Source organism: Muntiacus reevesi, chromosome 10, assembly GCF_963930625.1.
Source record: "Muntiacus reevesi chromosome 10, mMunRee1.1, whole genome shotgun sequence".
Classification (NCBI taxonomy): Eukaryota; Metazoa; Chordata; class Mammalia; order Artiodactyla; family Cervidae; genus Muntiacus; species Muntiacus reevesi.
The window spans coordinates 65,410,923-65,555,101 of record NC_089258.1 but is presented as its reverse complement, the minus strand read 5'-3'; the positions used below and the strand labels follow the sequence as shown (position 1 = coordinate 65,555,101).

The window sequence follows — 144,179 nt, the reverse complement described above, 5'->3', positions numbered from 1 at the left end:
TCCACTTATACATCTGGAAGTTCTTTGTTCACGTACTGTTGAAGCCTCGCTTGAAGGAGTTTGAGCATTACTTTACTATCATGTGAAATGAGTGCAGCTTTGTGGCAGTTTGAATATTCTTTAGCATTCCCCTTCTTTGGCCTCAGATCATGAGCTCCTTATTGCAAAATTCAGAATTGAAGAAAGTAGGGAAAACCACTATGCCATTTAGGTATGACCTAAATCAAATCACTTATGATTATATAGTGTGAGTGACAAACAGATTCAAGACATTAGACCTGATAGACACAGAGCCTGAAGAACTATGGACGGAAGTTGATAACACTGTACAAGAAACAGTGATCAAAATCATCCCTATGGTAAAGAAACACAACAAGGCAAAACGGTTGTCTGAGGAGGCCTTACAAATAGCTGAGAAAAAAAGAGAAATAAAAGGCAAATGAGAAAGGGAAAGATATATCCATCTGAATGCAGAGTTCCACAGAATAGCAAGGAGAGAGAAGAAAGCCTTCTTAAGAGTGACAATGCAAAGAAATAGAGGAAGACAACAGAATGGGAAAGACTAGAGATCTCTTCAAGAAAATTGGAGATACCAAGGGAACATTTCATGCAAAGATGGGCACAATAAAGGACAGAAACGGTACGAAGGTAACAGAAGCAGAAAGTATTAGGAAGAGGTGGAGAGAATACACAGAAGAATTGTACAGAAAGGGTCTTAATGAGTTGGAAACCATGATGGTGTGATCACTCACCTAGAGCCAGACATCCTGGAGTGTAAAGTCAAGGGGCCTTAGGAAGCATCACTATGAACAAAGCTAGTGGAGGTGATAGAATTCAGCTGAGCTGTTTCAAATTCTAAAAGATGATGCTGTTAAAGTGCTGCACTTGGTATGCCAGCAAATTTGGAAAACTCAGCATTGACTGCAGGATGGGAAAAGGTCAGTTTTCATTCCAGTCCCAAAGAAGGGCAATGTCAAAGAATGTTCAAGCTGCCTCACAATTGCACTCATGTGTACCCTTAGTTCCGCCTTGGTCTCATGCCCAGGTCTCTTTGGAAGTTGAGTATCAGAGTATATTGGTAGAAGGGGCAAGGGATGGAGTCAGTGCCATTTCTCTTATGGGCACCAGGGCTGCTGTCTTTGCTTCCCAGTGTGTTCAGTTATTTCCTGGAATAATTTGAGAAATGCCCTTTTGATGCCTGTGACAGTGAATGACTGCTATGTATTTTGGTTTTGAGCTACTTCTATGAAATCTAAAATCTCAGCCTCATACATTCTATAGGAATTTCTTGTACTTAAATGCGCTCTTTTTTCCTAATAGCTCCACTAGCATGTAAAGCAAGGAAGGCATCATTTGAGTTGTACATATATTTACAATTTATCCTTCCTCTAGGGTTAAGGCTCAGGTTAGAGCTATCAGTTCAACCTTCTGGACTGAAGTGTTGAGTGGGAAAGGCTTTGCTTCTCTGACAGTAAGTGTGCTCACAATAGCATCCCCTGCCCTTCTGACTCCATGCTTCCTAAAGCTGCCGCTGTCAGTAAACCATTCATCCTCAGGATTTTCTGTGGCTTGAACTGTTAGATTAGACCTACAGGCATCAAGCTGGTCAAGGGTTCTGAGGCAGGAGCTCTCATCAGGCATAAGCGTAGCTGGGTTGAAGATGCAGCAGGTTTTGTGGGTGAGCTCTCAGGAGTCAAGGAGCACAGCCTGGTATTAGTAAGGCACCTTCAGTTAGCCAGTGGTGGACTTCAATCCCCAGAATCCCCTATACTTGATGGAAGGTCTTGACATCCAGTGGCTGTCCAAAGGTAAACTTGCTAGTTTCTTCCTCTAGTGAAGCAATAGCAGATACTGCCAGGAGGCAGCCAGGCCAACCTCGGGTCATGAAATCCAGTTGTTTGGAAAAATACCCGATAGACTGAGGAACTTGCCCAGTTTCTGTATGAGAACCCCCAGAGCTGTGCCTTGCTTTTCAGGCACATTCAGGATGAATGGCGTTTTCAGGTTGGCATGACTGAGAGCAGAAGATCTGGTGAGGGCCTGGTTGATATCATTAAAAACCTTTTCTTGTTCTTCATTGTAAAGTAATGGTTCTGTGTCTGAGCCTTCATACAGAGGTTTAACCATTATTCCCAATCTTGTAATCCAGATTCTATGAAATCCTGCCATGAGCAGAAAGGTAAAGAGATGGTTCTTCATCTTTGTTGTTTAGTCGTTCAGCTGTGTCTGACTCTTCTGCGACCCCATGGACTGTAGCCCACCAGGCTCCTCTGTCTATGGGATATCCCAGGCAAGAATGCTGGAGTGGCTTGCCATTTCCTTCTCCAGGGGATCTTCCTGACCCAGGGATTGAACCTGTGTCTCCTGAATTGCAGGTAGATATTTGCAGTGCTTATGCCTAAATATAGCTTGTTTTCTGTATGGAGAAAACTCTCTATTTGGGGGTTTGTGGTAAATCCCAGATAATTAACTCATCACTTTGAGATTTGTTGTGCCTTTGAAAGGCTCTGTAACCCCAAGGAGATTAAGGACTTAATGGTGTTTTGATCTGAGACCCCCATGGTGAGGTACATATTAGTATATCATGTACATACCTGTTGAATAGCCTGTTCTTTTAGGTGTATCTTCCACAGTTATTTTCCTAGGACCCGAGAACAAGTGTGGGCTTACCAGAATACCCTGAGGCCATACTGTCCAGGTGTATTGTTGCATTTGGCTTGAGTGGTAGTTAGTCCATTTAAAGGCAAACAAATATTGTGAGGAGTGATATGTTGTTTAGTCGCTAAGTCATGTCCAACTCCTTTTGAGAGCCTATAGACTGCAGCCCATCAGGCTCCTCTCTGTCCATGGGATTTCCCAGGTACGAATACTAGAATGGGTTGCCATTTTCTTCTCCAGGGGATTTTCCCGAGCCAGGAATCAAACCCACAGCTCCTGCATTGGCAGGCAGACTCTTTGCCACTGAACGACCAGGTAAGCTGAGTGGTGGTTGGTCAGCTTAAAGGCAAACAAATATTGTGAGGAGGGATATACTGGGATGCAAAAGAAGGGATCCTTGTAGTTGAGCACGGTAAAGCCTTAAGCATCCTCGGGGATTTCGGCTGATATTTTATAAAGATTGACCACAAGGGGGTGAATATGCACCACAGCATCATTTCCTGCTCTAAGGTTTTGTATTGCTTGAAATTCCCCAGTAGACTTAATAATTGGAATAATAGGAGTGTTGCTTGGAAACTGGCAGGGCAACAAGAGGCCATGATTTAAGAATTTATTTTTGAGGGCTTTTAACCCCTTCTTTGCTTCTAATTTTGTGGGATATTGTCTCTTGTTAGGGTAAGTGGCTTCTGGCCTAAGGCTCATTCTTACAGGTTGGGCATTGATGGCCTTTCTGGGTACTCCTTGTTCCCAGAAGGCAGGTTCACTCCCTGTAGAATATGGCTGGGAATAGGACCTTGCTCTCTGGCTGGTCTCCTGTAGGTCAGAGTCAGTATATGGGGCTGCTCCAGCTGTCCTAATTGTTTAATGGTCCCAAGGGAGCCTAGAAGGTCCCTTCCCAGTAGTGGTTTAGGCACTTGGGGACAACCAGAACGGCATGTGAGATCAAACACTGTTGAGGCTGTCCAGGGAGAGGCCAGTGAAGTGACAGGTGGGAGGCTTTCCATCGACACCAGTTCCTGTGCAGCTTTTGGAGGAAAGGGGCCCAGTGTGCGAGTTCAGGACAGAGTAAGTGGCTCCTGTATCCATCAAAAAGTCCATCTTACCTGCCATGTCAGGGGCCACCCAGAGCTCCTCGATGGAGATAGACATCTCAGAGGGAGCCCCCAGAACACCCCCCCATCAGTTTAGCTTGAGCCCTGGCCTGTCTTTTCTCTTGTTGGGCTCTCTCTTCATCTTGATCTCGATTAATTTCTACCCCAAAGGCCATCTCTAGGAGTCGGGTCATCAATTGTACCTTCTGTAGTTTCTGCCTTACATCGGGGGAGGCTGACTGATCAAATGTTGTCACAGCAGGGACTCGCCCTCCAGATTGGAGGGTCCAATGTTAGTAAATTTCCCCAAAGACTCCACAAGTTGTCCCTTAAAGAGGACTGGGTTTTCTTTTTCTTCTTGGGTCGCTCCTTTAACCCTTTCATACTTAACTGGCATTTTGATAGATTTTTCTCATCCCTGTAATACATAGTGGGTCACGTGTTTCATGGCTTCTATTCTGTCCCAGGATTTAGAATTCCAGTGGGGTTCCTGACTTCGAACTGGGACTCAATGCATAACAAAATGTTCCGGTCCGTCCCTGGCAAGCTGGTCACTGTTCCCCTGGGCTGCCGCCCAAATTCTGTTTTTCCTCAGGGCCAGAGGAAGTATTATAGATAGGACAATTTGGACATCTTTCCAAGGTAAATCAAAGGCCAGAATTAAAGCCAAAAACCCTGCGATAATGTTAATAGTGTCTTCAGAAAATTGGCCCAATCTCTGTTTGCCCTGGGCTAAATCAGTTAAAGAAAACAGCACATGTACTCTGACTGTCTCTTCATTGATTGTCACTTTTCTGAGAGAGGGCATTCTCTGATCATGGGTGATAGGAGGTTCCAGTGTGGGTTATCCTGGGGCCACTAGTCTCTTTCATGGGATGATGAAGGGTATATGGGACATAAAGAGGTGAAGCTGGGATTGGTCAGAGGGATCTTGGATATTTAGTGGCTCTGAGGAAGCAGGGGAGACTGGATTTCACCCTTGAAAATTGGGGAAGGTTAAAAGGGGTTCATCTAAAATGTCAGGAGTGCTTTCTGATTCCCCAGGCTTTCGATTACAGGAGCCAGATAGATAAAGCAGGGTTTTGATAAACAACCATGAAGACTACAACTTAGGGAACCTCAGTCTGTTTTCCCATCTTGTGACAGTAAAGATCCAGTTGCAGGATGATATTGTAGTTTAGAGACCCATATTCAGGCCGTTTTTCTCCGTCCCCCTAACTTACTTAAAGGCAAGGCTGTGTTACAGTACAGGTTAAGTTTTTCTCTTTTCAATCCTTCAGGTTTTTAAAATTTACAATTTGGGATGTTCTTGGTGGCTTAGATGGTAAAGAATCCACCTGCATTGCAGGAGACCTGGATTCCATCGCTGGGTCAGGAAGATCCATGGAGAAGGGCATAGCTACCTACTTCAGTATGCTTCTGGAGAATTCCATGAACAGAGGAGATTGTGGAGCTACAGTCCTTGGGGTGACAAAAAGTCGGACCTGACTGAGCCTCTCACCCTCCACTACGACCAACGATACAGTCCAGAGGTGTTTCTTATGACTTAGAAGAGGATCCTCCCATGCTGAGTAACCTTCAGCCAAGAGCTCTCCTAGAAATGAAGTCCAGAGTCCTGGAGACATTTACATGGAGGTTTTTATCAGAGGGAGGTGCAGTGTCCTCTTAACTCCCTCCTCACCTAAGAGGAAATTTTGAGCATCCTCTACTCTCCCATGGATTCCTAATCAGATGTCTCTGGTCCACCCAGTACCTCTCATGAGGGGTCCCCAATAGGGGACATTTGAACCAGTGCCACTGCTTGCCAGGACTCTCCTTGAGGGGGATCTGTTGCCTATTAAGCTCGTCTCCTCTAACCGTTTTCCCTGTGTTGGGGTGTATTCTGTTATATTGAGCATCTATAAAATGCAGGATGTGACCTGCTTAGAAGTGGGCAGCCCAGTAGGTAGTTGTAACTGTGTAGGGACTGCCAAGTGGAGGACTGAAGGATCTCCTAGAGGTGCAGAAAGGAACTCTTGGGGGAACTGAAGGGCTTCTCTGGTGGGAAATTAAAGTTGGGTGCAGTGGGAAATGCCATGGGGGTCAGAAAATGAGGGCCTAGAGGTGGGAGTATTCTCATGGGATTTTTTTGGACATAACAAAAAAAGGTGAGACTAGACCTTAGAAGAACCCAAACCCTTTCCCCTATCTCTTGGGCAGCTACGATAAAATAAGGGAGAGCCTGATGATTCTATCTGATACAGGCAACAGCAAGTTTGGACAGTGTTTCCCATGTAATTTAACATAACAAATGAACTCAATTAGTCTAGGATCTTTCTTTGGGGTTCTACAGGGGCCCTTTGAAGTACCCCAAAGAGGCTTAAGATTAGAAGAAGTTTGGCTAGAATTCGATATTTGGGGAGGATGTCAAAAATTGCAAAAAAATATTTTTAGCGACTTTACTTTTGGCTGTGCTGGATTTTTGTTGCTGTGTGGGCTTTCTCTACTTGTGATGAGCAGTGGCTACTCTATAGTTTCGGCACAAAGGCTTCTCGTTGCGGTGGCTTCTCTTCTTGCAGGCCTGGGCTCTTAGGAGTGTGGGCTCAGTAGTTTGGACTCCCAGGCCCTAGGGCACCGGCTCAGTAGTGGTGGCCCAGGGGCTTAGTTGCTCCATGGCATGTGGGATCCTCCCAGAACAGAGATCAAACCAGTGTCCCCTGCATTGCAGGCAGATTCTTTACCACTGACGCACCAGGGAAGCCCCTCAAAATGTTTTAGAACACCCAGTCAGATAGAATCATAGGGTGAAACAATTACTCATTGAGCTAAGGTGAAAAAAATTTTCAAAAGTAAATACATATCACTTAAGGGTATACGAACTCATATGATCTGATATCAAAAGGCGTATTCTAGGAAAACTTTGTTCCCTTGTGAGAGAGAAACCAGATCCAACCTTGTATCAACCTTCGCTTAATAAAATGTGTTTATCACAGACAAAATTCTTTCCTCAGTGTTCCTCTTTCACAAACCTTCTGCTACTTTTTGTAGCCATAGTTTGTCCCTATTCTTTCCCCATTCACAAAGTCAATTCCAGGACAAAATCACCCTTTTCCCTTTCAACAAAATACATTTCCACTCCTCATACCTTCTTTTCTGGAAACACACATCCTACTTTCCTTCAACCACCATGAACTGTCTTCTACATTAGCATTTCATAGATGGGTAAAGAACATCTCAAGGTGGTACAAAGCATCTGTAGTTTTCCTCTTACAAGAAAACCAAAGTAGGTAAATTTGGACCTGTTTAGCTATTAGTATTCCCAATATTTTGTTTTATTTGAAATGGGCTGGATGTTCAATGAATTTGTATCATTTAGCTTAATTTAGTTTCAATTCTCCAGTTCTTTTGCCTGGAGAATCCCAGGGACGGCGGAGCCTGGTGGGCTGCCATCTATGGGGTCGCACAGAGTCGGACACGACTGCCTCGACTTAGCAGCAGCAGCAGTTTCAATTTACCAAAATTTGAGAGAGTGTTTTAGATAATTATTGCCATGCTTCTGCTGCTAAGTTGATTCAGTCGTGTCCAACTCTTTGTGACCCTATGAACTGTAGCCTGCCAGGCTCTTCTGTCCATGGGATTCTCCAGGCAAGAATACTGGAATGGGTTGCCATGCCCTCCTCCAGGAGATCTTCCCAACCCAGGGATTGAACCCAGGTCTCCTTCAGTGCAGGCAGATTCCTTACCACTGAGCCACCAGGGAAGCTCAATTATTGCTATAGAGTTTACTAAAATGTTCTTATCCCAGTTATATATACTTAAAAAGTTAATCATATGAGCTTATTTTTCCTGTTGACAAACTTCATAACAGAAACAATATGCACTTACTTTCACTAACCCTAGGTAAAATAAGAGTATAATACTTAAAGTTGATCACTCTAAAGTTAGATGTGTATTAATTAAACCCACAACCTTAAGCTATCTCTAATACCAGATATTAATTAAATATTGAATATTTCCCAGGTCATGTGAACCCGAAATGTATCCTGGTGAGCCTCTTTTATATTTTGAGAATGTATATAAGTGCTCATTTTCCTTTAAACCTATTAAATACAGCTCATTTAGAAGTTGATTTTTATATGAACATTATTTTCCTCAAATTTAAAGTGGCTCTTTTTTCCCACCTTAGTTTGGGGAACTACAGATGAATCAAGTAGTTCCTAAGAGCCCAGGCAGAACAGTTACACAGGAAAAGCAGAGGAGGGAAATATGCAAGAACCTTATTATCTTTTTGTTCTCTAAAATCCCACCAAGTAACTTAAGGCTGGTTGTTGTTGTTTAGTCGCTAAATCATGTCAGATTCTTTGCGACCCCATGGACTGTAGCACGCCAGGCTTCCCTGTCCATCACCAACTCCCAGAGCTTACTCAAACTCATGTCCATTGAGTCGGTGATGCCATCCAACCATCTCATCTCTGTCATCCCCTTCTCCTCCTGCCTTCAATCTTTGCCAGCATTAGGGTCTTTTCCAATGAGTCGGCTCTTCCGATCAGGTGGCCAAAGTATTGGAACTTCAGCTTTAGCATCACCCCTTCCAATGAATATTCAGGACTGATTTCCTTTAGGATTGACTGGTTCAATCTCCTTGTGAACATAGGAATGATTTCTATTAGAAGTACTTTAGCCACTTTAGCTGCCTTCTGTCCTAGTAGGGAGGCCTCTCCTCATCCAGCGAAAGTGTCTGTAAAGACTAATAAGTACTGAAGCCCTGGAAAAGAGGGTATGTGAGCGAAATCTGTTTGCTAGTCCTCTCCTGGCTAAGTCCCCCGTTGCTGGACTGGGCTTACAGGATGGAGAGGCTTGATGTTGCCTCTTGGATTGTGGATGGTGCAGAGGCTAAGTCCCCCGTTGCTGGACTGGGCTTACAGGATGGAGAGGCTTGATGTTGCCTCTTGGATTGTGGATGGTGCAGAGCATGCAGGCTCAATAACACTTCTGGTTGTATCTGGGATCCCTTTCCCTGTAAAAAAAAAAAAATCAAAAAACAATTGTAGACATTGCACCTCTCCCCAGATGGAGAGAATCATGTAGCACTTTCATAATATTCCATTGGGAGAAAGAGGTATGAGCAATTTCTGATCGATGCATTACCAGCCGTCTGTCTCCTTAGTTTCCCCTTGGTCCTGCGCACAGGTCTCTTTGGAAGTTGAGTGTCTGGGTATAAGGTTAGAAGGGACAAGAAATGGGATCAATGCCAGTTCTGTTATGGTCATCAAGCCTGCATAGCTTCATGGGCATGTAACATTAAGGAAGACATACTTTGAGTCTGCATATATACTTATAATTTTTCCTTCCTCTAGGGTCGAGGATCAGGGTAGAGCTCAGTTCACCCTGCTAGGCTGAAATGTAGGGCGGGAAAGATATTGCTTCTTTGACACTATGAATGCTCATGATAGCATTCGCTGCCCTCCTGACTCTGTCCTTTATAGAGCTACTGCTGTAAGTAAACCATTCATCACTCCTCCTCAGTGTTTCCTATGACTTGATCTGTTAGATGAGACCTACAGGCATACACCTGGTCAAGGGATCTGAGGCAGGAATGTGTTGGCTCTGGGCTCTGGTCAGACATAAATGTAGCTGGGATGAGGGTGTGGCAAGTTTGGAGGATAAGCTCTCAGGAATTGAGGAGTAGAGCCTGGTTCTTAGGAAGACAGGCTTCAATTAGCCCACAGTTCAGCTCAGTCGTGTCCAACTCCTTGTGACCCCATGGATGCCAGGCCTCCCTGTCCATCACCAACTCCCAGAGTTTACTCAAACTCATGTCCATTGAGTCGGTGATGCCATCCAACCATCTCATCCTCTGTGGTCCCCTTCTCCTCTCACCTTCAATCTTTCCCAGCATCAGGGTCTTTTCCAATGAGTCAGCTCTTTGCATCAGGTAGCCAAAGTATTGGAGTTTCAGCTTCAACATCAGTCCTTCCAATGAATATTCAGGACTGATTTCCTTTAGGATGGACTAGTTGGATCTCCTTGCTGTCCAAGGGACTCTCAAAGAGTCTTCTCCAATACCACAGTTCAAAAGCATCAATTCTTTGGCACTCAGCTTTCTTTGTAGTCCAACTCTCCCATCCATACATTGGCTATTGGCTATCCATACATTGGAAAAACCATAGCCTTGACTAGACGGACCTTGACTAGCCCATGGTGGCCTTCTTTAATCCCCAGAGTCCCTGTACTTGATGAGAGGTCTGGACATCAGTGGTTATTCAGAGGTAAGCTTGTTAGCTTCTTCTCCGAAGGAAGTGGTAGCAGCTACTGCCTGGAGGTAGCCAGGCCAATATCAGGCCTGGGAATCTAGTTGTTTGGAAAAATAGCTAATAGGCTGAGGAACTTCTAGCTTTTGAATAGGAACCCCCGAGAGCTATCTCCTGTTTTTCAGTTACATACATGGTAATTTTTTTTTTTTTTAATTGGGGTCACCCAGAGTAGGAACTCTGGGGAGTGGTTGTGGATATTATTAAAAGCCTTTTCTTATTCTCCAGTCCAAAGTACTAGTTTTGTACCTGGGCTTTTGGTGGCTTCAGACAGAGGCTTAAATGTTAGTCAGAACCCTGGAATTCAAATTCTGCAAAATCCTCTCATGCAAAGAGAAAATACAAAGGTTTTGGTTTTTTTTTTTTTTTTTGGTCTTTGAGGTGCTTTAACTTAATATAGCATGTTTTTTATTTAGCAATTAGTGTATACTCTCAGGAATTATGTCTCGGATACTGACCCTGTTTCTCTGATACCTGTGCTGTTTTCTGGGTGATCATGTAACCCTGGGCCGCACGGAAATGAAGGACTTAATTGGTGTTTTGATCTGAGGCCTCCGTTGTAGGGTACGTGCTAATATATGCTCTTCATACTGGAGAATAGTGCCGCCTTTTAGATGTAGTTCTCTTAGTTCCTTTCCTTGGGCCTGGGTGAACAAATGTGGGCTGGCCTGAAATCCCTGAGGCAATTCTGTCCAGGTGTATTATTGCATTTGGTTCAAGTGGGGATTAGTCCATTCGAAAACAAACAGATACTGAGATAGAAAAGAAGGCACCCTTGAGGTTGAACACAGTTAACTATTCAGCATCTTCCATCCAGTATTACAAGAATTGGCCACAAGGAGAATGTATAGATACCACAGCATTATTTACTGCTTTTAGGTCGTATACAATTCAATATTCCTCATTTGGCTCAGCAACTGGCAGAATAGCAATATTCCAGGAGACTGACAGGGCCCTAAGAGACCATGTTTTAAGAATTTATCTATGAGGAGTTGCAAACCTGTTTTTGCTTCCAACTTTATGGGATACTGTCTCTTGTTAGGGTAAGTGACTTCTGGCTTGAGGCTAATTTTTACATGTTGGGTGTTTATAGTCTTTGCAGGGGTTCCATTGCCCCAAGCTGCATAGAGATTATGGCTGGGAACGAACAGGCCATTGGTCTTCCAGCTGATTTGCCTTTAGAGTCAAAAAAAAAAAAAAAAAACAATGGGCTACCCTGGACCTTCTAACTTTAACAGGGCCCCAAGGGAGCCCAGGAGGTCTCTACCCAGTGGTGGGTGACACCTAGAGACAATAAAAGCCACATGAGCTCAAACACTGTTCAGACTGGCAAGTGAGAAGCCCAGTGAAGAAACCAGTGTGAGGCTTTCTGTTGACACCAGTCACAGTACAGCTTTTCCAGGGAAGAGGCCCAGGGTGAGAGATCAGGACAGGTTTAGTGGCCCCTTTATCAATTAAAAAAATGATTTTCTTACCTGTCACATCAAGGACCAGGCAGGCTCTTTGATGGAGTTAGACACTTCATGCGAGGGAACTGCCAGACTCCCCGGGCCACCTTCGTCATCCAGCATGGCCGTCATGGGAGCAGTTTTCCTTTAGAACTGGGGATGGTCCCACCACCAGTGGCCTGTTTGTTTGCAGACTGAGCACGGACGCGAGGGTTCTTTGTGGCACTTCTGGGCCCAGTGGCTGGTTGACTTACATTTGAAGGATTCCCCCTTGCTGGTTTTACCTCCAGGCAGGTGGTTAAACTTTTTGGCCCCCTTGGGTTGTCCTGAGGTTGCCAGGCATGGCTGACAGCTATGCGCATCAGTTTAGCTTAAGCCCTGGCCTGCCTCTTCTCATGCCAGTTTCTCTCTCCCTCCTCAGCTTGAGCTCAAATATTAAATACCCCAAAGGTCACCTCTAAGAGTTGGATCACTGGAGTTTGTGCGCCTGATTGTAACTTCTGGAGTTGCCAACACGTATCAGGGGCAAACTGGCTGATCAAATGTTGGCACAGCAGGAACTGACCCTTGGGAGTGGAGGGGTCAGTGTTAGTAAATTTTCTATAAGCCGCCACAAGACATCCCTGAAAGAGGGCTGTGTTTTTTTTTTCTTCTTGGGTCACTCCTTTAACCCTTTCATGGTTAACTGGCTTTTTGATAGGTCTTCTCAGTCCTTCTAATATACAGTGGATCACGTGTTTCATGGCTTCTGTACCCTTTCTGATTTGTAATACCAGCGGGGCTCCTGACTTGGAACTGTGTCTCCACCCATAAACAGAATGTTCAGGTTGGTCAAGCTGGTCACGGTTCCCCTGGGCTACTGTCCAAATTCTCTGTATTTCCTCAGGGCCAGAGCAAGCATTATAAATAGGACTATTTGCACATCCTTCCAAGTTAAATCAAAGGCCAGAGTTAGGGCCTGAAACCCAGAAACAAACTTCCTATTGCCGTCAATAAACTGTCCCAGTCTCTTTTTGCACTAGGCAGTTAAAGAGAAGGGCACGTGTACTCTGATTGTGTCTTTTCCATTTGCCACATCCCTAAGAGAAGGCATATTTCTCTAATCCTGGGTGATAGGAAGTTCCACTGTGAGTTACCCTGGGGGCACTAGTCTCCATTCAGGGCTGAGGAAGGGTGTATGGGACATAAGGAGGTGAGTTTAGGATTGGTCAGAGTGATCTGGGAAATTTGGCTTTGGGCAAGCAGGGGAGAGCTTAGTTTCACCCATGAAAATTGGTGAAGTTAAAAGGAGGTCATCTAAAACCTTAGGAATGCCTTCTGATTCCCGAGGCTTTTGATTCCAGGAGCCGGGTATAGCAGGGTTTTGGTAAAGAACCTTGAAGACTTGAACATTCCAGTCTTGTGACCCTAAAGATTCAATTGCAAGACGGTATTGTATTTAGAGACTCATTTTCAGGCCATTTTTCTCCATCCCCTGACTCGTATAAAGGCCAGGTAGTGTTACAGTAGAATTTGTGTTTCCTTGTTCACCTTATCTGTTTGTAAAACATCCAGTTTTTAAGGATACATTCCAGGGGTGTTTCTTCTGGCTTAGAGGAGAATCCTCCCATGCTGAGTAATCTGCAACCAAGAGCGCTTCTAGAAATGAAGTCCAGCATCCTAGGAGACATTCACTGAGGATTTTTACAAAAGGGGGTCAGAATGTGCTCTGAATTCTCTTCTTACCTAATGGAATTGTGAGGGTTCTCTACCTACTGTCCCATAGATTCCTAACCAGACGTCTCTGGTCAACCCAGTTCCTTACATGGCGGGTCCCTAGGAGGGGACATTTGAACCCAGTGTATTGTCAGGACTCTCCTTGAGGGGAATCTATTGTCTATAAAGCAAATGTCCTATGACAGTTTTCCCTGTGTTGGGGTGTATTCCTCAAGATTGAGCATCTATAAAGCCTAGAATGTGGACTGTGGAACTGGCCAGCCCAGTAGCAGTCACGTGTATGAGCTGCCAAGGCCTGGAGTGAAGGCGGTCCCAGAGGTGCCAGAAGGAACTCCCAGAGGAATTGGAGTTGGGCTCATGGACAACGCCATGGGGGTCAGAAAATGAGGGCCTGGAGGTGGGAATACTCTCATGGGATTTTTTTTTGGACCTAGAGTAAGGTGAGAGACTAGACAGCAAAAGAACCCAAAACCCTTTCCCCTATCTGTTTGGTGGATATGATTAAATTGGAGAGGGCCTGATGATTCTGACACAGGCAACAGCAAGTTTGGACAGTGTTTCCCCACATAATTTAACATACCAAATGATCCCAATTAGTTTAGGATCTCTTTTAGCGATGCTCTAGGGACCCTTTGAATCACCCCAAAATTAGCTAGAGGTCCAAAGAACTTTAGTTAGAATTTGATATTGGAAAGTCTGTCAAAAATCTCAAAGTTTTAAAATACCCAGTCTGATAGAATAATGGGTCCCTGTGAAGACAATTATTCCTTGAGCCAAGGTGAAAAATAAATTTCAAAAGTAAATACATACACTAATAGGTAGGCACAGAAAGTCACACGATGTGATAGGAAAAGGAGTATTCCAGGAAAACTTTGTTCTCTTAGGAGAGAGAGAAACCAAACCCGGTCTTGCATCAGCCTACTCTTGAGAAAATCCATTTACCTAATTCAATTCAATCCAGCCTTAGGAAATCCTGACCACCGACAAAGTTCTTTTCTCAAATGTTCCTCTTCTATGAACCTCCACAGCTTTCTATGGTCACACTTCGTCTCTTATTCTTTCCACTGAGAAGTAGCCAGCAAGTCACTCTTTCCTTTCAACAGAATGTATTTCCATTCCTCACACCTCCTTTGCTGAAAGCATACATCCTTCTTTTCTTAAGCAGCCATGAACTGTCTTCTATACTAGCATTTTATAGACTGGGAAAGTACATCTCAGGTGGCCCCAAACAGTGTTAGTTTCTCTCTCACAAGAAGACAAAATAAGTAAAATTTGACCTGTTCAGCAATTAGTGTTCCCAATATTTTATCTTATTTGAAATGGCTTGGATATTCAACTGTTTCCTATCATTTAACCTCATTTAGTTTCAACTTACTTTAATTGGAGAGAGTGTTTTAGGTGGATGTTTCCAAAACATAATTATTGCTATGCTGCTGCTGCTAAGCCGCTTCAGTCGTGTCTGACTCTTCGCGACCCCATGGACTGCAGCCCACCAGGCTCCTCTGCCCATGAGATAGAGTTTATCAAAAAGTTCTTATCACAGTTACATTTACTTAAAAATTTAATCATATCAGCTAATTTTCCCTGTTAGCAAATTTCATGACATAAACACTATATACTTACTGACTTTCAATAGCACTAGGTACAATGAAAGTATAATACTTAATGTTGATCACTCTAAAAACAGGCCTGTATTAATTAATCCTTGAAATTTAAGCTAACTTTAATATCAGATTATTTAAATATTGAGTGTTTCCCAAATCACATGAACTTGAAATGTATTCTGGTAAACCTCCTTTATATTTCTGAGAATATATATAAGGACTCAGTTTCATTTCAGTGAGTTAAATAGAGCTTATTTACAAGTTAATTTTTACCTAAAGACAGAGCCAGAGATCTCATAGTTTTCCTCTTGACTATAGATTGGCCCTTCCCCCTCTTCAGTCTGGGGGATGACAGATGGTCATGAGAGCCTGGGCAGAAAAGTCACAGTGCAGAGGAGATATGCAGACCCTCGGTCAGGACTGTTAGTTAAACTGCAAAAGCAGAGGAGGGAGAAATGCAAGCTCCTGTCTTTGCTGCATGTTCTCTAAAATCCCACCAAGTAACCCAAGGCTGGAATGTCAGGCAAGTGGGCTGCTGTGTATTTCGAGGTGTAAGTGCACCACAGGGCCCGCAGTGTTGGCAGAGACTTGGAGGAGCAGATGGATGAGTAAAGCTATGTAAAAGAAGGATACCAATGACAAAATCTTAGACACAAAGAAGTTTTCAGAATGAAGGGTACTGGAGTGCAGGTGCAAGGATCAAGGAAGAGGTAAAGGGAAGAGAGGCAGAAAAGACTGAAAAAGAGAAAGAGGCAGCAGGGAAATAGAGCTGAGAATACTGGGACCAAAGGACTTCAAGGCTCTATGTGATGTGAGGTTTGAACGTTAGTCACTCTTATAAATGTCTCATCAAGGAGAGCTCGGCGGACCAGGGTCTGTCTGCACGGAGTGAGGTGAGCCTCTCCTGCCTCTCCTGTCACCCTTCACGGGGATCCTTGCCATCCAGAGGGAGCAGGTCTCACGTGGTGACAGGAGTGAGGCTGCAGCTGCCCGGCCTCCACTCTCTTGGTAAGAGAGGACATGCAGAGCGGTTTCAGGAGAGGGAGGAAGACAAGGGGAGAAGGGATCCTGAATGAGGGTTCTGATGATGCCCCCAGGGACCTAGAAGGCCGACTTAGGAAACACGGTGATGCTGAAACAAGAGGTTCAAGTGGTCAGCTGTCACCCACAGGGAAACTGCGGTCAGTGGTCTCAGAGGTGCCTGGATCCTCTCCCCAGAATGGGACAAGTGCCCCACATTAGACGCCGTAAGTCTGATTTCGACCAGTGTTTTTGATCTTCCCTAATCAGAAATCAGTCCTGAATATTCATTGGAAGGACTGATGCTGAAGCTCCAATACTTTGGCCACCTGATGCGAAGAACTGACTCATTGGGAAAGACCCTGATGCTGGGAAAGATTGAAGGCGGGAGAAGGGGATGACAGAGGATGAGATGGTGGGATGGCATCACCGACTCAATGGACATGAGTTTGGGTAAACTCCGGGAGTTGTCGATGGACAGGGAGGCCTGGCGTGCTGCAGTCCATGGGGTTGCAAAGAGTCAGACACGACTGAGCAACTGAACTGAACCAGAGCCTGTCAGTTATTTTGTAAGTAGACTGGAGTGCTGGAAGGGAGAAAAGAAAGTTAATGGCTTTGGGAATTTAGCCTTGGGTAAGTCTCTTTGTTCTTTCTTTTTAAAATATATTTATTTATTTAACTTGTATATTTGGCTGCATCAGGTCTTTGTTGTGGCACGTGGCATCTTCATTCTGTCATTCAGGATCTTTCAGTTGCAGCCCATGCTTCTCCAGTTTTGGCACATGGGCTTAGTTATTCTGCAGCATGTGGGATCTTAGTTCCCCAACCAGTGATTGAACATGTGTCCCCTGCATGCAAGGAGGATTCTTAACCACTGGACCACCAGGGAAGTCCCTCTTTATCCTTCCTGAATAAGAGCTTTAGGTCTTGGAGAGGCTCACTTGTCCACCTAGATTTTTCAGGCTGTTCAGGTTTCTCTGTGTCCTGTGGAGTTTTGGGGAAAGGGCGGCGGCGGCAGGGGGGATTCACAGGAATGGTTGGAATGTGGGTCTTTGGATTCCTATCACATATTAGTGGACATGAGTGTCGACTAAAAAATATAGTCAAAACGTGAAAGTAGAGAGTTTTGGGGGTTTTTTGGTGGGAATGTTTAGAACTCTGAGCCCGGGAGACTGAGTAACTCTGAGAAAACTGTTCCAAGGAGGCAGGAGGGGGAAGTCAGGCTATACAAGTTTGCAACTAAGGGAGCAGGGAGTCTGAACCTCATAGATGAGGTATCAAATTAAGGAATTTAGCATTCTATGTATGGGAAGATGCATGCCTCTGGGCTCATTGAATTCATCCCTTTCATATGCACCTCAGCTATCTGGGGCCAATCCTGTTCACCTTAAGGAGTGGCAGGTGGCTGCTTTTTGTGTTCCCCCAGCTCCAGCCCTGCAGCAATCACCACAGCAGGTGGCAGCATCCACTGGATCACAGTTTGGGGAGCCATCATTCACATTTGGAGGCCAAAAATTGCTGATGGCTGTGACATTTCTTGTTTGTTGATATGGCAGGAGATATTTTTCATTTCACAGTCCCTCTCCATGGTCATAAATCTGACTATATTTGGGAGACATTTCATGGCCTTTTTTTTTTTTTTTTTTGGTCCCTTGGTATTGGGAGGCTCATCTAAGATCTGGCAAAGGTCCTCACTGATATGTCACTCCAGGTGTTAATTTCTGGATGATGCCCATTGATAAGCAATAAAAGATGCTCTGGATCCTCTATCTTCTAACTTAATAGGATCCAGGAGATATTTCCCTTATTGCCTCTTCCCATACCTAGAATCACATTATTACAATTATTCTATGTCGTAAATGTGATCTATTTCTTCAAGATGTTTAGCCATCATTAATTTGGCTAGAGGCCTGGTTATACATAATACAAAAGACAATCTTAAAAGATTACAAGTAATACAGCTAATAAGGTGATTAAAGTTACAAACAGGGATTTAAGCCATGGGTTTTCAGAACCAAACCATCTTCCTAAAACATCACCCATTAGAGGATTATCTGGTATGTAAGTACAACATTCAGTTTGAATTACAGCACAGGTGCTCCCTTGAAATGTTGTAAGGACATTAAGGGCCGTATGATTGTGTAAGACAGCTTTTCTCCTCATAGAGACCTCAGAATTTAGTAGACTAATAGCCTGGTTGCTATCATTTAATGCCTTTTGAGTGAATGTTGTTAAGGCTTCAATGTGAGAAATTACATTTTCCAATCCTACTGAAGGTGCAAAAATGGCTGCTATGTGATCCTAGCAGTGAAATACTGATCTCTTGGGTTATGGGACTCCTATTAATGGTAAATTTGCGGGAGTCACATTTAAGTTTGTACATAAGTGGCCTTGAGCCCCAGGGAATCCTAAAGTACATCTTTCTGGCTAATCTGGTGGAAGCCAGGGTTATAGACTGGATCCACAAAGCCATTGAGTCCAGTTAGGTACTAGCCAGTATATTTCTGGACATCTAGTCCAATCTGTCCCATATCAATCACTATCTTTAAAGAGAAACGGTACTTTGGCAGTTTTCATAAGACACTCAGCCTAATTTTCTAGTGTCATTTGGTTAATTATCTTTTGTATGACTGAATTGTACCTAGCATAGGGGGCCTTTAGGCTTAGATGACCATAGCCTGGCAATAGCCAGATAAATCCATCCCCTAAGTGAGCAAGCATCTCTCCTAATAGCCTAGAGTTTACTTTTTCCTTGACTAGAATTGCATATCGTTATTACTGAGCTTGAGTACCCTTAAGAGAAAATTCATATTTTTGGCCAGAATTAGTATGCTTACATCGGTCAAGTGAGTGAGTCCTATCTAGTTATATCAGTAATAGTCTAGACAGAACTATAATTCCTTTCTTCTAAAATAAACTTTCTAAGAGCCATCCAGTCAGAGACTTGGAGGGGAGAAAAACCCATCAAGGTAAACCAGAAGTACTAGATGCAGGTAGTGACCACAAATCCAGCAATTTGATTTATTTCTAAAACTCTCATAAGATCATGCCCATGATAGACAAAACATGTGACTCGTGTGTAAGAGTCCAAAAAAAAAAGAAGAAAACTTATGAACAGTCATACAGGTGAGGTCCAGCATCTGGTGTCAGCTGTCTACTTGTAGTATCATCATCTTCTCATCCTGGCCATGGTGTTTCCTTATTATTAGAGCGTTGTTTTAAGGTGACTTTGAGCTCAGCAGTTCTCTCTATAGACCAGTCTGGTACAGAAGCCCTTTTTAGGTGGAAAATGTGAATCCAAGAGTCAGTTCCGTTCAGTTTTGCTGTGTATGAGCTAGCCAAAAGAACCTAATGAGGGACCTTCCACTTAGGTTGAAGGGAGTCCTTCAAGTGATCTCTTTTCCAATAAACATAGTCTCCTGATTATAAGTTACAGGACATCTGATCTTCATTTGAGGATAGATTAGTGCAATAAGCTTTAGAAACAAGTTTAGAATGACTTGCCAATAAGTTGATTGAACCCTTGCAGTAATATATCGCCTTTAAGCAATGTCAGATCATATAGTCCTTCATCCAGTCTCATTGGTCTCCCTGTAATAATCACAAAGGGAGACAAATGATGTTTGCCAAAGGAGTGGGTCTGAGGTTGAGGAGAACCAATGGAAGGGCCTGAGGCAAAGGTAAGGAATAAGAAATTCATAATTTTACCCAACTGAGTTTTAATTGTTCCATTTGTTCTGTTCACTAACCTAGAAGACCCGGGCTGATAGACACAATGGAAATGTTGCATAATCAGCCAAATTTTACAAATTTCCTTAACAAATTGTCCAGAAAAATGGGTCTGTCTGTCACTTTGTAGTTCAGAGGGGACTCCCCAGATGGGAATCACTCTAAAAGCAGCTTCCCTACCAATTGTGCCGTGGCCCTTTTGCATGGTTAAAGATTTAAGTAGAATGCAGTTAGGAGACTTGGATATTTTTTGCAATATATAACATCTTAGTATAATCACTAGAATTATGCTGACATTATTATATCAGGACATGTCAGATGTTAAGGATTCCATATACATTTTGGAATATCTGTATTAATGATATTTATCTATATATTACAACCTAAAGTTTATTTTCAATCACCTGATAATGTTTTTAAATTAAAAATACCAAATAAACTTAGCTTAACATTCATCTCTGAGGTTCCTCAGAGATGTTTCTTTGAAGCAATCATCCCAGAGTCAGCTGGAGCATAAACAGCGTAGTTAGATTTTGATATTTGGGAAGTTTGTTAGAAATAGCAAAAAGATTTTAAAACACAGAATCATAGGGCCCTGAAACAATATCTATTCATTTAACCAGGGTCACAAAGAAAATAAATATAGATCATTTAAAGGTACAGAAACTCACACAAACGTTTATTGAAATTGACACTTAAAACAGAAATAAAGTTTCCCGTCTTGTATTAGCTTAGTTAACTTCAATCTAAATTTAGTTAATCCTGACTATGTATAAAACTTTTCTCACAGAGTTCCCCTTTATAATCTCTCATCACTTTTTGTATCCAGCCTGTTTTTCATTTTTCATCCAAATAAAATCAACCAGCTCATTTTTTTTTTTACTAAAATTTAATTTCTCATATCTTCTTTACTGAAAACATGCATTTTATTTCCTACTAAATTTGAAAAGTTACTGTATTATGTCTAAAAGCTTTAATTACATGTTTAAATTAGAATCCTTTTAAAACTTTAATTTTAGTAAAACTAAGGAGTAAGCAACTATATACTGTCTTTACATTGGCATTTTATAAATTGGTGAGCTTAAACATCAATGATAATTTTTAAAAACATTTGTTTTCTTGTAGAGAATAGCTTAGGTGATACCAAACCTTTTCATTGGTATTTTCAAATACTTTTTTTTCCCCGTAATTGAAGTCTCAATATCTTTGAAATAAATACACTTTCATCACTTACCTTCAGTTGGCACAGCTTTAGAATCTTAAGTTGCCAAACATCTGGAAAGATCATGTTAATTAGACATTCCTAAAATATTATTGCTTTGAAGTTTTTATTCCAAAGTTTTTAATCTTATTTACATTTACCGTGAAGTTTTATTGTGTTCAGTTATTTTGTTGCAAGAGATTAGTAAGGTCTTATTTATTAAACCTAAGTACAATAAAGTATTATACTTAATTTTGATGACTCTTAATTGACCTCTATATTAATTTAGATCTGCAAGCTTTAACCATTACTATCAGGTATCAACTTAATATTGAATATTTCCCAGTTCAATAAACCTGAAAGTCATCTAGCCAGTTTTCTTTAAATTAAGTGCTTTTTATTAAAATTAAACAGCTTTTTATAAATTCAATTTTAATAATACCTTTTTGAAGTAGAGATATCTCATATGTATAATGTGCACACAGACATAACAAACTAGAGATCTCATGACTTTACTAAAGGATTTATATATGAGCAAAGTATTATAATATTGATATAATTTTACTAGTTAACAATTGGAATACCTTAAAGTTGCTTGAAATTAAAAGACGCTTTACTCCTTGGAAGGAAAGTTATGACCAACCTAGACAGCATATTAAAAAGCATATTAATATTTAATGTTAAATATTAAAAAGCACGCAGGCCTGGCGTGCTGCGATTCATGGGGTCGCAAAGAGTCAGCCACGACTGAGCGACTGAACTGAACTGAAAGTTGCTTGCTCAGATGATTAAGGCTTAGTATCTGTAAGGTTTGGCTGAGGGAACATTCTCAGCAGTTTAGATTTAAACTGCCACATTTTCCCCTTGGTTTGCAGATCTGGCCTGCTTATTTGGGCTTAGTATAGGTCCTTGAAGCTTCTATTCACATTCTGGTTTAGACATTTGCGAGACAAAGGCAGTTGTTTAGTTTTTCAAAGAATGGTTTTGTCACCTAAAGTTACTCAAATCAATGGCAAGATATTTATCAAACTGAAATGTAGTTTACCAAATTTGATGTTTTATAACTTTCAGTTCTGTTCAGTTGCTCAATCGTGTCCGACTCTTTGCGACCCCATGGACTGCAGCACGCCAGACTTCCCTGTCCATCACCAACTCCCAGGGCTTGCTCAAACTCATGTCCATTGAGTCGGTGATGCCATCAAACCATCTCATTCTCTGTTATCCCCTTCTCCTCCTACCTTCAATCTTTCCCAGCATCAGGGTCTTTTCTGATGAGTCAATTCTTCACATTAGGTGGCCAAAATATTGCAGCTTCAGCTTCAGCATCAGTCCTTCCAAATGAATATTCAGGCCTGATTTCCTTTAGGATGGACTGGTTTGATCTCCTTGTAGTCCAAGGGACTCTCAAGACTCTTCTCCAACACCACAATTCAAAAGCATCAATTCTTCGGCACTCAGCTTTCTTTATAGTCCAACTCTCACACCCATACATCACTACTGGAAAAACCATAGCTTTGACTAGGCGGACCTTTGTCAGCAAAGTAATGTCTCTGCTTTTTATATGTTGCTTAGGTTTGTCCATTTGTCTCCTTGTCTCCTTAGTGTCTTGTGCAGGTCTTTTTGGAGGTTGAGTATCTGAGTATAATGGTAGAAGGGGCAATGGATGGGATCAGTATCATTCCTATTATGGCATCAAGACTGCTTTCTTTGCTTCCCAGTCTGCCCTGGGGATTCCTTGGATAACTTGAGAAATTCCCTTTTGGTGCCTGTTTTGGTGTTTGAGCTGCTTCTGTGAAATGTAAAATCTCAGCCTCATATTTTATAGAAGAATTTCTTGCTCTTAAAAGTTCTCTTCTTCCCCTGATAGCTGTGTGGGCATGTAAAATAAGGACGGCATATTCTGAGTCTGTGGATCCTTCCTCTAGGGTCAAGGCTCAGGTCAGAGCTATCAGGGCATCCTTCTGGCCTGAAGTGTTGGGCGGGAAAGGTTTGCATCTCTGACACTATGAGTGTTCACCATAGCATCCCCTGCCCTCCTGACTGTGTCCTTCATAAAACTACTGCCATCAGTAACCATTCTTCCCTAGAATTTTCTATTTCCTCAGATTAGACCTACTGGCATTAAATCTGGTCAAGGGATCTGAGGCAAGAATGTGTCAGCTCTGGGCTCTCACCAGGCATAAGCATAGCCAGGATAAGGATGTGGTAAATTTTGTGGGTTAGCTCTCGGGAGTCAAGGAGCACGGCATGCTATTAGTAAGGCAGCCTTCAGTTAGCCAGTAGAGGCCTTTAATTTCTGGAATCCCTTGCCCTTGATAAGGTGTATGGACTTCCTGTGGGTGTCTAAAAGTAAGCTTGTGAGCTTCTCTTACTAATAAAGTGGTAGTAGCTACTGCCCAGAAGCAGGCAGGCCAACCTTGGGCCATGAAATGTAGCTTTTGGAAAAGTACCTAACGGGCTGAGGAACTTGCCCAGTTTCTATATGAGAACCCCAGGGCTGTGCCTTGCTTCTCAGCCACATACAAGATGAAGGGCCTTTTCAGGCTGAGGGGACCGAGAGCAGGTGCTGTGGTGAGGGCCTGGTTGATATCATTAAAAGCCTTTTCTTGTTCCCCTCGATCTAAAGTAATAATTTTGAATCTGAACCTTAGTGACTTCATGTAGAGGCTTAATTAGCCCAAATTTTGGAATCCAAATTCTGCAAAATCCTACCATGCACAAAAAGGCACAGAGATGTTTCTTCGTCTTTGGAGTTGTTGTTCCTGAGTCTCTAAGCTGTGTCCAACTCTGTTCATGGGATTTTCCAGTCAAGAATACTGGAGTGGGTTGCCATTTCCTTCTCCAGGGGATCTTCCAAACCAGGGATTGAACCTGCGTCTCCTGTGTTGCAGGCAGATCTTTGGAGTGCTTAGGCCTGAATATAGCTTGTTTTCTATATGGAGATAGCTTTCTATTTCTGAGGTTTGTAGTATATTCCAGATATTTACCTCATTGCTTTGACATTTGTTGTGCCTTTGAGAGGCTCTGTAGCACCCCCAAAATTGAAGTCTTAAGTGGTATTTTGATATGAGACCTCCATGGTGAGGTACATATTAATATATCATGTACATACTGTAGAATAGCCTATTCTTTTAGGTGTATCTCACATAGCTGTTTTCCTAGATCCTGGGAGATCAAGTGTGGACTTGCCTGAAACTCCTCAAGGCCATACTGTCCAGGTGTATTTTTACATTTGACTAATCACCATATTTACAAGTGGTGGTTAGTCCACTCAAAGGCAAACATATATTGTGAGGAGGGATAGACTGGATGAGGTTGAGCACAGTAAAGCCTAGGCATCATCGGGATTCGAGGTGATATTTCATAAGGATTTGCCACAAGGGGGTGAATAAGGACCAGAGCATCATTTCCGGCTCTAAGTTTTTCTACCACTTGATACTCCCCAGGAGACTTAATGATGGGAAAAATAGGAATATTGCATGGAGACCGTCAGGGCCCCAAGAGGCCATGAGCTAAGTATTTATGAGGGATTATAAACCAACTTAATGGGATTATTGTCTCTTGTTAGGGTTAGGCCAGAAGCCACTTACCTTAATTCTTACAGGTTGGGCATTGACGGCCCTCCTGGGTTCTCCTTGTTCCCCAAATGCAGGTTCACTCCCTGTAGAATATGGCTGGAAATAAGATCTTGCTCTTCTGGTTGGTCTCATGTAGTCAGAGTCAATATATGGGGCTGGCCTGGCTGTCCTAATTGTTTAGTGGTCCCAAAGAGCCCAGGAGGTCCCTCCTCAGTAGTGGGTTAGGACACTGAGGGACAACCAGAAAGGCACGTGAGATCAAACACTGTTGAGGCTGTCAAGGGAGAGGCCAGTGAAGTAACAGGTGGGAGGCTTTCCATCGACACCAGTCCCTGTGCAGCTTTTGAGGAAAGGGGCCCAGTGTGAGAGATCAGGACAGAGTAAGTGGCTCCCATATCCATTAACAAACCGATCTTCCGACCTGCCACATCCAGGACCACCCAGAGCTCTTTGATATAAATAAGACATCTCAGAGGGAGCCCCCAGAGTCCCCCCATCAGTTTAGCTTGATCCCTGGCCTGTCTTTCCTCACGTTGGGCTCTCTCTTCCTCTTCAGCTTGATCTCAATTATTGAATATGCTAAAGGCCACCTCCAGAAGTTGGGTCATTGGGGTTTGTGACCTAATTTTAACTTCTTTAGTTTCTGCCTAATATCAGGGGCAAATTGACCAAATGTTCTGCCACCAGGGACTGACCCTCAGGAGTGTAGGGGTCAATGTTAGTAAAAGTAAATTTTCTACAACCCTCCACAAGCGATTCCTGAAAGAGAGCTTTGTTTTCTTTTTCTTATTTGTTGTTGTTGTTATTCCGTCACTCTGTGTTTCCACCTCTTCGGGACCCCATAGACTGCAGCATGCTAGGCTTCCCTGTCCTTCACTAGCTCCTGGAGTTTGCTCAAACTCATTTTCATTGAGTCAGTTATGCCACCCAACCATTTCATCCTTTGTACCCCCTTCTCCTCCTGTCCTCAATCTTTCCCAGCATCAGGGTCTTTTCCAATGAGTCATCTCTTTGCATCAGGTGGCCAAAGTATTGGAGCTTCAGCTTTAGCATCAGTCCTTCCAGTGAAGATTCAGGATTCATTTTTTTTTTTTTATGATTGACTGGTTTGATATCCTTGCTGTCCAAGGGGCTCTCAAGAGTCTTCTCCAAAACTGCAGTTCCAAAGCATCGATTTTTCAGCATTCAGCTTTCTTTATGATCCAGCTCTCACATCTGTGCAAGACTACTGGAAAAACCATAGCTTTGACTATACAGACCTTTGTGGGCAAAATGATGTCTATGCTTTTAAATATACTGTCTAGGTTTGTCATGGCTTTCCTTCCAAGGAGCAAGCTTCTTTTTATTTCATGACTGCAGTCACCATCCAGGGTGATTTTGGAACCCAAGAAAATAAAATCTGCCACTGTTTCCATTGTTTCCTCATCTATTTGCCATTAAGAGATGGGATAGGATGCCATGATCTTAGTTTTTTGAATGCTGACATTTTAAGGCAGCTCTTTCATTCTGTTCTTTCACCTTCATCAGTTCAGTTCAGTTCAGTTACTCAGTCATGTCCAACTCTTTGCAACCCCATGAGCTGCAGCACACCAGGCCTCCCTGTCCATCACCAACTGTGGAGTCTACCCAAACCCATGTCCATTGAGTCGATGATCCCATCCAACCATCTCATCCTCTGTTGTCCCCTTCTCTTCCTGCCCTCAATCTTTCCCAGTATCAGGGTCTTTTCCAGTGAGTCAGCTCTTCAGATCAGGTGGCCAAAGTATTGGAGTTTCAGCTTCAACATCAGTCCTTTCAATGAACACCCAGGACTGACCTCCTTTAGGATGGACTGGTTGGATCTCCTTGCAGTCCAAGGGACTCTCAAGAGTCGTCTTAAACACCACAGTCCAAAAGCATCAATTCTTCGACACTCAGCTTTCTTTATAGTCCAACTCTCACATCCATACATGACTACTGGAAAAACCATAGCCTTGACTGGACAGACCTTTGTTGACAAAGCAATGTCTCTGCTTTTAATATGTTGTCTAGGTTGGTCATAACTTTCCTTCCAAGGAGTAAGCATCTTTTAATTTCATGGCTGCAATCACCATCTGCAGTGATTCTGAAGCCCCCCAAAATAAAGTTAGCCACTGTTTCCCCATCTATTTGCCATGAAGTGATGGGACCGGATGCCATGATCTTAGTTTTCTGAAAATTGAGCTTTAAGCCAACTTTTTCACTCTCCTCTTTCACTTTCATCAAGGGGCTCTTTATTTTCTCTTCGCTTTCTATCATTAGGGTGGTGTCATCTGCATATCTGAGGTTATTGATATTTCTTCCGGCAATCTTGATTCCAGTTTGTGCTTCTTCCAGCCCAGCATTTCTCATGATGTACTCTGCATATAAGTTAAATAAGCAGGGTGACAATATACAGCCTTGACGTACTCCTTTTCCTATTTGGAACCAGTCTGTTGTTCCATGTCCAGTTCTAACTGTTGCTTCCTGTACTACATACAGGTTTCTCAAGAGGCAGGTCAGGTGGTCTAGTATTCCCATCTCCTTCAGAATTTTCCACAGTTTATTGTGATCCACACAGTCGAAGGCTTTGGCATAGTCAATAAAGCAGAAATAAATGTTTTTCTGGAACTCTCTTGCTTTTTTGATGATTCAGCGGATATTGGCAATTTGATCTCTGGTTTCCTCTGCCTTTTCTAAAACCAGCTTGAACATCTGGAAGTTCTCAGTTTACGTATTGCTGAAGCCTGGCTTGGAGAATTTTGAGGATTACTTTGCTAGTGTGTGAGATGAGTGCAATTGTGCAGTAGTTTGAGCATTCTTTGGCATTGCCTTTCTTAGGGATTGGAATGAAAACTGACCTTTCCCAGTCCTGTGGCCACTGCTGAGTTTTCCAAATTTGCTGGCATATTGAGTGCAGCACTTTCACAGCATCATCTTTCAGAATTTGAACTAGCTCAACTGGAATTCCATCACATCCACTAGCTTTGTTCGTAGTGATGCTTTCTAAGGCCCACTTGACTTCACATTCCAGGATGTCTGGCTCTAGGTGAGTGATCACACCATTGTGATTATCTGGCTCGTGAAGATCTTTTTTGTACAGTTCTTCTGTGTATTCTTGCCACCTCTTCTTAATATCTTCTGCTTCTGTTAGGTCCATACCATTTCTGTCCTTTATTGAGCCCATTTTTGCATGAAATGTTCCCTTGGTATCTCTAATTTTCTTGAAGAGATCTCTAGTCTTTCCCATTCTGTTGTTTTCCTCTATTTCTTTGCATTGATCACTGAGGAAGGCTTTCTTATCTCTCCTGGCTATTCTTTGGAACTCTGCATTCAAATGGGAATATCTTTCACTTTCTCCTTTGCTTTTTGCTTCTCTTCTTTTCACAGCTATTTGTAAGGCCTCCTCAGACAACCATTTTGCCTTTTTGCATTTCTTTTCCATGGGGATGGTCTTGATCCCTGTCTCCTGTACAATGTCACAAACCTCCGTCCATAGTTCATCAGGCTCTCTATCAGATCTAGTCCCTTAAATCTATTTCTCACTTCCACTGTATATTCATAAGGGATTTGATTTAGGTCATACCTGAATGGTCTAGTGGTTATCCCTACTCTCTTCAGTTTAAGTCTGAATTTGGCAATAAGGAGTTCATGATCTGAGCCACAGCAGCTCCAGGTCTTGTTTTTGCTGACTGTATAGAGCTTCTCCATCTTTGGCTGTAAAGGATATAATCAATCTGATTTCGGTGTTGGCCATCTGGTGATGTCCATGTGTAGAGTCTTCTCTTGTGTTGTAATTTAGAGATCAATATTCAGGCCATTTTCCTCCATCCCCTTAACTTATATAAAGGCAAGGCAGTGTTACAATACAAATTTTAAGTTTTTCCCTTTTCACTCTTTCTATTTTTTATAATTCACAATTTGGGATCTTCCTGGTGGCTCAGATGGTAAAGAAACTGCCTGCATGCAGAATACCTGGTTCTGTCTCTAGGTCAGGAAGATCCCCTGGAGAAGGGAATGGCAACCCACTCCAGTATGCTTGCCTGGAGAATCCCATGGACAGACGAGCCTGGTGGTCTATAGTCTGAGTGAAGTTGGGTGAGTGAAGTTGCTCAGTTGTGTCCGACTCTATGTTACCCATGAACTGTAGCCTACCAGGCTCCTCCATCCATGGAATTTTCCAGGCAAGCGCACTGGAGTGAGTTGCCATTTCCTTCTCCAGGGGAATCTTCCAAACCCAGGGATCGAATCCAGGTCTCCCACATTGCAGGCAGATGCTTTACCGTCTGAGCCACCAGGAAAGCCCATAGGTCTGTGGTCTATGGGATCACAAAGAATCAGATATGACTGAGCAACTCACACTACTAGTACTACTGCTGCTAAGGAGACAGTCCCGAGGTGTTTCTTCCAGCTCAGAGGAAGATCCTCCCATTTTCAGTAACCTGCAACCAAGAGCGCTCCTGGAAATGAAGTCCAGGGTCCTGGAGACATTTACTGGGAGGTCCTTGTCGGAGGGGTTTGGAGTGTCCTCTGAATTCCCTTCTCATCTGATAGGATTTGAGGGTCCTCTGCTCTCCCATCAGTTCCTAACCAGATGTCTCTTGTCCACCCAGGCCCTCACATGAGGGGTACCCAATAGGGGACATTTGAAGCAGTGCCATGTGTCAGCAGGACTCTCCTCGAGGGGCATCTGTTGTCTATGAAGTTCATGTCCTGTAACAGTTTTCCCTGTGCTGGGGTGTATGCCTTGACATTGAGCACCTATTAAACCTAGGATGGCCTCCTTGGAACTGGCCAGCCCGGTAGGTAGTTGTACCAGTGTGCGAGCTGCCAAAGCCTGGAGTGAAGGGGGCCCCAGAGGTGCAGAAAGGAACTTCTGGAGGAACTGGAGTGGGGCTGGTGGACAATGTCACAGGGGTCAGAAAATGAGGGCCTGGAGGTGGGAATATTCTCATGGGATTTTTCTGGACATAAAGTAGGGTGAGAGACTAGACAGCAGAAGAACCCAAAACTTTTTCCTTTATCTTTTCAGCAGGTATGATAACATTGGAGAGGGCCTGATGATTCTATCTTGCATCAATCAACCTATTCTTAATAAAATGTGTCTACCTAATTACATTTAATGCAGCTTTATAAAACCCTGACCACATAACAAACTTCTTTTTTCAATGTTCCTCTTTCACAAACCTGCTAATTTCTGTAGCCATGCTTTGTCCCTTATTTTTTCCCCCATTCAGAGATAGCCAGTTCCAGGACAAGATCACCCTTTTCCCTTTCAACAAAATACATTTCCTTTCCTCATACCTTCTTCTCTGAAAACACACATCCTACTTTCCTTAAACAACCATGAACTGTCTTCTACATTAGCATTGTATAGATTGGTAAAAACATCTCAAGGTGACACAAATCATTTTTAGTTTTTCTCTCACAGGAAATAAAAGTTGGCAAATTTGGACCTGTTTAGCAATTAATATTCCCAGTAATTTATTTTATTAGAAATGACCTGGATGCTGAATGAATACCTATCACTTAACTTAATGTAGTTTCAGTTTATCAACATTTGGAAAGTATTTTAGATAATTATTTCTACAGAGTTCGCCAAAAAGTTCTTATTTCAATTACTCAAAATTTTAATCATATCAGCTTATTTTCCCTGTTGACGAATTTCACAACAGACAGAATATGCATTTATTATACTCAGTACCCTACATATGATAAAATAATTGTATTTAATGTTGATCACTCTAAAGTCAGGTCTGCATTAATTAAATGCACAAGTTTAAGCTAACTCTAATACCAGATGTTAATTAAATGTTGACTGTTTCCCAGATCACATGAACCTGAAATGTATCCTGGGAGCCACTTTTATATTTCTGAGAATGTATGTTAACTCTCCTTTTCCTTTAAACCAATTGAATACGACTCATTTAGAAGTTAATTTTTACATGGAGAAAAACCATGAGACCTCTGGTTTTGTCTTTTTGTGTATAAAATGGCTCTTTTTTTCCCATCTCAGTCTGGGGAACTATGGATGAATCAAGTAGTTCCTGAGAGCCCAGGCAGAATAGTTACACAGGAAAAGCAGAGAAGGGGAAAATGTAAGAACCTTACTATCTTTTTGTTCTCTAAAATCCCACCAAGTAACTCAGGTCTCCTGTTGTTGTTGTTCAGTCGCTAAGTCAAGTCTGACCCTTTGAGTTCCCATGTACTGTGGCTAGCCAGGCTTCTCTGTCATTCACTATTTCCTGGAGTTTGCTCAGACTCATGTCCATTGAGTCGGTGATGCTATGTAACTATCTCATCCTCTGCTGCCTCCTTCTCTTCCTGACCTCAGTCTTTCCCAGCATCAGGGTCTTTTCCAATGAGTCGGCTCTTCCAGTCAGATGGCCAAAGTATTGGAGCTTCAGCTTCAGCATCAGTCCTTCCAATGAATGTTCAGGGTTGATTTCCTTTAGGATTGACTGGTTTTATCTCCTTGCAGTCCAAGGGACTCTCAAGAGTCTTCTCCAACACCACAGGTCAAAAGCATCAATTCTTCGGTGCTCAGCTTTCTTTATGGTCCAACAGTCACATCCTTACATGACCACTGGAAAAACCATAGCTTTGACTAGACGGACCTTTGTTGGCAAAGTAATGTCTCTGCTCACGGGCTGTTGAGTTGTGGCACGTGGTCTTGGTTGCTCTGCAGCATGTGGGATCTTAGTTACTCAAGCAGGGATTGAACATGCATCCCCTGCATTACAAGACAAATTCTTAACCGCCGGACCACCAGGGAAGTCCCTGTCTATCCTTCCTGAACAAGAGCTTTAAGTCTTGGAGAGGCTCACTCAAAAAATCCACCTAGAATTTTCAGGTTGTCCAGGGTCCTCCATGTCCTGTGGGGCCTCAGGGGAAGGGTGCGATTCACAGAAGAGCTAGAAGTGAGTCTTTGGATTCCTGTAACTTATCAGGGAGGCAGGTTTAATCCTAGGCAGATGAACCCAGCTGGTGGCTCCCTGCAGTGTAACTGCTGTCTGATGCTCAGCAGGACTTGGTAAGGTCCCTTTCATTTGGAAGGAGATGCTGGTCAGGGAAGTCATCTTTCAGGTCTAATAGAGCACCTGTTCCCCAGGGTTCACAAGTCTAAGCAAGGGAATTATATACTTTTTTAATTAGTTATTACAATAAATCAAAAGAATGTCTCAAGGCTGTAAAAATGTTACCAGACCCACTCCCACAATTTACATTTTAAGATGACAGGATTAGAATTTAACAGTAGAAAGATTTTACCAGACCCACTCCCAAAATAGACATTCTAAGATATCAGGATTAGTCAGAAGGTTTTCAGGAAGGAGAAACTGTCCTCACTGCAGGATACATTGCTGTTATATAATCCTTAGTACAGAGTTTAAACTGAGTTGTTTGTTGTGTAATCATCAGTTCTGGGCTTAAAGAAAGAAACGATTTATGTGACTAAGACTAAGGAATGTAGAGGGGGAAAAAAAAAAGATGTTTTTCCTTTCCTCCTCCTTGAGAATTCCAGACCCCTATCTCCTCCTCGAGAGCTCCAGACCCCTTTTTCCTCCTCGGGTACCCTGGATTTCTTATCAACCTGCCTAGGAATTGACTCTCTCAGAATGGCCTTCCATAGGTTGTTTCAAAGAGGCTTAACTTAGTGGTTGTTTTAGGGGCTGCTCTGACCCTTACGAGAGCTTTGACAGTAGGCATTACCACAGTTCTGATGTTTCCTGACAGAGTTTGCCCAGGGCTTTCTTTAGAGTATGATTAGACTGTTAGATTTTTCCTGAGGACTGAGGTCTCCAGGATGAATGAAGGTGGTAATCTGTAAAAGCTGGTGGGGAATTTCTGTTGCAAATGAGAGTCCACCATTGCTCTGAAGGTGGTAGGCAAACGGAACCTAGGAATGATTTCTACTAGAAGTGCTTTAGCCACTTCCACCGCCTCTGTCCTAGTGGGGATGCCCTCTACCCATCCAGTGAAAATGTCTGTAAAGACTAACAATTATTGAAGCCCTGGGGCTTGTGAGGGAGATCTATTTGCCAGTCCTCTGCTGGAGAAGTCTCTCATTGCTGGACTGAGCTAACAGGATGGGGATGCTTGAGGTTGCCTCCTGGATTATGAGTGGAGCAGAATCTGCAGGCTTAAGTAGTCATTTTGGTTACATCTGGGAGCCCTTTCCCTGTAAAAGGACAGAAAACAATTGTAGGCATTGTATTTCTCCCCAGATGGAATCATCTGACCCTTTAATAATTTTCCACTGGGAGAAAGAAGTATGAGTGATTTCTGATGAACATGTTACTCCTTAGTTCCTCCTTGGAAGTTAAGTATCTGAGAAAAAGGTTAGAAGGAGCAAGGGGTGGGGTCAGCGCCATTTCTGTTATGGGCATTAGGGCTGTCTTCTTTGCCTCTCAACCTGCCCTGTAGTTTCCTTGGATAATTTGAGAAGTTCCCTTTCAGTACCTGTGGCAGTGAATGAATGTTACCTGTTTTGGGTTTTGAGCTGCTTTTATGAAATGTAAAAATCTCAACCTCATATTTTATACAGGAATTTCTTGTTCTTAAAAGTTATGTTTTTTCCTGACAGCTGCATGGGCATGTGAAGGAAGGAGGGCATAATTTGAGTCTGTGTATGTATTTATAATTTTTCCTTCCTCTCGGGTTCAGGCTTAGGTGAGAACTATCAGGTCATGCTTCTGGGCTGCAGTGTTGGGCGGTAAAGATTTTGCTTTTCTGATACTATGAGCTCTCACAATAGCATTCCCTGCCCTCCTGACTGACTTCATAGAGCTCCACCATCAGTAAACCATTCGTCTTCAGGGGTTTCTATGGCCTAGTCTGTTAAGTTAGACTTACAGACTAATCTAACAGAACAGGCAGAACGGGTTCAAGGGTTCTGAGACAGGAGTGTGTCGGCTCTGGGCTCTCATCAGGCATAAGCGTAGCCAGGACGAGGTTGTGGTAAGTTTTGTGGGTTAGCTCTTGGGAGTGAAGGGGCACAGTGTGATGTTAGTAAGACGGCCTTCAGTTAGCGAGTTGTGGTATTTAATCTTGGAAGCCCTTACTCTTGATGAAGGGTCTGGACTTCCTGTGGCTGTCCATAAGTAAGCTTGTGAGCTTCTTCCACTAATAAAGTGGTGGCAGCTCCCGCCTGGAAGCAGCCAGGCCAACCTTGGGCCATGAAATCTAGTTTTTGGAAAAATACCCAACAGGCTGAGGAACTTATCCAGTTTCTGCATGAGAACCCCAGAGCTGTGCCTTGCTTTTCAACTGTATACAAGATGAATGGCTTTTTCAGATTGGGGTGACCGTGAGCAGGGGCTCTGGTGACATCCTGGTTGATATCATTAAAAAGCTTTTCCTGTTCTTCATTCCAAAGTATGATTCCTTATCTGAGCCTTCGTGATTTCATATAGAGGCTTAGCCACTAGCCCAAATTTTGGAAACCAAATTCTACAAACTCCTACCATGTGCAAAACAGTACAGACATGTTTCTTTGTTGTTGTTGTTTAGTCGCTAAGTCATGTCTCACTCTTTTGAGACCCTGTGGAGCCCAACAGGCTCCTTTGTCCATGGAATTTCCCAGGCAAGGATACTGGAGTGGTTTGTCACGTCCTTCTCCGATGGATTTTCCTGACTCAGGGATTGAACCCGCGTCTCCTATATTGCAGGATGGTCTTTGCAGTGCTTTAGCCTAAATATAGCTTGTTTTCTATATGGACATAACTGTCTATTTCTGTTTGTAATGTATCCCAGATATTTAACTCATTGCATTGAGATTTGTTGTGCCTTTGAGAGCCTCTGTAGCCCCCTCAAAACTAAGGACTTAAGTGGTATTTGGATCTGAGACCTCCATGGTGAGATACATATTATATCATGTACATACAGTAGAATCGCCCATTCTTATAGGTGTGTCTCCCATAGTTGTTTTCCTGGAGCCTGGGGGAACCAGTGTGTGCTATCCTGAAAGCCCTAAGGCCATACTGTCCAGAGGTGCTGTTGCATTTGGCCTGAGTGGTGGTTAGTCCACTCGAAGGCAAGCAAATATTGTGAGAGAGATGGACTAAGATCCAAAAGAAGGGATCCTTGAGTTCGAGCGCAGTAGAGCATTTAGCATCTTCAGGGCTCTGAGATGATATTTTATGAGGATTGTGCACACAGGTGTGTAGGGACCACAGCATCATTTACTGCTCTAAGGTCTTGTACCACTCAATATTCCCAGTAGACTTAACAACTGGAAAAACAGGAGCATTGCATGGAGACTGGCAGGGCACCAAGAGGCCATGTGTTAAGAATTTATCCACAAAGGCTTGTAACCCTTTCTTTGTTTCCAACTTTATTGGATATTGTCTCTTACTAGGGCAAGTGGCTTCTGGCCTAAGACTGATTCTTTCAGGTTTGGTATTTAAGCCCTCCTGGGTCCTCCTAGGTCCCCAAATGCAGGGTCACTCCTTGTAGAATATGACTGGGAATAGGACCTTGCTCTCTCGGTTGGTCTGATGTAGTCAGAGTCAAAATACGGGGCTGCCAGATGTCCTACTTGTTTAAGGGTCCCAAGGGAGTCCAGAAGGTCCCTCCCCAGCAGTGGGTTAGGACACTGAGGTACAACCAAAGGGCATGTGGGATTGAAACCCTGTTCACTTTGTTAAAGGAGAGGACAGTGAAATAACAGGTGGGAGGCTTTCCATCAATACCAGTCCCTGTGCAGCTTTTAGAGGAAAGAGGCCCAGTGTGAGAGATCAGGAAAGACCAAGTGGCTGCCTCAATTAAAAAAAAAAATCAGTCTTCATGTCCATGAAGGGACCTCCATGTCAGGGACCACCGGGGGCTACGTGATGGAGACAGACATCTCCTAGGCTGCCTTAATTGTGCAGCATCTTGCGAGTGGGAGCCCCCCACCCCTTCCCCTTCCAGACCAAGGGCAATCCCTCTTCCAAAGACCTGCTTGTTTGGAGGCTGGGCATGGTTCAGGGGGCTCTTTCTGGCTTTCTCGGTTGTGCCAGCAGGAACTGTCGCTCAGGAGTGGAGGGGTCAATATTACTGGGGTCAGTATATTTTCTAAAAGCCTCCACAAGCTGTCCCTGAAAGAGGGCTGGATTTTCTTTTTCTTCTTGTGTCACTCCTTTAACCCTTTATGCTTCCTGACTCTGTTCCCTCCCAGAAATTATAATTCCAACAGGGCTCCTGACTTGGGGCGGCATCTCCAGTCATGACAGAATGTTTGGGTGGGCCCCTGCCAAGCTGGTCACAGTGCCCCTGGGCTATTGCCCATCTTCTCTGTTTTTCCTCAGGAGTACGACATCTAGATAGGACTACTTGGACATCCTTCCAAGTTAAATCAAAGGCCAGAGTTAGGACCTGAAACCCTTCAGCCAGCTAACTAGCATCTTCAGAAAAGCAACCCAGTCTCTGTTTTTGGAGGAAGGGAATGCATTTGAATGTCAAAATGGAGTAACTATGCCAGAACTAGGGCTTCCCCGGTGGCTCAGCGGTAAAGAACTTGCCTGCCAACGCAGGAGCCACAGGAGACCCTGTTTTAATCCCTGGGTCGGGAAGATCCCCTGGAGGAGAGCCTGGTAACCCACTCCAGTATTCTTGCCTGGAAAATCCCCTAGACAGAGGAGTCTGGCGGGCTGCAGACCATGGGGTCACTCTTTGTGGACACGACTAAAGAGATTGAGCACACAAATCAGTTAAAGAATAAGGCACACGTACTCTGTCCCTGCGCCATTTGCCACTTCCCTAAGAGGTCATATTTCCCCTGGTCCTAGAAGATAAGAAGTTCCACTGCGAGTTACCCCAGAGGGACCCGTCCCTTCTTCTTGGGGTAACAGCCAGTCTGCCCGATACTGGGCAGAAGCTCCAAAAGTTACGGTTTGAAAAAAAAAAAGAAAGTTAAAGTTTGGTCCACAAGCCCCATGCCCACACTCCTAGAGGTGGCCTTTGGGGTATTTAATAATCAAAACCATGCTGAGGAGGAAGAGAAGAGTTATAGGGAGACACATAGGGACGCGGAGTTGTGGATGGGTCAGAGGGGCCCAGGGAGGTGGGTGAGCCCAGAGAAGTGAGTGCTCTGAAGAAGCAGGGGTGCTTTCAGGAGTAGGGGGAGCTCAGTTTCTCCTCAGGAGTTGGGGGAATTAGAAGGGGATCATCTCAAGAGAGCTTTCTGGTCCCCTGGGCTTTTGCTTATAAGAATTGGGGCAGAATCTTGGCAAAGGGCCATGAGGGCTTCAACATAGGGAATCTCAGTCCACTATCCTATCTTTGGGCAATAAAGATCCAATTGCAGAATGGTGTTGTAATTTAGAGAGCTGTTTTCCAGCCATTTTTCTTCATTGCTGAACATATACCCAAGCAGTGTTGCAGTAGAATTTGTTTTCCCTCTTTTGTTGTTCAGTCACTCAGTGGTGTCCAACTCCTTGTGACCCCGTGAACTACAGCACCCCAGGTTTCCCTGTCCTTCACTATGTCCCAGAGCTTGCTCAAACTCATGTTCATTGAGTCAGTGATACCCTCCAATCATCTCATCCTCTGTCATCCCCTTCTCTTTCTGCCCTCAATCTTTCCCAGCATCAGGGTCTTTTCCAATGAGTCGGCTCTTTCAATCGGGTAGCTAAAGTATTGGAGTTTCAGCTTCAGCATCAATCCTCCCAATGAAAATATTCAGGGTTGATTTCCTTTAGGATTGACTGATTTAATCTCCTTGCTCTCCAGGGGGCTCTCAAGAGTCTTCTCCAGAAAGAGTGTCTACTTTAAAAAGTTCCCAGTTCTTATGCATACATCCAGAGGGATTTCTTCCAGCTTGGATGGACTTCCTCCCATGTTGGGTAACCTGCAACTGAGAACAAAGGAGCTCTCATGGAATCCAGTGCCCTGGGAATGTCACAAGGAGGCACCTGAAGGAGATTCAGAGCATCCTCTATATTTCCTTTGATCTTATTGCAGATGGGATTTGGAGTGCCTTCTACTTCCCCACTGATTGCTAACTAGACATCTCTGGTCATTCTTGGTACCTTGTGCAAGGTGTCTCCTCATGTGGCCAAGAGAGGACATTTTAATCAGTGCCAATCCGTTGCCAGGATTCCACTGAGGATAGATCTATTGTCTATAGACTTTATGTCCTATGACAAGTTTTCCTACACTGGGGTGTATTCTTCATGGTTGAGCATCTATCAAGTTTATAATGAGAACTTATGGGCAGCGGCCAGCCTGATAGGCTAGGCATGGCAGTGTGTAGGCTGCCAAGGCCCCGAGTCTGACAGATGCCAAGAGGAACCCTTGGAGAAACTGGAGTTGGGTACTATAGATGATGACAGGGTTCAAGACCCGGGAGCTGGGGCGTAGAGAAATTCTCATGGTATATATTTGGACACTGACTGAGCTGAAAGACCAGATGGCAGAAGGACCCAAAATCCATGACCCTACTATCTGGTGGGTAGAATAAAATCATCAGGCGCTTCCTAATTTCATCTGACACAGGCAACAGTGAGTCTGGCAGCAGCAGGGACGCAGTTTAGGTTTAAGGTCCAGAAAATCCTTCCCTGAAAGCGCGTGGGGATACAAAGTGAGAATACAGTGGGACAGAAAAGCACAGACAGGGTGCCATATGGGGCAGAGACGTGGAGAAATTATACACAGAGACCCCTTGGGCTCCTTCCCGGTCAGAAATCACATTTCTGTTGGCTCCCAAAGGACAGTGTCAGCAGTCACCCAAGTGTTGGTTCGGATCCACACGGCCTGGGGGACATCCCTGGCCACCCTCAGTTGACAGGAGTCATAACACAGGGAGTGGGCTGAGATCATGTCCCGTGGGTCTTGAAAACAAAGCAAAGCAGAGCGTGAAAGAGGGCAAGAGCGAAAAAGTCAGGGGCCTTGAGCTACGGCCAGCAAAGCCCACAGTTTACCTTGGATTCTCAGCTTTTGGCACCACAAATGCCCTTGGGTGGCCTCCACCTGCCACAGCCTGAAGTGGGATCTCAATATCCCAACCAGGGGCTGAAGCCAGGCTTCCTCGCAACTAGACCAGGAGGGCCAGTGGCCAGTTTCAAGACCCTGGGTCATGTGCTTTGTGGAAATAAATTTCAACAGAGATGGAAGGTAGTGAGACAAGTAAATTGTATATTGGTGGTGGGGGAGTCAGGAAACGTACGTGTGGATAGACATGCGGGCAGACTCAGAAGAAGTTGCACTATTAGAGTAGTTGAAATCACTTACGTGGGTCGGTTCTGGGTTCCCTCTGGCCAACCATCTTGCCTTGTCTAGCTCGGAGTTCATGTCTGGCCCACCTCAGGGTCCCCTCCTCATGCCTGCACACCTTTTAGCCAAGATGGATTCCAGTGCAAGGGTTTCTGGAAGAACATATTATGGTCTGGTGCTCCCTGCTTTCCTTGACCTCTGAGGAACCTTTCTGTGTATGTGTAGTTTGGGAGGTCTCCTTGACCTCAAGACTGAGAAATGTGTGGTCTCTTTCTTCTCTCCAGAAAGGACTCAGATCCTCCTTGCTCCTGCCATTATCTTTATTCTGGAAGTATCTGCTCGCAGGGGACAGATTCCAGCTGCTCAGCCGGGGGCTCATTATAACTTCTGCCTCAGTGAGAGTGGACATCCTTGTCTTGTTTGTGATCTTAGAGGGAAATGATCTCAGCTTTTCATCATTGAGAATGATGTTAGCTGTGGATTTGTCATGAAAGTGAAGTGAAGTCGCTCCGTCATATCCATTCTTTGCGACCCTACGGACTGTAGCCTGTCAGGTTCCTCTGTCCGTGGGGTTCTCAGACAAGAATACTGGAGTGGGTTGCCATTTCCTTCTCCAGGGGATCTTCCTGACCCAGGGATCGAACCCTGGTCTCCGGCACTGCAGGCAGACACTACCGTCTGAGCCACGAGGGAAGTCTGTATGTGGAGGTAGGTTCCCTCTATGCCCACTTTCTGGAGATTTTTTTTTTTTTTTCATGGTAAGTGGGTGTTGGGACTTCCCTGGTGGTCCAATGGTTAAGAATCCAGCTGCCCATGCAGGCAACGCAAGTTTGACCCCTGGTTCAGAAAGATTCCACATGCCGTGGAACAACTAAATTCGTTTGCCGCAGCTACAAAAGCCTGCGCTCCTAGAGCCTGTGCTCTGCATGGAGCCACCACAGTGAGAAGCCCGCACACTGCAACTAGAGAGCTGTTTGCCACAGCTAGAGAAAGCCCTCCTGCAGCAACAAAGACCCAGCACAGCTGAAAATAAATGGGTGTCGAATTGTGACAAAGGCTTTTTTGGCATCCCTTGAGACAATCATATGGTTTTTATTCTTCCATTTGTTAATGTGGTATATCGTACTGATTGATTTGCTTATACTGAAGAATCCTTGCATCCCTGGGATAAATCCCACTTGATCATGTGTATGTTCATTTTAATGTACTGTTGGATTCAGTTTGCTAGTATTTTGAGTTCTGTGTCTATGTTCATCAGTGATATTGGCCTGTAATTGTGTGTGTTGTGGGAGGAGGGGATCTTTGGCTTGGTATCAGGGTGATGGTGGCCTTAAAGAATGAGTTCAGGAGTGTTCCTTTCTCTGCAATTTTTTGGAAGAGTTTCAGAAGGATAGATGTTAACTTTTCCTAAATGTTTGTAGAGTTTGCCTGTGAAACCATTTGGTCTTGGGCTTTTGTTTGTTGGGAGTTTTAAAATTACAGTTTTAGTTTCATTACTTTTTATTGGTCTGTTCATATCTTCTATTTCTTCCTGGTTCATAAATTGACTTTCGAAGTGATCATTTTTAAAGTCAAGTATTTATTCTAATAGTGTTGCCATTCTTAGCATATTTTTTGTGCACCCACCCTCTACCCCTGTGAGATATGTTATGAATGTTTAACTACTAGATAATATATAGTTATTATTTTCATCATTTTAAAGGTTATTGAAGTGAGGCTTGGAAAAGGTAAATAACTGATCAAAGATTTCACATCTGACAAATAGTAAAAATACTCATTTGTCATTCAGGCTTTAAAGATTATGGGTAAAAAGTGTTCCCCTTCTAATATGGATGATATTTTTCTGGAATAGAAAAAAACACTTAAAAAACATATGTTTTGTCCAAATGAGAAATCCTTAAGAACAGCGACCCAATTCCTACCGAAGCAGAGGTGACTGGCCTCATTTTATCTTCAGATGAGGCAGCACCATCTGGTGGCGAAGAAAGACATAGCCCCAGTGAGCGGTTTTCCTCATTGGACAAAGTTAAAAAAGATAGTTGCTTAGTTGTATCTGACTCCGTGTGACCCCATGGACTGTGTGGCTCGCCAGTATCTTCTGTCCAAGGAATTCTCCAGGCAAGAATACTGGATTGGGTTGCCATTCCCTTCTCCAGGGGATCTTCCCTACCTAGGGATCGAACCTGTGTCCCCTGCATTGCAGGGAGATTCTTTACCATCTGAGCCACCAGGGAAGCCCCTTTCTTTGTTCTTCATTGGACAACTAACCCCATTTCTAAAGGTTACAGAGATTTATTTCAGACTTCCAATTCAAAGTAAAATGACCAAATATGTTAATCATTTTTACGTGGAAAAGTTTCGCAACAAATACTAAGAGGGGATGACTGAACAGAAGTTCAGGCCAAAGGCTTGCATGATGGGAGAACTGATAACTGAAGATGGCCCCAGGGGCCCCCAGCTTAGAGGTGGAGGCGGTCTGGTCTGTGAAGGGAGGCATGAGGCTGGGGGCTGAAAATGGGGACCAGGGGGAATTAATACCAGTGGGAGTCAGGAGGGTTACACTTAGGATTTGATCCCAAGGTGCCATGGACGTCAGACCCCATGTCGAGCAGAAGATAAATAGAGGGGAAGTGAAGAAAAATCCAGACCGTGAACAATGAGCCCTCAATGTCATTCCCACACTTGGCACCTGCCTTCTGCTCTGCAGACAGGAAGGACCTTAGAGAAAACTGCAGCTATGCAAATCCCTCAGGGAGAAGGCTGTTCGTCTGGTGTCTTCTGTGAAGGCAGTGTGGACCTGAGACAAATACATGGCTCTTTCTCCAAAGATAGGTTTATTCAGGATCAGCAGGAAATTGCACGTAAGGGGCTGCAACCATGGCAAACAGCATGTGAGTCTCCCACGTGGCAAGGACAGAAGCGCACTTTTACAGGGGGAAGAATGCTGGGAGGACTCCAGCAGACAGAATCCACGGCTTTGCCTTTTTTGTTGTCCAGTCACTAAGTCCTGTCCGACTCTGCTACCCCATGGACTCCAGCATGCCAGGCTTCCCTGTCCTTCACTCTCTCCCGGAGTTTGCTCAGATTCATGTCAGTGATGCCATCCAACCATCTGCTGTCCCCTTCTCCTCCTGCCTTCAATCTTTCCCAGCATCAGGGTCTTTTCCGGTGAGCTGACTCTTCGCATCAAGTGGCCAAAGTATTGAAGCTTCGGCTTCAGCATCAGTCCTTCCAGTGGATAGTCAGGATGAATCCTTACCAGGAAAGAAGAGATATTTCTTTTTCCTGTCAGTCTGCTCTTGTCACAGGACCTGAGAGCTCCCCCTTGTAGTCTCCATACTCTATTTAATAGAAGTTTCTGTTTATTAATTTTTTATACCAGCCTTTAACAAACCCAGGACATGGGGTCTCAAAGAGTCGGACATGACTGAGCGACTTCACTTTCACTTTTCACTTAACAAACCCAGCCCTCTTTGTTTGAGTCTCTCTAAAATATGAATGGATGGCCAAAAGTCATCACACATTCAAGGAAAAGCACTGGCATGAAAAATGAAGACCAAAACCAACAAATGGGGAAAAGAAGCTGAGTGGAAATAGGAGATGCAGGAAAGGAACAAAAGCTATAGTAATAGTATCAGAAGAGAGTGTTGTGGGGGAGGAAGGGGTGGGGAAGAAAACAGAAAAAAAATCTTTGAAATTTATAAAAATGGTAACTGAAGTAATTTGTGATTAAGTTTTGAAGGCTAATGTTGTGGAAATTCCAGGGATGTTGAATGTTAAGGAAAAAAGGAGATAGAAAATAGGAGACAAAAGGAAACTAGAAGTTGAGAACAAATCTAAGTGGAGAAATCCATCTAAAGGAATTTTCAGAAAGAGAAGCGAGCAGAGAGAGGTGATTGTGGTTCTGCAGTGGTGTATCTTGGCAGATCCTTTCCTATTTATTACGATGGGTACTTAGTAGGCCTCTTAATAAAGCCATGGGTTATCCCATTCTGGGAAATGTTCTGGGAGGGCTCTCCATGTCCACAGAAACAGAGGTTATTCTTTTTAAATGCTTCATAACATTCTGTTGTCCAGAATTAATAATAGTATGATAACTACCTGTTCTTCCATTGGTGGACATTTAGGTGTTTTCTGCACCTTGGCATTACAAACAGATTACTCTGTAAGCTCTCTCCTTGCAGATGCTCAGCTATTTCTCTTAGAAATATACCTCAAGACAAGATTTCTAGATCAGAGAATGAGTATTTTTAAGTTAAAATTCAAAGGTTGCCCCATATGACAGACCAATTTATGCTGTCACCAGTTAAGCTTGGGGGTGCCATCTCCCCACACCTAATAATGGATGCTAATGCTCTATTGTTTTCTAACCTAATAGACTTAAAATGACATCTCTTTATTATCTTTTTTAAAAACTTTATTTTTGGCTCTGTTGGGTCTTCATTATGCACAGGCTTCTCACTGCAGTGGTTTCTCTTGTCATGGAGCGCCAGCTGTAGTGCAAGGGCTCAGAATTCGTGGCACACGGGCTTAGCTGACCCATGGCATGTGGAATCTTCCTGGCCCAGAGGGAGACAAACCCATGTCCCCTGCATTGGCAGGCAGATTCTTAACCACCAGACCACAGGCAAGTCCTCTTTATCATCTTCATTTGCATTTTCCTGACGACTATTGAGGTGCCACAGTTTAATGTACTAGTGATTTGTATTTCTTCTTCCCTGAACTGGCCATTCATCTCCTTTGAATATTTATATTGGATTATTTGCTTTTTCTTACTGATTTATAGGAGCTATGTATATATTCTGGACAGAAGTTTCTATCTCAGAAGTTGTCAGTATTTTATTCTAATCAGTTTTGTCTTTTAACTTTGTTAAACATCTGACTCATAAGGAGAACTTCCTGAAGGCACGGACTCTGTGTTACTCATTTTCGTTGCCAAGCATCTGGCCGGACACATTCGATGTTCATTGTGTGAATAAAAACGGAAGTGACTGTGGCTTCGCAGTCACCCTGAAGGGATGTTGACAGGTGGCTCTGTAGCCAAAGCTCTCCTGGGTCTCGTGACTTCTCCTATTGGGGGAGGGGGGCAAAGACCAGCTTGAATTTAAGATGTAAGTGGATCACAGGTATGCCAGTTACATATACTTCCCATCGTTAAGAGCCACAAAGGACCATGATAGGCATGGATTGCTGAGAAAGCATCCTCTGGTTATCTTCCTCAGCCTAAAACCAGGATCTAGTCAGTAGTCTAACATAGTCCAAGGGGGTATCTGTGTGGTTTGACTAGCTTACAGAGATGCATATATCTTTAGGACCAGAGTCCTCATGGCTCAGACGGTAAAGAATCTGCCTCCCATTCAAGAGACCTGGGTTTGACCCCTGTGTCAGGAAGGTCCCCTGAAGAAGGGAATGGCAACCCACAGCCTGGAGAATTCCATGGACAGAGGAGCCTGGTGGGCTACAGTCCATGAGGTCATAAACAGTTGGACACAACCGAGTGACTTACTGTTAAAAAGTTTGATTTGACAGTGGACCATTGTCCCTTTTCATATTTCAACACAAACAGGAAGAAAAGTCAACCAAGTGGGAGATAAACTGATGAAAGATTGTGGTGAGGGTGAAAATTCACTACAGATAGTCTTTATGTGGTATCGTTTTAATGGACAGCATGAAGTTTGAGATTTGGCATTTATTCATATGTTAGTGTCAATTGTTACAAATTTTGAATCTTTGAAAGCTCATGAGTGGAATTTTTAGATTTCTTAATTGAGACTTATTTCTACAACTCAGGAAATGTGACAGATGGAGCTTCCTGCTACATTGTTGTTGTTTTTTTCCAATTTTCTTCTAATTTAGCTTGAAAAAACCTCCAGCAAGTTTCTCCTATGTAAAAACATGTCCAAACAGTGAACAGAGCCCTTACGGAGCTGGAAAATTCGAATGCAAGGAAGAAATGATGAGGAAATTTTGCTTGTTGCTTATTATATGTATTACTTAATTTTCATATAAAAATGTGTTATATATTTGTAATTACATTAAAACCAAGCCACCAAAAACAATTATCTAAGTCTATATGCTGAGCAGTCAGCCCAACCCTTGCTTTTAAGGTTTGGGCAGTACTCTTTGCTGCATTTGCAAGTCTTTCTGGTAATCAGTGTGAGGTAGGAAAGGAGGTGTGAGCTTTGATATTTACAAGCAAGTCCCCCTATTTATTTCATTTCCCCCCCACAGGACTGTGCAGGAAAATAATCTAGAATGAACCTTTCCTAAAACCATGACATCTCAGATTGCAGTTATCTTCTTGGCCACCAGGGGATGCTTATGTGTCTCTACAAGGGAAGAGATTTGAGTTAATAATCTAGACAGAAATTTTTAGAAATTCAGGGTATTTAACAAATTACCAGATTATCCCATGCAGAAGTGGAGTATAGGTGTTCCTTGACACATCTTTATTAACAGATCAGAAAATTTTACCTTGCTAAGAAATTGTTTTCTCCTTGATTAAGAAAAGCTGGCATTGTGTTTCAATCTGAAGATCCCCATATCTAAATTCTAAACTCACAGTTAAGATTGTAGGTATTAGGTTAACAATCAGAACATGCAGAGTTTATGCATATTTACCTCACTCCAAATCATAGGTTGACCCCACGTAGGTAAAAAGTCAGACATCTCTCAGACTTGCCCGTGCCTACAGGATAACTGAAAAACATTTGCTTCCTTCCTAATCCTGGGTTACACTGCGAAACAGGATTCCATTAATTTAATACAACAAAATGGCACAAAACCCAAGGCCAACCAATCCTTGGGTTTTCCTAGCAGTCGAAAGTGATTCCAGCACACTTAGCCTCACAGCCTTTTTTAACCTCCCCAGTGTGTTTGTCTTCATTAAGATACATACACAAATGCATGACTCATAATAGCAAAAAAAAAAAAAAAAAAAAAAAAACCTGAAAATAAACCATGTCTATCAATAGTAGAAAAATTTAAAAATTGTGGTAAGCTCATAAAATAGTATGACAAAGAAAATGAACAAGCTATAATAATGATTGAAATAAAGCAAGCACAAAGAATAAATATCATGTGATTCCATTTATATAAATTCAAAAACAGTGGTTTTAGAAATCAACTTCGCTGGTGGTTCAGATGGTAAAGGGTCTGCCTACAATGCAGTAGACCAGGGTTCAATCCCTGGGTCAGGACGATCTCCTGGAGAAGGAAATGGCAACCCACTCCAGTATGCTTGCCTGGAAAAACCCATGGACGGAGGAGCCTCATAGGCTACAGTTCATAGGGTTGCAATGAGTCACACATGACTGAGTGACTTCACTTTAGAAATCAAGGTAGTAGTTACATTTGGGGAGGAGGTGAGGTAGCAATAATTTGGAAGGAGAGAGAGGCATTTCTTGGTACTAGCTTTATTCTATTGCTTAAATCAGATATCTTCATGGTGTGATAGTTCATTAAAGCTTTATATTTTTGCTGTGTACACTTTAACTTTTATTTTATATTGGAGTATGGTTGATGTTGTGTTAGTTTCAGGTGTATAGCAAAGTGAATCAGTTACACGTATACCTATCACCACTCTTTTTTTAGATTCTTGTCCCATATAGGCCATTCCAGAGTCCTGAGGAGAGTTCTCTGTGCCGTACAGTCACTCCTTTTTAGTTATCTGTTTTATATATAGTAGTGTGTATATGTTAATTCCAGACTTCTAATTTATCGCCCCCTTTCCCCTTTGGTAACCATAAATTTATATTTGGTAACCATAGATTTGTTTTCTACATCTGTAACTCTATTTCTGTTTTGTAAATAAGTTCATTTGTGCCCTTTTTTCTAAGATTTCACATATAAGGGATAGCACATTTGTCTTTCTCTGAGTTCACTCCAGATGCCAATCTCTAGGTCCATCTGTGTTGCCGCAAATGACAGTATTTTGTTCTTTTTTATGACCGAGTAGTGTTGCACTCACACACACACCACATCTTCTTTATCCATTTCTCTGTTGATGGACTTTTTAGGTTGCTTCCATGTCTTGGCAATTGTAAATAGTGCTGCAATGAACACTGGGGTGCATATGTTTTCAAATTATGATTTTCTCTGGATATATGTGCAGGAGTGGGATTACTGGATCATATAGTGGCTCTATTTTTAGTTTTTAGAGGAACCACCATACTGTTCTCCATTTGTATGGTGTTAGGGAATGTCCTAATTTCATTCTTTTACATTTAGCTGTCCAGTTTTCCCAGCACCGCTTACTGAAGAGACTCTTCTCCATGGTGTAGTCTTGCCTCCTTTATCGTAGATTAGGTGGCTATAGGTGTGTGGGTTTACCTCTGGACTCTGTCTTCTTCTGTTGATCTATATTTCTGTTTGTGTGCCAGACCATACTGTTTTGATTACTGTGGCTTTGCCTGTATCTTTCTGAATTATGATTTTCTATGGATATATGTGCAGGAATAGGATATCTGGATCATGTGATAGTTCTATTCTTAGTTTTTTTTTTTAAGGAACCTCCATATTGTTCTTTTAAAATTATTATTAATTGGAGTATAATTGCTTTGCAATGTTGTCTTAGGTTCTGCTGTGTAACGCAGTGGATCAGTTATATGTGTACACATCCCCTCCCTCTTGAGTCCCCCTCTCACCCTCCAAGGTCGTCACAGAGCAGCGAGCTGAGCTCCCTGGGCCACACGGCAGCTTCCCTCCAGCTGTTTTACACCTTAGTGTCCACGTGTCATCCTAATCTCCCGCTTTGACTCGCCCTCCTCTTACCCCAATGTCCACATCTGTTCTCTGCACCTGTATGTGTCTCTTTTCCTGCCCTGAAAAAAGGTTCACCTGTACCATTTTTCTAGATTCCACATATATGCATTAATATATAATATTTGTCTTTCTATTTCACCCTGTATGACAGACTCTAGGTCCATCCACATCTCTACAAATGACCCAATTTCACTCCTTTTCTATTAAGGAAAAAATTTATATTGGTATATAGCTGATTATCAATGTTGTGATAGTTTCAGGTGGACAGCAAGGGGACTCAGCCATACATATACACGTATCCATTCTCGCCCAAATTCCCCTCTGATCCAGGCTGCCACATAACACCGAGTTCCCCATGCTATACAGTAGGACCTTGTTAAAATGTTATCCATTTTAAATATAGCAGTGTTTACATGTTTATCCCAAACTCTGTAACTATCCCTTCCCCCCTGGCAATGTTCATTCTCCAAGTCCATGAGTCTATTTTCTGTTTTTCAGGGATCATTTCTTTTTAGATTCTGCAATTAAGGGGTGTTGTATGACATTTCTCTCTGTCTGACTTCCTTCACTCAGTATGACAATCTCTCGGTCCATCCATGTTGCTGCAAATGCAATTATTTCATTCTTTTTAACGGCCGAGTAATATTCCATTGTGTACAGGTATCACGTCTTCTCTATCCATTCCTCTGTTGATGGACATTCAGGTTGCTTCTCTGTCTTGGCTACTGTAAACAGTTCTGCAGTAAGCACTGGGGCACATGTGTCATTTTGAACGAATGGTTTTCTTGGGATATGCCCGGGAGTGGGATTACCGGCTCATATGGTAGTTCTACTTTTAGGTTTCTAAGGAACCCCCCAACTGTTGTCCATAGTGGCTGTATCAGTTTACATCCTCATCAGCAGTGCAAGAGGGTTCCCTTTTCTCCACAGTGAGAGGAGGATTTTCTTGTCTGTGTGTCTCGTGTTCACTGGCTCTTCTGAATGGATCTTCCAACAGATGCTTCTGGAGTCTTCAAGGCAGAATTATTTTGAGTCTCATCTGTTGATTCGTCTTTAAGTCCCTTCCTTTCTTCATTTCTGGCAATTTTGCCTACAAATTTCCCAACTCTAGTTACTAGAATCAATTATGTCTAAAAGAGGAAGTTTTCAGCCAGTTTCAGGCCCACTTCCACATGGCTTTTGCATCAGAATTCTTGTCAGTCTGAATTGAATGCTGTATTAATGTCCTGAGATTGTGGTACAAACCATCACGAACTGGGTGGCTTTAAACAACAGAAATCTATCCTCTACATACTAAAACAAGAGAGCCATCTTCAGAGTTCATGATGGAGTGGAGCGTCTCCAACTGAGGGAGCCCAGGATAAGAGAGAAACCCCCTTATTCACCAGGTAGGTAAGCACTGAAAACTCATCCACTGCTATGAACCCAAGCAGCTGGGAAAGCATAAAACACCAACACGAACAAAAAGCCTCCAGCAAGCTGTTGTGATTTTTGTTAAAATAACAATTGTTAAGTAGAGCCTCGGTACTGAGTCAAAGGATGAGCCATAATTTGATAGAGACGGAAAGGGAAAGTGAACCAGAGAAGGTTATGACTCACAGGTCCTGGCGGAGGTCCACGGCAGCCTCCGGGGGCCACGCGAAGAGGCTGAGGCCGGGGGCAGGCAGAGCGCCAGCAGCAGAGGAACCGGGGGGGGGCGTGCCGTTATTAGGGTCCACCGGCACAGTGCTTTGCAAGCCCTGGGCTAAGGCTGGATCATTTCATTCAAACCATAAACAGCAAGGTTTAGGTAAGTTCCAGAGGCTCTCAGGCACAAGTGGAGAAAGCTAGGAGGCAGGAAAGACTTTATCAGCAGTCACGTCAGGAACTTGTGACTCCAAATTGCTGTGCAGAGCACACATTTGTGGGAGGGCTAGCGTCCGTTCAAGGCCCCTGCTGGCTGCTTAGCCACACAAAGGGGTGCCAATACCCCAAGTGTGGCGGAGTAGCTTCGTGAACCCCTCAGCACAAACCAATGCCCAAACTTCAAGACAGATCAAAGCAAATGATCTCAGCTGAAACACACAGAGGAAAGAAAGGGGAAGTACAACAGAGCATCAAAGATCTATGAAAGAATATCAGTGGGTCAACATACATGTAGTTATCAAAAAAGGGAAAAGAAAAATGTACATATGGAAAGATGCATGTGTGTATATATATGTACATTGATAGCATAGTTTGATAACTTTATAATGAAATACTAATACTGAAACTCTGAATAGAATTCAACTATTGTGCATACTGAGAGAACAGGGAAGTTATTAAAAAACTGAAGTGCCCAGGTAAGAGTCTAGCTCACTTAACTAACAGAAATTGGGTTTGCATTAGGCTTTCAGCAGCAACATACATGCCTGTGCCTAGTATGGGCTCTGGTATTTCAGAGGAAGCCAATCAAAGGTTGCACACACACTGAGACCTGGTTATCGCCATGTCTGTTTTCACTTGCCACTTACCACCCTGTCTTGGGCTTGAACATTTGAATCCAGGAGGTAATTCCTGAGTCTCTTCTAACTCCACTGATGTGGAAACATTCCCGGAACTAGAAGTATGTTTTTCTTTCACTCACTGGCTTGCCCAAGGAGTTATGACAACCTTTCACCTTGTCATTTTGTTTTTCTTTGTTGTCCTTACTTAGATGTGTTCTAGCATGTTCCGCTGTTCAGTGATTTGTTTCTGCAGCTTGCCACACTGTTACTTCTCTGTCTTCATATTCAGTTTGTTAGTGATGATAAAATTTAATTCAGGAATCTAACATGCACACGCCTCCCTTCCTCCTTTCCTTCACCTTTTGGAAGGGTCCATAGACTTATCTTGGCTAATTTCAGTGACTCTGGTTTACAGTTAAATCAAATGGGTTAAGATTTGGGAATCATTGAATACTTAGCAACAAAGGCATTTCAAAGAATAGAGATGATAAGCATGGGGTACATAAATAAGTATATGAGATTTTTCCATTGTTCTGAGTTTTTAATTTGGGTCTCTGCCACTTGAAATAAGGTGGGATAAGAAGACCCCACAGTCCAACATTAGGTTGAAGATTGTTTTTCAGTAGCTAAGTTGTATCTGACTCTTTGAGATCCCATGGACTGCAATATGCCAGGATTCCTTCACTGTCTCCCAGAATTTGCCCAAACACATGTCCATGGAGTTGGTGATGCTATTTCAACCATCTCATCATCTGTCACCCCCTTATCCTCCTGTCCTCCATCTTTGCCAGCATCAGGGTCTTTTCCAATGAGTCGGCTCTTCATATCAGGTGGCCAAAGTACTGGAGCTTCAGCATCAACCCTTCCGATGAATATTCAGGTTGATTTCCTTTAGGATTGAAGATTAAGAGCATTTTAAAGATCCGTGATATACATACCCTGCAATACTACTTTCTAAAAAGGTTGTTAGTAATTTACACTGCTCCCCAAAATATAGGGCTGAGCCTGATCTGGCTGTCACTATCTTGGTGAGGTGCTTAGACACAAGTTCTAATGCCATTACTGTAAAATGCACCCCTCCCCCGAGTGGAAAGCCTCTTAAGTCAGAGAGTAACTTCAGTCACTTTCAGACCTTTGATGTCTCAGAACTTGATGGTTCGAGCCAGACTGCCTGGGTTTAGTCAGTTCTACCGTACATTAGCTGTGTGATCCTTTGACAAGTTACTTAACTACTTAAGTGTTTTTGCTTCTTAATCCTTACAAGGACACTACTTCATAGGACTTTTCTGAGGATTAAATGTTGAGTGTCTACCACATTTTGAAATGAAGCCTATATGCTTTTCAATATCCTACCATGACAAAAAAAATTTCCTCAAGGATACATTTAAATTTTGGTGAACAGCCAAAAACTATTTGGAGGCAGGTCTCTAAGAGAACTCATTTATTAAGCTGGTCATAAATGTCTTCTCTTTAAAAAAAAATGTTGGCATTTACATGTTGGCTTAGGAAGAAAATTCATCTCATTGAGCTGGTCATCTCCCTGTGGATCCATGAGCCAATTTGAGTTATTGCTATTTTGTCTGTTCTTAGTCACCTAAGTTTGCCTTATTGTCCTATTTAAATGGATGAGCTCCATTCCCCAAGAAAGCCCATAAGTTATTTTATTACTCTTGAGTCAATTACTTGTTTCTTCTCTGCTCTTCTTCAAGTTGTACAGATGGACGTGAAAACTTAGAATCTCTCTGCCATGTCTTGATCTTTCCCTCCTACTTTGCTCTACTGACCTCTGCAGTGTGTTTTGGAAAGGACCCCAACCCACCCTCCACCTCATCCCTTCATCCTCTGTCTGAATTCACTCTTCTGTTTAACTCACCTGCTTAGTTTATTTTTATGATTCATTCACTATTCAAAAAACTAGGCTTCCAGGTGGTGCCAGTGGTAAAGAATCCATCTGCTATCGCAGGAGACGCAGGTTTCATCCCTGGGTCAGGAAGATCCCCTGGAGGAGGAAACGGCACCTCTCTCCAGTACTCTTGCCTGGAGAATCCCATGGACAGAGGAGCCTGGCAGGCTACAGTGCATGGGGTCACAAAGAATTGAACACAACTGAGCGCCTTCACTGCCTCTGCCCACCTCTGCACTGTGTTCTGGAAAGGACCCCAGCCCACCCTCCGCCTCATCCCTTCATCCTGTCTGAATTCATTCTTCTGTTTAACTCATCTGCTTATTTTTATGACCCATTCACTGGTTGCCAAGGACTGTCTGAGGAACATATTTTAGATCCCCAGGTAGTTTTTGGAATTGCACGTCCTCCAATCAAAGGGCACTGGATTTGTCGCTTTGTTTAGAGTGTTTCTCCGCAAATTCGTAGGAGTTGACTGTCTGCTCGCCTTTGTTCCTTCCTGTGGCTTCGCTGGTTCAGTCCCAGGCAGCCTGCTTCTGCTGACCGTGGAGAAGGCTGGAACACAGCCTACGTGAGGGAGGTTGGTAGCTTGCTGTCTGTGCCTGAGGTCTGGCCACCCCATTGGGGATCTGTGGCTATTTATGGTTTCGTGGTCTTCTCTGGCCCAACGCCCACATTCAGTCCTTTGGCCTGGGAACAGCTGCTGTTGCTGCCTGATGCCTAGGCCAAGTGGGGACAGGCCAGACTATCCAGCCATCTCCCCAAGGAATCTGCCCGAGATTCTCTACCAGTCTGGGGCTCCCCTGTAGTTCTCCATTTCTATAAAGCTATGTTCTCCTCTGGTCTTCTATATCAGATCCTGTTTCCAAATCTCAGAAATTCCCCCAGAAAACACTGACTGTGGTTTTGCAGCACTATTATATTTCATTTTCTTTACTGTCACTGTTTTGAACTTGGGGAGGAAAACAAGACAAAGGTACTTTCTCAATCTAACCATCTTTATCCAACTTCCTTTTTTAACTGGCATTTATTTCAACTCTGTTGAGTGGTCAACCTATGTCTTGGAGATTAAATCTGTCTAAACTGCTAGACGTTAGTCTCAATACTCAAAAGAGGCTTTATGTATTTAATTCAGGTATCCCCCATAAATGCTATAAGGAAAGTATTATGGATTGAGGGTTCTAGCTGAGTGAAGGCATTCAAATTGACCTTGAGAAATAGAACTGCACGTGTAGAGACAGGTGTTTAAGAAGGGAAGTGCAACAACCAGCTACCTTGGCTTGAATTACGGAATTCATGACAGAACTTAATCACTTAAAGTGACAAGAGAAAATATGTCAGATTCTTCTTTTTTTCTGATAAAACTGAATGGGAATTATAGGAGGGAAAAGATTTTAAAAAAAAATCTATAGACATAGTAACTATCGGAGATCATTTACCACAAAACCAGGGTCAAATGATAAATAAAACCCGTGAATTTCCATTAGAAAGCATGTGTATAGAGACAGAGACCATGTACTCCTGCTCTGTGTGTGTGGGGACACACTGCAGAAACATCACAGATGGAGATCTAACACCAGGCAACTCCTACTGCCATGTGATACATAATTTGAGAACTATATAGGTAAACTCTTTATTGATACCACCCAGACACTATTTAAGTTGTTTAACAGACATTAGATAGTTTATTACAAGAAAGTTCAACCTAATACTTCAGAAACTATTCACACGGTACTTTTGGGAAATTGCTCATTCTTGGAACATTTTCTGTACAACTATTCAAGATTCTTGAGTAGCATAATTGTGGGGACAAAGGGTGGCCCTCTAGGCAGTCATTTCTGCCTTTTTGAAAAATAAAAACATTTGATATTAAGATGACTTACTTATAGTTGAAAAATTCTAGCTGAGAAACTGGAGACCAAAGGAGTTAAAACTGTTTAGTCGAGAGGAGTCAGTAAGAGTCTTATCTTTATCCTTAAGGGACATAGATATTTTTAAAAATTATTTTTAATTGGAGGATAGGATAATCATTTTACAATGCTGTGCTCATTTCTGCCATACATCAGTATGAATCAGTCAAAGGTATACATGTGTTCTGTCCCTCTTGAGCCTCCCTCCCACCCTGACCCACCCTCTAGATTGTCACAAAGCACCAGGTTGAGCTCCCTGCATAACATAGCAACTAGGGACAGATCTTTTAAGAGGTTGCAAAATGTGTTTTAGAGGATGGGACTAGCGCTTCCTTAAGACACTTCACTGTTTGGTCAAAAGATGACCAAAAAAAGTATTTCAAAAATATTTTGTAAGCTGTATTATTTACATCTCATAACACAAAAACAGTAAAGAAAACTCATGTTCTTTTTTTGACATTGACCTAATAATTAAGAAAAAAGTATTATGAATTTAGCTTTTATTCAAAATTAAATAAGCAAAAGCAAAATTTTTAAGAAACTTTTTACAAATTACTTACATAAAAGAAAGTTAAGAGGGACAGTCACAAGTCTGCAACAAATAATTACAAAAGTATCTAGGGCAGCATGAATACAGACCATGTCACAGCATAGTGACCTAACTGTGATATGAATAAGGCATAACTAACATTTGCACCAAGACCAGGATTTAAAAAAAAAAAAAAAACATACTTTAAAAGCTTAGTTCTACATTAAGCTTCTTCTCTTCCCTCAGATCCTTAATGGGTTTATACTATGTAATTTTTTTAAACAAACACATCATGTCAAACTATAAATTACACAGATGGGCAGTTAATGTGAAAAGCCCCCCCGCTAAAATGTACAAACGAACTGGTACTGAACTGAGTTCTCGATTTACCTTTATGTACAGTTAAGTGTAAACCATATTTTCACAGTTTTAAGTGTTTTATGAATAGATGCACAGTACCAAGTCAGGTTTGCAGTTGTTCCTGAAAACTGGCTCTAGGTTCTGCACCCGATGCCCGTCGGCTGTTGGGATGCAAGTATTTACATAAATAAGAAACTGTGTCATAGTCAATGGTCAAGACGGTTCAGCAAGAGCGGTATTTCCGACAAAGAGTGATACTCAATACCATAGCTTAAATACTTGTGCAAAGTAAGCATTAGGACAGAGAAATCTGAGGCAAATTCAATTTGCAAAAACTTGTATCGCTACTGTTGTAAACTTGGGCAATAAATGACCCTCGGCAAGTACTGCTCTCTATGGCTTTTTTTTTTTCTTTTAAAATTTTAAAGCCAGAGAAAATGCACTCATACTACTCACACGTGCAGAGACACACACACGCACGCACCCACCCCACATACACACACACAGTTCTCATTTCATTTAGAGTATGGTACATAGTGCAACTTCATCACAATGTAGAGGTTTAACACACATTCGGTGTGTGTTTTTCTGTGCAAGTTCTTAGTGGTCTAAATCCTAGTTGAAGGTATTCATTTGCAGAACCACATGACTCAGGAGGTTGAAGAAAAAAAAAAAAACGAACAGTTTCCTTACATTTCTTAAACCAGCACTGGATGTGCAAAGGCAGCGGACAACCTGGCCGTCACCCCAGCCAGATTAGGGTAATTTTAGAGGAGGATCCAAGCAGTTGGTTACTTAGATTGGTCTCTGGAAAAATAAGTCAGTATATGTTGTATCTTTGTCAACCGTTCTTTCAAAGACTTCATTGACAAAACCGACAGCTGATAGCGGGGGTCAACAGGAAGGACAGCAAGAAGCCACCAACACCAGGCCGGTCCATTAGGGATTGCCTAAGAAGAACCCACATTTTATAATGTTAACAAAACAAGTAGTTATGTAGGCCCAGCAGCAACATACCACCACCAAGCTAATCTGGATTGAGCAGTTCACAGTGTCAGATTCTCTATCTAAATACAATCTCCCTACTGGTTTCCATCGTGATTGTAGCAACTAGTACATTCCCACCAACATTCCCTTTTCTCCACTCTCTCTCCAGCATTTGTTATTTGTGGCCTTTTTAAATGATGGCCAGTCTGACCTGTGTGAGGTAGTACTTTTGATTTCCTCATTGACCGATTGGTTTTTTAGTAGCATACTGTTCAGTCTCTATTTAGTCATTCTCACTTCTTTTCTTGTAGTTGATTTCTGATTTCTATACTCTTATTTGTTGAAAGAGGTTGGTTCTGTGCCCTGCTATGTGCACTTGAAGAGAATGAACTTTTTTTTTTTTTTGGATGTCTATTCAGAGAAGACTTTTCACTATTTCTTTTAGGATAGGTTTAGTAATTACTGTATTCTTTTTACTTTCCTGAGAAATTGTCTTTCATTCTATTCTAAATGATAATCTTACTGGGTTGAGTAACCTTGCAGGTTCTTCCTTTCAGGGTTTCAAATGTATCTCGCCACTCTTTTCTGGTCTGCAGTATTTCTGTAGAGATATCAGTTGATAGCCAAATTGGGGGGGGGGGGGCGGTCCCTTGTAATAAACTGTTTTCCTCTTGTTACCTTTAGAATCCTTACACTTTTGCCATTTTAATTATAACATGTCTTGGTGTAGGTTTGTTTGGGATCCTCTGTGCTTCCTGTACCTGGAGATGTGTTTCCTTCTTTAGATTTGGAAAGTTTTCAGTCATAATTTCTTCAAATACATTTTTGATCCCCTTTTCTCTTTCATTCCCGCCTGAAATCCCTATAATGCATAGATTGGCCCACTTAATTTTATCCCATAGGTATCTTATATTGCTTTTTTTTTTTCCATTTGGTTTCCTGTCTGCTGTTTTGATTGGGTAATTTCCATTATTCTGTCTTCCAGAACACTTATTATTTTCTTATTCTCGCTTCATGATTCCTTCTGCTATTCATTGCCTTCAGCTTAGCTTTCATCTCAGCAAATGAGTTTTCTAATTTTTCTCAGCTCTTTATAGTTTCTAGTTACTTTCTAGAACAATCTGCATTTATGTTGATAGCCCTTCTTAATTCCTTCAATTATTTTCACTGCCTCCTTTTTGAACCTGGTGTCTACTAGGCTGAAGAGGCCTCTATTTCATTGTTCTCTCAGGGAATTCGCTTGGATCTGTTGTTTACTGTGAATGCCGCCTCTGCGTCTTCATTTTACTTACAATTTCTCTTACTCTGGGTTTAGGAGAAACAACTAGGCACTGTAGTCTCGAACGGCTATTTACAAGTGGGAGCACCCCTGCACAGCTTGTGTGGGTTTAATAGATTTTGGCTGGAGCACTGTTTGGTTTGGACGCCCGCTGCCTCTTTCCTCAGGCTGACTGGTCGTCGCCCCTCAGTGGGGGCGCGCAGGCACGCAGCTCGTGGACGCTTCTGGAAGGGCGGGGGTTGGCGCCCACTCAGGAAACCCTCGGCGGCGGCAGGGAGTGCGGCCACCTCCGGAGTCCGGGACGGTGGTCGCGGCTAACACCCCCGGAGCTCGGCTAACACCCCCGGAGCTCGTGTAGTCAGCCCCCTGCTGCCTGAGAGAAGCTCCTGTGGTGGTCCTGCGCTCCCCAGCAAGGGCGCCCTGCCTCTCTGGCAGCCAGGCTTCTTTCCGTGCTCCCCCGGCAGGGGACACCACACCCCAGCCCCTTCAGGCTCTCCCCAGGCAGCCAACCCCGTCCTCCCCGCAGGGTCTGACCTCCGAAGCGCCCTCTTTTCCCCGCTGGTCTCCCTGCCACTGAGGGACCTCCCAGGAACCGTTCCTCCGTCACGACTCCCTCCCAGGGGCGCAGGTCCCATCCCAATTCCCTTCGCTTTTTTTTTTCTTTCCTGCCTGGTTATATGGAGATTTTCTTGCCTCTTGGAAGTCTGAGGTCTTTCTGCCAGCGTTCAGCAGGTGTTCTGTAAGAATCGTTCTGTATGTAGATGTAAGTTTGATGTGTCTGTGGGATCTTGATCCGACCTCCCAGGTCCCACATTTGACTCCATATCCCTCCTTCTGAAAAATCCTCACTAGAGGGGCTTTCTCCTTCTCTGACACCCACTCCTAACAGACATCTCAGCTCACACCTGTTTCCTTTCTCTTCCCATATAAGATGCAGTGGGTACCACTGTGCTAGAAATATACGGTCATGAGTCTAGCGACAAGACAAAGGAAATGTTGAATAAGATGAAGAAACTTAAAAATCTTCCAATTTAGGTTTACACACAGAGTGAAACTTTTGGAAACAGTATCAAAGTCATCGTACCTGGAGGTTCTCCTCCCGCCCAGGCATTGATCCAAAGTGCTGAAGAATCTGGCTTCGAAATCTGTCTCTTAAATTCTGAAACCAGCTGCAGGCTTGAGAGTAGACCAAATCGTGAAGCTGCCGGAGGTTCTCTATTTCATCTTCATTCTCAACCTAGAAATACAACAGTAAGATGTCTGTATTTAGTCTTCCCATCCACACTACCAATGTTATAGAAGTGGCGGGAAAATATTTAAAAAGGAATACCTGTTCCAATGCTGAATTAGAGTGTTATTTTTTAAAAACTTCCCATTTGTTATTGGAGTGTAGCTGATTAACAATGTTGTGACAGTTTCAGGTGGCCAGCAAAGGGACTCAGCCATGGGTATACATGTATCCACTCTCCCCCAAACTCCCCTCCCATCCAGGCTGCCACGTCACATTGAGTAGAGTTCCCTGTGCTCTCCAGGAGGTCCTTGTTGGTTATCGGTTGTAAATAAACTAGAGCGTACATGTCGATTTCGATCTCCCAAACTATCTCTTCCCTCACATTCTTCCCCCCCTGGAAACCGAAAGTTCATTCATCTCATTTCTTTTTAGATTCCACATACAAGGGATGTCATATAATACTTCTCCTCTGTCTGACAGTTCACTCAGTAAGAAAATCTCTAGGTCTATCCATGTTGCTGCAAATGGCATTCTTTCCTACTTTTTAATGGCTATGTAATATTCCATTGTAGATATGTACCACTTCTCTGTTGATGGGCATTTAAGTTGCTTCCATGTCTTGGCTATATGCTCAGTATTATTCTTATGAACACTGTAAACCTCACACACATTTCTGCCTCACACAGTACCAATAGGCCAGACTGAAAAAGACAGCAAGGCCTGACCTCCCAGCACCACTAACCTGGCCTTGCTGAGTTAGCAGTGCCACACTGCAGAACCCAACTAACAGCCCCAAGCTGGGAGGGGTAAGATGGAGAGTGAGTTCTCAGATAAAGGTCTACAGGGACTGGGAACTCATCTCTATGGATCAAGGGCCTTTGAAAGCAGTGGAACAAAAAAGCAGAAGAATACAGTTGCTACAATGAAAGGAAAGATTGGGGGAGGTCTCAGGTACAGATCTGCTGTGGCAAAAGTAGGAAGAGGACAGAGGAAAAGCGTAATTACAACTTTTACCAGGGAGTTGGGTCAAAAAACCAAAACAAAACATGCAATAACGTAGCATAATAAAGCCAGAATATCAAAAGATAGGGAATACATTATGCAATGATGAAATTCTGCTGTAAAGTCCTACCTCCATCCCCTCTGTATGCCCTTTGGAATACTGGTTCATCAAACTGCAAATACAAATTTAAATGCGTTGGCCTTCCAGCCTAAGATCCAAAAGACTAGGCACATAAAACACAGGTGGGAAGATTGAGCAGTAACTCATCCATCTCATATTGATTTCTTTAACACACACGCCTATCCCACTTGCTCTGTGCCAGAGAGCACTATATTTCACATACATTAATGCATCTGAACAAATACTGCCTTAGTCAGCCTTTCATATCTCAAGGATGACTCAGTATAAAAACAATGAGAGTCTAAAAAACATCCTGATATATAAAAGGTAAGACTATAGTACACAAGAGACAAAAGAATGTAACTTTATTTTTTAACAACTTGAGATGAAAAATAAAACCAAAGATGAAAAAGCTTTTTCACAACAATGTGAATGTGCTTAATGCCACTGAAGGGGTATTGGTACAAAAGCAGACATATGGATCAATGGAATAGAAATGGAGAGCCCAGAAACCTACAATCAATCAATCTTTGATAAAGGAAGCAAGGGGTATTGGAAAAGTTGGACAGCCACATACCCTCTCACCATACAGAAAAATAAACTCAAAATGCCTTAAAGATTTAAACCTAAGACATGACACCATAAAATTTCCTAGAGGAGGTCATAGGCAAAACATTCCCCTAGGTGTTAAGTCAGTCTCCCAAGGCAACAAATAAAGAGACACTCATCACTGCTAATTATTAGAGAAATGCAAATCAAAACTACAATGAGATACCACCTCACACTGGCCAGAATAGCCATCATTAAAAGTCTGTAAAGAAAAGGGAACCCTCCTTCATTACAGGTGGGAACGCAAGTTGGTACCGCTACTACGGCAAACTGTATGGAGGTTTCTCAGAAAACTACAAATAGAATTACCGTATGATCCAGCAATCCTACTTCTGGGCATACCTCCTGATAAAACTATAATTCAAAAAGATACATGCACCCCTATGTTCACAGCAGCACTGTTCACAATAGCCACGACACGGAAACAGTGAACGGATAAAGATGTGGTGAACGCCGCTCATGTAGAACCAACAGGGTCTTACTGTACAGCACAGGGAGGTCCACTCAATACTGTGTGGCAGCCTCAATGTGAAGGGTGTCTGAGGGAAATGGGTATATACAGCTCTGGCTGATCCCCACTGCTGTCCACTTGAAACTGTCACAACATTGTTAGTTGGCTATACTCCAAAATCAAATGAAAAGTTAAAAAAAGTGGTCCATACACACAATACTCCTCAGCCATAAAAAACTTAAAAATGCCATTTGTAGCAACATGGCTGCAACTACAGTAAAGTGAAGTAAGGCAGAGAGAGAAAGACAAATACCATGTGATATCACTTATATGTGGAATTCAAAATGTGACACAAATGAACCTATGGAACAGAACCATGGACACAGAGAATACACTGGTCCTTGCCAAGGGAGGGGGGATCGGTGGAGGGATGAAGGGAGAGGTTAGCAGATATAAGCTTTTATATACAGAATGGATAAACAAGGTCCTACTATATAACACAGAGAATTATGCTCAGTATTCTATAATAAAAATGGAAAATATTTAATTTTTTAATATTTTATGTATAAATGAATCACTTCACTGTTCAGAAATTAACACTGTAAATCAACTATAATTCAATTTTTAAAATCTTGATTAAAAAAATAAACATGTTACTTGTTAAAACTATTACAAAAGAAAAAAGTATCTAGTTTCCAGCCTTATGAAATTCAAGGGGCCAAACCATGAACTTTGGTAAACAAGGAATGATAAAAATCATGAGTTTTGGTTAGAAAAAGGAGCTAAAAAGCTGGCAGAAGTTTTAAAGTTATGGAATTTCCTTGCAATAACAGAATCTAAAATGTTATTGAAAGACAGAAAACAGAAGTACAACACCAAGGGAAAAAATAGCCTTGATATAAAAAACAAATTTGAGATGCTTTCCCAGAATGAACAAGAAATCATTACACAGATGAAGCACTAAGATGAAGAAAAATTATTAGACATTCCTAAAACTACAACATACAGAATTCAGTTTTCTAAACATCAAATCCCTAACACTTTCAATATTCTATCATACTGTCATATTTGTATTTCATATACATATATGGTCAAGGAATTTTGTCAGCAAATACAATATATGGAGATGTAAATTAGTTTTACAAAGAATATCACCTTTAGGAAATGAGTCCATTAATCAAATATGCTAAGGCACAGACTATATCAATCAACTCAAAATCCCAACTCAATACTTCTAGCTCACTGCACAAAGTTTTCCCATAGCATCTTTATAATAAAATAGGATAGGCAGTATCAGATTTAATGAAGTTCATCAGCAGAGAAGCTTATCAAGAGTGCAATGATAAAACACAGCACTGAAGCTAGACAGCTGGCTTTAAATTATCATCTTGGCAAATTATTAATAATTAATACTCCTGAATCCTACTTTCTTTACCTGGTATCTGACTTTTGAAAATTCAGTGAGCTACTGTTTATAGAAATGCCCAACACTAACACTCAGTAAATGCTGCTTGGGACGATCAAGCAGATCAATGAACAACTGATAATACAAGATTTTCTGATTTTTATAATTTTCTAATGCCCTTCCAAAGAAAATTGCCTTTAATTTGATACTTATAATATCTCAAATCATTTTTCTGGTACCTAAACTAACTGCAGATGCTAAAGCAGGTACTAGAAATATCAAAAGGGTAGCGTTAACCCTATTCAAGAAAATTATCACACTAACCCTCCCCAGGTAAGATATCACCTATAATTATACTGATAGTGCTGTATCTGATGCTCTATAGAGTTTGTGTGTATGTTATCACTGAGGTTATCTTAGGCATATCTTAATATATAGAACCATTCAAGGATTTCATGTTTACCTTTACATTAAAGTTCAATCTACTGCTGACTGTATCAGCTTTGACTACCAATTAATTTAAAAGCGCAGGAATTAGCAGGTTTCGTAAGTTAGGTTGGAAGTTCCATTCAACACCCTGCTTTTGTTAAGTAACTACCATTCAGCTACACATGTGACTACATTCTAGGCACGGTGGTGGGTGTCAAGGCAGTAGAAATGAACAAAGTCTAGGTTATGGTCTCCCAAGTTCTCTTGGAACTCACAGTGATTAAGAGCAAGATGATATGAAGGTCCACCTGAAACTGTCACAACACTGTTCATCAGCTATCCTCCATCATAAAATAAAAAGTTTAAAAAAAAAATGAGAAAAAGGTAATGGAGCTAATTTGCCTAAGTACTGATGAGGGTCTCTGACAGGAAGAACTGGTTAACGTGCCTAGAAAACTGCAGGCCTGTACAATGCCTAGGACAGAGTACACCTATGCTGAAAAAGGGTAGGTTTTAATACCTTAATATCTTCCAGGTATTCAATGTCTGCAGTGCAATATCCATCTTTCATTCCTCTTTTTAAAACCCTAAACCGCTTTCCTCCAACGGTATCAACCACAGACCTTCCATCAGGCAAGAAATGTACATTTCTAATTTGTAGCATACAACCATAATCTGCAAAACTAGAAGAAAAACTCCAGTTAGTTAGTACCCAAAGTTCAAGCCACAAGCACGCATGTTCTCAGCAATATTCACAGAAAATTCAAGAATCAATAAAAACATTTAGACAAAAAGCATACCTATTCTGTGTATCACTGACGCACATCCCAAACTGTTTAGTTCCAGTTTGTATACTTCTTCGAATCATCAATCTGTATCTTGGCTCAAATACATGAAGAGGGCAAGGCACAGTGGGATAGGCCATAGTGCAAACAAATATTGGAACATTCTTGGTCAAGCTGAAGAAGAAAATTGCATTATTATATATCAGAAGATACAACAAAAATGAGCGAAACTTTCAATAAGTAATAGAAAACAAAAATTTACTCTAAAATAGCAGGTAATTTTTATTCTTGGCAGGAATAAGAATCAGCATCCCCTTCATTTAAGCTTACGTTGATACAATATTAACCCTAAAACTGTTTGTAATCCTCTTACAAGTAAATTCGAATTTACAGAGTTATCACTTAGAGCTATGTACTTTTATGGAAAAAAAAGCAATGGATTATAACTATTTTATATCAAAAATCTGTTTAAAATATTTGTAACATGACAGAGTTATTATCCATACTCTTAGATAATAATAAGTTTAGTCACTAACATATTTTCTCACTAACAAAAGCAGGTAATTCAATGGCATAAAATTTTTTCCAGATAATTTAAATGATGCATTTTAATTCCCAGATTGGCAGGAAATATGAAGGATAAAGGCAGCGCTAAGTTTCTCGTTAATCTAAAGAAACCCTTTGGCAAGGGTATGGGGGAAAACTGGCAGCTGACGGGGGCAGTTTGAAACAGTACAACCATACCGAAGAAGAATTTGGCTATATACATCAAAAATTTTTTAAAATATTCATATCCTTTGAACCAACAGGTGTACTTTTTCCTGCAAGTATTGTAAGAATGTTCAACGTGTATGGTAGCCAAAACTTAGAAGCAAAAAAGAGGCAACCAGGAAAATAAATTATGATGTAACCATAAAATTAGATACTATATTTAGACTTTAGATTAATGAGAAAAGGAAGGCATTGAATAATAGGAGTAAAATAATTCCATCTTTGTTTCTAATGTATTTATATATATTAAAATTGGGAAGGATATATGCCAAAATGCCAGTGGTGATTACCTTTGAGTTATAGATTATGGCTCTCCCTCCCCCACCCCCAACTAATATTTTCTACTCTTTCTTCAGAAAGACCACAATGTGAAGTCTATATGTAATACACATTTAATATACAAGTCCTAATTCCTCTACTTTAAAACTGTGTGTTTTACCAACACTAACAACTCTTATGAACATAAAAACTAGGGAGGAAAAACACAGCCCAGTATATCTTTTAATTAGCAAAACTTGTAAGTACCAAAGAATGAGCTACTCTTAAGAAAATAACCCAGTTAGTACACAGCAAGATTGCTGAGGCTTCTCTCCATCACACCCAGCTTCCCTTGCATCACTACTCCTGTCATTCATAAATTCCACTCTTTGTGGGAGGTCTGGTCCTGTCATTGTGTTTAAATATTTCAAATATATATCTGAAACTTTCTTGTATCCAGCTTTTTGCAGTGTTGGTCCAAAAGGTATATAATCCACACATTAGAATATTTTCTATCACAAAGGCACAATAAAATATCAGTTCCATCAGAAGACAAACCACTATCAACTTCTATAAAGAAAAGATAGAAACCTTTCTTATATTGAAGGCCACCGACTCGATGACAACATTTGGTGGACACATACTAAAAACAAAAAGTCTGTGAAGCACAGTTACTTTTTTCTTAGAAATAAAAAATGTTTTAATTTATATTTAAAAAACTAGAAACAGCATGTAAAAATTACACTTCTGGTCTTCAGTGTCCAGTTAAAAGAAAGTGGGAACAAAAAAGAGTTAAGAAATTAGAAACCCAGTAAAGAAAGTTGGAGGCCGAAGAAAATGGTGAAAGAGGTCAAGTCATGGAAGGAAGAGAAAAGAAGAAAAGTGTGAGAAAGCAACAAAACCAGGTCCAGATTACCCAGCCCTGATTAGCTTTTCATGTGCTCTCGGCAGTACCCTGTACCACGGAATCCCAAAGGTTTTCCACCTTCCTGATACTAAGTCAAGTATGTGAACGGTCACTATCTTCATTGAGAATTTAGCCCCTAAGTCACCCCTTCCAATTTCTGTCTCAGGTCTCAAGGTCCCACCCCCTTGCAAACCTCTGATTGGCTACTCCCCCTGCCAATCCAGGCCACTTACCCTCTACTTTCTCCTGTGGGCGGGGACTGACGGTTGAGGGCCGCAATTCCCAACCACCACCTCCACCAGCCTGATGTCCCTGGGGGAGCCCCCCACCCCCGCCTAAAAGACTGCTTCAGTGTGGAGAGCTGTCAGGAAGTCACTCCCAAGAGAACATCTGAAGTTACCAAATAAACCTGAACACTTCTGAGTGTTGAAGACAGGGGAAATTAACCAATATTTGTCTACGATATGCCTCTGACTAGACTGGGGTGAACTCCAGACAGAACCCAGCTGGCTGTGAGGAGGCTTCTCCTCATTATTTCAAAGGGTGGTAGTTTGATTTGATTATGTTCATTTGTATGAGAAGAAACTTACTGTGAGAGTTCAGCAGTTTCTTCATCATATATTTTTTTTCTCTCAGACAGCTCATCAGGCAGATACTTCACTATTAAATCTTCCAACAGCTGTGTGACACAGTACCTCCTATCTGCTAGATACTGAAAGACAATATTATTTTACATTCCAGCACTTCTTCCCCTACAGTACAAAACAGGTAAAACAGTTTAACTGATATAGTAAAGCCTTTATTACATATTTATACAGTCACTTCTGAATTCATTAGTGAGGGGGAATAATACAATGGATGATGCTAAACTGGAAAACCTGCCTGAAGCTTAGCTCAAGAGCATTCAAGACACATCTGCAACCTGAACCAAGTTCTGCATAAGATGACCCTTGTCTTGCTATGATCACACACCATTAACAGCAGTCAGCACTGCTCCTGCTGTCTCCCACACCAAAGGTAAGTTCCTTCTGACAGTGCATGCGTATCTGAAATTAGCATTTTAATTGAGAAACAAAAATAAGGAATAAAGAAAATAATGCATTTGCCTTATTTAAGAAAAGCAAAGCTGCTCCCTTTTTTTGTTCCCCATTTCAGTGGCAGTTTCCAGATAACTTTTCTTTCAGATTTTTCTTCTGTTGTCATCCCACAATGACTACGGATGCCCTTATCAAGAGGCTGCTTTTCCTATGTGAGCCACCCTCTGGATAAGGTGGTCCATTTGTGCCACTCCCATAATGCTCTGAACGCTAACACCCTGATACATGTTTGTGTTACTCTGTCTTCCAACTGCCAAAAGCCATCTGACTATCCTTCAAGGTCTGGCTGCAATTTTACCTTTTGCATAAAGTGTTCCTTAATTATTTTTCTGTCTCCTAGGAATAACCTTTAATGTATAGAAGGCAGCTACCACACCCTGCACTATATTAGCTGGACAGGGATATATTATATCTCTGTAACTAAACTAACAACTGCATAGGGCCAGGGACCAGATTCAGAGTCTGTACAAACTATATATATGTGTGTGTATGTATATATATGTCCAATACCAATTTGCTTAATAAAAGTAATGAGGAAAACTCTTGTGAGACAACCACAAGATAAAGAGAAACCAGCTTTTCTTCTAGATCCAGCAAAAATAAGGGTTTTGTCAGTATCTAATGAAGTACAGAGTAGAAAATATGAATGGTGGGTAAATGGCTTATACTTGGGGTTTTTAAACTTGAGCATGAACCATGGCTTGTTAAAAATGTAGACTGCTGAGCCCTCACCAGGGTTTCTGATATAGTGGCTCTAGGGAAGGGTCTGTGAATCCGTGTTTCTAACAAATTCTCCTAGGGGATATAGATGCTGCTGGTTGGGGGGAACATACCTTGAGAACAACTGGGCTATTGACTGGAGAGATGTACTCTTGAGCAGATAATATATACATATACATAGATAACTTGAGTTTATTATAAAATTAATCAAATTAGAGATATAAAAGCAATTTCAAATTAATAAAGTTGTTTTAAAACTTAAGACTCATGTATTAAATTTGGGAATATGGCCTCTCTTCCATTACTGGTAAGAATCTAAATTTCTACATTACTTGGGACCTAGGCAATCTGGCAATTGGTTTTAAGAGCCTTAAAATATATGGCCTTTGATTCAGTAATTCTCCCAGGAATTTATCCTAAGGAAAGAGTCAAAGACACTGACAAGACACTGACCATAGAATACTTTAAAAAAAAAAAAAAAAAAAAACTTAAATGCTCCAAAACAGAACAATATTGTATCGTTGGACTAGTATGCTGCTATGAAAAATCCACATCTTGAAATGCATTCAGATGAAAAAATGACCAAAATAAGTAGGAAGAGCAGAAAACTAGAGCATATTCATTTGTCCGTGTAAATGTATATTTAGACTTTACCAATTATACATGGTGTCTTCAAGTCAGGACAAAGGATAAAGTTGTTTTTACATAGTATGCTAGTTACGTTTTTAAATAACATCCTAACTCTTGTTTTCCTTAGAAATTCAGACATTCAAGGTGCAATAACTCTAAATTTAAAGCATAGTAAGTATATAAGCATATCTGAAAACTCTGAAAAACCAGGAAAGATAGCATGTTTTAGACTCTGTTTTCAGATAAGCTACTCTAAAAGTTGTAAATGTAAAACTCTATAAGAATAAAGATTTTAGGTTTCCCAACTGTAAACATTGTTTTTTGTGTTCTACTACATATAGGGTTGCTATGTTGTATGAAATGTAACAATACATATATATGTTATGTACAGAGCTATGCTTTTTACATAGGAAATAACTATTTTTAATAGCAAAATGATTTTCATCAAAATTTTACATCGTATTTGCAAGACACTTTTTTTCTTAAAATCTAGAGACAGAATCACTCTCCTGGATCAATACTACCACTGCAACAAGAATTCTAAGGCTCTGGCCTCACCTTTGAGGACATCAAGCAGGACTGAAGAGGGTGCTGCCCTCCCACTGGTTACAGAAGAGACCCACCTGAGATCCAGCTGTTTTCTTAGTGCAGGTGATCAGTGCAGACCACCTGCCAGACAAGGAGGGGTGTGGGAAGCTGTGCCTCCCGCTCCTTGCCAGGCTGCCACTTTCTAGAACTGTGCTGTCCAATGTGGGAGCCACTACTCACATGTGCCTACTTAAATGTAAATTAATTAAAAGTAGTCCCTCCCACACATGTGCCCAATGGCTACCATATTAGACAGCATAGATACAGAGCATTTCCATCAATGTAGTAAGTTCTGCTGGACAGAATTGGTCCAGATGTTAAAGGGATTGACTGAGGCCTAAAATCCAACCTAAAAATAGGGGTGGGCTGCTGGGCAGTTGAGATTCCCCAGTACTGTCATTGAAATCAACATATTCCTGACCAGGTACTTGATCACACCTCATCTGTTTAAAAAATTAAGTATGGGGATTCAGTCTTCAGACTCTGCTTTGTCCCACCCTCTCCAAACACACTTTCCTCCAATACTAGCAGATGGGTAAAGAGACATGCATGATCCCTTTGGGTCAATCAATATGTATAATGTAATTTATTCTGAACCTAATAATCATTATTTCTATGGCTAAATAGAAATCAAACCATGTTGCTACACTTAAGAGCAATAAGCAAATACACAAATGCTTACCTCTTTTAAGCTTTCTTTGCAAAGAGGACAATATGGTGTGTGATCTAAACAACGCTCAAGACAGTTCTTACAGAATGAATGTCCACAAGGGGTTGTCACTGGCTCAAAAAACAACCTGAAATCAACCAGAATAACATGTTTGTTCTCACCATAAGCTGTCCACTGGAAAAACTGAACAAATAATGTAACCATAACACTAGCTTCTGTTTAGAAGAGGAAGGAGGGTTTGACAGGCAGGAGAGGAGGGAAGGAGCAGTGGTAAATGCCAGGTACAGCCTCCTGAACTGGTTAAAAGTTCACCATCATCAGGGGTACCCTGCTTGGAACTGTACCGACTAATATAACCACCACTCACAGGGGCTACTAAAGCCTTGAAACGGGGCTGGTCCAAACTGAGATGGGCAGTACTTCTGTATTATTACTTATTCATTTGTTTTTGTATACACTCATCACTTTAAAACTGGTTTTCTTAAAAAGCTTATAAAAGCCTTACTATATGAAATTCATTCAAAATAATCCACTGAATATTACCATTGAATCCTAAAGAAAACTGATGCTCAAAACCAGATGTGATACTCAAACAATATGGAAACACTAATTTTCCTTACATTTTAGTTATTTCCTGAAACATAATACTTTGGGAGTTCCCAGAAGTATTGTTAGATGTATAGGTACTTCAGAAATCATCGGGGTCTGATCCCTTCACCTCAAGATGAAGCAGCCAAGGGTCAGAATCAAGGGACTTGGCTCAGAAATAGCTGGTGTGGCCAGTTCCAGGTGCTTTACACACTGTTCCCTTGCCTCCACCACAATTTATGTAAATGGAAAATGTTCTTTCCAAATTATCTGTCTTAGAATTACAAGCATTCACATAATGGAGATCCTTATCCAATGTTACTTAAAAAGGATTTTGGAGTTGACACATAAACAAGATAGAATCACATACACACAGTACATCATTGCATTCTTACCCAAATCTAAAACCATGGAGTCTCAGTAATAACATGTATAACTTTTATAGTACAATTCCTCAGATACTTTTTATATTTTAGTCATTTGATTCTTATAAGACTTAAATACAGCATGGTGGTAAAGAATCTGCCTGCCAGTGCAGGAGACATAAGAGAGATGGGTTCGATCCCTGGGTTGGGAAGATGCTCTGCAGAAGGAAATGGAAACCCACTACAGTATTCTTGCCTGGAGAATTCCATGGACAGAGGAACCTGGTGGGCTACAGTCCACAGCGTTGCAAAGAGTCAGACACAACTGAAAGACTGCATACTTGTGCACACACACACACACAAATCCTGACACCACTTTCTAAGTAAGTGAAAAGTCAAAGTTAGCTGCTCAGTCATGGTAAAGAAAAGGAATGGGCCCACCAGGGAAGCCCCTTCTAAGTAAGGAAAAGCTAAATAAGGTTCAGAGATTATGTTATTTGCCCAAGATGTGAAAGGAAAACCGAGCACTAAAATTCTTATCTTTTGATTTTTAATTCACTACTCTGTTACTTCACCTGCTTATTCTTAGGGTTCAGTTCAGTCGCTCAGTCGCTCAGTCGTGTCTGACTCTTTGCGACCCCATCGACTACAGCACACCAGGCTTCCCTGTCCATCACCAACCCCTGGAGTTTACTCAAACTCATGTCCATTCATTGAGTTGGTGATGCCATCCAACCATCTCATCCTCTGTCACCCCCCCTTCTCCTCCTGCCTTCAATCTTTCCCAGCATCAGGGTCTTTTCCAAGGAGTCAGTTCTTCGAGACAGGTGGCCAAAAGTACTGGAGTTTCAGCTTCAGCATCAGTCCTTCCAATGAATATTTAGGACTGATTTCCTTTAGGATAGACTAGTTTTATCTCCTTGCAGTCCAAGGAAGTCCAGTTCTTACAGAGTAGATTACCTTTATCTACTCTGTGCTTTATTTATTTACATTAATATAAAATATTCATCTCATAAAAATTTGACATACTTACCTCATGCAGAGAGAACACTCAAAATCTGAGACATCTATTAATTCTTCTGGGACATCACCGTAAGTTAATGAAAACGTACAGACTTCAGTGGGAATTTCTATTAAAACAAAGAGAGGGGGTTATCTTTTTTAGGAAAAAAGTTTGGAAGCCATTCTGAATAAATCAATGTGTTCTGTGTGAATGTAGTGAAATTTTTACCTCCCTGTCTTTTCAGCTTATTTCTTCCATCTTCATTTACAATCACATCCTGGTCTAAGAGAGACAACTTTCTTTTCAGCAGAACACCTTTCTCTTGAATACAAAGTGAGGGTTCCGAGGACACTCTTTTTAAACAGTCCCCTCTGGCAGGCATGTCTGTTGAATTTATAGCCTGTGCTGACCGAGCACGGTTTAGGCTTCCTTTGACAGGCTCTGAGGTGACCTCTGCTATTTCTTCATTCTACAAAAAAAATGCAACAAATGAGGGTAACTGACTATGTTTTTACTATCCTTATTGCTCTTGCCAAGAACCAAACTGAAATGGAACTGTGATATCTTGAAACGTTTATTTTATTGTTCATTTAAAACAAAACCAACTTTTAATTCTAAAACCCTGGCAAGTAAAGAATTTTTGCCAGGACTTAGAGAGCCCTGGACATCAAGCTGACTTCTGTCATAATGAGGTTTAAGTAGTTATGCTAATATAGTTGTTTCTACCACAAGGAAAGTAAGATAAATACAATGTTCTGGTTTTTTCCAAGAGACAAACATTTCTGACATTCAGGTGATGTAACATTGTGATTAATGAGCAGATATGTCACATAAAAGTTTTTAGTGTAAAATAAAAGGTCACAGATGGAATCCTATTAAGACAAGCCTTACTAAGTTGAAAGTACCTACACAGATTTTAGTATTAATATTTGAAACTAGGAAAGTGAAGATCTTGTAAAGAAAACGGATACACTAAGCCTATGACCGTCTCTTCTCACCCCTTACCTGCTCTGGGCTCAGCTCACTGGCAGAGTGAGACTCTTCCATCACTGAAGGAAAACTGAAAGGTTTGTTTTTAATACATGGTAATGAACTCCAGGAAGAGTCCTTCAGGCCTTCTTTTAAGTTTTCAGGTGATAATAAATCACATAAAATCTGTAAGGAAGGTATCATAAAGAATAATGAAAAATACAAAATATTTTAAGGATAATTTAGTTACTTAATATTTAAGAGGGCTTCTCTTGTGGCTCTGTTGGTAAAGAATCTGCCTGCAATATGGGAATCCCTGGGTTGGGAAGATCCCCTGGAGAAGGGAAAGGCTACCCACTCCAATATTCTGGCCTAGAGAATTCCATGGACTGTATAGTCCATGGGGTCGCAAGAGTCGGACACGACTGAGTAACTTTCACTTACCTCACTCACTCAATATTTAAGAATTTCTGGAAAACTTCATATGGAGTATAAACTATAAAAATATCCAATCACTTTGTTATACACTTGAAACTATTAATATTGTAAGTTAGCTATACATCAACTAAAACAAAAAAAACTTACAGCTAATATTATTTTTAACAGGCAGGGAAGGAACAGGTTAGGTGAAAAAATCAAGGACTTCCATGTTGATTTTAAAAGTTCTGCCAAAACCAAGGTGTGCCTCCAAGGGGGTCAAATCACATCAAAGAAATGGTTCAAAAGGAAGCTTGGGGGTGATTAGACTGGTGGCCTGAGAAGATGCCCAAGGTAAAGGTTGACATGTATATATAAGTTTGTAGAAAGAAGAGATCTTAAGAGAAGTGGAAAATATTTACCTCTGACCATCAGCAAGTCCCATCCTGTCAATATAGTTAATGGTTCATCCCAATGTATATTCTAAGGCTGAAGTTAGACTGTTTATGTGAACTTGGACCTTTAACCACAGAACTAAAATTCCATGTGTTTACAGTGAATTTAGCTTCTCCCTGAACCAGTGACCTGTATGGTCAGTCACCACCCCCGGCATTAACGGGGGCATTGCATGGCAGCCGGCCCAAACGGAGGCAGCTACAGTATCTAAACTCTGGGTGCTTCTCTCAGGAACACCTCAAACTCTCCAACAAGGGGATTACAACAGAGGAACAGACTGGCTACAAGGAAATGAGAGGGATTCAAATTTGTTTGCTTGTCAAATAAGCTGTGTGTATATGTACCGCATATACACATTTCTTAAAGTCTCACTTTGGAGGTTTGGTTTTTCAGGTGTTCCTCTCAAGGCACAAAAATCAGAATTTTTCACGAATCTTTACAATGTAAATAGAAAGGAAATATACATGGTATTAATGAAAGTGTGTGTATCTGTAGGTGCTCAAGCAATAAACCATTTAGTGAACAATGGCTAAAAAATTTGGGTATGTTTTTACATTTCCCTTGATTTAAAAAAAAAAAAAGGTATTGACTCCTAGGTATTTACTGAAGAGAGATAAAAACATATGAACACAAAATGACTTGCAAAAGAATGTTCATGGCATCAATTAGAAACAATCCAAATGAAAATCGCCACTAACTGTCGATATCACAAACTGTGATGTGTTCATACCACAGGATACCTGGTGAACAATAAAAAAATACTGGATGTGTCTCAAAAGCACGTTGAGCGAAAAAAGAGTATATACTGTATGTGAAGGTCCAGAACAGGCAGAACTAGTCTGTGGCGCTAGAGGTCTGAACAGTAGCTCCCTTTGGAAGCACAGAGAGAGGGAATCTGCTGCAGAGGAGATGAGGGAGCTTTCCAGGTTGATCTGAAATAGTCTGTGTCTTGACTGGGGTGTGGTTACATGAATGTATAATTTCTCAAAACTCACTGAACTATAAAATGCCTTTTATTATATGTAAATTATACCACAATTTACCCAAAAAAAAGAAAAAAAATAGTTCAAGGCAGTAGGTATTTTGCATTCACCTGACCTTATTAACCAACAAATAATTACAGAAAAGTAAGAATACCCAGCAGCATGGAAAATGCAAAATTATAAGCCCTTATAAAGTCTGCAGTCTCACCAGGGAGATCACTCTACAAAGACAGCACAGTAAGAAAAGACACAACAGTAAACCATTTTTTGTTAAATCAGTGGGCTAGAACATGTATGCAAACAAGCCTTATGGAGGATGTTGGCTTATTCATAAAGCATTTGGAATGCAAGAAAAATTCCAAAGTTCTCTTACTTCAAGGTACATAAGAATCTCCTGAGATGCTTGTTAAATTATACTCTAATTCCAGAGATTCTAATTCCAAAGGTCTGTGGTGGGGCCTAGGAAATCTTTGTGTTTACCATGCAACTGAAATGACTCTGACAAAAAGCCACATTCTGAGAAACACTACAAACGCAATCAACGATGTGGCCTCTTTGGGGGACACTGCAGGGAACAAGATGACTGGGCACTGAAAGTGTATTAGGGTAGATTTTCCCAAAACAGTTTTCAGAGACTCTAGTCTTCCCAGATGTTCTGTGAGTAAATCTGGCAAAAGCTGAACGCTGTTGTCATGCTGGCAAAGCAAAAACTCTCGAGAAGGGCTGAAGAAATCTGTTTGACTGGTTTAACCCAGTGTTTCCCAGAGTCATTTTCTTTTAATTAACACCTTCTTACGTACCACTGAAAAAACTCTGGAAAGGGATGTATGGAGTACTGAGAAAATTAAGGCAAAAAATAAATTAAGTGGGGCAGTACTATTGGCAACCACAGAAAGCAAGCAAAGTTGAGACCTGAAATGAAAGGCAAACGAAGCCAATAAAAATTCCTGAGCAGGAACATCATGACAACAATGTTTAATTAAGAATGACTGGTCTGGCTCCCATGGAACAGACTATTAGAGAACATCTAAATTTAACTAGGCAAAAGTAATGCATTTAATACTCTCTCTGAAATGTTCTGATTTCGGTAAGAACTCAGTATGCTAATAAGTATACTGAACCTGAAAACCCCTTGTCAGACTGCTACTAAATCTGACTTATGGACACCCCTTACGTCCTTACCCCAAGATTCTAACTGGCATTGGTAAAAAAGACCTGTGTTGTCGGGAAACTGGCTGGAAGTGTTACAGTTGGTAGACAGATTACCTTTTCTACTTCTAGCTTTGCAGGTGCAAAATCTTCATCAAGCGCTAAGCACTGAAGAAAGAGTTGTAAGGCATCACCTAGAAACCCAGCATCGTGGAGGACTTTTCCTTTCCTGAAGTAGACCTTCAACAAAAGCACACATACCCAACTGTTAGGGATGGAATTGTTCTTTGAATACCAATATCATGTAAGGTAAAAAAAAAAAAAAAAAAAAGTTCTGCTTGGAAATGTTCATTTTGAAACTAAATGACTCAGGAACCCAAAGCATTTTAAAGGCATATTCACACCCTACCCGGGAGATGCACCTCTGATTATGAGGTCCAGAAAATGACTCCAAAGCTACATTTCTAATTATATCCCCTCAATGATAAGTCCAGAGGGTTCTTTTCTGTTTAATGGTTTTAAGAGCTTCCCTGGTGGTTCAGTTGGCAAAAGAGTTCTCCTGCAATGCAGGAGACCTGGGTTCGATTCTCAGGTTGGGAAGACCCCCTGGAGGAGGGCATGGCAACCCACTCCAGTATTCTTGCCTGGAGAATCCCACAGACAGAGGAGCCTGGTGGGCTACAGCCCATGGGGTCTAGCAAGAGCAGACATGACTTAGTGACTAAACCACTGTCGCCAAAAGCTGTCTGTACAAATCATTTTCCCTCATATTCTTAACAATGATTTGACTTGTATCAACTGGCCATGTCATCATGGGATTCTGATTCATTTTCTTTATTAATTTATAAATTTTAGAGCATACTCACTATATAGTCCTCAAAGGCATAGCTTTGAATGCAGAAAAAAGTCACATTAAAAGATGACTTTTAACTTAAATAACATATATGGGAGATGGACTGATTTGCCCTTGACAGTACTGGTAAAAAGGAAAATCCATAAACCAATTATGCAATATATACATGCCGCAAATCTTTTTTCAAAAGAGCATGGGCAAGGCCCCTATCTACCGTACTAAATGACTGCCTCATCACCCAGTTCCCATCACAATGCCTCAGTCATTCAGCCACAGAACCTCTCCTCTCTCCATTAATAAACCTCCTCCACTGATAACCTCTTGGGGTCCATCTCTGCAGTAGGGCCAGGTGTATGTCTTTGAGGAAATGCTGTATATTAAAGTCTTTTTTTTTTTTTTCCTGTGCCTTGAATTCAAGTTGTTCTCTAGTTAGGAAACAAACATTTCTTATAGTTTAAATAACTGCCAGATGACATTCATCCATTCAAAATATTGACCTTAGACTTCCAGAACTATTCTATATATTTAAAAGAAATCACCCAATCCATTTCATTGTAACTTACAATCGTAATTGAAATCCATATTCCCTACAGTTGAAAATTTTAAATGCATGCAAATGTAAAACAGTAGTTTTACCTCAGGCCAATTTGGCAGTTGAAAGAGAACTGCATTTAAATCTTCTATGGCTGCTTTAAACTCTTGGAGACCAGCATACGATTCAGCTCTGTAGATTTTCAGAGTCAAGTCGCTGGGCTCTGAAATCAATGTTATGAAGGTTTGATTATTATTAAAAGATTACTGTATAATCCACAGAAACATCATACTACAGTAAGAACTGACTGAGCGATTCCAGTCAATAACCACGGAAGCAAAGGCAGAGAACCAGGCCCAGTAGAGGTGCACCCACTGGCATGTTGACGCTTCTCTAAGTTAGAGCAAATCCTTATGGTTAGATTAGTTCAGTGGAGAAAACTCAATTTTTTAAAAAATGGAAAATGTTTTCTTAATATGATCACCCCTGAGAAACTGAATGTTTTCTTAACATAGGCAAAGATTCAGAAGATGTATCTTAGATGTTTAGATTTGTCTTTTTGTGGTAAATTTTTTTTATACCTGATTTTGAAATCTTTATAAAGGACTACATGTGTAACTGCTGCATATGGAATTCCCATAGTTACAAAGAGTGACCGAGGCATGGTCTTATGGGAGGACATGGTGGTCCTGTTTCTGGAGGAAATGGGTTGACAAGAGTCAGGTTTCTTAAGAGGGAAAATTTTTTTAATTCCTGGCATTAGTAAGAACAGGATTGGATGGCCCCCAAAACAGATTTAATTTCAAGTATTTGACAGTAAAAAGCTTTAGGTGATAATTTCACTATGCTTTCTGTCTCTACTTGAGAAACCAAACTAGTATCCAAAGGCAGTAAAAATTTCAGACACTCGATTGGTTCATTTATGATACTATAATCAATTACTACAGGTCATGTGGAATCTAGAAAAATGGTACAGATGACCCTGTTTTCGTACCGACTCAGACGTAGCGAATGGACATATGGACACCAGAGGGGAGAAAGGGAGGGTGGGGCAAATTGAGAGATCAGGGCTGACACATACACTCTACCATGTGTGAAACCACCAGTGGGAGCCTGCTGAATAGCACCGGGAGCTCAGCCCCATGCTCTATAATGACCTAGATGGACTGGAGGCAGGTCCAAGGAGGAGAGGATTTTGTATACTTAGAGCTGCTTCACTTCATTGTACAGCAGAAACACAACACTGTAAAACAATTATATTCCAATAAAAAATGTTAAAAAAAAAATTACTACCGTTACGTAGATTCTGAAACTGAAGTCTAAGCCAGAAATCAATTTTCAGTATCTACAAATGACATTAACTTGACTCTTCTTTTTAAAGCTATTATTCATCTTTAAAGGCTTCCAAAATGTATGCTTATAAAATAAAGCATTCATTGTGGGAAGGGCATAAAGTCCTTACCACCCGCCGTCCTGGGCAAACAAAACAAAAAAACTATAATAAAACTCCTTAATAGCTTCCCAGTTTACTCTAGTTTTTAAATGATTGCTTTTTTACAGATAACTCTCGATTTAACAATGAATTAGGCCTTTTCCAGTTGCTGGTACTTGAGAACTCGAACTGTTACCTCAAAGTTATACCAATGAAAAAATTTTAAGAATAAAATTAGTATTTCATGAAAATATTTCTTACTTCTTAAGCAGAAAAAGACATGTCTGGAACATTTCATCTTTTGTTTCTTAAAGCAATATAATTGTAAATCATTATCTGAACAAAAACTCATAGAAACTGAAAGCTGCATGTGATTAATCAATCAAGAATGAGGAGTCTCAGCACCAAGCTAGACAGATGCTGGAGGGGTTTCAAAGATGTTACTTTCTCCTAGTCTCCGAGGAGCTCACAGTCACATCAGGAAATCCTCTTTTCTTGCGAGATGACACCATGTGGTCCTAACTGGACAGGCACAGCCGGAGTCCGGGAAACAGCGAGCAGCGGGTGCCCAGCCGGTCCAAGGAATGGTCACCAGAGCAGCGCCCAGCTCCCTGGGCTGGAGAGGGTGGGGACCACGTCGGGCACAGCTGGGATGCTGCCAACAGCGCCCCTGGGACCCGCCTGTGCTCCGGCAGCTCCAGAGAGAGGGGGTTCAGTCACAACAGTCCCCTCCACACTCGGGTCCCCTACTGGACTGTTTTTCTTCTCACGTGTTTCCTTTTACAGCAGGTGCCCCCGCACGGCCCTGGAGGCAGTGCCCACGGGGACCTCGTGAGTACCGTACCCTCTGATCGAGGTCGTCACCGCTGCCCTTTACGCAGCTTCCCCGGGGCAGCGCTGCGGGAAGGGGCTAGGGAGACCCCCGTCAATCCACCGCGCCGGGTCAATCCACCACGCGTCTCCCCTCCAAGGGATGCAAACATGGAGCTCAAGCTACCCAGGCTCCCTGGAAAGCTGGCGTCCACTGGGATGAGAAGCGTGCTGGACCCGTGAAGGAGACGACAGGAGGGTCAGATCTTAAAACTCTTGTTCCCCGAATCCTTGTAGGTTCTGTTCTCACTGAGCATTTCACACGCCAGTGGAATAGTGCTTTTGAGTGACTCTGCTGGGGAGGGGGGAGCCTCATCACCCAGTACATTATTAAAGAGATTAGGGCCACCCCACTTGTTTCCTTCAAGTCCTTCCTAATTAAAAAACAAAAAACCACCAATGCACGACTGAGGCCCTCTGAATAGTACGAGGATAGAGAACATCTGCCCTCTGTGTCCGCTTGTGGGAAAGGCAACTGCGAAAAAGATACCATCAGCCAGGCTGTGTCATTAACTCAAGTGTTTAACAAGCGACAGACATTTCCTGTCTGCTCCGTTCCAGGCCCCGTGGACCCTGGGATGCACCAGTCACTCACTGCACGAGGCACCAGGAGGGCCCACCTCAGTCCACGGCTGCAGGTACGCAGTGCTTTGTGCATCACAGACTCGGTTTGTTGGAAAAGTGCAGAAATATAAAGACATGTCAGGGCCGAGTGTACTGGACAGGATTTAATTCCTACCTCTCCTTTTTTTCACCCTACCTCCAGCTGCATCAAATTTCCAACAGCCAGCTGTGCTTTTCCTCAGGCTGAGTACACTTCGCACACCTCCAGCCCCCCCAAAAGGATATGTGTGCTGTATTGTTAGAAACACTGACTGTCCAAATCAAACCTTCACCCCAGTCAGTTTTACCTCCTCTAGTATTTCCCCAATCCATCCCTGGTCTTTTCCAACCCAACTGCTAATAACAACATTTTGAAAGCCAAAATTAAGCTAAGGCTATTGGAACAGCTTGCTAACTGCACACCCTGCCTCCAGTTTTACCTATATCCTCACCATCCACAGATACAGATCCACAACATCCAAGTTCCTGCGTGCCTGGGACCTGCCCATCTCTCCAGCCTTATTTCCCATCAATATGAACCTCCCAGTGAGTCCCAACAGGACCTAGCTACTCACTCAGCCCCATGCACACGTTTTTCTACTTCATGCCTCCTTGCTTTTCACAGAGCTTCCTTCTTGTGAGACCACCCCTACCCAACTCCCCTCTGTCTGGACAACTTTTCCAGCTCACCAACCTCTTCTCCAAGATGCTTTCCTTTGCATCTACTGCCACTTGGCATTCCAGAAGGATTCAGAGCCTGGAAGCCAGACAGCCTGGCTTCAACTTCTGCTCCTCCACTCACTCACTGTGAACTGGGACAAATTACCTCTGTACCTCAGTTTCCTCAGCTATAAAATCTGAGGTTTTTTCCACCTATGGTCAATTAATCTACAATAAAGGAGGCAAGACTATACAGTGGAGAAAAGACAGTCTCTTCAATAAACAGTGCTGGGAAAACTGGACAGCTACATGTTAAAAATGAAGTTAGAACACCACACATAAAAATAAGCTCAAAATGGACTAAAGACCTAAATGTAAAGGTTCACAGACAAGCAAAAGTTAAGAGAATTCAGCACCACCAAACCAGCTGTACAGTAAATATTAAAGGCACTTCTCTAGGCGGGAAACACAAGAGAAGGAAAAAACCCACCGACATACATATTGATAATTACCTTGAATGTAAATGGATTAAATGCTCCAACCAAAAGACAAGGGCTAGCTAAATAGATACAAACACAAGACCCATATATATTTTGTATACAAGAGATGCACTTTAGACCTAGGGACACATACAAACTGAAAGTGAGGGGATGGAAAAAGATATTCCATGCAAATGGGAATCAAAAGCAATACTCGTATCAGATAAAACAGACTTTAAAATAAAGACTGTTACAAGAGATAAGAAAGGACATTACAGAATGATCAAGGGATTAATTCAAGAAGAAGATACAACAATTATAAATATTTATGCATCCAACATAGGAGCACCTCAATACATAAGGTAAGTGCTAACAGCCAGAAAAGGGGTAATCGACAGTACCACAATAATGTGGGACTTTAACACCCCATTTACACCAATGGACAGATCATCCAGATAGAAAATAAATACAGAAACACAAACTTTAAATGACACAACAGACCAGACAGACTTAACTGCTATTTATAGGACATTCTGGGGCTTCCCTGGTGGCTCAGGCAGTAAAGAATCCACCTGCAATGTGGGAGATCTGGGTTCAATCCCTGGGTTGGAAAGATGCCCTGAAGGAGGGCATGGCAACCCACCCCAGTATTCTTGCCTGGAGAATCGGCATGGACAGAGAAGCCTGGCGGGCTATGGTCCATGGGGTCACAAAGAGACAGACATGACTGAACGACTAAGCACAGCACAGGGCATTCCACCCGAAAGCAGTAGAATAGACATTCTTCTCAGGTGCACACAGAACATTCCCCAGGACAGATCACATCTTGGCTCACAACTCAGGACTAAGACAATTTAAGAAAACTGAAATAGTACCAAGCATCTTTTCCAACCACAATGTTACGAGATTAGAAATCAATTACAGGGGAAAAAATGAGAAATTACATCGGACACTGCAAAAGAACTGTTAAAAAAAACAAAACAAAACAAAACAAAAAAAAACACACAAACACAGAGGCTAAACACCGTGCTACCAATAACTGAGAGTCACTAAAGAAATCAAAGAAAAAAAATACACAGAAGCAAATGACAAAGAAAACAATGGGGTTTTTTCTGGTGGTTCAGTGGTAAAGAATGCACCTGCCAATGCAGGAGACATGAGTTTGATCCCTGGTCTGGGATCCCACATGCCCCGCAGCAACTAAGCCAGCTCACCACAACTACTGAGCCTGTGCTCCTGAGCCCGGGTAGCCACAACTACTGAAGCCCGTGCATCTAGGGCCTGTGTCCATAACAAGAGAGCAGGCCCCACTCGCTGCAACTAGAGAAAAAGTCTGAGCAGCAATGAAGTCCCAGCACAACCAAAAACAACCCCCACAATGATTCACAACGTATGGGATGCAGCAAAACAGTTCAAACAGTTCTAACAACCTCACCTTAAGAAACAAGAAAAATCTCAAACAGTCTAACCTGACATCTAATGCAACCCGAGAAGGACAAAGAAAACCCAAAGTCAGTAGGAAAGAAATCATAAAGATCAGAGCAGAAATAAACAGAAAAGAGGTAAATAATAGCAATCAGTAAAACTAAATGTTGATTATTTGAGAAGATAAAATTGATAAACCTTTAGCTTTAGCCAGATTCAAAGAAAAAAAAGGAGAGGACTCAAATAATAAAATTAGATGAAAAATAAGAAATAACATGACACTGCAGAAATACAATGATCATAACAGACTACTATAAGTATCTACATGCCAATAAAATGGGAAAATCTGGAAGAAATGGACAAATTCTTAAAAAGATACAACTCTCCAAAACTGAATGAGGAAGAATTTGAAAATATAAACAGACCAATCACAGGTAACGAAATTGAAACTGTCATTAAAAATCTTCCAACAAACAAAGTCTAGGACCAGACAGTTTCACAGACCAATTCTTTCATTTATTTAGGGAACTAACACCCATCCTGCTCAAACTCGTCCAAAAAACTGTAGAGGGAATTCGTTCCATGAGGCCACAATCACCCTGAAAACAAAACCAGACAAAGATATCGCAAAAAAAAGGAAATTACAGACCAGTATCACTGAGGAACATAAATGCAAAAATCCTCAAGAAAATACTAGCAAACAGAATCCAACAACACATTAATCAAACACCATGATCAAGGGGGGTTTATCCCATGAATGCAAAGGTTCTTCAAAATATACAGATCAATATGAAACTCCATATTAACAAATTAAAGAATAAAAAAAAATATGGTCATTTCAATAGATGGAGGAAAAACTTCTGACAAAATTCAACATCCATTTATGATAAAAACTTTCCAGAAAGTGGGCACAGAGGGAACAGATGTCAACATAATGAAGGCCATGTACGACAAACCACAGCAAACATCATTCTCGATGGTGAAAACTAAAAGCATTTCCTTTATGATGAGGAACAAGACAAGAATGTCTGCTTTCACCATTTTTATTCAACACAGTTTTAGAAGTCCTAGCCATGCCAATCAGAGAAAAAGAAATAAAAGGAGTACAAACTGGAAAAGAAGTAAACTGTCACTGTCTGCAAATTCCATCATACTATATATAGAAAACCCTAAAAATGCCACTAAAAAAATACTAGAGCTAATCAATGAATTTGGTAAAGCTGCAGGATACAACATTAATGCCCAGAAACCTCTTGCATTCCTATACACTAATAACAAGAGATCTGAAAGAGATAGTAAGGAAACAATCCCACTTACCATCGAAACAAAAAGAATAAAATACCCAGGAATAAACCTACCTATAGAGACAAAAGGCTTGTACTCAGAAAACTATAAAACACTGATGACAAAAGAAATCAAATATGACACAAACAGATGGAGAAATATACCATGTTCCTGGACTAGAAGAATCAATACTGTGAAAATGATTATACCACCCAAAGCAATCTACAGATTCAATGCAATCCCTATCAAATTCCCAATGGAATTCTTTACAGATTTAGAACAGAAAACTTTACAATTTGTATGAAAACACAAAAGACCTCAAATAGCCAAAGTAATTCTGAGAAAGGAAAATGGAGAGACATCAAAAGCAGAGACATCATTTTGCTGCAGAGTCAAAGCTATGATTTTTCCAGTAGTTGTGTACCAATACAAGAGCTGGACCATAAAAAAAAAGTCTGAGTGCCAAAGAATTGATGCTTTCAAACTGTGGTGTTGGAGAAGACTCTTGAGAGTCCCTTGGACTGTAAGATCTAACCAATCAATCCCAAAGGAAATCAACTCTCAATATTCATTGGAAGGACTGATGCTGAAGCTCCAATACTTTGGCCACCTGATGCAAAGAGCCAACTCACTGGAAAAGACCCTGATGCCGGGAAAGATTGAGGGCAGGAGAAAGGTGTGACAGTGGATGAGATGGTTGGATGGCCTCACTGACTCAAGGGACATGAGTTTGAGCAAACACTGGGAGGTAGTGAAAGATAGGAAAGCCTGGTGTGCTACAGGCCTTGGGGTCACAAAAAGTTGACTGAGTGACTGAAAAATAAGAATGACAACATGCAGCTCAATATCAAAACATCAGCCCAATCAAAAATGGCTGAAAGACCTAAATAGACATGTTTCCAAAAAGACATACTGATGGGCAAGAGGCACATGAAAAGACACTCAACATCACCAATTATTAGAGAAATGCAAATCAAAACTACAATAAAGTATCAGGCTCATACCAGTCAGAATGGCCATCATCAAAAAATCTACAAACAATAAATGCTAGAGAGGGTGTGGAGAATAAGGAACCTTCTTGCTCTGTTGGTGAGAATGTAAACTGATATAGTCACGGCAGAGAACTGTATTGAGGTTCTTTAAAAAACTAAAACTAGAATTACCATATGACCCAGCAATCCCACTCCTGGGCATATACCCTGGGAAAACCGTAAGTCAAACGGACACATGTACCCCAATGTCCGTTGCAACAGTATTTACAATAGCCACGACATGAAAGCAAAGCAAATGCCCAAAAACAGATGAATGGATAAAGATATGGTACATATATATGCAGTGGAATATTACTCAGCCATGAAAAGAAATGGAACTGGGTCACTTGTAGAGGTGTGGTTGGACCTAGAGCCTGTCATACAGAGTGAAGTTAAAGAGAAAAACAAGTATCATGTATTAACGCATATATGTGGAACCTAGAAAAATGGTACAGATGAACCTGTTTCCAGGGCAGGAATAGAGATAGAGTCACAGATCATGGACATGTGGACATAGAGGAGAAAGGGGAGGGTGAGATGAGTTGGGAGATTCATTCTATCATACAGCAGAAACTAATATAACACTGTAAAGGAATTATACTCCAATTTAAAAAGAAAACACCTAAATGTAAGACCTGGTATTAGAAAATTCTCTCAAGAAAATGTGGGGAGAAAATACCCTGACATAAATCTCAGCAATATCTTTTTAGATCTGCCTCCCAGAGTAATGGAAATAAAACCAAAAATAAATGAGACCTAATCAAACTCAAAAACTCTTGCACAGTAAAGGAAATCATAAACAAAACAAAAAGACAACCCACAGAATGGGGGCTTCTCTGGTGGCTCAGTGGTAAAGAATTCACCTGCCAATGCAGAAGACTCAGGTTCAATCCCTGGGTCGGGAAGACCCCCTGGAGGAGGAACTGGCAACCCACTCCAGTATTCTTGCCTGGAAAATCCCATAAACAGAGGAGTCTTGAGGGCTACAGTCCATGGGGTCTCAAAGAGTTGGACACGACTCAGCGCACACGTGTACACAGAATGGGAGAAATTATCTGCAAATGAAACAACTGACAAAGGATTAACCTCCAAAATCTACAAACAGCTCATGCAGCTCAATGTCAAAACAAACAACCCAATCAAGAAATGGGCAGGAGGTCTCAACAGACATTTCCCCAACAAAGACATACAGATGGCCAAGAGGCACATGAAAAGATGCTCAACAGGGCTAATTGTTAGAGAAATGCAGACCAAAACAACAATGGGATATCACCTCACATCAGTCAGAATGGCCATCATCAAAAACAATAAATGCTGGAGAAGGTGTGGAGAAAAGGGAAACTTCCTACACGGTTGGTGGGAATGTACATTGGTAGAGCCACTATGGAGAACACTTCCAGACTAAAAACAGAATTACCATATGATTCAGCAAACTCATTCCTTAACATGTATCCACAGAAAACCAGAATTTGAAAAGATACATGCACTCCAGTGTTCACTGCAGCACTATTTACAATAGGCAAGACACAAAAGCAAGCTAAATGTCCATCTACAGGTGAATGGATAAAGAAGATGTGGTACATACATATGTATTCAGCCATAAAAAAATGATATAGTGCCATCAGCAGCAACATGAATGGACCTAGAGACTATCATACTAAGTGAAGTCAAAAAAAGACAAGAAAACACCATATGATATTGCTTATATGTGAAATGGGAAAAAAAAATTGATACAAATGAACTTATTACAAAACAGATAGAGAATCTGCCTTCCAATGAAGGAGACTTGAGTTCCATTCCTGGGTCAGGAAGATCCCCTGGACAGAGGAGCCTGGCGGGCTACAGTTCATGGGGTTGCAGAGAGTTGGACACGACTGAGAACTAAACCACCACCACATTTGAAACAGATAACCAATAAGGACCTACTGTATAGCACAGAGAACTCTGCTCAATATTCTGTAATAAACTAAATGGGAAAAGAATTTAAAACAGAATAATACATATATATATATAACTGAATCACTTTGCTCTATACCTGAAACTAATGCACTGTTAACCTAACACCAATAAAAATAAAAACATTTTTATTCAGAGGGTAACTGCTTTACAATGTTGTGTTGGTTTCTGCTGCACGATGAAGTCAGTCTGCTAAAGGTATGCGTGTATTCCCTCCCTCTTGGACCTCCCTCCTGCCACCATCCCGCCCCTCTGGGTCATCACAAAGCATGTGAACTGAATTTCCTGGCTATAAAGCTGCTTCCTGCTAGTTCTCTAACACGTGGTAGTGTGCATCTGTCAATGCTACTCTCTCAACCCGTCCCACCCTCTCCTTCCCCCACGGTGTCCACAAGTCCATTCTCAAGTCCGCGTCTCTATTTCTGCCCTGCAAATAGGTTCATCAGTACCATTTTTCTAGATTCCATATATGTGTTAATACACAGTATTTGTTTTTCTGACTTACTTCACTCTGTACAACAGGCTCTAAGTTCATTCACCTCACGAAAACTGACTCAAATTTGTTCCTTTTTATGGCTGATAACATAAAAATTAAAAAAAAAAGAAACCTACCCCCAAAGGAAGAATTGAACTAATTTTAAATAGACTTTTTATTTTTAAAATGCAAAAATATACACAAAGGAGCAAAGGGCAAGAATTTTAAATATGTGAGATGATAATTTTTTTTCAGTTAATACAGTTATTTGGTAACAACAAAAACTACGAACTGTTCTAAATGATCTACAACCTTCAGAACAATCCTATGTGGGTCTAACACTGTTCACATTTTTGTAAAGAATCTGAGCACAGAGAGTTTAAGTATCTTGCCCGAGACCAAACAGCTCCTAAGTGAAGGATTCTAGATGCTCCCTCCAGCCGCCTGAGTCCAGAGTCCCTGCTGTTCGCCTCTGCTATTAGCAGGGCTCACAGGGCTCCTCGAGAGAGGCAACTCATGCACAGTACTTCCAACAGGGCTTGGTACATTATAAGCTCTATTTAAGTGTTTGCTATTATGATTGTGTTCCATCCCTGTATGTGTGTAGCATATATTTAATTATTTTAAAAAATCTGTTTTTGAGCTCCCTCCATTATTTACTGTCCCTGTATCCTCTATTCCTGGCTTTGATAAATGTCCGCTGAAACAGGGGAAATTCATTAAAATCTGTCCCCTTGGGCTCGTCAATTCTTGCCCTCATTCCCTCTTCTCTTTGACACAGTGGTATCTGAGTACTTAGGTAAATAAAACAACTGAAATAAAACTCTGCTACACATCTGAGGAAACTAGTTTTAAGTGGTCCAAGGTACCGCATGGGCTGCGGGAAGAGAGTTCTCCAGAGTGGGGACTTCTCGTCTGTTTTCCAGTAGGTGATGGGTAGTAAGAGGTGTGTACACATCATTTATCTCATCTTCAAGAAACTTGTTTTGAATAACAAGTGTTATAAAATATTTACCTATAAACTTTGAAAAATACAGAAAATTAAGAACCAAAGATCCTTTTCCCACCACAAAGCAATTCATTAAAATCTGTTGTGTTAAGCTCAATTCATGCTCTCATGAACTAAGAAATAACCAGTGTTGGCATATAACCTACCCACTCATCTGTGTGGGTAGATTACATTCTTAATGTATAGTTCTATGAAATATACCCTATATACTGTGTATGATCTGCTTTTTTTGTCAATGTGATTATATGCACAAGATACTTAATGGTTGTAAAGTATTCCACTATATATACCATCTATGTAAAATTCCCTATTACTTCTAATTTTTGCTACTATAAAAAGTAATGCAAAGAACATTTATCTATAAGCTTCTACATATCAGCTTATTTCCTTATTTTCTAGAAAGCTGAGTGACTGTGTAGAAAGCTGCTGCTGCTAAGTCGCTTCAGTCGTGTCTGACTCTGTGCGACCCCATAGACGTCATCCCACCAGGCTCCTCTGTCCCTGGGATTCTCCAGGCAAGAACGCTGGAGTGGGTTGCCATTTCCTTCTCCGTGTAGAAAGCTATGTAGATATATTATACAAAGCCTTCAATATATTCTGCTCACCCTCCTTTTATAAAAATTTTACACTCACAGAAGCTGTGTATTTTTGTTTCCTAGAAAAATACAAATGAAGAAGGATGTGCACTCATCTCCTCCTGTGAGAACACCAAAATCACAACTAGCTGTTGAACCACCATCGACAGGACGACACTGGAACCTACCGAAAAAGATACCCCACAGTCAAAGACAAAAACGAAGCCACAGCAAGACAGTAGGAGGGGCACAATCACAATAAAATCAAATCCCACACCCACCAGGTGAGTAGCCCACAGAATGGAGAGCAAGAAGAACCATAATACCAGAGAAGTTTTCTGACCGTTGTGAAGGTCTGGAACCCCACGTCAGGCTTCTCAGCAGGGGGACCCGACAAAGGGACAGGGAATCCCCAGGGAATCTGACCATGAAGGCCAGCAGGATGATTACAAGACCTCCCCAGGACTGGGGGAAGCAGAGACTCCAGTCTCGGAGGGCACAAACCAAATCTTGCGCACACCGAGACCCAGAGGAAAGGTGTAGTGACTCCACGGGAGACTGAACCAAAACCACCCGCTAGTGTGAGGGTCTCCTGTGGAGGTGTGTGTCAGCGGGGACTAGCCACAGGGACGGGCACACTGGATGCAGCCATCTAGGAAGGTCCCCCTTGGTGCAAACCCTCTAGAAGGTAGCCAGTAAGCTGACTGCAGAGCTGAGGGCTGGACTGCCTCAGGCCAAACAACTACCAGGGAGGGAGCGAAACCCCACTCATCACTAGGTAACTGGGTTAAAGCTTTACTAAGCAAGGGCCTCCCCACCAGAGCAAGACCCAGTTTGCCCCACCACCAGGAAGCTCACACAAGCCTCTTAGCCTCCTCCATCAGAGGGCAGACAGAAGAAGTAAGTAGAACCACAGTTCCATAGCAAGTAAAACAAAACCACATTTCAGAAAGTTAAGGACTTCCCTGGTGGCTCAGGTGGTAAAGAATCTGCCTGCAATGTGAGAGACCTGGGTTCGATCCCTGGGTTGGGAAGATCCCCTGGAGCAGGGAATGGCAACCCACTCCAGTGTTCTTGCCTGGATAATTCCATGGACAGAGGAGACTGGGGCCTGGCAGGCTACAATCTATGGGATGCAGAGGCGGACACCACTGAGTGACTAACACATAATCAGCATGAAAAAGCAGAAAGTTATGTCCTAGATGAAGGGACAAGATAAAACCCAGAAAAACAACTAAACAAAGTGGAGATAGGCAACCTTCCAGAAAAAGAATTCAGAATAATGACAGTGATAATGATTCAGGATCTTGGAAAAAGAATGGCAACAAAGATTGAGAAGATGCAAAAAGTGTTTACCAAAGACCTAGAAGAACTAAAGAACAAACAAACAGATGAGTAGTACAGTAGAAGAAATTCACAGCAGAATAACTGTGGCAGAAGAATGGATAAATGAGCTGGAGGACAGAATGGTGGAAATCACTGCCACAGAACAGAATATAGAAAAGAGAATGAAAAGAAATGAAGACAGCCTAACCGACCTCTGGGACAACATTGAACAGACCAACATTTGCATTATAGGAGTCCCAGAAGGAGAAAGGAAAGGACCTGAGAAAATATTTTAAGAGATAATAGCTGAAAATTTCCCTAATATGGAAAAGGAAATAGTCAACCAGGTCCAGGAAGCAGAGAGAGTCCCAGGAAGGATAAACACAAGGAGGAACACACCAAGACACACAGTAATCAAACTGACAAAAATTAAAGACAGAGATAAAATGTTAAAAGCAACATGGGAAAAAACGACAAATAACCTACAAGGGAATTCTCATCAGGCTATCAGCTGATTTCTCAGCAGAAACTCTATAATCCAGAAGGGAATGGCATGATATATTTAAAGTGATGAAAGGGAAGAACCAACAATCAAGAATACTCTATCCAGTAAGACTCTCCTTCAGATTTGATGGAGAAATGAAAAGCTTTCCAGACAAGCAAAAGAGAACTCAGCACCACCAAACCAGCTTTACAACAAATGCTGAAGGAACTTCTCTAGGCAGGAAACAAGAGAAGGAAAAGACATATCTACAGAAAATAAACTCCCCAAATTGAGAAAACAGTAATAGGATCATACACATTGATAATCACCTTAAATGTAAACGAATTAAAAGGACCAACCAAAAGAGATAGACTGGCTGAGCAGATGAAAACACGTGCACTTCCACTTACCACATCACTCTGCTTGACCCCCAAAATTGTATTTATTTCATATTGTTAGGTTAGTCATGTTTCCATTATGGCTTGCAATTGTAATTATCTTTTCTTTTTTGTCTGGCTGTTGATTGTGAGAACTGATAAACATCCTTTACTGTTGTGAGTATGTAACTATTACCCACTTAATAACACTGTATCATGATTGGTCAACAGAAAAATAGAATTCTGTATCACCAAAACTACCACTTAATAGGAAAACCCATAAAAACTTTTTAAAATCCAGATGCATATCAGAATTATCATGGGATTTGGGGGGGGTGGGGGGGGAAATGCCCGGATATTGCTTTTTCTTTTTTGCCAGAGCTCCAGATACGTTTCTAACAAGCAGCCATGTTTAAAAACAACTGGACTATATGAGGAGCTTTTATCTAGTTTGCTTCACTTTTTCTATTTCATATTCAGTGCTCCCATTTCATTTACTTTATGATTTCCAATTTCTCCATCTCTCTTTTTTTTTTGATGTTCTTTCTCAAGCACAGTAGAAAAGCTTTTGTATACATATACATAAATAATATGTATAACATATTTTAGAAAATGAATTTTTGCCTAATTAAAAGTATTTTGACATTTTGATTACATTTGTTCAACTTATTATGAATAGAATGCTAGATTTCTAATTTTAAAAACATATATATGCAACAAGCAACAAAGGTTTACTGCATAGCACAGGGAACTATAGTCAATATCTTATAACGGAAAATTGAAAAAATAATATGGGTGTATATATATAACCAAATCACACACCAAGAATTCTACTTTTTGAAATTTAGTAATGTTTATCTTTCTGCCAGTTTTTCTAAATCTCCTATGGACATCTAATAACAACATATGAGATACAAAATTTTAAATATATCCGTGTAGGACATAAGATTAATATATATTAAACATAAATCTATTACATTCAAGTTATTAACGACATCATTCAAGATGCTCTCTTATTTTTACTGCACTTCATAAAATATTCTTAGAGAAAAGTTTGTATGTCTCATTATGATTATGTATTTTTTTCTTTTCCCTTATATTTCTTCTGATGTACCTGTTTCTTTGTTACTAGGTGTCTAACGGTTTTACGTCTATCTTCTTTGTGAATTGCACTTTTTATCATTAAAAAATATTCATCTTTCATTTAAAATAAGTTAATTTAAAAATACAAATGAAAAACAGCATCATTATTTTAGTGTACCTTTTCTCAGTGAGTTTGACCTTAAAACTGTTTATTGGCTATTTGAATTATTTATGTGTAAGTATAAAAATTCCCTGTTCATTTCCTTTTTATCATCCCTCTTGAGTGTCTTTTCTTTTTATATGTTCAGCTAGTTTAAGAATTCCAGTGGCTAACTTAAATACCAAAGTTTTTCTATAGAACTTGGTTATCACAGTTACACTAAGAGCTGCTGGCTGACAAGTTATTAGAGATGAATAAAGTCCAGGAATAGTAGTTTGGCATACTAATTAAGATCATAACCACTGGATTCGAAGATCTGGGTTCTGATCCACTTTTAACCATTTACTTAACTCTTTGAACCTCTGACTCCTCATCTATAAAATGCTCAAGATACCAACATCTTAAGACTGTTGTGAGGGAACTTAACCTTGTAGTTCAGTGGCTAAGACTCTGCTCTCCCAATGCAGGAGACATGGGTTTGATTCCTGGTCAGGGAACTAGATCCAGTCTGCCACAACTAACGATCAAAGATCCTATGTGTGGCAACTAAAACCCGGTACAGCCAAATAAATAAAAAAAATTTTTAAGGGATATATGTTAACAGTTAACACAAGGCCTGGCACATAAGCACTCAATAAATAACAGTTATTGTTAATATTACAAAATATTTCAAAACAAGTTGATAAAGAAATGAAATCAGTTCTTAATACAAGGTTATCAGAAGAGTATTTTCTACATCTTTTACTCAAATAAACCTTAGCCAGATAAGAAATATCTTTGGGCTTCTCTGATGGCTCAGAGATCAGTCCTGGGTGTTCATTGGAAGAACTGATGCTGAAACTGAAACCCCAGTACTTTGACCACCTCATGTAAAGAGTTGACTCATTGGAAAAGACCCTGATGCTGGAAGGGATTGGGGGCAGGAGGAGAAGGGGGCGACAGAGGATGAGATGGCTGGATGGCATCACCGACTCGATGGGCATGAGTTTGAATAAACTCCGGGAGTTGGTGATGGACAGGGAGGCTTGGTGTGCTGCGATTTATGGGGTCGCAAAGAGTCAGACATGACTGAGCAACTGAACTGAACTGAACGCTCAGAGGATAAAGAATCCACATGCAATGCCTGAGACCTGGGTTTGATACCTGGGTCGGGGAGATCCCCTGGAGAAGGGAATGGCTACCCACTCCACTATTCTTACTTGGAGAATTCCATGTACAGAGGAAATATCTTTAGGGATTAGTAATGCAGGTTGGACAAAAGGAAGGAAAGCAAAAAAGAATGATCCTATTCTATTAATACCCCAAGAAAAAGAGAAAAAAATTGAACAGAAACTTCTGCTTAGCATTTTAGAGTTCTCTTAAATCATTCACCTTCTATAGTAAAACATATTGACAATTTTGAAAAATATCTTTATAATGCAACAGGCAGTAGTGAAAGTCTCTCAATCATGTCTGACTTTTTGCAACCCCATGGACTATACAGTTCATGGAATTCTGCAGGCCAGAATACTGGAGTGGGTAGCCTTTCCCTTTTCCAGGGAATCTTCCCAACCCGGGGATCAAACCCAGGTCTCCTGCACTGCAGGTGGATTCTTTATCAGCTGAGCCACAAGGGAAGCCCAAGAATATTGGAGTGGATAGCCTATCCCTTCTCCAGCGAATCTTCCAACCAAGGAATCGAATTGGGGTCTCTTGCATTGCAGGTGGATTCTTTACCAACTGAGCTACCAGGGAAGCCATTAGAGGCAGAATACTATACAAATACATTTAAAATTACACTTGAATACATCTAAGCCTGCAGAAATATTTCACTAAATATAAAAACAATTCTGAGTAAACCAAAGTTTAATATACAAATAATGAGAAATCTGTGTTAACTGAGCTCTGGTAAATCTTTCATCATTTGCTTGATGAATAAAAGGTAAAAACATAGAAATTATTTTAAACCGACCACTTAAGAGTTATTTATATAACCTTCTTTTTCATTTTCTATAACAATGAGAACATGCTGTTATAATAGTGACCCTGAGGCACTGCAAAAATCCTAAAAGTGGACTTCTGAATTAAAGGAAAGATGAATCAGATATACAAGATATACACTCAGTTTGTTAGAAATCAGTTAAGCAATAAGCCCCTTTTCTGACTGTTTTCAATAAATACCAATTTGCTGCAACTTTAGGAGAAACAAAAAATAGAAACTCTCTTGAGAGGACAGGCACCTGATTTTGTTTACCTCTGTATTTCCAACACCTAAAACAAAGTCTAGTATATAGCAAGCGCTCTAATAAACACTTGTTAAATAAATAACAAGAACACTTAAGATTTGTTTTATATGATCATTCTAAAATCAATCAGTCTCAGAAGCAATATTCACATGCCCAGTTTCTGCTTTCAGTTGTAACTTGGTTACTTGCTTGCCTTTAAGAAGTCACTTTCTTGGAGCTCTCTTCTACATTCTGTGAATTCGGGGTACTAACACATGCTCTTCTATCTCGCATGATCTTTAGTAAGACTCAGTTAAGGAAGTGAAAATGTGTTATGAAGTTATAAACCACCATATAAATGTCACTGTTTACTGTTTCAAGTATCTGGCAGAGTAAGTTAGGGCATACATAAGTTTGCATACTAAGTCACTTCAGTCGTGTCCAACTCTTTGTGACCCTATGGACTGTAGTCTGCCAGGCTTCTCTGTACATGGGATTCTCCAGGCAAGAATACTGGAGTGGGCTGCCATGCCCCACTCCAAGGGATACGTAAGTTTGAAGTGAAGCGTGAGTGTCACTCAGTCTTGTCCGACTCTTCGTGGTGATAAATTCAGATCTCTTCATGTTAACCTCACTGACTAATAACATGTTAAAAACCTTTTACATTTTCTTTAAATGTATTCAGTATTTACCTACAATTTGACTAATCTTTTTTCCCTGGTGGTTCAGATGGTAAAGAATCTGCCAGCAATGCAGGCATAGGTCAGGAAGATCCCCTGGAGAAGGAAATGACAACCCACTTCAGTATCCTTGCCTGGAAAATCCCATGGACAGAGGAGCCTGGCGGGCTACAGTCCATGGGGTTACAAACTGTTGGACATGACTAACATACACATAATTTGACTAATCTTTTTAGTAGGAAAGCCTTGCAGCATCTATATTTTATTGTTGTATGCTAAAATGTTTCTACTAATTAACATATGTAGGCCAGAATCAGGATTTAACCCTCACTCTGTTAATATTCCCTGGTGGCTCAGATGGTAAAGAATCTGCCTGCAAAACAGCAGATCCAAGCTGGATCCATGAGTGGGGAAGATCCTATGGAGATCGGAACGGCAACCCACTCCAGTATTCTTGCCTGGAGATTCCATGACAGAGGAATACGGCAGGTTACCCGCCATAGGGTCATGAAGAGCTGGGCAAGACTGAAACAACAGCCCGCACACATGCACTGGTAATATTAATGTGGTAGAGAAAAAAGAACAGGACTTGACATTATAAGATTTAGATTTCAATTTGAGCTAAATCATCTTCTAGCTGGGGCGCAAATTTTACATTTTAAAAATATTTTAGTTAATATTTAATGGGTATTTATCTGCCAGGCACCATTCAGAGCACTTCACATGTTTTGACTCTCTTAATTCTCACAACAGCCCTAGGCTGTTGTTATGGCTGTTATCTATCTATGAGGTAGACACTCTGCTCACTTTTCAGATAAGGAAAGCAAAACAGGGAGGTTAGACACAGGCCCAAGGCCCGAGAGCAGGTGGAGACTGCACTGGGATTCGAACCCAGGTCCTTAGACACCAATACGCACAGCTCTAACTACCAGGCTGTACGAGGCACCCCAGGTGCCTCAATTTCCCTCTGAGGATAATCGTACTCCATAGGATTCTTTGTGACAATGAAAGGATATAAAACATTCTGAAATACCTAACAAGGAATACACAAGTAATATTTAAAACAGAGACTTCCTGGCGGTCTAATGGCTAAGACTCTGCACTCCCAATGCAGGGGCCCAGGTTCGAGCCCATGTCAGGGAACTAGATCCCTGCATGCCGCATCTACAGATTCCAAACGCCACAACTAAAAACAAAACAAAACAAAAATGAACCCACATGCCTCAACAAACACAGAAGATTCTGAACGTTGCAAATAAGACCCGGCGTAGCCAAATTTTTTTTTTTAAATATTAAAAATAAAACTTTTCTTCCCCAAGTATTTTAAATAAAATGTTCTCTTCCCTGTGACTTTTATTTACTTTCTAACCATTTCAAATTATAAATTATACTGTTCTGTTGGTCTTCTTTGTGGGGAGAGTGGCAAGTCAGTGTAAAAATTCATTAAAAATCAAACAAAGAAGAGCATAGGTGAGTGGGATCATTTCAAGAGTCTTAAGTATAAAGAACCAATGCAGAAAAGATCTTTACATAATATCCTTGAATACTAAAAAGACAAAGTTATGAAACATCTGAGAGTTAATACCAAAAGATCAATGGATTAAATGTTATCTAAATATATTTCAATTCAACAGAAACTTATGTAATCTCAATGGGAACGTTCTGATTCTGGCAGAGGTTTTCTAGCTTTCCTTTCTTGTTGAAAGGGCTTAAATTTGGATGTGTGTGGGCTAACTGTAGACTGATTATTTTTTCTAGTTAATAGTATTTACTTGTTTCACTGTTAAGAATTATACGAAAAAATTATAGTCTTTTTTCACTGTTAGCAATAATGAAGTTATCTTGGGTACAGCTGTCCAATTACACAAACACATTTCAAATGCCTTTCTAGCTAACCAGCTCTCAAAAAGTTAAACCTTAACTGCACAAGTAGATTTATAACTCTACTAAACCTTTTTATTTACGCTCATAAACTGCTAAACACATAATATCTGCACTCCATCAACTATAATTTGTTAGCTCTAAGATTTTTTTTCTTCTTACTCTGTACTAAAAATTCAAAGGATGAAAAAACTTATCCTCATTAGTACCAATCAGACACATTTTGGAGTATGGAATTAAAAGATTTTTCAAAGACCTAAAAATGAGGAGAAAATGGACGAGGTCAAAGGAGTCTTGGGTTCTAGTCCTGCAAAGTAGAATGAAGCAGCTGAATGGACAAAATTCCCACATGTTGTCTATGCAAATTGAAAAAAAAGGAAAACGAGTAGATATTTCAGTCTTTTCCTGTTAAAAATAATATCCTCAATCCCAGGTCCCAAATCTTCTTTAATTAAAAGATTATTGGTCATAGAACACTAAGCTAGATCTTAATTAGTAAATGTACTCCCTGTTCTTCTGTGGATTAGGACCTGAATTTTTTCAAAATTCCTAATTTAAGCGGTCAAACCATTTAAATCAGTGAGAGTTAATAATGAATAGGGCTGTCAGTAAGTTTCTCCTTTATTTCACACTAGTGGCAAAAAACTTCCTTGGGAATTGATGTCACACATTTTCACCGGATGAGCTATAACAGTAGGATGAACCCTGGTCCAACATTTAGGAGAAATGCAGGACACAGTGTTTACTCCACACATCAGCTGGCTGTGTGGCTGGTGACAAGTCATGTCACTGCCCCGGCTTCTGCTTCTTCATTTTGAGGAACGTGTCCTAGATGGTCTGTCCTTCGTTGACCATTCAAACTCGATTCATCCAGAGAGACTGAGCTGTTGAGGAATTCTGTATTCCAAATAGTTCTGTTTTGTTCTGGGTCTATCATGCTACTTCTGTAACTGCTACTCCCCATAAAGATACTGAAAGCATATGAAAGCATGCCAAGTTTGCGGTTTGAATTCTAAAGGTATTAAACGACTTAACATAGTGACTACTTCAAAATGACTGAGCGCTTAGGGTTTAAAAAAAAAGCCTCCAAGAAGATGCTTTCAGTTATAGTTTAAAAATGCACCTCAAACCTCACATCAGTTTATCTTCTGGATACCTACTTTCTTGGTGATTAATTCGCCAAGTATTATTCCATTACATCTTGAAATATGCTTATTTCCCACAAGGTTTAACAGGGACAAAACTGACACTGGGCCTTGATCATTGTGTGGGAAACTGTCCCGCGCATCACTGGATCCTGAAGAGCCTCCGTGGCCTCTGCCCACTATTTGTACCAGCACCACTCCACTCGCACAAGGGGTGGCCACCAAAAATGTCTCTAGATATGGCCCCTGACAACGTCCCAGAGGTGGGGGTGGAGGGAAACCCCAAAGTAGAAAACCACCGATTTAAAGAACAACGCTTCATTTTACACAGCTAACTAACTCCGCCAAGGTCTCCACAGCCCAAAACCACCTTAAAAAAAGTGGCTAGCCTAGGTTAGCTGACCCTGCTTCTTGGCGGCGAAGGAACAGATCGAAGATCTTCAGAGGCCCTTCCCCGCCACAGCTTGATCAGGAGTGTGGAAAGGCAAACACAAGCGTGGCCACGAACTCCATCAGCGATTACCTCTATTATCTTCACCGTGAGCTACGTGCATTCGAAAAGAAGCACACGCGTTTCTGAAACAAGCACGCTGTGAAACAGACAGGTGGAAACCATCAAGAGGCAGCAAGTCTCCGGGCGTTCCCATTTCAGACTGGGACAACCCTGGGCAGCTCCGGCCGGGCCTCCGGGTGCGGGGTGCGGGCGCCCAGCTCCCGCCACGCCCACCCGACGTCACCCGTTACACAACGCCCTCCACCACCCCCACCCACCCCGGCTTATGCAATTCTGCCTCCCGCGGCTTCCAATTGCCCCGGTGACTTTTGCGGGAGACCAAGGTATATACGTTGCACGCCCAGCCTCGGCTGGGGATCCTCTTCCCCGCCCCGGCAAGGCGTCTCCCCGCCGCGGACCCGGCCCGGGCGGCCAATTACCGGAAAGAGAGCGGCAGGAAGCGAGCGACGCTCAGGCTCGCCCAACTCCCTCCCCATCCCGCGCTCGCGCGGCCTCGCCCGGCCACCCGCTCCGCGCCGCTCCGCTCAGGGCGCGCCCGCCACAGCGCCAGGCCGAGGCGGAGGGAACCCCGCGCCGCGTCACAGTCGGCTCGAGGGCGATCCCCATTGTGACCGAAGCACCTCGGGGCGCCGCCCCTTCCCACACACACCCCCCTCAAAACACACACCCCGAGACCCCGAGACGCAAGCCCTGGGCGGCAGCCGGCCTGGGGCGCAGACGAGCTTGGGGCCGCCCCGCGCGTCGGGGAAGGAAGGGTGCGGTCACGGGGCCCGCGCGCTCACCTGCTCGCAGCTCCTCGCAGGCGGCGGCCAGGGCCTCCCGGTAGCGCCCCTGGTGCAGCAGCTCCCCGAGCCGGCCGGCCGCCCGGGCTCTCTCCCGCTGGCCCGGGAACCACTTTTCGGCCAGGTGGTTGAGAACGACGCTGGTCCTGAAGCCGGAGGCGGCGGTGGCGGCGGCAGCCGGAGGCGGCCGCGGGGAGGTCCCCAGGGCATCGGCGGCCGCGGCGGGCGGCAGTCGGTCCCGGCAGAGGCGGCAGCGCGCGCGGAGCTCTCTCCGCAGGCAGCGGCGGCAGTAGCTGTGGCCACAGGGCACCGTCACCGGCTCGCTGAGGAAGCCCCGGCAGCCCAGGCAGCTGAGCAGCCCGCCGGCGCTAACGCCGCGGTCGGCGCCCCCCGCCGGGCTCGCGCTCCAGCCCAAGCCGTGGCGGAGCCGATAGTTGAACACCAGGCAGTCCACCAGGGTGCCGAGGCACTCGGGCCTGACCGGGGCCCCGCGGCGCAGCGCCGCCGCGTACGCCTCCAGCGCGCCCTTCAGGTGGCCGCCCAGAGCCAGCAGCTCGCCCCGGCGGAGCAGCAGCTCCCAGCGCTCCGACTCCGCGGCCGCGCGCTCCAGCCGGTCGCCGCCGCCGCCGCCCACTTCCCAGAACCGGCCCTGCCTCTGCGGCCGCGAGTCCACCTCCTGGCTCCCTCCCGGGGAGCTCCTCGCTACGGCCGGGGAAGACATGGCCCGCGGACGGCTGCTCTGCCGCCGCCGCCGCCCGCCGCCACGGTCCCGGAGCCTCCGGGGCGCGCGGCTCCGCACGCGGCCCGCGAGCAGGGGGGCGTGGCGCGCGGACACGGCGGGGCGGCGCGCGCCCGGGAAGCCCCGGGGGCGGGGCGCGGCGGGCGCGGGGCGGGGCCGGCTGCGCGGCGGCGCCCGGGACTCCCCCGCACGGCCCGCGGCCGGGTCCCGGAGGAGGCGACCGCCAGCCCCGCCCCTGCCGAAGCCCCTCCTGGCGGGAGACGCGAGGTCAGATGATCCCCGGCGGGGATCTAATTGGCTTCTCCGGAAAGAAGGGCCTGGCTTGTAACTGAACAAAGCACAGAGGAGCCCGGTGCTCCATCCCCCACCTGATTGCTCCGCCGGGGCCCTCACCGCCACCCCCCCAGTCACAGGTTCTCCCCTAACCTCTGCTTCGTTGGCACATCTCCGCCGGACAGCCGGCCTCCCTGGACTGAGGTTCAAATCGCCATCCTATCCTGACATAAATGCCCACCTAAGTTGGAACCCGCTCCCCCTGTTCCTGGCCCCTGGGATCTTCCCAGTGTAGTTTACCACAGGTCAGGTGCTCATCTGCATGTTTACTCGTTTATACCCAACTTACAGATGGACACGTAGAGGCCGAGGGCTCAGGGACGGGCACAATCAGTGGGACGACTCTCTATTTCCCTAAGTCTAGAGTAGGTCAACTTTAGGAACGAAATGTGGCTCAGATGGTAAAGAAATCTGCTTGCAATGCGGGAGACCTGGGTTCCATCCCTGGATCGGGAAGAGCTCCCCTGGAGAAGGGCATGGCAACCCACTCCAGTATTCTTGCCTGGAGAATCCCATGGACAAAGAAGCCTGGTCGGCTGCAGCCCATGGGGTCACAGAGAGTCAGACACTGAGCAACTAACACACTACATACACACTTCCTACACCTGAGACGACTCCCTGAAGGGTCTAAGACAATTTCGCCTGGTGCCAAATTACCGCTGCTTTTCTAGTGTAAAACTCGTCCCCCATCTCGAGGGAGGAAGCCCACAGGTTCCTCTCCACATTTCATTTACTACCGCACAACTGGCTAAGGCCTACATTAGGCATTTTTTAAAGAGAAAACGCCAGGATGAATATTTTTCACGGGGCAGTTACCGTATCACTGAAACCCAAGTAAGGTCTGCAGTTTTGCCCACAGGAGAAGGAAAATGATCTGGTTTTTGTATAATGGGTTATATTTCCTTGAAACTTGGTGGCAACCAGTTTAAAGCTCTCCGTTGAAAGTATTTATAGATTTGATTGTAGGGTACTAGATTGTTAGGGGCTTCCCTGGTGGCTCAGGCAGTAAAGAATCCACCTACAATGTGGGAGACCTGGGTTGGATCCCTGGGTGGGCAAGATCCCCTGTAGGAGGGTATGGCAACCCACTCCAGCATTCTTGCCTGGAGAATCCCCATGGACAGAGGAGCCTCACGGGCTACAGTTCATTGGGTCACAAAGAGTCGGACACTACTATGCTACTAAACACAGCACACAGCATAAATTGTTAAAGCTGTCCTTTTTTCAAAGGTTAGAAACAATGGCCCAGAGAGGGAAAGCTATTTGCCCAAAATCACACAGCTAAAAATATACCACGGTTTAAAATCATTTTACTCTTTCTGCAATTATTAGATCTTAAATAAAAATATTTCACATGAGATTTTCAAATCAGCTAAAGGGAACATTAACCTGAGCATGCTATGTCCAAACCTGACTAACGTTCCATCAGCATCCCTCTTTCTACAGAATAGGCAGTTAGGCTCAAAACTGCTTTGAGTGACACATATTTCTACTACACAACTAGCAAATCTCCCAACTTCAGAGTCAGAGATACACTGACCCCAAGGCAACAAGGAAAAAGTCGAGGCTCCTGTTCCTATAGGGTGCAGAGTTCACTCATCATCCACACTGAACCTAAGCAAATTGCAGCTGAAACCCCAGTAGCAAATTCCAATCAATCAAGGTGGGGCGTATTGGGATTGATTCACAAGCACAACCTTGAATCTGATTCCACGCCCCTGAGTTACTGCCATCTTTCAATACACTGAAGAATTACATTAGTCAGATACCCACAAACTCATCTGAAACTTGAAACGGTAAGTAGTAAAACAAATATCCATATGCCCATGGGCGTTTACTTTTGTGATATATTCCTATCCTTAACAGCCACTTGCAGAATATACAACAGTAACTACTTAACACAGGGTGTTCATGATTACACAAAAAAGTGGAAGCTGATAAATATGCTTATATTTCTTATCAAATATAATTCAGGTTTAACCAGGGAATTTCCCCCCAAAGTAAAATATAATATTCAGAAAATAGTATGAAACATCATTTCTCCTTTGGAATTTCTTTCCCCAGTAAATGTGACAAATAGCCACATCTGATTCTGGTGTGAAATAAAATAGTACAATTTTGATAATATGGGGGCGGGGGATGGGACTGTAGGAGGACTCTTGCTGTGTTCTCCTTGGCATTTGTGAATGGCTATAATTCGTGTTTGCTGGTTTATACATTTACATAACTGGTTCTCATTTATGTAACTTATTTATGTAAGAGGTTGTACTGCCTCTGTGGCCTTTGTGTGCTGCACAATTTCCCTCTGAATCAGGAAGTCTGGGGCAAAACTATCACCGACTCGAAGACAGGTTACTTGCCTGTCATTCTGTGCCACCACGAGACGGTATGTACTTTGATGTGGCTGCGTTTTCAATTCAGAGGAAAGAAAAATTAGTATCTTTCTTCATTCATTTTTTAAAAAAAAAAAATTTGGACTTTGGTCTCTGACTCACCCAGCAGCCTGCCAGGAAAGAGAGGGAATCCTGTGTGTGTGTGTGTGGTGGATGGGGAGGGGGGGCGGGTAACCTCCAGACCAAGAGGAATAGGATGGGGTAAAACTCCTTTCTTTCCCTTCCAGCGTTACTTGCTTGTGCCTTTGCTAACAAAGTAGTAAAATGATGAGATTTGTATTTCATTTCAGTTTTTTTGTGTTGTCTTCTAAAATAGATCAGTTATGTAAGAGTACGAAGAAAAGCATATCTGTTTCCTAATTTGGAAAATGCTTATCACCATCATTCCCTGCGTATCCCAGCCCTCCCCCGCCCCCACTGCGCCAGAAGGAGCCTTTTCCTGATATAGTTAGGTAAACTATTTAAGCATCACGTAACACAGTGCTTTTCTTGTGCACGAGTCAGCTGAAGATGTGTATCTGAACCTCCTTTTTTCTTTTGCTTTTTTTTAACTGTGGGTGAATTTACCATTTGTTTCTTCACATTCTTACCATTAAAAAAGAAGACAGAATTTAAGCTTTAAAGAGCCAAGCAAAATTATGTCCTCTCCAGTTAGTAACATTCTGGTCAATGCATTGAGAACAGTAAATTCTAAAATGAAATATAGTCAGTGGGTAGCCAATGGCATATTGATACGTAAGGCCCAGATGGAAGGGAGTTTAGAGGCCACCTGGCACACCCCTCGTTTTACAGCCGTAAGGACACTGAGTCCCAAGCAGCTGCTCGTTTATAAAAGTCACATCAGAGAATCCAGGGATCTGGACCGCGTCTATACCTGTGTACCACGGAGGAAGTCCCCTGGCCCCGCTGAGCCTCGTCTGCCACCTGTAAAATGCCAGAACTGGAACTCTCTTTCAGGTGCCTTCTGCCTCTGGAGCAGAGTCCCAGGGGTTGGTTTGAACACAGAGAGGAGGCAGATGGTCTCCCAGGCACAGGAGCGCAGCAACGTGACACCTGATGAAAATGTAACAGCAGAAGGTGAAGGCTGAAAAGCAGAAAGGAGGGATGAGAAACACACTTTGATGGGTGCACACCCAGCCGTGTCCTGAGGAGGGAGAACCAGCCCTGGGACGTGAGCGTTTTCAGTTGCCGGACAGAGATCCCCCACCACACACACCTCCTCGCCCCTTCTAACAGTCTCTCAGAGGCTGGAGGAAAGCCTGGGGGAGGGGAGCTGGTTACATAACTTGGGCATTTGTGGGGAAGTTTATATAAGATGCTAAAAATACAGTATATGATTGCAGTAATGGTGTTCTAAGTGAAGAGCCCTAATGAGGACAGGCTCAGTAGGTTAATAGAGGTGATGGGAAGTAGATGTCTAAACCCAGGTGCCTGCAATGACTATGTCTCCCCAAGTTTATTGCCCAGTATTAAAATAGTGCTATCCCTGGTAGCTCAGTATGTAAAGAATCTGCCTGCAGTGCAGGAGACCCGGCTTCGATCGCTGGGTCAGGAAGATCCCCTGGAGCGGGAAATGGCAGCCCACTCCAGTATTCTTGCCTAGGAAATCCCATGGGCAGAAGGGCCTGGTGGGCTACAGTCCATGGTCACAAAGAGTCGGACACGACTCAGTGACTAAACCACCATCCCCGTGGGGAACAGTCAAAGGGCTCAAGAGCACCATCCTTAATTCTTTTCTAATACTCTGAAGAACATAGAAATGCTAAGGATATAACCCATATTCTATTTTACTGGTAGTCAAATTGATAAAATGAATGCATTTCCCAGTATCGAACTGTTAAATAGAAATAGACATAGGAATAAATTCCACACATTATTTAACAAGCTCTGAGAATTAACTACATACAAATCTCCTGGTATTATCTATGCTCCTTCCTTCTCTCACCCCTCACCTTAGCACTTACTGTCACCTGAAATTATATATATACACATAGAGAGAAAGAGTGTGTATGTCTGTCCTCCAAAATGTAAGCTCCTTGAGAACTGGGATTTCTGCCTATCTTGTTCACTGATGTGTCTCAAGCATTCAGGGCATTAGATAATAACTGCTGAATGAGTCACACACAAATTAATGCTATCACCTAATACTCTTCACCCTAATCAGAGATAAGAAGACATTACCATTAACACACTAGGACAATTTATATTCTTCATTTCTTGTCTTTCGTACATCCAATCAGGCCTGCCAGAAAATCCTTCTAGTTCTGCTTTCAGAATATATTCAGACTCTGACCCCTTCACTCTGCTCCCTCTGTTTCCCAACTGCCTGCCACCCCCACCATCACCCTGGCTCAAGCCATCAGCATCTCTCCTAAAATAACATCAGGGGTTTTGGTACTCTTTAGGTAAGAGAAAAAATTTTGCAGGTGGAAACAGATAAAAAGAAAATTATAACCAACAAAAAAATATATGTATATATGTATACATAAATCAAGAAAACAGAAATACCTAACAGTCTAATAAAGTAAATAAAGTTTTAATAATTTGAAAATTATAAAGCACTACCCATTTGGCATTATTACTACTACTGTTATTTGTAATGCTTCCTAAACTCCTGGGTGTATCAGAAAATTTTTGAACATTTGAGAAGATCTGCTGGGATGCTTATATGGATCAAAAAAAATCTTGGGAGTCATCCTCAACTCCTTTCTTTCACTCACACTTCATGTATGGTGGGCCAGAAAATCCTTTGGGTTCTATTTTCAGAATATATCCAGACTCTGACCCCATCTTGCTCCACCCCCCCACCCCACCCCGACACAGTGCTGGTCCAGCCACCAGCAGCATCTCACACCTAGGTTCCTGCCACCGGCCTCTGCTGTTGTCATGACACCTTCTCATTGTTATCTGCACCGTATTACACAAACCATGTGCTCCTCGAAACACAGCAGTTATTTCTAGTTTTAACTCAGAAGAAAATCCAAAGTCTCATCCATGACCCGGAAGTCAGTACATGGTCTGTCCCAGCCTCCAGCCCATCTGTTCTCCTCTTCTCACACTTCCCCAGACCCACTGGGCTCACCAGGACCTTGGTCCTTTCTGTTCTCCTGGTCAGGGATACTCTTCTGCCAGAGATCTTCCAGGCTGCCTTTCTTTCTTCCTTTAGACTTTTGATCAAATGGCACCTGTGATGTCTTGCCTAGTCTCCCTATCTCTTTTTCCAGTTTTTGATCTTTAGCTTTTATCCCTAATATAACTGTTATGTTTCCTTTTTCTTATTTATTGTCTGTCTCCCTTGAGTATGAGTTCTACAAGGGAAACTTGATGTAATAAACTGCTTTATTCTCTGTTGGATTTTCAGTGTCTAGAACACATAAATAGACCCTCAATTTAAAAAAAACTGTTGAAATGAAAGAACAAAGGAGGGGCTCTAGTGCTCCACACAGAGTGAACATACACGTGTGCTCAGGGGCTCAGCTTCTGCTTGTGATGGCTTTGGCTGTTTGTGCCACAGCTGGAAGTCTATGGATTAAGGATACATAATGCGAAGTACGAACCACTATACGATCACGGCTGAATTTAACGATACAGAATGGAACCTCTAACATGGTTTCTTATGACAGGATCTGACAAAATAACATTTGAGCTAGAGAAGTAGAAGTAGAGTTATAGCATCAGCATACTTGAAACAATACCCAGTGAATTTACTCCTTGAAAGTTCATGAATGGACCTTCAGTCTGGTAACGTCCCCAGGCCCATCAAATGCAGAGGGGTCTCTGCTCCCATCTCTTTCCCATGTGGTTTTGTTTCCGTTGTACATTTCTGAGGTTATACAGCTTGACTGGGCTGTCACCTGGTTTAGAGGATAAAGCCATGCGGTGCACTTTGGCTTGACTCATTTTCAGCTCATATGTGACTTTTTAAGAATCTGAGTTATTAGATAAATCATAAAGATTTGAGGTTGCAATTCATAAAATAATGAGTGACTTGGATAAGGTGAATATTTGCAAAATTTCATCTGAAAGACTGGAGTATGTTAGCTATATGGGGAGGGCATTGGAGCTGGTGAAGGAGATGGAAGCATGTGAGATAGGAAGATACCTGTGACTAGGTTAGGGCAGTGATCTGTGTCCCAAGTGGTCCACGAGGTCAGTGTCACGAAAGGAGAGATGATGACCTCAGATGATGGAAGAGTTCTTAACCAGGAGGTGAACACATACAGATCAAAAAGTCAAGATGAGGCCACAATGGTAGAATGAGCAACCAGGTTAGTTGTTAACAAAGTTAAGAGAAAAAAGAGGAGAAGGAAGACATGCAACACAGGTTGATATGCATTATAGGTGATCTTTATTCAATGTCCAGCACATGCCGCAGGTCAGGTTAGTTTAGGTAAATGCAACAGAGAGAAGAATCTCTTTTCTGGTTGTTGTTGTTGTTGTTGTTGTTTTTTACCATTGTAACATATCTAGATGAGGAGGCAGTCTTTCAAACTTAAATGAGAATGGATGCTCTTTCAAATATAAGTGAAATAAACAAGATAACTCTTTCAACTAGCATGGAACACTAGTTTTCACAAAAATTAACAAAATATATTAAAGGGTTGTAAACAAGCTAAAGAATGGGCACATTAAAATACTACTAAAGGAGGTCAGACTCTTGCTCTTTAGTCCCTAATTTGTGTCTGACTCTTTTGCGACACCATGAACTGTAACCTGCCAGGTTCCTCTGTCCGTGGAATTTCCAGAGCAAGAATACTGAAGTCAGTTGCCATTTCCTCCGCCAGGGCTTCTTCCCACCTCAGAGATCGAACCTGAGACTCCTGCATTGGCAAGCAGGAGTTTCCAATGGTTCTTTATCATTGAGCCACCAGGGAAGCCCAAGTCAGACTCTACAGAAATTTAATTTATTAAAAAAAAAAAAAAGGATGCTTTCCCAAGATCCAGTCTTTGAGTTTTCTGTTAGTAACAGGATCCTGGGTTAAAATGTTCCAGGAATCTTACCCAGTAGGATAGCTCCCATATTCTTATGTCTCTACTTAATTAATCCCATTGACTCCATTACGAAACCAAATAAAAAACACATGATAATTCTGAATAAAATGTCTTGTAATCAGAAACATCTTGATCATAGCTCTAAGCAAAACGTGAAGCATAGGGTATGTTTCGGTATACAAGTGTCAGTTCTGATGATCCTTCCCACTGCTAGCTGACTAGCTCATAGGAACCCCCAGAATTATGGCCACTAATTTAACCTGATTCTGACTCTGGTTTCTGTCTGTGAGAATTCAGACCTGAAATCTCTGACTCACATCTCAAGTGACAATACTTCTGATCCAATGTGGAGAGAACCAAAGATTTCCACCGGCACATTTATGACCAAGATAATGTTGCTGCAAGTGCCTTTGGCCTTAGAAGATTAATTAATCCAGATATTACTATACTACATCAACGTCCCCTATTACATCAACAGAGGTCTAAAAAAATTAAGGTCTGTCCCTTAGGCAGGCTTCTTTAGATTGAGATCAAACCTTTCTGACCAGAAGGGGTATTCTGAGTGAGTAAACAGCTCCGTTTTTGGTTCCCTTAAATTTGATGTAGCCAAGTTATCTGGCCCCAAATATAACTAGATAACAAATGCAGTCAGCAAGAGCTGAGTTTATGAAGCTTTCATTTGTATCTATTTACATAAACAACTTGCTTTAAGAATGTCTTGTAATTGTTTATATGACAAATCAAAGCTGCTTTGTGTTTCTCCGGGGGGGAAAGAAATAGAGCCACTTAAACACGTAAGAAAAGTTTGCAACTGCCGAGACAGTGTGAGTTAAAAGACACTGCTACAGGCAGTAATGGCAAAAATCGTTTTACCCAGAGGGTAGGCCACTCAGAGGGTAAGCTTCCCCGGTGGCTCAGATGGTAAAGCGTCTGCCTGCAATGCAGGAGACCGGGGTTCAATCATTGGGTAGAGAAAATCCTCTGGAGAAGGAAATGGCAACCCAATGCAGTACTCTTGCCTGGAAAATTCCATGGATGGAGGAGCCTGGCGGGCTACAGTCTATGGGGCCGCAAAGAGTCGGACACGACTGAGCGACTTCACAAGCCACTCGGACACTGTGCACCCACGTGTGAAGTTTCTCCAATTCCGAGTATGATGAGGGAGTCAGATCTATAATTTCTAAGTTCCGTTCCAGCTCTGAGAGGTTGTAATTTCTGAACAAACACACCCTTGCCTTCTTGATATTTTTCCAGTGGCAAACCAAGTCGTTTTGGTCCATATGTGAAACCTACTTTTATAATTAAGGCCTCCACTGGGCCGGCCCACAGAGGAGTGGGCTGTGCCCTATGGAGGCGGAGTCGACGCACGCGCACCATGCTTCCTCCCTGGCATCAGGGCCATCCCAGGGTTTGGGGTGGAGGGTGGGTGGTGGATAGTGTCCCTACCCCGAGGGGCGGGTGGGGGGTGGTTAGTGGGGGGCGGTGTGACGGCGCTAGGTCACAACCCTGAGGGTTAAAGGTGCCCCCTCCCCCCCCGGTGGTTTAGGTGGGGGCTCAGAGGAAGTCAAGCAGTTGAGCATCTCGGCCCAGGGTCAGGAATGAGAGGGTGAACGGGCCTTTCTATGAGGCCAGGCGAGGTGGGGGGAGGCCCTTCCTGAACGCGCCACCATGTCTCTCTCTGTGCCCTTGGATGCGCGCGGTTCAGATCCAGACTCCTGGCTCGTACCCAGCTGGCTGAAAGGGCAGAAGGGTGGGTGATCAGCGCCTCCATCCCTTCCAAGTTGCCCCTGCCCGGGTGCTCTGGAGCAAAAGGGAGGCCCTGCACTCAGCCACCTGATCGCCAGGCCTGCTGAACACCCTGCGGCCTGAGATATGCGGAGCCACGGCAGAGCTGTATTGAAAAAACATGGCCATGAACTGTGCATCCACGTGACCATATTACCCAGGGGAAAGCTGCATGCGGTAAGCGTGTTGTGCTAATTCAAGTACACACTGATCTTTAAGGGCGGCTCTAACCAGACCAGCAAAAGAGAGGTGATCAACAGACACGCCATGTGAAAATGCTGACTGGGAGCCTCGTATCCACCAGGGCCAGCCTTGCAAGACCTGGTGCTATACGCTGCTGGCCCGACCAGTTGTGAGGAGCGTGCCAGGTGTGGTGAGACACCCAGGGAAGCAGCAGGGACCTACAAAGACCTTGAAGCTAACCAGGCAGCTTCTGCCGAAGTGTGTAAAGATAACCATCTACAGTCAGAACAAACAACAGCCCCACCTGAAACTTGGCACTGGCCACTCTTTTCCCCTTCAGCTGTGTCCCCATCAGTTCTGAGAGATCACTCTACTCACCGGAAAAACCTTGTTTAGCCCCAGGACCATCAGTGGAGCCTTATACTTGTACCCGCCATCCCAGCTGAGGAATACAAGCGACTTACCAAGTCGCTGAAGCCAAGCCCAGCAGCCATGGAGCTCCAGGGAGAAGGCGATAGCGCCCAGGTCTGCAGCAGCTGCCTTCCCACGGGGTCTGGGGCCACCTTCTCTATTAACACTGAAGGTGAAGGAGTCCAGGATGCCGCCTGCACACCCTGTGTCCACGGAAGCATACCGTCTCTCCCGGTCACAACACCTGTGTGCCTAACAAAGGAGCAGTGGTGTTCATGGCATCAAACCCACGGTGGCAGAGGGGAGCAGGTGGAGGTCACCCCTTTATTCTTATTCTTCAGATAATGACCTTGGTAAAATATCCAGCATGCACCAGCATTACAGGGCTTTATACAGTTGTCGAAAATGTAGACATTAATAATATAAATATAAGTGTGCCATGAAATATGTAAGAAAAGAATATTGTTTTTCAACAGTGAGTGGGAGAGAGGTTGTGAAGTGGTGGCTACATAAGAAAATTACAGGACTTCCCTGGTGGTCCAGGGGCTAAGACTCCATGCTCCCAGTGCAGGGGATCTGGTTTTGATCCCTGATGGGGGAACTAGATCCCACATGCCACAAGTAAGAGTTCACATGCTGTAACTAAAGATCTGCATGCTGCAATTAAGACCCAGTACAGCCAAAAAAAAAAAAAAAAAAAAAATTCCTGAGCATTTATCTGAAGAAAATGAAAATACTATTAGAAAAGATACATGCACCCACCAATCTTCAAAGAAGTATTTACGATAGCCAACATATGGAGACAACCTAAGTGTTCATCAGCAAATGAAAGGATATGGAAGAAGTATCTATATACACAATGGAATATTACTCAGCCATAAAAGAATGAAATTTTACCAATTACAAGAGCATGAATGGACCCAGACCTTTGTAAAATAAGTCAGACAGAGAAAATACACTTATATGTGGAATCTAAATATAAAACAAATGAATAAAACAAAATAGAAACAGGCTCACAGATACACAGAACAAACTAGTTGTTTGAAAGGAGAGACGGATTAGAGGAGGAAAGAGGTAATGTAGGAGACTAAGATGTGCAAACTATTGGGTATAAAAGAAATAAGTTACAAGGATGTATGTACAACACAGGGAACATATCAAATGCTTTATAATAAGTTTAACTGGAGTATCATCTATAAAAATATCAAATCACTAAGTTGTACACCCAGAACTAATATAATATTATAAATCAATTATATCTCAATAGATAAAGAAGACAGTGTGATGCTACACAGTAACATAATCCCAGCAAGTAGCAGAGAGGAGGTCTTTAACCTCCTGAAGGCAGCATTGTGGTTGGGTGACTGCCTTTGCTCATTTTAGTGACAAAGTACCTTCAAAGTAATCCCTTAAGTGAACCACACAACCCAGCTTATACATCATCAAATGCAACTGGGTATTCCATTGTCAAAGTAGATGCCACTTATTACCTACTAGGTGACACAGGCATGTACATTATCTCCTTCCCCTTAACAGTTTTTGAGACAGGTACCATTATCTACATTTTACCGATGACAAAACTGCACTGAGTAACTTTCAAAGCTGCACAGCTAATAAGGGGTAAAGCCTAGATTCAAACCCAGAGCCAAGGTTCTTAATAGCAACCAGGATGTATCTGGGCATTTTGCGGGGAAGAAACTAGAGAAGGGGGCTATTCTGGACGATAAAGAGATAAGTCACATCTTTCACACAAACATAAACAACTTTGTTTTAGAGGTAAAGAAAACAAGCATACACCATTAGTGTCTAGGTAGAACACAAAGGATCCCTGCAACAGGAAGTGACATCCAGTTTAAAAAGATGAAATAAATGCATAGATTCAAAGCTATGGTTCCAGTAGTCATGTATGAATGTGACAGCTGGACCACAAAGAAGACTGAGTGCCAAAGAATTGATGCTTTTGAACTTTGGTGCTGGAGAAAACTCTTGAGAGTCCCTTGGATAGCAAGGAGATCAAACCAGTCAATCGTAATGAATATTCATTGGCAGGACTGACGCTGAAACTCAAGTTCCAATACTTTGGCCACCTGATGCAAAGAGGTGACACTGGAAAAGACCCTGATGAAGACTGAAGGCAGGAGGAGAAGGGGACAACAAGATGACGAGATGGTTGGATGGCATCACCAACTCGATGGACATGAGTTTGAGCAAACTCCGGGAGATAGTGAAGGACAGGGAAGCCTGGAGTGCTGTAGTCCATGAGGTTGAAAAGAGTTGGCCACAACTGAGTGACTGAATGACAACCACATTGTGTATTTTGATGCCACTCTCGAAAGAGCTTGCAACTTATTGTGCAAACTTATTGAAACAGGATGTTGTGTTGTATATAAAGCACAATCCAACAGATGCATGCTCTGAAGGGAACTGACTAGTAGCCAGTGTTGCACTGGTTATGAGTTTATCTCTCCTTTCCTTACATAAGCATGTTTATGTAACATCAATACGCAGAGCAATAGCCAAAAGATGCTGTGATAACTGATGAGAACAAAGAAGTTCTGCCCAGCTCAGCACTTCCAGACAGTGCTGCCTTATGAAGAAGGTATTTCTTAGTAAGAGATGCTCACCTTGAGAGCACACCTCCTAGAGATGCATAGTCGGTTCATTTATTTTTACTGCTTCTTTTGGATAGTAGTCTGTCTTTAATTTCTATTTATGATTATGTTTTTCTAATTAATTAATTAACTTTTTATTTTTGGCTGCACTGGGTCTTTGTGGGTGTGTGTGGACTTTCTCTAGTTGCAGTGCACAGGCTTCTCTTCGTGGTAGCTTCTCCTGTTGCCTGAAGCATGGGCTCTAGGGCACTTGGGCTTAGTTGCCCCAAGGCATGTGGAATCCTCTCAGATCAGGGATTGAACCCCTGTCCCCTGCATTGACAGATGGGTTCTAAACCACTGGACCACCAGGGAAGTCCTATGGTTAGGTTTTGATTTAAGGAACTATAAATTTGTCAAAGTTTAAAAAACTGACCTGGCTGAATACCTGGTCACCTTCCTAAAGGTCTGTTGAAAGAATTCTTTGTTAGGAAGTATTTTAGACATAATGATTTATAATGGTATTCACAGAGCTTAATGTTAGGTCTGAAGGATTCACTTGTAAATTATGTAGATTTGAGTTACATTCATGCTAATTGTGTTAGTTCAGAAAAGTATTTATATAGACATTAAATCACTGTGTTTTGGGAGACACTGTTCCACTAGACCTGCCTGTGGTTAGACCTGATTACTTCAGTCTTCCTCACCACTTCAGCTCTTACTTTAATTGGTGTTTATGCACACCCCATAAGTATATAATTATCTGTACATATCTGCTCTACACCCTCTAATTTGCTTTGACTCTTTTTTTTTTTATTGCATTGAAAGTTTTCTTTTTAGTATATATATATATGTCTTCCTCCTCCCCAAGACTCAAAACTCCTAGCAAAATATTGTGAACACACAACAGGATTTTGTCTGACGGTAAAGTTCCAAGTCAATTAGTGAGTTTCGAGTCTTGCAGCTTTGGAGATGTCTCAAAGGAATCAAGCCTAAATGATTCCTCCCAGATACCAGTCATCTCTTGGGTGGTTTCTTGTCTTTCAATTACTTGTTTATGTAATCAAATGGCCACGGGCTCCTCTGAGAGCCCGTGTTAGAAGGAATTTCAACATCTAAATGAGCATTCATCTGTAAAGGATCTTACTGTGTCTAGAGGCTAAGAGAGTTTAAATGCATGTCTATTTCTATGTTATTCACTTCCTTTCTTATTCACTTTTTTCCAGGCTTTTCCCTCAGATATATCAGTAATACCTCATTTCTGCAAGCCTGTGTCTACAAGTATCTTTAGAGCTCTTTTGCGTCCATCATTTACCTTATTTGTGAAAACCAAGTATTTTCCACTGTGAACTTCTCTAATGGTTCAACTGGGGGAGTGATTATTTTCCATGGCAAAGCACTCTTCACTTTACAAAGGAGACCAAGGACCTCTCATCTCTTCTTTGTATAAATACGAACTGAGCCCATTTTGCAGGATGAAAAGAGTTCTGGGGATGGATGGTGGTGATGATACTACAATAATGTGCATGTACTTAATGCCACTGCAGTCTACCCTGAAAAGTGGTGAAGATGGTAAAGGTTATGTTAGGTGTCGTTCGCCGTGACTGTGCAACGTCTGCTCTTGCGCATTAACTGTGGCCTGCACCTCGTGTGGTCCATGCTGCGGCCACAACAGTGAGTGACAAGAGCCTGTCGCTGCCCACGTGGCCCGGTCCAGCGGGGCCATCTGGTCGACTGACCAGGTCATGCTTCCATGTGGCACAGTGCTGGGCGAGGTGTGTAAGCTATATCCCTGGAACTGAAAACCTGCCAGTGGGCACCTAATTTACCTACAGGGACTCTGAGAAAGACTAGCATTGGAAGGCGATGTTAACATGAGATGGGTTTGGTTATTTCCAGTTGGCAGAGAAGAGCTTCAGCACTGAGGGATTGGCCGAGGCAAAGAGTACGAGGTCGGGGATAATTCTATGTGTCTGAGCAATGGAAGGAAGACCTGGCATGGCTGAGGAAATTCATGCGAGTAAAGTGTGGAAGGACAAGAAGCTGGAGAGGAGTCAGCATCCAGATCTTTCAGGTAAAAAAAGATTTGGATTTTACTTCAGGTAAAAGGAAAGCCACTGAGAGGTTTTAAGCAGGGGGCTGGCCTGGTCTTATTAATATTTTAAACAGAACACTCTGACTGCAGTATAGAGGCTGGGTTGAAGGGGGGAAGAGTTGAAGAAGAGAGAATAAATAAGAAACTTTTGAGAATAAAAATATAGTTTAACTTAAAAATGCAATGGAAGGGACTTTGCTGGTGGTCCAGTGGCTAAAACTCCGTGCTCCCAATGCAGGGGGCCCACGTTTAATCCCTGATCAGAGAACCAGATCCTGCAAGGTGCAACTAAGGATCACACATGCCACAATGAACACTCGGCATAGCCAAATAAATATATATATATATATTTTTAAAAATCACAATGGGAATTATATTTTTACGGGCTACCTGAAAGGTAATGCAAATACATAAATGCAGAATATATCTATCAGTATTGGTTTGCTTTGCTGTAAGAATCTAAACTTTTTCTTTGACCCTGTTTTTTTCTCTGTCAGTACACTTAAATTTGCTTTTCATTGTATTCTTCCTGAATATATAGTGAATGATTTTTGACCAATGAGAGAATTTACAATAAAGCTATTTGTAACCACATGTTAAAGCTCAACATTCAGAAAACAAAGATCATGGCATCCAGTCCCATCACTTTATGGCAAATAGATGGAGTAACAGTGGAAACAGTGGCAGACTTTATTTTGGGGGGGCTCCAAAACCACTGCATATGGTGACTGCAGCCATGAAAAAGATGCTTACTCCTTGGGAGAAAAGTTGTGACCAACCTAGACAGCATATTAAAAAGCAGAAATGTTACTTTGCCAATAAAGGTCCGACTAGTCAAGGTCCAGTAGTCATGTATGGATATGAGAGTTGGACTACAAAGAAAGCTGAGTGCTAAAGAATTGATGCTTTTGAACTGTGGTGCTGGAAAAGACTCTTGAGAGTCCCTTGGACTGCAAGGAGATCCAACCAGTCCATCCTAAAGGAAATCAGTCCTGGGTGTTCATTGGAAGGACCGATGCTGAAGCTGAAACTCTAACACTTTGGCTACCTGATGTGAAGAACTGACTCACTGGAAAAGACCCTGATGCTGGGAAAGATTGAGGGCAGGAGGATAAGGGGACAACAGAGGATGAGATGGTTGGATGGCATCACTGACTCAATGGACATGAGTTTGAGTAAATTCTGGGAGTTGGTGATGCACAGGGAGGCCTGGTGTGCTGCAGTCCATGCGGTCACAAAGAATTGGACACGACTGAGCGACTGAACTGAACCTGTCCCACATCACTCATATGTAATGTATTACTATTGTGATTATTTAAATACTGGATGATGAAGATAATGTAAGCAACATTTCACTGACTGAAAAGATGTCCAAAATTATTGACTGCAGTCTTACCCTCAGAGGTTGCCGCTCCTTCTTATGTGAACCATCTTGATTCTTCCCTGGCTGATGGACTCTGGAGTCCGAAAAGAAGGGACCTGGAGAAGGAGCGTGTCTTTGGAGTGGGCCACATACTTCAAGAGGTGTCTGTTTCAGCATTAAAGAATTAAAACATTTGAATCATCCAAAGCCAAGGATTGGCAGAAAACACACACAGAATGAGGGCAGATTTCCCATCACCAACAAGTGAAGATAAAGTTGCAGTGATAAAAATGTCACGAGGCATTCCTGGCAACACTGGGTCCTCAGTCTTCATCTCATGAAGCAGAAGGATATAAGAACATACTTCATAACTCTGCCTACTGCCTGAGTCAAACCCTCACGGCTGTTCAAACTAGAGAACGGGACTCTGTGTCCCTGCCCTCGGGGTGGTGATCTCAGCACCATCGTCTTCCTGGCAGACTTCCCACGCTCTTCTCTGGGGCTCACCGGCCCCATCCGCCTCTCCACATTGCTTTGTGTCTGTCCAGATCCAGTACTCTCAGAAAATAACTGAGAACAAAGTGTAGATGGAGGAAGGTGCATACTGCTCAAGGATATTAACTGCTAAAACAAAAAAATTTCCCCTAACCTTTCGGTTAACATAATAGTTTCCCCTCATACAAGAGTCTAAACTGAGCTGGAAGATGGAGATGAGGGGATGGGGTTGGATCTGCTGCACAGAGTTACTGGGGAATCCAAGCTGCCAGAGGCCCTGTCCCCAAACACAGGTGGCTTCTTGGGGAGGGAGTGGGAAATGGAAAGTTGTTGTTCAATAGGTATAAAGTTACGGTCATACACGAGGAGTTAGAGCTCTGTAGTATATAACATAGTACCCCTCCTTAGTGATATGGTATTGTGCACTCAAAAGACCCATGGTCTTTTCTTTCCAATGACTGAAGCAACTTAGCACGAGGATGACATATATTTCAGATTATTTTTCATCATAGGCTATTACAAGGTATTGAATACAGTTTTCTGGACTATATGGTAAGTCCGTATTGTTTATTTTATGTACAGTAGTGTGCATCTGTTTCTCCCATACTCCGAATTCATCCCTTCCCCCTCCCTTTCCCCGCTGGTAACCACAAATTCATTTTCTACATCTGTGAGTCTCTTTTGTATGTAGATTAATTTGTATCATCTTTAGATTCCACATCTAAGTGATACCAAGTAACACTTGTCTTTTGCTGTCTGACTTGTCTTGCTTTGGATTATTCTTTCAGAGAAGAATGTATGAAACAGACATTTGCAGCTCTAGTGAAGTGAAAGTGAAAATTGCTCAGTTGTGTCCGACTCTTTGTGACACCATGGACATAGCCCGCCAGGCTCCTCTGTCCATGGGATTCTCCAAGCAAGAATACTGGAGTGGCTAGCCATTCTCTTCTGCAGAAGATCTTCCTGACCCAAGGATTGAACTTGTGTCTCCTGCACTGCATGCAGAATTTGCTGCAGCCTTATTACTCTTAATGTCTTTTGACTCACTGGAATTGGTGATAATCTAAGATCTGCAAACTCAAAACAGACTTTTAGTTACTGATGCTTATCAGACACCTGTATTTTAATTTTAATACCATGACTAAAATGAGGGAGTGTAAGGGGAATCCCCAGCACTCAGATGAAACTTGAATGCTTCAAAAAACAAACTGATTCTTTGGGCTTTTTTAAATTTTTGGTAATAATTTTAAACCACTTTTATTTATGCTGTTGTTAAGTCCCCCCTGCCTAAACCTACTGAATCAGAAGTCTTGTCTCAACAAGCCCTCCAGGTGATTCTGAATACTAACAATAGAGAACCACTGCCTCAGAGACTAGCTAAATGAGGATCCTTGGAACGCTGGAGTTCCACTTTTGATTGTCACAATGCCGGGTGATTCTGACTATTAAGTATCTTCTGATTAAATGGCTTTATATTCACTGTGCCAATACTAAAAATCATATCCTTGGAAACTATTCTTCCAGATTCCATCCAAACATCAAAAGAACTCAGAACAGATTAAATCATTACTTTCTTCTTCAAACAATGCATGCAAAATGCCAGCCTAAGAAATGTACAAAAGTTGTAAATCAGCTATATTCCAATATAAAATGCATTTTTAAATAAATAAGGCAAAAAAGAGAAATGTACAAAAGTGAAGTGTCCTGGTTGTGACTAAGGGGTGATGGTGGAGGACCTAGAACCTTACTTGTTGACCTTCCCAAGCCCTAAATCTGCCCCTCCGCCAGCCCTACAATGGCCCTGGAGTCACCTCTGTGGAGTTTCTGTAGGAAATCCTTTTTTAAAATTTTTATTGGAGTACAGTTTATTTACAATGTCCTCTTAGCCTCAGGAGTACAGCAAAGTGAGTCAGTTATAAATATATCCAGTCTTTTATTATTATTATTTTCCCATATGAGCCATCACAGTACTGAGTGGAATCTCATGTTCTATACAGCAGGTTCTTATTAGTCACCTATTCTATTAATATATATTGCTTGCTTGTTCAGTCACTTCAGTCGTATCCAACTCTTTGAGACCCTATGGACTGTAGCCCACCAGGCTCCTCTGTCCATGGGATTTTCCGGCAAGAGTACTGGAGTGGGTTGCCAGTGCTTTCTCCGAGAATTGTGTATATGTCAATCCTAATCTCTCAAGTTATTGCCACCCTCCACCCCTTATTCCCTTGTAACCATAAGCTAAACCTCCACATCTGTGACTCTACTTCTGTTTTATAAATAAATTCATTTGTACCATTTTTTTTTAAAAAGATTCCACATAAAAGTGGTATTTTATGATACTTGTCTCCTCTATCTGACTTAACTTCACTCAGTATGACATCTCTAGGTCTACCCATGTCGCTGTAAATGGAGTTCTTTTTTTTTTTTTATGGCTAAGCACAGGATACACTTTGAAAATCATTTGCTCTTAGACTAGTCATCTGGCCCTTCATCACATACTGCCTGGGCCTTGGATCCAAGCTTCTCACGCTCAATTGTCTCCTAGAACCATTGTCAGAATTCAGGGAAGCTCTTTATTACATTTGTCAGTTTCTTTTAAAGGCTACGACTCAGGCACAGACCTATAGAAGAGAATCAAAGGGCAAAGTGAGAGGATGAGGGAGGGGGCGTGGGGCCCTGCCCTCTCTCAGTTTGCTGCCCTCACTGAACCAAAACTCATCATCCACCGGGAAGTTCTCTGAACCCTGTGGTTTAGGGGGTTTTAGGCAGATTCCATTCTGTAGGATTAGATCAGTGAACTCAATGTCTGAATGTGCAGCCCCTCTCTTCTCTCTGGGGCTGAGAGTTCCAACTCTCCAATCACACAGTCTGTTCCTCTGGCAACCAGCCCCCCTCCTGAAGTTACCAAGGGATCCACCAAGAGTCACTTCAGTGGCATAAACTCAAGTATGGTTGAAAGGGGTTTGTGCTAAGTAACAGAAGACACTCCTGTCACTTCTTCCCTTCAGGATATTTCAAGGGTTTTGGAAGATCTGTGTCAGGAACCATCGACAAAGACCTAATACATAGTTCTTAAAGGATCACACTTCTTATATTTTCCTTTTGTGTTATTTTATCATTGCTTTTTGTTCATTTAATTTTTGCATGGACTCAATTTCTGAGTCCTTTCATGCATAAAGTAGAAGAAAAGATTGTGAAGCACTAAATAATGTAACGGGCACACATGTAATCAAAACCAATATAGCCAATAAGGTAGCCAGGAAACTGAAGGCATGGGTTCCGTGTGCAGGGCTTCTTGTATTTTTCATAGTTCTTGTATTCTTCCACGTCAACTAAATGGAAGAAGGAATATAACTGGCACATGGAAGACACAGCCCAGCAAGGTGGCAATGAGAGTCAGCAGCTATTCATGTGGTTTTTGACTTTAAAACAAAATCATATAGGACCTTTATTTCTCTCCAGTGGACCCTATATTTAGGACGATTTTATTCACTAGACCAACTTACTAAGTAATAAATTATTTCTCCAAATTTTCATCATGTAGATATAGGTCAAGCATTCTCAATGGGGGTAAAAAATGGTTTCTATGGAGTGGCTGAAAATATCTTACTCTTCTTATATATAAAGCACAGATATATATGGACACAGAGATATAACAGTGGATAAAAACATATGTAAAATATCTATGATATTAAAGTGTCATAGGAGGGTTGTTAGGAACAAAAATACATCTAAAAGATTCCTCAGGGGATAATAATGGGGGAAAAGGTAATGATGCATTCATATAGGGCTTCCCAGGTGGCACTGACTGTAGAAGAATCCGCCTGAGATTCTGGGAGACTTGGGGTTGGTCCCTGGGTCGGGAAGATCCCCTGGAGAAGGAACTGGCAACCCACTCCAGTATTCTTACCTGGGAAACTCCATGGGCAGAGGAGCCTGGTAGGCGAGAGTTCACGGGGCCACAAAAAGTTGGACACAAATGAGCAGCTGAGCAGCTGAGCACAGGCACTCATATAAAAGACTTCCGAGCAGAAGATTTGATCTGTGAGACTTACCTGTATTATCACACTCAGTTGGAATTCCAGTCAAAAGTCAATAAATGTCAGGACTTCCCTGGTGGTTCAATGGCTAAGACTCAGTGCTCCCAATGCTGCAAGTCTGGGCTCCATCGTTGGTCGGGGAAGTAGATCCCACATCCTGCAGCTAAAGATCTCATATGTCCCAATGAAGAGGGAAGATCCCTTGTGCTGCGACCAAGACCTGGTGCAGCCAAATAAATAAATAATAAAAGAGAAGAGCAGGCAAAAATGGCGATAGGGGTCACAAAACCACATCACTGAGTAAAACAGGAAGCCTGTGGAGGGTTTGAAGAGAGGAGTTCATGATGTGATTGTCACCTTCAGAGGTTGGCTATCTTGCAGAGAACAGACCTTGGTTTGGTAAGCATGAAAGAGACCAAACCAACTAGAAGACTAATGCAATAGTTCGAGCAAGAAACAGTGGAGGCTGGCATAGGATATTCTGATTTGGGATATGTTTTTACAATATTTTTTTTTTTAAATCCAAAACAGCTCAATATTCCCATAATAAAAGTTTTTAAATTAGGAACTGCAGCATTATCCCAAAGTTCTAGGTCTTACTTGGGGGGAATCTTTGGTAATTCTTCAGGTTGGCAAAAAATAAATCTGCAAATCTCACATCTTCTTTCATAGGAAAATTCTGTTTGTAGCTGGACTGAATTACTACTTGGACAAAGAGTGGCTCTTATTAAAAGACAAGCTTCATATATTTTACACGTGTATGTGTGCTCATTCACTCAGGCATGTTGATTCTTTGTGACCCCATGGACTGTAGCCCGCCAGGCTCCTCTGTCCATGGGATTTTTGAGGCAAGAATAGTGGAGTGGGCTGCCATTTCTTTCTCCGAGGGATCTTCTTGATCCACAGATTGAACCCGTGTCTCTTGCATCTCCTGCATTGGCAGGTGGATTCTTCACCTCTGTGCCACCTGCGAAGTTCATTTTGCTACATGAATGTTCCTTTATTTTGGAAGCTGTCAGTATTTCCCAACTGAAAGTAGTCTAAGTTGACGTAACATGCTATACCCTGTAGCTATTGAAGTACATTTGTATTTCCAGAGCTCAGAAAGTACACAGTGAGCATTAATGAATCTTTCTAGGCAATTTTTAAACTTCTGGCACTGATCAACTGTTACACTTACTGTGGTGAAACTTTCTTCCAGATAAAATCTGAGTTTGGCTCTGAAGTCTGTTTTCCAATCCTATTAATCAATTTTGCAAGCTGCCTCAAATTCCTTTTGGTGAAAAGCTGTCGTAAATAAGTAAAAATAATCATTGGTTAGTTCGGAAGTGGGGAAGTACAAGCTAGAATACACGCAAGGCATCAGGGTTGGGACATAGTCTGCATATGAGAAAGACGGTTTCTTCTCTGTGGTTACATGGGTCATACACTTATCATCCTCTCCCCAGGCTAATACAAAAGGCTGTAAGGAGCATATAATCCAAGAGTCTACTATCAAAACAAGTCTATCTCATGAAATGTGAGCTTCCACTTCATTTTAGCAATGACTTGAGATCATTTGTGAGGGGTTATAAAGCATGTTTTCAGAATGGACCCATATTTCTTACAAAGAATAGAATCTATAGAGGAAAAATAATAAGACTTTTAAAATAGAGGCTTAAACTGGCTTCTTCATTTCTTGAGTGAGAGTAAATATATTGCTAAGTCATATGTGGGTTTTCCAGGTGGTTCAGCAGTAAAGAATCAGACATGGGTTTGAATTCTGGGTCAGAAAAATCCCTTGGAGTAGGAAATGGTAACCCCTCCAGTATTCTTGCCTGGGAAATCCCATGGACAGAGCAGCCTGGTGGGTTACAGTCCAAAGGGTCGATAAGAGTCGGACACAACTGAACAACTGAGAAAAGTATTCACAATATTCCTATATTTGTAGACCCCAGAGAACTCAAGACACTCAAATTGTTGATGTTTAGGAAGTCAGTTCTGATCTACACCAGCCAAGACCAGGAGCCCATTTACAATATTTGAAAACTTAATGGAAGTTCTAACTAGGTTTGGAGCTCTAGAGATGAAATAGTACAGGAAAAATAGTTTGAAAGTCAGCAAAGGCCTACAAATGTTAAGGGGTATTCTCCTTAAGTCTTGCTCTTAAGACTAACTTTTTGTAGTTGTTTAGGTCCTTATATGAAAAAAGAATGTATTTTGTTAGAGAAGAACAAAAATTGAATTTATGGCTAATTTTTCTCAATAGTCTTTTTCTACAAGACCTTACTCCAAGGATATTCAGAGAAATAACATTCCAGCTCCAGAGACAGTTCCCAGAGTCAGACACACTAGAGTCAACATATTTCAACTCTGGGTTGCATGTTTTAGCATTCTAAACTGCCTTCTTTCCAACACAGCTGGGCACTAAATTTCTTTCCCAGGAGGTGATTGAAACAGTTTGAGGATCATGGTAATATTGTATCACTGTTATTTCTGGATTTGCTGGCTGTCCTTTGGTTACATAAGAGAGTGCCTTGTATTTATGCGGAAATGTACACTCAAATGGTCATAGTTAATGTGGTGGCATGACTAGGATTTACTCAAATGGCTCTGGGGAAAAATAAAAACAACAGAAAGAGAATGATAAATCAAATGTACAATGTTAATACCTGGGTGATGAAATGAGGAAGGTTTTTTGCATTGTTCTTGCAACTTTTCTGTAAGCTTGAAAGTATTTCAAAATAAGAAGTAAAAACTTTCAAAGGGCACAGTTTGAAGAGCCTCCAACTGGCCAAAGTTTGCACTATGTGAAGCTCAAAAAAAAAAAAAAAAATGACTGTAATTTTAATCTGATGAATAAATAAGAATCTATGAGTACACAATGATATTTAACAAAGGCTGAAAGAAAACAAGAGAAAGGAAGGGAGAAAACAGGAAAGAGAAAAAGAAGTGGCAGTTACTATTATTCCAAAAGTTTAATTTGAATTTTTTTAGAGAAAAAAATTAAGCATTTACTCTGCCATCAGTGCCAACAATCAATAAACAGTGTGTCCTAAGAAGGTTGATGTTTGACAGAAAACAACAAAATTCTGTAAAGCAGTTATCCTTCAATTAAAAAAGAAATAAATTATAAAAGAAATATGAGAACTTTATGTGAGCCAAGCCAAGGAGTATAGCCTGGGAGACATGGATTCAAGAACCACTTGCACTGTGTTCTCCTATACTACAAAATTGGGAAGGGGGCGAGGGAGGGTGGGCTTATGTAGGCAAAATCCACTGAGTTACATAAATTATTTGTACAGAATTAGGACTGGAGCTGGCAAGAAGTGAGAGTGCTTGTTAAGCAAGGATTGGTTGGGATCCAAAATGGTTGCACAGTTTATAAACGGAGACCTTGAGATCCTAAGTTTGCAGCTGCCAGCAGATACTCTTTCGAAAATGCCTGGTGGGGTCCTTGAGTTTGACACAGTTCACAAAATTCAAATTCTCAGTGATACAGGAACAAGTCTGAACAGTGGCCATCTGGCTCCATTCTGGATGCCTGAACCATAGTCACTCCATTTTGATTTTTAAATGATCTTAAATAGGTTGTCATTGTCTTTTTTTTTTTTTTTTTTTTTTTATGTGGACCATTTTTAAAGTCATCATTGAATTTGTTACAATACTGTTTCTGTTTTGCTTTGTTTTGTTTTTGCCCTAAGGCAGGTGGAATCTTAGCTCCCAGACTAGGGATTGAACTCGCACACCCTTTATTGGAAAGAAAAGTCTTAACCATTGGTTACCGTCAGGGAAGTCCCTCATCCCTCATCATGATCCCTCATCATGATCTTTTAGAGATCTTTTTGAGAAAAATTATCATCATCACCAGTTGCTGAGTGAAAGGAATATTTTCTTTTAGGAAGAATGTCCACTCACATGTTAAAGAAATGATAGACTAAAAATCACCATTTAACAGCCACTATATGTGTACCTATGGTTGATTCATGTTGATGCTTGACAGAAAACAACAAAATTCTATAATCCTTCAATTAAAAAATAAATTAATTAAAAAAAAAAACCACCAAAGAAGTAATCAGTTATGCAAAGATCATCAGTGCATGCTGGGGGGAAAAAGTGTGTGTGTGTGTGTGTGTGTGTGTGTGTGTGTGTGTGTAAATACACAAGTAAAAAGATAAAGACAGTAAAATAGTGATATGTTATTGAATCTATGATGGGTGTACAGACATTCTCTGCATTATTCCTTCGTCTTCTTTTTATGTTTGAAAAGTTACAAATGTACAAAATCCTTTTCAATATCAATGCCACTCTATATTTGACTAAAGTATAGAAATCAGGAGAGAATCCATCCTATCAGTTGTTAAAAGACTGTGAAATATTTACTGCTTTGCTTACCCCCTCAACCACAAAATATATTATTGGAGGGGATTTTCTGCTGGCTGCTGAATTTAACTAAAGACCTTAATCTCTGAGAGCTGCAAGATGATTTGCTTGGCAGGTGCACAAAAGTGTTCAAGAAAACCCGGCATAGGGGGATTTGTCCTTAAGTCCCCCAGTGATGAGTACTCCTGGCACCAACCACAGAATAGGCTGATTGATATTCTGAAACTAGAAAGTAAATCTCTAGTTGCACTTGAGACTTACCATCTGAGAGTTGGTATTATTCACAAACTAGGATAACTGAATTCTTTCTTATTGTCTACCCTTTTTAATATACACCTATCTCAAGAAAAGTCTGAGGAAACTGTGAATATTAAATTATTTCTTGTATTCATGAATACTCACTCTGGTATTCTCTTCACCTGAGAACTATCTCCATGGTGGTACAGGGCAAAGAGAAAGCTCAGGATTCCCCTGGTGGTCCAGAGGCTAAGACTCCACGTTTCCAAAGCAGACAGCCTGGGTTCAAACCCTGGCCAGGGAACTAGAGCCCATGTGTTACAACTAAGCCCATGTGTCTGCCCGGTGCAGAGAAATAAATAAATATAAAAACAACGTGGAGAAAGCTCAGTAATTCTAGCAAAACTTTAGTGAACCATCCTCAAATGAACAAATCCACTCATAGCTCATCTCCAAAGAAGATGTCCAGCTTCTAAAGCCATTCAGTATAAAGCTCTTACAATAAATACAATTTTCTGCACAAACATAGCAGAGTGATTTCTAATGTTTCTATTCTTGTTGCAAAATATACTTAAAATTATTTTAATATCTAAATCTCTGAATCATACCACATCTAAATATGACATGTCTTTGTGGATAAAAACAGATCTGACCTACAACTGTGCTGTTTATGTGGCCACATGGCCTACTGCTCCCTGGGGACCAGAGGGTCACTACAGTGACAGTATTTAGCAAACTGAAATGAATTGCTATCATATGCTAAAACTGAGCCATCTATCATAGGCCTGCCACAAACTCTAAGATGGAATCAGCCAGCTCTACAATCATGTGCAGCAAAACTCCCAAATGATACAGGAGAACAGTAGAAAAACAGAATTGCATCAAACTGTAGGTTCCAGGGAGAGTTTGTTGGGGGTAGGCAGCATAAACAACTCTGCAGAAAAAGTTTCAAGGATCCTTGCTTTAAATACATCAGTTGTTAAAAGGATGGGTTTTCATGAGCTCTCATTTTAGCATCTAGTAAGTCTGTAACTGTACCTCAAGGGAGTAATGGGGTCTTCAAACTGGGGTGCACACTCTTCTGGATATGTACAAGAAGATTCACTGGAGAAGTTTTATTTACTTTTTATCTAAACACAAGTAAGCTTTACTAGTACTTAATATACAGGCTGACATTGGAAGCATCCCTCCAGCTACATGTTAAGCTGCTATCGGCTTATGACCTATGGACACCAAGGAGAACCCAATGGGACGCCGCACATACGCTCACAAGCACCGTCAGGGTCCAGTCTATTCATATAGAAAGCTGTTTTGCATGACGCAGGGAAGCTGGGTCATGTGTTACCAATGGATGGGTTTGGGAAAAGAGTTAATACAAAAATAAGTGCAAACAACAAGGTCCTACTGTGTACCACACGGAACTACATTCAGTAGCCTGTGATAGACTATGTGGAAGTGAAAGTCGCTCAGTCAAGTCTGACTCTTTGCAACCCCATGGACTACACAGTCCATGGAATTCTCCAGGCCAGAATACTGGAGTGGGTAGCCTCTCCCTTCTCCAGCATAATGGAACAGAATATGAAAAATAATATCTATGCATAATAGAGTCACTTTGCTGGACAGCAGAAATTAACATAGCATTGTAGACCAATGATGCTTCATGAAAATTTTAAAAAATCTGAAATAAAGGTAAAAATATGTCATAAGCTGAGACCCAACTGAGCAGTGAACCCATAAATAGATGTCATTTTCAAGGCATTAAGATCTAAAGAACTTACAGATAGTAGAACTACTTCTCAGTGGGCTGAATAACATTTATTATCTCTCTCGCTAATCTGCAAACAAAGATGTAAGTTCAAATAGTTGTGAATTGTAGTGGTTGACTAAATGTAGGTAAATTTCTATATTGAAGGGACAGGGGCATGATAACTAATTATAAGCAGGGAGTGAGTCAGTTCCATCAAATTAGCTGATGTGTCAAACAAGGGAGCCCTGAAATTGCAGTTCTCATGGGAAGAGGCTGCAGGAAAGCCAATGCCTTGAGAAGCACACGAGGCCAGGCCAGCTAACTTGGTGACCCTCCATCACACTTTAGGTGATCTGAGCAGCTTTTGGATTTGATTTCACTTGAGACACTGAAATCAGTACAGTTTACTCTCTCATCTAGGCATACGTGGGGCAAGAAACATTTCCCATTCCAACCAGAGGTTCTCAAGAGTTTATGTACTCTAAGACCAACTGTAATAGTAAAACAATGAAAAATTACCTGATATTGCTCTACGAATGTCACTGTGGTCAGTTTATATGCATTATCTATATCATTACACAACGGTTCTGAAGAAGTTTTATGACTCTGACCACACCTTATCTTAAAACAACCATGACTTAATAACTTAATTTATATAAGCCAAAGACATATGCAGACCTTCTTTTCCCTGATAACCATTAAAAAGCACAAGCTTTCCTTATGCAGATATTTCAGGTTTGTTTTAATTGAGTTCAGTTCAGTTCCATTGCTGAGTCATGTTCAACTCTTTACGACCCCATGGACTGCAGCATGCCAGGCTTTCCTGTCCATCTCTGACTCCCGGAGCTTACTCAAACTCATGTCCATTGAATCGGTGATGCCATCTAACCATCTCATCCTCTGTCGTCCCCTTCTCCTCCTGCCCTCAATTTTTCCCAGCATCAGGGGCTTTTCAAATGAGTCAGTTCTTTGCAACAGGTGGCCAAAGTATTGGAGTTTCAGCTTCAACATCAGTCCTTCCAATGAATATTCAGGACTGATTTCCTTTAGGATGGACAGGTTGGATCTCCTTGCAGTTCAAGGGACTCTGAAGAGTCTTCTCTAACACCACAGTTCAAAAGCATCAATTCTCAGCGCTCCGCTTTCTTTATAGTCCAACTCTTGCATCCATACATGACTAAGGGAAAAACCATAGCCTTGACTAGACAGACCTTTGTTGGCAAAGTGATGTCTCTGCTTTTATATATGCTGTTTAGGTTGGTCATAATTTTCCTTCCAAGGAGTAAGCGTCTTTGAATTTCATGGCTGCAATCACCATCTGCAGTGGTTTTGGAGCCCCCCCAAAATAAAGTCTTCCACTGTTTCCCCATCTATTTGCCATGAAGTGATGGGACTAGATGCCATGATCTTAGTTTTCTGAATGTTGAGTTTTAAGCAGACTTTTTCACTCCTCTTTCACTTTCATTAAGAGGCTCATTCATTCTTCTTTGCTTTCTGCCAGAAGGGTGGTGTCATCTGCATATCTGAGGTTATTGATATTTCTCCCGGCAATCTTGAATCCAGCTTGTGATTCCAGCTTGTATGTTTTAATTATTCCAGTAGATCACTAAATCTGCTTCCAATTCCTTCAGTGTGAAGCTTTTCAAAATGCCATCTATGAGGGACTTCCCTGGTGGTTCAGTGGTTAGGATTCTGCACTTCTACTGCAGGGGGCTTGGGTTCGATCCCTGGTCAGGGAACTAAGATTCCATATGTCGTGTGGCATGGTCAATAAATGAAACAAAACAAATCATATTAAAGACCCATTCCCTGTATCTCTGTGCTTCTGATTAAAGCCCAGCCCAGGGACTGCTGAGGTCTGTGGTAACTCTCAGTACCCCAGGGCCCTCCTGGGATTGCTCAGAAGTACAGCTTGAAACAAGAAGTTGATGCCATTTAAAGCTACCTCCTGGCTCAGGGGGGACCCTCCAGGAAGATGGAACATATGTTATCTCATTCCAAATTTTCTTTTCTGGAAAGAGGAAAGAGAAGTGTAACAACCATTCATGAGAACTTAATATAGGCTCTGTGGTTCGCTAAATGCTAATATATTTGTTCCCTGGAGACACAAATGGCAACCCACTCCAGTGTTCTTACCTGGGAAGTCCCATGGACAGAGGAGCCTGGCGGGCTATAGTCCTTGGGGTCACAAAGAGTCAGACACGACTTTGTGACTAAACAACAATAATATATTTGTTATTTTCCATGTTGGCAGGCTCCAGAGTCACAAGACCTCATTCACACCTTGTTACCCCATTTATGAGTTATTTGGGCCTTGGTTTCCTCATCAGGAGAGAAAGGATAATAATAACATCTACTTCATAGGATTGCTATGAGGATGAAATGAATATTTTTTCTGAATAAAGTGCTGAGAACATGACAGTTACACAGTAAGCTGTCTAAGAAAACCACTCCTGTGTTGTCTACCACAACACACTCCACTTCTGTATTTTCAGTTGGAAGGACTGACTGCTGAAAACCAACCCATAGAAAGGTGCCCTTCAGCTGAATTTGGACTTTATTCCTTTGACTTCCCCTCTGCCTGGAACAACAGTGTAACTAATCTATTACTGGCTTGAAATATGTTATTTCTTTATTGGTTTATGAAATATTGGCTTGCAACATATTATTATAAATGATAATTCCTGTAGTGAACCTGTGTTAAATAAATTACTGGTGAAGACAGTCTCTGAGAGTAGTTTGCCTCCAAATAAAACATCTGTGCTTCTGACTGACCATCCATAAATCAAAAGTCCCCATGATCCCTTCCTTGGGTTTGACTGATTTGCCAGAGTGGCTCACAGAACTCAGGAAAACAGTTTACTTACTAAATTACTAGCTTATTATAAAAAGATATAACTCAGGAACAGCCAGATGGCACAGCTGCAAAGGGCCAGGTACATGGAAGGGGCTGAAGCTTCCACATCCTCTCTGGGTGTGTTACCCTCCTAACACTTCCATTTGCTCACCAGCCTGGGAGCTGTCTGAACCCCATCCTTTGGGGGTTTTACGGGGTCTTCCTGAAGTAAGATGACCAAAGATATCTTTCGCCATCTTTGATGGGGCTTCACAGGTGGCTCAGACGGTAAAGAATCTGCCTACAACCAGTGCATCCTAAAGGAGATGAGTCCTGGGTGTTCATTGGAGGAACTGATGTTGAAGCTGAAACTCCAATACTTTGGCCACCTGATGTGAAGAGCTGACTCATTGGAAGAGACCCTGATGCTGGGAAAGATTGAGGGCAGGAAGAGAAGGGGACGACAGAGGATGAGATGGTTGGATGGCAACGCCGATACAATGGACATGGGTTTGGGTAAACTCTGGGAGTTGGTGATGGACAGGGAAGCCTTGTGTGCTGCGGTTCATGGGGTCACAAAGAGTCAGACACGACTGAGTGACTGAACTGAACTGAACAATGCAAGAGACCCAGGTTCGATCCCTGGGTCAGGAAGATCTCCTGGAGAAGAGAATGGCTACCCACTCCAGTATTCTTGCCTGGAAAATTCCATAGGCAGAGGAACCTGGCAGGTTACAGTCCATGAGGCCACAAAGAGTCAGATATGACTAAGCGACTAGCACACATACACACACATACACGTATCATCCCCCAGCCCCTCTCCCCTCCCTGGAGGTCAGGGGGTGGGGCTGGAAGTTCCTACCTTTTCAGTAGCCAGTTGGTTCCTCTAGTGAATGGCATTCATCCCTAGGGGCTTTCCAAAAGTCACTTCACTAACATAAACTCTGGGTGGTGAACAAAAAATGAATAACAAAAAACACCTTTCTCACTCTTATCACTCAGGAAATTCCAATGGTTTTAGGAACTGTGCCAGGGATAGAGTCAGAAGACTAACTACATATTTCTTATTATTAAACACAGCATCACAAAAGCACTCAACACAAGTTGGTTGGTTTAATCTAAATTCTGATAACAACCCTACAGGGTAGATAATAGTAATTCTCCTTTTGCATGGAAAAAGTAAGCTCAAAGTGAGTAAGCAAATTTTCTTGGTCCCGCAGCAAGTAAGTGATGATGCTGGTATATTTGCACTTGAGCTAGTTGGCCTGACTTGACATTTTAAGCTCTTTTCTGTCCACCACACAGCTTCAAAGAGAAAAATCTATATGGCAGAAATGAGAACCAAGCAGAAACTTATGAAACAGAGCATCACCCTGTGGGGCCCTCCCAGGGAACAAAAGCTTTTCTGTGCCCCCTGTTTCTGGTGTGTAGGAAAAAGCCTTCAGCCTTCTAGACTTTCCTTGAGTTCCAGAGGGCAGATCTGAGCCATTACTAAATAGGGAAGGTGGGGGGGTACAGAAACAAAGGAAAAGCAGTCAGGAAACCACAGCACAGCATGAAGACAGAGTTCGAGTTCCTTCTCCAGGGATATATACAACCATCTGATGCATATCTTCCAGTTGTTCTACAGGAACCAAGGCCCCACCCAGGTGGAGGACGGCAACTTGGGGCTGAGCAGGAGATTCCTGGAACACCGCCCTATTACCTCACCAGCAACCAATCAGAAGGAAGTCATACCCCCTTCAGCCCAAATGCTGCCTTTAAAAAATCTCCCCTGAAAATCATCCAGGAGTCTGCCTCGGTCTTTCGAGCACAAGCTCCCCATTCTCCTTGCTGGGCTCTGCAATAAACCTTTTTCTGCCCCAAGCTCTGATGTTTTGGCTTGTTTAGTGTCCCTGTGCATTGGGTACGTGGCCTTGAGTGTGACAATACTTACAGAACAGGGGAGGCTATCCAAGTCATGTCTGTCCTTCATTCCTATTTTGGTCAAAATATCTGGAGATCAGATTTGCTCTAAATTCTTTCCAGAATATAATGATTATGGTAATGAACTGTGAACTCTAAATTCTGAGGAGCTATTTTATGAGTTGTGGGAAAATCTAATTATTTCTTCAGTGATATGGAATAAGCTATGTATGGAATGTGGCTTTGGAGTTTCAAGTTTAACCGTAAAACTGTTATTCTTGTTACTGTTTATACAAGAACCAATTTAAATACCTACCCAAGTTCTGAACTACTTACTGCCTGTACCTCAGCTTTCCCCCTCTTCCCTCTTCCGTTTACTTCTACATATGTTTGTGCAACAGACACTAGAAAAACTAAGCTTTTTTTCTCATTATTTTTTTTTTCCCCTTAGTAACTGATATGCTTTACTTTATAAGTAAAGAATCCCTTAACATTGAGAGAGCTAGCAAGGAATGACGACACAGCATACTTTTCTTTTTTCCATGCTGTAGGGAAGTGGGATAGTTCAGGCACCACATCTAATCTCTTACATAAGACTTATGCAAGAGATGTGAGCCAGTTTTTTCCTGAAACAGTGCCAGAGCTAATTCAGATATTGAAGGGCCTCTGCTTCCTAATATTCCTGGTAAGCATGGCATAAGCTTACTTTACTTAGTTCACTTAGGTTATTTTTAAACCATATGGGTAAACACACACATACACACATTTAAAAACATCCTTGCCAACACAGGGCAAGCTCATACTGTATTTGTTCAAGTGTGCTTAGCCTGGATGGGGAAGGGAAATAGAGAAAGTTTTGGGATGATTCATGCTACTTTTTCAATCTTTCGTAGAAAAGTACACAATAATTGAAGACATTTCAGAAACAAGCTATTGATACTCATCTGGACTTTGGTAGGACATAACTCCAGTGTGGAAGGCAAACAGTCCTAGCAAGTGGCTCAGGAACTGGAGTTCTGCTACTTCAAGTGTGGGGTTTCCCAGGTGGTGCAGTAGTAAAGAGTTAGCCTGCCAATGCAGGAGACTTAGGAGACACGGCTTTGATCCCTGGGTCAGTAAGTTCTCCTGGAATAGGAAATGGCAATGCACTCCAGTATTCTTGACTGGAAAAATTCCATGAACAGAAGCCTGGTGGGTTGCAAAGAGCTGGACATGACTGAGCATGCATACACGCAGTTTAAGAGTGGTGAGAGTTAGGCAGCAAAATTGATTAAGCTAAAAGTTGAGTGACTCTGACAAAGACAAAGGGGAAATCAGAAGCAGAGATAGATCAGAGATCCCCTCTGGTCGACCAGAGTCTCTGGGAGTGTTGTGTGACAACATTGTCTTTTCTCTAACACGTGACTTGTGTCGGCTGGATGAGCAGAAACAAGTCCTGTTAAGATATGTTTAGGTGGGGCACCCTTTTTCTCACATTGGAAGGTAGAGTACACAATCTCAAACCCAAGTATCAACTGACAGTCGAGCCAAGAAAAATAGCTATTGTAAAATATTAGTAAACAAAAATCTCAATTAAATAAAATCTGGAGACCAGAATGGGGAGCTCTCAGACCCTGTGATGGCAGCAGAGACCAACATTCTTTCCTGGCAAGGACTCAGCCAATGAAGAGCCATGGACTCTTTGTTTACTGTAGTTTCCCCCAATTTCCTTTCTACCTTTATATAAGTATTCTTTTCTTGCTGAGTGAGGACTTGCCTGTGGCTCAATAAGTGATTACAGACCCTGAGTTATAATTCTCTACTGATCCCAAATAAACCCATCATTTATTTTCCAATTATATATTTCTTATTTATTTTTAACTGAAGGATAATTGCTTTACAAAATTGTGCTAGTTTCTGCCCTACATCAACATGAATCAGCTACAGGTATACCTATGTCCCCTCCCTCTTGGACCTCTCTCCCACTTCCCACCCCATCCCACCCCTCCAGGTTGTCATAGGGCACCAGTTTGAGTTCCCTGAGTTATATGGCAAGCTCCCACTATTTATTTTACATACGGTAGTGTATATGTTTCCATGCTACTTTCTCCATTCAACCCACCCTCTCCTCTCCTCCTCCATGTCCACAAGTCTGTTTTCTATGTCTGCATCTCCATTAGAAAGTGAAAGTGAAAGTGAAGTCACTCAGTCGTGTCTGACTCTTTGCAATACTGTGGACTGTAGCCCACCAGGCTCCTCCGTCCATGGGATTCTCCAGGCAAGAATACTGGAATGTGGTGCCATTTCCTTCTCCAGGGGACCTTCCCAACCCAGGGATTGAACCCAGGTCTCCTGCATTGCAGGCAGACACTTTAACCTCTGAGCCACCAGGGAAGCACCTTTGCTGCCCTGCAAATAGGTTCATCAGTATCATCTTTCTAGACTCCATACATATGTGTTAATATATGATATTGTTTTTCTCTTTCTGACTTACTTCACTCTGTATAATAGACTCTAGGTTCATTCACCTCATTAAAACTGACTCAAATGCATTCCCTTTTATGCCTGAGTAATATTTCATTGTATATATGCAGCTTCTTTATCCATTCATCTGTCGATGGACATCTAGGTTGCTTCCATGATCTAGCTATTGTAAACAGTGCTGCAATGAACATTGGGTACCTGTCTTTTTCAATTATGGTTTCCTCAGGGCATATGCCCAGGAGTGAGACTGTTGGGTCATATGGTTAGTTTTATTCCTAGGTTTTTAAGGAATCTCCATGTTGTCCTAAATAGTGGCTGTATCAATTTACATTTCCACCGACAGTGCAAGAGGGTATCCTTTTCTCCTCACCCTCTCCAGCACTGATCATTTGTAGATTTTTTGATGGCTATTCTTAAATGGCAACCCACACCAGTATTCTTGCCTGGGAAATCCCATGGACAGAGGAGCCTGGCAGGCTACAGTCCATGGGGTTGCAAAGAGTCAGACACGACTGAAGAAAGTAAGCATGCATACATGCATTCTGACCATGGGGTCGCAGAGAGTCGGACATGACTGATCAGTGGAACAACAACAAAGACAATTCTGATGGGTGTGAGGTGATATCTCATTGCAGTTTTGATGTGCATGTCTCTAATAATAAGCGATGTTGAGCATCTTTTCATGTGTTTACTAGCCATCTGTATGTCTTCTATGGAGAAATGTCTGTTTAGGTCTTCTGCCCACTTTTTGATTGAGTTGTTTGTTTTTATGGTATTGAGTTGCATGAACTGCTTGTATATTTTGGAAATAAATCTTGTTTCAGTTGTTTCCTTTGCTATTTTTTTTCCCATTCTAAGGGTTGTCTGTTCACCTTTATAGTTTCCTAAACCCATCACCAACTTGATGGACATGAATTTGAGCAAGCTCCAGGAGTTGGTGATGGACAGAGAAGCCTGGCAAGCTGCAGTCCATGGAGTTGCAAAGACTTGGACATGACTGAGCAACTGAACTGAAATCCATGTTTACTTAAGAAATATTTAGCAGTCTGTTCGATTCAGGTCAATGCTATCTATGAATAGAAATGATGAATAAGATATCTATTCATCTATTTATGAATAGGAAATGAATTTTAACCAAGATTTTTTAAAAATCAAGTAATTAATTGAAAAAGATGAGTTCACACTATACATCATGAACTATATACACTTAATTAGAGCTTAATAACTTAACTGAGCAAATTATAATACATGGTGAGAATTCTAACACCACTTCATATCTATCCCTTCTTCCTGAAAAGTGTTGAGTTGTTGACTTCTTTCAATGTGACTGGGAGCATTGTTTCTGTTCTAGTTTGGTCAGAATTCTCATCTTACATTGAGCCTCCAGGTTCTACTGATCTTTATATATATCTTCTGTTGAGTCTAGACCCAGGGAGTTTTGTTCTGAGTTTGTCACTCTTATGTATTAAAGCAGAAAATAGTCTCTTGTATTATGACTGTTCAAAGTACTAGTTTTAGGTATGGTCTCCACCAGCTATATTTAAAGGATTGCAATTCTCCAAGGATCCCTGTGGAATACTTGCCATATAATGGAAATGTCGTCTCTCTTCATCATGTGACCTCGCACCCTGTCTCTCCGGAAACACCTTCTGTATTCTGCCTTATTAGGGCAATGAAAACATTGAAAACAGCGATTTCAAGCAGGAAGAAGTAATTTCTGGATCAGATCTGAGCAGATATGACCCCTCTATTGTTCTAAGTCAATTAACATCCTGACACTTTCAAATCATTAAGAGCTCCACCTGGGAGCAGAACTTCAGCGTTTAACTGTTTAACCACTTCGAACTCACTAACAGTTGGACCTTATTAGAATCACATGGCCTATAACAGGAACAGAAAACACTTTTTAAAAACTTCCCAAACAATAAATATAACTGCCATATTTTTCTCTCAAAATTTGATTCCTCCAAGAAATATTTCATGTTTTAATCTATCCAATTAATGGAGTCAGAACAGAACCAGCTATGGACAGAGGAAACCATGGAGCCACCCAAATACCATGACTTTTTAAAGAGAACAGGGTACATTCTGCATCTTTAATTCTCCTCCTGAAATTCTATACTGAGAGGTATTTCAATCATTACTTTGAATGTGAAAACTAAGTTATTCCTGTGAAGGGTTATATGCTCTCAAAGGTTAATACCTGAGCTGAATTTAGTGAATAGATACCTTGAAAGAAGACAGGCTCTGCTAGGTGCTGTAAGAACAGATAAATGTGCCCTGGAGCTCTGTGCCACGGGACGAGGGAGCAGAGACCCTGAAGCCATTAACACAGAGGGGAAGGGGAACTAGACACTGGTATTGGCCAGTTCCCTGAGCTGTCAGAGGCTGCCTAATTCCAGACTGTTGCCTTTTGATGGGGCAATGAAGCCTACAGAGAATCTCTGGGTCCAGACCAGCACCGCCCAATGAAGCTTTCTGCAACGATGGAAATATTGTCTATTTGCTCTATTCAGTATGGTAGCCACTGGCAACATTTGGCTTTTGACCATTTAAACTGCGGCTAGTACAACCACAGATTTAATTTAAATTTTTAAGTATCAATAACTACATGAGGCTAGCGTCTGTTGTATTAGACAGTGCAGGTTTAGACTATGTTCCTTTTGACAGTTCTGCCTATATGTTGTCAAGACCAAATATAATTCTAATTCTTTAGTATCCCTCCTTCTTCATTTTTTTAAATTCAAAGAATATTTTCAATTGAGATATATCAAATTAGTATTACTACTAATTATTACTTTCATATATTAACTTCTTACTAAGTACTGAGTTCATTTATTTTAACTCTAACAACAGACCTTAAAGATAAATGTTAACTTTTTCTTAGCAGATTAAATAAACAGGTTCAGAGAGGTCATGAAGATAGGAAAGGACATGTCTTTGGATCTGTCTTTGAGGTATTTATTCTTTCCCCTACTCCACACTAAAGGCACCAAACATATAAAATATTTTACAGTTATTTTTCTTGATCAAACCATACTTTAATTATATTTTATTAGCATGAATAATAAAATTTATTCCCCCTCCATCACTTTCTGAACCTATGTCTATTTGATACAGCCAAAGAGAGCTGACTGATGTCCACAGCAGAAGTGGTTCTCTTAGGACATACAAACAGAATCATAAAAGACATGGACAAATTTATGACTAAAAGGGCTATAAACTGCTATTATCCTTCTGGGATATAGTTATTTTTAAAGCTTGTTAGGTAGCACAGTTACAAATCACCATTGCATGTTGCTTGAAGTAGCTATTCATAGCTGAACACTGGAATGGATTGACCCTGGCATGACTCAATTCAAATCCCTATGTTCTTATGATAGGCTATTAGCAAATGAAGGGAACAGAATTCTACCTAAACCTCAGGTTTAAGTTAATAATTTACTTGTTTAGGGATGATATCAAGCTTTATCAGCACCATTATGCAAAAATATTAACTGCTTGAAAATGTAAGATGTATGAAAATCAAACAAAAGCAAAAGTATTCAAATAAATTCATGAATTCACAAGAAGCAATATTAATTTTAGAAAAGGCAGAAAAACACAACACAGTTGTAAATGAGAACCCAATTAATGAATTTTTAAGTGCTCTTTTTAGTTTAGTCAGATTTAGTTTTCTCAAACCAGAGTTTAGATGGTGGTAAAATGAGCAAAAGTGGAAAAAGAATAGACTGAGTATCCAGTCAAAGCCACTGTGTCAAGAGAAAGCCAGATTTTTGAGCAAGCAAGTAAGGTCAAGGCTCAGCTGTTTTAGGAACAAATAGCACCCAGCAACGTGATCTGAAAACGAACTCTTAAAGCTAAGAGTTAGTCCTCAGGAGAAAACCAGGCAATACACAAAATAAAAGCCCATGGTATCTGGCAAACTGAGAGTGGGTCGGGTATTCTTAAAAAGCCCACATGGGTGGGCAACTGGCATGGCTAGGACAAAGGCTGCTACAAGCAGGGAGAAAATGAAGTCAATAATGGAACAATTCAGCCACTAGGAAGACTACTACCATACAAGACAAGAAATAAAGTCTCTGAGAAGACAGTATATGGTGCGGTCTGAATGTCTGCATCCCCCTCAAATTGCTATGCTGAAATCCTAACCACCCCCCCTCCAACCCCACAGCAGTGATGTTACACAATGGAGCCCCTGGGAAGTGCTTAGGTCATGAGGGTGGGGCCTTCATGAATCGGATTAGTGTTCTTATAACAGACTCCTCTGAGCTCCCTCACTCCTTCTACCATCTGTGGGTACAGAGAGAACGTGCCGGCTGTGAATCAGGAAGCTGGTGGAATACAACCGTGGCTGGTGCCTTGATCTATGCTCCAGAAATGTGAGAAATGACCTTCTGCTCTCTGTAAGCCGCCCAGACTGTGGGATTCTGTTCGAGTAGCTCGAATGGACTAAGAGTATACAGAAGCCTAACTACTGAAGAACTAGGGTTGCATACAAGAAGCCATTTGTGTAAGCCCTGAATATACAGCTGAGAGAGAGCTAGAAGCATGGCTGACTCATTGCTGAGCAAGCAAGCCGCTCCCTCGCAGTCAGGGGACAATGACGTCTCAGCTAGTGTAGGGGTGTAGCTGGACCAAGAGACGCCGCCGTTCAGTCTTTAAAGATGGTCTTTAAAGACCACTGATGTGTAACCTTCTTGAGAAGATATCATGGCTCTAGGAAACAACATTGAACACATCTTTTCTTGTGGCTCACTGGGCAAAGGTCGAGGTGCCAGTTCCCTTATGTGCCCATGAACAGACACGAAGTAGGGGCAGTGGAAGCTTGGGAGGGAGCAAGGAGCACGGTAACCTAATTCCTACCTTCCAGCTTCTCCCTACAGGCATAGTTGGAATTAACCAGCAATTTTCACCCTGATGGTGTAGGAACACTCTTTGTAACACAGGTGTTATCTGATGGCAACAGCAGATGGGCCTCTTTTCATTTCACTGTCCCCTTTCTTTCCGTGAGAAGCAAACGCTACAGTGTCTTTCTTGGGTCTTTCATACCCAGGAAAACTGCAGAATGTTCCTTTTATGTTTGCTCCAGGGATGGGAAAGATGGTGGGTACAAAAGGCCACGTTTCTCCTACAGTGCCTGATAACATGTCTCCGATGAGCCCTGCCAGTGAAGGGCACACCCTAGAAAACTCACATGCCTTGATGCTCTTCCACTAGCAGGCATTTAGACCCTTTCAATAAGTATCTATTGTGTCTCTCCATCCACGTGTATAAAAGTCATAGGAGTTGCGCTTAAGTGTTTAGCTTGCTTTTATTTTATCTGATAGGGAATATGGCTTTTGAAAGGAGCCAAGGATGGGGAAGAAATGGGGAAGGTGTATTTTGGGGTCCACTCTCCAAAAGGTGGCAGGGAAATCTGCTTTTGCTCTTTTCCATCTCAATTTTTCACTGTTTTGCATGTTTGATTCTCCCTCATAACTCTGGGGTTTAGTTTCTTTTTGAAACTATTAATTGGGCTAGAATCACAGAACACTGGAGCTACTTGGCAAAGAATCAATGTCTCATAATTATCACAAGAAAAGCATTAAAACGAGCAAAACCTATTAAGAATATTCCTGTAGACATTTATAGATACTTCCTGTAATAAAGAATGAAGTTTATATTCTGTCTGGTAGCACAATATGCCCAGGAGGAGGCAAAGATGCTATTGAACAGTGAAAAAGAACATTGCAGAGAATTTTTCAGTCACACGGTTTTAAGGATGATATTGTAAGATGGGGATAAATCTCACGATTGGAATAATACTTTCTGAGACCTAATTTTAAAAGTTTAGGCTTCTGGAAATCTCTTACTTGTTTGTTTACAATTATTCTGAACATTTGTTTTCTGTTATCTATGATGAAATTTGAAAAGAGCTGGATCCTAGACTAGGGGAGTGTCCTGTTTTTGCTTAAAAAGCCTTGTTGAGTAGCATTTTTGCATGACTTCTGAATGTTATCAGAGGTGAGAAAGGTAACTGAAGCTTCTGGAATCACAAAAAACTACAAAAGAAGCTCATTTTTATAAACAGTATTGTCTTATGTAACCCCCTGGAAGACACCCAGTTCTCACTTCTGAGAGCTCTTATGAGTCAATTTGTCATTTGATATTTTGTAGAGTTTGCAGTAAATTGGAAGAAGTGAATTCTTCTATTAAACTTCTATGGTAAACTAAATCAACGCAATTTTGTACTGCAGTTCCGTGAGGGAAGCTATTTTATCTCCTGTCCTTGCCCCAGTTGGTTCCCAACATCGAAAACAGTTTCTTACATGTGCTACAGGCCCAATAAGTATTTGCAGCATGAAATTGAATTTTGGAAAATTTTCCTTCTTTGGGGTATGGAACTGAAAAAATTAAGAAGCCAGAAAGTTTTGCACCTCCCACCCCCATGAATTCCCGGCGCACCAACCCCCCACTACCCCTCAAAAGCATCTGCCTTTCCTGGTGCTGATGATGAGAATAAACCAACAGAAAAATAAGATGCTGATTTATTAATCGCCGGGCAAGGACTCAACCATTCCAACTCAAGGCAGATTTGGCGAATAGGGTTTAAGTCCTGGGCAGCTCAGCTGGTAAAGAATCCACCTGCAATGCAGGAGACCCTGGTTCAATTCCTGGGTCAGGAAGTTCCCCTGGAGAAGGGATAGGCTACTCCTCACTCCAGTATCCTTGGGCTTTCCTGGTGGCTCAGATGGTAAAGATTTCACCTCTGATGCAGAAGACCTGGGTTCAATCCCTGGGTTGGGAAGATCCCCTGGAGGAGGGCATGGCAACCCACTCCAGTATTCTTGCCTGGAGCATCCCCATGGACAGAGAAGCCTGGTGGGCTACAGTCCACGGGGTCACAAAAAGTCGGACACGACTGAGTAGAGCATAGCACAAAGAAGTCTAAGAAAGGCTTCTTTTTGTTTGGCCCCTGAGTCTAAGATGAGCAGGAGTCCACTTAGCCACCAAGATGCATCAAGATAGACAGAAGAAGGTCTTAAGGCAAGACAGCAGCACCCTGAGGGTCCCGGGCTAGAAGCACAGAGCTGACCATGTGGACACAGGAAATGACGCAGATGAGGTTGTCCTTTAACACACCGACATTCTGACCAGAGTTAAAAAGTGGCCAGTGGGAGGCTTACGTTCTCACCAACCAGGAAGCCACTGGTTCTACTCTGGGTAGGGACTAGTGGAGGACCGGGGTGGGGGGCAGAAGAATGGGGGTGTCTGCTCTCCTCCTGGACAGAGGTGGGGAGCGGGAGAGCGAGTTGAGGGTCCCTGACAGGGAAGCACAGACACAGAGGTGGAAAGTGAGTGTTGACCTCTCTTGTTGGACTCCTGTGGAGCTCTACTCACCAAGGAAACCAGGCCATAGAGATGAGATTTTCGCCCTGGACCCAATTCAATACATGAATGGTCACCATTGGACTTCCGCTTGACACCCCCAACCCAACTTCAACCTTCCCATTTTATTTCCCGCGACTCAGTAAGCTGCCACTAAATTAGACTTCTTTTCAGTTCCTTAAACAGCCTCTGTACTTTTCTGTCTCTGTATCTTTATTTTATTCCCTTCCACCACTCTGTGATAAACTTGCACAGTGGGGCCTCCATATCCGAGGGTTCTGCATCTATAAATCCGACCAGTTGTGAATGGAAGATATTATTTTTTTAATTTCAGAAAGTTTGAAAAGGCAAAACTTAAATTTATCCAGTGCAGGTAACTATTAACAGAGCAGAAGCCTGGAGTGCTGTAGTTCATGGGGTCACAAAGAGTCAGACACGACTTAGCGACTGAACAACAACAATAAGTAATGTAGAGATGATTGAAAGTATATGGGAGAATGTGCATTCGTTATATGCAAACACTATACCATTTTATATAAGGGACTTGAGCGTCCGTCCTAGAACCAATTTCTCGCAGGCACTGAGGGATAACTACATCCTTCAAGACCAGCTCGGATAACGCTTCTCTATGAGTCTTTGACCACCCCAACCAGAAACAGTCACACCTTCATTGGTGTGCCCAATGTGCGTCTTACTGTGCAGAGAGCAAGGATCTAGCAGTTTGAGTCTGAAACCTGGCTCCCCAGGCTTTTAGTTTTGACCTTGAGCAAGTTATATTTTTTCATTACTAGATTTCCTCATAGTATTTTATGTAGGGAGTTGCCATGTCATAGTGATTAACATCATGTGGTTTTTTCAGTAGTCATGTGTGGATGTGAGAGTTGGACTATAAGGAAAGCTGAGCACTGAAGAATTGATGCTTTTGAACTGTGGTGTTGGAGAAGACTCTTGAGAGTCCCTTGGAGTGCAAGGAGATCCAACCAGTCCATCCTAAAAGAGATTGGTCCTGGGTGTTCACTGGAGGGACTGATACTGAAGCTGAAACTCCAATACTTTGGCCACCTGATGCGAAGAACTAACTCACTGGAAAAGACCCTGATGCTGGGAAAGATTGAAGGCAGGCGGAGAAGGAGACGACAGAAGACAAGATAGCTGGATGGCATCACTGATTCAATGGACATGAGTTTGAGCAAGCTCCTGGAGTTGGTGATGGACAGGGAAGCCTGGCATGCTGCAGTCCATGGGGTCGCAAAGAGTCAGACACAACAGAGTGATTGAACTGAACTGAACTGAAATTATGTAATGCCTGGCAGACAATAAGTCAGTCTCCAAAAAGGAAGGCTACCATTACAGATGTAGCCATCCTTAGCATCAATTACAAGATATGGTGAAATTATATTTATGTGTAGACCTGAGTTATCTCCTCCTACTATGTAATTCACCTGCTGTGGGAAGGAATTCGCAGCTTCCCACTTCTGTATCCCTCCCACCCTCACCCCAGCGTTTCACATGATGCACACACACAACATAGGTGATCAACAGAATGGAGTTAAATACACCAAAATAGACTTGGCTGTCTATTGTACACCAGTTGATATCAAACTCAATCATTAACTGCTGCTTACCTTAAAAGGGCACCGTATAACCTAATTAGTACTGTAGAACACTACATATATTCATTTACTCAAAGTATCAGATGACTAAAGTTTGTATTTTTGCAATCAGATGTTCTTTTAAAAACAGAGCTTTGTTTGAATAAAGAATTAGAACCTATTAATCTTTTATCCTAACCGTTTGCTGAGCCCCTGCCAGAACTTCAGGCTTTGCCAACCTTTTTTCCTCCACCTCTTTAACAATTATTTTCTTTAGAGCTAATCTGATTTTGCTGTTATAGCACACTCATCAAGATTGCGGAACAGACTCCACAAAACGAATAAAGATTGATGAAATGCTGTTCATCATTGAGGGTGATGACGATTCTCTACAATCTGTACCCTGTGTCTCTCTGTTTTACCAGGGCAGGCTTGTGCCACAGCCCCGCTGGAACCGCGGCTAAACTTTGTGGAGTAGACAGACCCTTTCTGTGAGTGCGGAATCGATTCAAGCATGTGCCTCTTAAGCTCAGCTTGAAAGAAAAAAAAATTAGGGAAAAAAAACCCAAAAACCCAACCTGTGAGTATGGGAAATTTACGTGCCATGAACTCTACACCATCATTAAAAGCAGAGTTCTTCCAGAATCTGGAAGTAACCAACAGGGCCTCTTTGTTCCAGCCCTGCAGTCCTAAAAGAGCAGTTCCAAGCCAAACAGCTCGGAGGGGCACCCAGTTCGCCCTGGGCACGGCTGCCAAACAAACGCCCAAGACGGTTCCCAGGAACCTTCCGCGCCGGCTGAAGTGTTGACAGGCTTGCGAGCAGAAAGATCGGGCTGTTAATACGAATCTACAGCTCAAAGAGTCAGAAACCAACCTACTCATATTTCCCAGCCCATCCTCCACTCCCTTTCTCTCTTCTCAACAGTCCAAGTGCAGATTCTGTTTTTTAAAAAACCTTCTTCAGTCAAGTATTTACGTCCCCTGCTTCCCTCCACCCGGAAAAAATATAAAAAGCTGTTAAGGTTCTTGATGCCAAGCGGAGTGCGCTCAGCTCCCTCTGTGCCCGCCACCCCCGCCCCCACCCCAGGTTCCCGCGGATTCCAAGGGGCGGGGGGTGCGGGGCGGGGCGGCCTTGGCAGCTGCCCCCGGGCCGGTCCGCCCTCACCTCCTGCTCGGTCATGTCTTCTTGGGGCCTCATGGGACATGGAAAGTGTCTTTTGCTTACAGAGAATGCGGGAAGCCCGGCAGCCCATGAAGCTTTTCATTTCACTTTCTTCTAAAAAGCCTTTTATTTTTCTAAACACACCTCCAAGACTGGTCTGATGGTTTTAGAGACATCGGTCCCTCCACCCACAAGGTATTAATGCTAGCTAATGAAGCTCTGAGTTGGTAGACTTAAAAGTTTAATGAGAGGTCAATTAGACCTCAAGAAGGCTGGAGGGATAAGTTAATGAGTCAGAGAGAAAGAGACCGAAAATGCTAGCTGCTCCAATACTGATCTTCCTCTGTTTCTACAGTAATAAAACTCTTGACATTGAGCTGACATACCTGACCACCTAGAATAGAGCCTTCCTTTCTCAGGGTCCTCAGCTGCTATGGGAGGCCATGTAACTAAATTCTGGACGATGGGATGGAAGGAGCAGCTCTAAATGCTCTTTGCAGAGCACGTTCCTGAGTCCAGCGCAAGCCCATTCTTCCAGCCCTTCCTCAGTCCTGCTGCTTGACCAGGGACCTGGTGCCAAAGACAACATCCCAGGAATGACAACCGGGAGTAAGAAGACAGAGGAACCTTGCACGATGCAGCCACACCACCACCCCTGGAGTGTCTATCCCTGGACTATTGCATGAGAGAGAGAGACATTCCTATCTTGTTTATGCTACTGTTCATTTGAGTTTCTATTTTATTTCATGTAGCCAACCATAATTTAAACAGAGTTGGGTTTTCCATGAAGCGAATGAAGTGTAAAGTCAGAAAGCCTCGCTTGTCTGGGATTATTCCAAGGCTGGAGGAGGAAATTTAGTGTTGTTTCCATGGTCATTTTGTATTCTTTTCCTTAATGGGTTCCCCTAAACTGCATAAGCCCCACAACCCTGAATTCTT

At 42.1% G+C, this 144,179-nt stretch overlaps 1 protein-coding gene and 1 non-coding gene across 2 annotated transcripts; one reads left to right on the top strand and one right to left on the bottom strand.

The window, feature by feature from the left end:
- Nucleotides 1–53,798: 53,798 nt before the first annotated feature.
- On the bottom strand, nucleotides 53,799–98,948 carry LONRF1 (LON peptidase N-terminal domain and ring finger 1). Its single transcript, XM_065947272.1, has 12 exons — nucleotides 98,146–98,948; nucleotides 75,815–75,933; nucleotides 74,443–74,565; nucleotides 71,357–71,506; nucleotides 70,580–70,820; nucleotides 70,382–70,478; nucleotides 68,408–68,522; nucleotides 65,281–65,402; nucleotides 62,770–62,928; nucleotides 62,490–62,652; nucleotides 57,806–57,958; nucleotides 53,799–55,405 (listed from the first exon to the last, which is right to left on the bottom strand). The coding sequence occupies exons 1-12, from the start codon at nucleotides 98,864–98,866 to the stop codon at nucleotides 55,247–55,249; spliced, it is 2,322 nt and encodes a 773-aa protein (XP_065803344.1). The 5' UTR covers nucleotides 98,867–98,948; the 3' UTR covers nucleotides 53,799–55,246.
- Nucleotides 98,949–127,577: 28,629 nt separating this feature from the next.
- TRNAR-UCU (transfer RNA arginine (anticodon UCU)) lies at nucleotides 127,578–127,650 on the top strand. Its single transcript has one exon. It is a non-coding gene; the product is annotated as a tRNA-Arg (tRNA).
- Nucleotides 127,651–144,179: the final 16,529 nt, after the last annotated feature.

Excerpts from the sequence above, each read along its gene's own strand:
- LONRF1 (XM_065947272.1), bottom strand. The coding sequence starts at position 98,866 with ATGTCTTCCCCGGCCGTAGCGAGGAGCTCCCCGGGAGGGAGCCAGGAG. Across the intron at positions 71,507-74,442 it reads CAAAGCTAGAAGTAGAAAAG|ATTTTATGTGATTTATTATC; the intron begins GTAATCTGTCTA and ends CCTTCCTTACAG. Across the intron at positions 57,959-62,489 it reads AATACCTGGAAGATATTAAG|GTTGAGAATGAAGATGAAAT; the intron begins GTATTAAAACCT and ends TTGTATTTCTAG.